Source organism: Astatotilapia calliptera, chromosome 12, assembly GCF_900246225.1.
Source record: "Astatotilapia calliptera chromosome 12, fAstCal1.2, whole genome shotgun sequence".
NCBI classification, from domain to species: Eukaryota; Metazoa; Chordata; class Actinopteri; order Cichliformes; family Cichlidae; genus Astatotilapia; species Astatotilapia calliptera.
This window is the reverse complement of record NC_039313.1, coordinates 24,500,776-24,615,411: the sequence shown is the minus strand read 5'-3', so window position 1 is coordinate 24,615,411 and position 114,636 is coordinate 24,500,776. Positions and strand designations below refer to the sequence as shown.

Below are 114,636 nucleotides of genomic sequence, written 5' to 3'. Positions count from 1 at the left end.
AAACAATGTTTCTGCTTCAAACTTGGTGGATGTCATCCAAAAGGGTTATTAATTGAAACGAAAACCAAAAACAAATAACAATTACATCCAAGTAAAGAAGAAACCACCAGTTAAAATAAACTAACAAATAGACCAGAAACAGGGGGTATAGCGGAAGCTCAACACCAGTAAACCATGGAACAACATATATATTAATTCTTTGCATACAGTAACTATGCTAACATGTTAGGAACCACAAAATAATTGAATAATCCTACAAACAAATTGCAATCAAAGCTGAACTCTAATGTTGTGAACAACACAGAAACACACACAGCAACACGAACATAAATTAATGAATTAATAAACAAATAAACAACCAATAAATGTCTCCTATAATATTTATTGGTTGTTTATTAATTCATTAATTTATGTTCGTGTTGCTGTGTGTGTTTTTGGTTTTCGTTTCAATTAATAAGTGCTGTATTGGAATGACATTTTTATTACCGTTTGTTTTGTCTTTCCTATTACTTGGTGTTCCTAATGTGTTTAAGCAGATCTCCTCCCACCTGTTTCCATTTGGCCATTATCCTTTTTTTGTATTATTTTTGAATTACAACATTTTTGAAATTTGACGTTTTATGCACAGGTTGAAAATGACATATTATCGGTATTAATGTTCTTTTAAAAGTTTTTCAGCAGTTCTTGGAGAGTGTTTGGGATATAATATGTCACATGTAACCCTTCTGGATGATATCCAACAATTTTGAAGCAGAAACATTTTTTCAGTGACAAGATATAGGTGGTAATCACTTTTTGGCAGGCTTAAAATGGCATATTATCAATGTTAATGTTCCTTTAAAAGTTATTCAGCATTTCTTAGAGACTGTTTGGGATATGATGTGCCACATATGATCCTTTTGGATGATACCCAACAAGTTTGAAGCAGAAATATTGTTTCAGTGACAAGATATAGGCCACAATCACTTTTTGGCAGGTTGAAAATTGCATATTGTCAGTTTTATTGTTCCTTAATGGTAATTTAGCAGTTCTGAGGGACTGTTTGAGATGTAATATTTGACATATGACCCTTCTGAATGACATCCACCAAGTTTGAAGCAGAAATAGTATTTCAGTGACAAGATATAGTCCACAATCACTTTTTGGCAGCTTGAAAATGGCGTAATGGTCCTTTAATAGTTATTCAACAGTCCTTAGAGACTGTTTGAGATATAATGTGTCACATGTAACCCTTTTGGATAACATCCACCAAGTTTGAAGAAGAAATAGTATGTCAGTGACAAGTTATAGTCCACAATCACTTTTTGGCAGGTTGAAAATGACATATTATCGGTATTAATGTTATTTTAAAAGTTTTTCAGCAGTTCTTGGAGAGTGTTTGAGATATAACATGTCACATAGGACCCTTCTGAAAGACATCCACCAAGTTTGAAGCAGAAACATTGTTTCAGTGACAAGTTATAGACCACAATCGCTTTTTGGCAGGTTGGAAATTGCATATTATCAGTTTTATTGTTCCTGTACAAGTTATTCAGCAGTTCTTGGAGAGTTTTTGGGATATAATATATCACATGTAACCCTTCTGGAATATATCCAACAAGTTTGAAGCCGAAATATTGTTTCAGTGACAAGTTATAGGCCACAATCACTTTTTGGTAGCGCTAAAATGCCATGTTCTCAGTCGTTATTCTGAACAAACAAGAAAGAGTCATGGTGATACTGGCACAATAGGTCTTTATTGTTTTAACTACTATTCGACAGTCTTATAACAAATATGAACAACGAGAGTAGACGTACTAAACCTGTAGGCATTAATTATTCCATCGTGATGCGTGTAGTCATTCGTGACTGCGCTACACACTGAAAGCAACCTTCTGATAAGCGTCATAATTCGGTTACAAGAAACGTTAAAGCTCCATAAATGCATACCTTTGCCTAATAACAAAGGCATAAATGTGTTTGGGGGTTTTTCCCCCACGTTATATCAGTTGCACGGAAGTAGCTGGCAACGCAAGTAATCCGGGCGCTGCAGCTTTAAGCAGCTGCGCGCGCTCCCGCGGACGGCAATCACTATCTGGCAGACAATCACTTTTGGGCACAACACCGGTAATTTCGAGTGCATCTTGGGAATTGTGGTTTCCTGTCCGACTCTATCTTCATTACGTCATCGCATTCTCGAGCTCAGGTATACAGGATCTGTGGGACATCGAGACGCCTTCCGTTACCTTTGATTCTCGCTCCTTTTTCTTGCTCAATATGTAGTAAAAAATAAAAAATAAAAATCTATTCCGAAAAGAAATAAAAAGGAAAAACGAAAACAGAAATAATAAAATAAGGTTCTGAAAATTCTAATTTACTTTTGACTTGGCACTTTCTCCCTTTCTATAAGATGAAAGAATGCGCCTAAAATTCAGACTTCAATTTAGACCACACGAGGGCACACAGATGGAAATGGGTTTGAAAAAAAAAATCAAGGCTGTCAGTGCCAAGGAGATATTTTTTTCTTTTTTTAGTCTTCCTGGTTACACAGCTTATCTGCACTGGATAATTTCCTCTTTCCTATCCAAGAATCCAAGAATTTTTTCTTTTTAGTGAAAGACTATCTCTAAATGGCTACAACTCACATTACATCTACTTACCCCCGGAACATTTGGTATGCGGTAAACAAGCTGCACTTGGGGATGCTATGCTTTAAAAATTTAAATGCATGCAGTTATATGCAACCAAACTGGACCCCCGGATTTCTCAAAAAGCCCTATGGGGGAATTTGAAAATGGCTCCCATTTGACCTCACACTCTAAACTAAGGCTTTAGTGGCATGACATAACCGCATCATCCCGAGTAGCACAGGTTAATATATTTTTTATTAGAAATGGGAAGTCAGACCTATACTCTGCAATTAAACTAATCCAGGTCCCTGCTATCTGCCCTGCCAAGAAAATGAGCAGTTACAAAACATTTTGGATCAACTAAAACTACACAGAATAGGCAAAATGTTACACAACTGGCAGTAATGGAGGAGAGATTTCCTGTTTGGGCTGAAATCCACTGTTACTTGATCTTGGGGAATGTGCTGCTGGCTCGCATAGGACTGCTAGCTGCTGGACTCCTTACATTTCGGAGTGGCCAAACACCTGCTCGTTCTGGCAAACGCTCAGCCTGAAAACTCATCAAGGGATAGGAAGACATTTTTCATGAGCTACATTCATCACGGGTTTAAAAAGAGCCTCTAAATCCATCCATCGCCTCCCCGTCAAAGAGGAATAATTCTTATCATTATTGCTGTGCTATTTAAAAGAGGAGTTTTGGTTTCATGTTGAGCTTGGTGTTTTACTTGTGTGTGTTTTTTCCGTTACTGGGATTTGAATTTCTGTCATTTTTTAAAAATCTCTGTGATCAAATAAAAAAGTCAAGCAAATGGCACTTAAAGTGTTTAATGTTATCTGTTTTTTCCCAACAGGAAAGAGCAGAGAAATCATTCATCAACAGCATAATAAAAAGCACAAAAACACACACCCTAATGATTCTACTGTCATTTATTCAACACCGCTTTATGTTACAATAGCTCATAGCCAAATACATCTGCAAAATATCAATAAATAAAACAATGAAATAACAGTGCAATTTCGCAGAAGAGGTAGGGGCAATAAATGACTGTTTTCTGCCAAAGTGGGATGATGATGATGATGTATGAATATGTCAGAAAGCATACACTGACTTTTGCAGAAGGTCTTACCAGGACGGTGAGTCATTGAGGCCAGTGAAATTGTGACATGATTATTATTTTTCTATTTCCTTTTACAGTTTTAAATTGTTTTAATATTCATTTTTTACATGCTTGCTGATGAGTACCTGAATCAGACTTAAAACATTCTGTTCAAGGGGAAATGACTAAATCGTGTTTTCCCAAAAGAGAATTCCAATCTCTGTGACTTTTCAAATTTAACAGATAAATTCTCCAAGCTTGGCCTGATCAAATTTAGAAAAGAAAACAACAAGGAGTGAACAACACCAGAGCCACAGGTGAAAGGTCCAACCCAGACTCTTAAGATCAGTAATCCACAAACCCAACATTGCAGTTTATAGTGGTGTGGTGCTGGATATACATTTTAAATGGCATTCAGTTTCTCTTCACTTTGCAGTTTAGTGTTCACTTTGTGATCAGAACTCTTAAAGGTGTTATTATGTGCTCTAAAAACCCCACAATTTTATTATATGACTGTCGCCTGCCTTTAATCAGTAGCATTATATTTACAGGGCACTTGTTTGAGACTGAATCTCTCTGAAGGATTTTAGCCTAGTTGTTTTAAAACACCCAAAAAGGGACCTGAGACACTAAAAGCCAAAGGCGATTCCTAACCTGGTTAAAAACAATGAAAGCACACAGTCTGTAAGACTGGTGTTAGAGACAATCATGGCAGATTTTCTATTTTTTAGGGAAAGAAAAACACACATTTACCGACTGCAGCAGTTTAAGCAGATAAATATGAGTTTTGTTTTGGGTTTTTTCTTTTGTAAATGAGCAGAGGCTACTTTTCTGCCACGTCTCTGGTGCCAAAGCTCAATAGACATCCAGTGTCACCAGGTAGGAGACATCTCCACGGAAACATTGTTAGCCATCCTTTTCCTGAGGTGGCTGGCAAAGTCCACCTGCGTCTGAGCGAGCACTTTGTTTATGATTGTCTTTGGGATCCAGCCCTGCCAATAACAGAGACAAAACCAGTGTCAGTTTGAATCAAATGACGCTTTTACACAAATCTAATACCAGTGAAAGGGAAGATGCAAACTTGATCATTCATACCTTTAGATCTATACTTAGTAACCAGGTGAATTTGGTCTTATTTGGGTCTTCAGCGCAGGGCTTCATAACTATGCAGGTTGGCCCGTTTTCCGCTCTGAGAAATGTAATGATTAACAGACAGTGTCACTTTAAAATAATCTGCACGCAAACAGTCTGTGCATCCATAAAGTAATGCCCCGGAGTGATGGCTCCCCATTGCTTACCTGACAACACCCCTCTGCTCAGGCATCTTTGGGTGCTGAGTGGACATTCCTGCCAGGAAGCAGGTGGAGCCTCGCCGCTTGGCACATCGGACACTGACAAAGTCCCTGGGTCCCACCACATTGCCGGGGGTCTCTGCGGATACCTCATGGGTGATCATCGTGTCCTGGCCGATCTTTTGGAGAATCTGGAGAATTCCAAAGTAAAGCATCATTAATTAACATTTCTGGATATATTTGTGTAACATGTTGTAAGTGTACGCTTTTAAAATAACAGAATAAAAGAAGCAATAACCATTAATTTTTCAACTTTCTTACTTTGACTTCTTTCACATTTGGGTTCCACTCCCCCATTTGCTCCATATTTCCAACTAGCTCTTTGTAAAGATCATCAGGATGTTGCTCCAGCATCACTTCTAGCTTGAACACCTTCCCGACATGAGGTAGCACTTTGCTCAGGACCTTGTCTCCATTCGCCTGCAGAAGAGAGGGAATGGGGACGAGAAGTGTTAAAATGTGAAGTTTCATAGCGGAGCTAATACAAAAACACTTGACTTTGATGCCAATAATGTATGCACGCACAGCAACAGTTTCAGTGGTCCAGCCGTCCTGCTCGCTGAGGATTCTGATGGCCTTTTGCAGTGCATCTTCACCTTGTTTCAAATAAGACATCTCCTCCTCATTGTAACCCTCTTCTTTAATCTGAGAACCTTAAAACCAAATTTCAATTATCTGAATTATACCTGTTTATGTCTTATTCTATGATTAAAAAAATCTGATCATGCATGACCTTTTTTTTCGCATTACAGTGACTGAAACAATCACAACAACTCACTGAGAAGAGAGTTTCGACGGTGGACTTGGCTGATCCAGTTACTGGGGCCTGGACCTGCCAGCTTGTACAGCTCATGATGAATGGCTACCATGGCATTCTTCCTCAAACCTGGAAAGCGCAGACAGAAAATACTCCGTCACTGTACCAGAACTTCCAGAAGGATTATCGAACAACATCTGTCTTCATTTTTTCTTTACTCATCAGGCTGGCATGTAGACTGCAACTTGGAATTTGTGGATGAATTTGTGGATTCGTTCACTCACCTGTCATATTCCTCATGTGCCGATAGGAGATGCCAGCACACAGTTTAAAAGTAGCAGGCAGCATTTTCAGTTTCGAAGAGCGATGAGAAAAAACTGTGTGAAGGCAAGAAGATTGCAGAGATTCAAACTCTCTCTGAGCTGTGAATGTTTTAAATGGCCCAGCTCCTGGGTCCATATATATAGGAGCACTGCCCACAAGGCCGCCTTGCTATCACTGTGCAGATAAACACACACACATTTCACTGTACAAATGGCCATGCCACCAAGGTTGCATCGCGCACGCAACAAGAATGCCCCACACTCTCACAAACACTCTGTGGGATTGTGTCCAGCATCCAGGCCTCCTCCTCGCTCACTTAAGCAGACACAGACATTAGTATATCAGTGGGTGACACTGGGAAAAAACAGCCTTTCGTCAGCAATGAAAACACCCAAAAGAGAGGTCAGTGCGAGAGACCCTGAGTGACTCATGCATCCCTTCATGGCCCATTACATGCTAAACACTCTCTGGAATTTGAGGGCAAAAATTTTCCATTCAGTTAGGCTTGTTTCTTCTCCCAGTATGACTGAACCCTGAATGGTACTTGGAAATATAAATGAGTGAAATGATCAGACATTAACTTTAATGTTGTGCTTGGAGACTTTGGGCTCCCTTTAACAAAAACAACAGCAAAATGTGTTTGAAGATGGCTTTAAATGGACAATGTTCGTAAGACATCTGCTGTAAAGGGTTTTGCTCGTGTTTTTAAGTCTCAGAGACCTTAACTGCAAAGGTTTCAGCTATGGATAAATAGGGTGGATTTTCATAAACTATCTCAGTGGCTATTTCTGAGAATTTTTTTAAGGTTTTTAGGATTTATTGTTGTATATTTTTTTCTACAGAAAATGTTTAGACCACATTTAGCTATGTCACCATGTGGGGCAGCATTGTTCCTTATCAGTGAGCAAATAAAAGGAAGATGCACAGGCCACGGCCCTGTGTTTCTTCACACTCTACATTACATATTAAATGATTTCCCTTTGGGAATTTTTATTTACGTTAGGGCAAAAGATAAAAAAAAACAAAAAACTTTTAAGAACAAAAATGGTTGATTTTGCAACAATATGTGTATAAAAGCAAGCATTAAAACCACATCTATGCACTGAGCTGTAGTTATCCAGAGCAAAAAGTAACCCTGAGGTCGAAGGAAGTACGTAACTGTGGGTGATTCTGACAAAAATGCATATTCTGAGTGTTTTGACTGTGAAGAAACAGGGAGAGTGTCAAAATGTTTTGTTTTGTTCAAGTGCAAACTGACAGGAAGTATGAATAACAATTTGCTGCTGAGAACTGAACATCCTTAAACATCTTTTTTACATTTACAGTATTTATCACGGCCGATATTCTGACAACAGCTCATACAAAACAGATGTACAGAAGCGTTCCTTATACTAGGAAAACTGACTTTGTATAACATACTTTAGGATTAAACAATAAGAAGAGAGCAATAAAATTTTAATGCAAGCAACCAAACTTCACTATGAATCTTTTGCCGCCTGCCCATTACATCACACTTTTCTTAAAAGTTCTTCCTGAAGGCTTGGTTAATCATCAGATGCTGCACCACCATCTGTGAAAAACACATTTTATCAAACTGCTCACGTGTTTCGTGAACCTTGCTTGCTTCTTCCAAGAAAAACCCTGGCTATCTAACAGAAATATTGCCTCAGTGGGCCCTGCACGTCAAGCATGTGCTCAGAGTCAGGGGAACAGTCAAGTGAGTTGCAGGTCATCTGATTAGTGAACAGGAACGCATGCAGAAAAAAACCCCTAAAAAATCACCACTATCAAATAAATAAATTACCAAAAAAGCCTTAACCTACAACCTTGTGTCCCTCTGGCTTGATGACAGGAATCATCTATCAGTCCATTTGGCCTTCTGCAGGGTGACTTTTTTTTATTTACCATGGGAACACACACTCCTAGTGTCTTAACCATTTCTGGGCCACAGTGGACACAGTGCAGATTCTAGGCTGGTAAAGGTTAAGGGGTCAGACTCTATGTCTTAAAAGAAGGTACATTTCTGTAAGTGAAATGGTAAATGGCCTGTATTTGTATAGCGCTTTACACTACATTCAGTCATTCACACACTGGTGATGGCAAGCTACATTGTAGCCACAGCTGCCCTGGGATGCACTGACAGAGGCGAGGCTGCTGGACACTGGTGCCACCGGGCCCTCTGACCACCACCAGTAGGCAACAGGTGAAGTGTCTTGCCCAAGGACACAACGACCAAGACTGTCTGAGCCAGGGCTCGAACCGGCAACCTTCCGATTACAAGATGAACTGCCAACTGCCATGATCGCCCCAGTGCTCTAGCTTTTGATCCTGGAACAGGGAGTCATTACTAACTGATGAGATGTAATGCAGTTTTAACATTTCGGCTTAATATCCTCAACATTTGTTTGACTTGACACTAGGACAATTTTTTTCTTCCTTTTCTTTAACTTTCATATCATATGGATTGAATACTTCTGCATAAATAAAGGTATATGAGATACATAAAAGGCTATGCGAAAAGATGTTGTGCTCATTACTCAACCTCCAGCATTAAATTTCTGTTCTTGTGAATTCACAATACTGAATAAAATCAGGACCAAAGTGGTGAATAACGTAAATATGTGACATGTACTGGATGTACAGTTATTCCCCTAATAGTCTTGGAAAAAATAAAGTTTTCATAGAACATTGTTTATCATTTTTACTTGTTTTTATTTAGTTTAATCTCTTTATGCTATTTTAACTTGAATTTTGTTCTTCAAAAGTGTCGTATAAATAGGGTTGCCAACTCCCTGAAAAATAAATAAGGGACACCTCGTGGCCAGGGCCGGGCAACCCAGTTCACCCTTCCCAGTGTGGTGAATTTTGTAGCTCTTTTTTTTGTGTGTGAAATTATTTTTTAACCATTTGACTTGAATTTGATTTAAGCAGATGCATATTCTTTGTGATATGACCATATGGGAAACAAATGATCATTTAGCCATTTATTTTTAGCTCAAAATGACAACATTAACACAGTAAAACAGGTCTCTTTCTTAAACAGAAGCCTGTCATGCTTAACTTTTGAGAATATAAGTAAATCTTTCTTTAAAAGAACTCTGTCCTGCTTAACTTAAAATTATATAAATTAATAGAAAGCAATAGAACGAAAAATATTCTTGTAACAGTGCACATATAGTGCATTTAGTACAATTGGCTTCAGTTGAGGTATTATTTCAGCTTTTCTAACGCTAATCAGCTGCTCCTGTTTGTAAACCCGCTTGTTCCCATGATTACGCATCATAACTCATCATCATTATTCATCTATGTATTACTTTTATGTATTAGTCATCTATTTGTTGTAATCATCTATCCTTGCAGTTGTTTATTACACAAAATAAATTATATTATCACACTTCTGGCCACATAGCGCTGATATTCACTGCACATGCCCATATTAACCTTAACCAGAGGGTTTAAAAAAACAAACCAGTGTTTACATACCATATCTGCTTCTGCCGTGGCCTGGTGGACAAAAAATTGGTTAAGGGTTCCCCGAGCTTTCACGCCCCTCGTGTTCTTCATGCGCCCACCACTAGAAGCATGCCTATGGAAAAAGTGCGCCGGCACACAGTGCAGTGCGCTTTAAATGTGTTATCATGCATTTTCCCAGCCAGGTGTTTTCCTTTTCCCATTCCTCCTTATACTTTTGCAGCCTTTTTTTTTTCTTCCTTTCTCTGAAGGGAACAAACATTGCTGCTCTAATGCTGGGCTTACACTGAGACGATTTTTGAGTCGTGCGACCGATTTGGTGATCGGACCGATTTTGGCCCTCATCGTGCGTCGTGTAGTATACGTGGGGTAACGAGAAGCGATTAACACCTCACGACCAGCTCCCGATCATCAATCGCTCGTGGGGGTGTCACCACAGCCGCTCACACTGCTCAGCGCAAACACTAAACGCCGTGAAAAAGATGGAGCAGCACAGCTGTGCAGCGTGTGATCTGGACACAAGCGATGGAGGCACAACTTGTAGAACTTTGGAAAGCTCATCCGAGCCTTTTCGATGTGGCATCACAAAATTATCACGACCACAACAACCTGAAAATAGTTGGATTTACACTGCTGCTCAATCACAGCTGCCTGATCAATGTTTTTCATTAGCAATTTAGCAAAGTTGATGGTGGTGGTGTGTCTGTGTGAGTGAAAGACAGAGAGAGAGAGCGACAGATTTTCTGTTATAACCTTCATGTTATGGAGGCACAGTGTGAGCACTCAGGTCGCATCAGAGCATCGGGCCGTATAGTGTGAGACCCTGCATCGTGACCTACCAACTTCTAACCCCTGCGAGTCAATCGTGCAGTTTGAGCAGGAGCTGAATAACGTGACTGAAAAAATCGCACAGTGTCTGCCCAGCTTTAGGTGTACTGTCATCCGAGACTTGCACCGCAGTGTCGGCGTTTGTTCCCCTGTTGGCCATGCTTCTTGTTGTGGTCATCTGTTGTCTTCCGGTATTTTCTCCGCAAGCGACCTTTCCTCGACCAATGAGATGAGCGGTAATCTGAATTGTCATACTCGAATTGTCATAAGTGTGCTGTCAACTCATTGGTCACAAAGCAGGAGAGGGGCTGGGAATTATGTTTTCAAACAAAGCGTTAATTCCATAAACATTTATAGACTACTTTTGATTCTCACTGTATTACGGGACAAAGTGCGTCCCTTATTAGCTCAACACGGGACGTGTACTTTTGTTTCGAAATACAGGACAATTCCGTTTTTTAAGGGACGGTTGGTTGCCAACTCCCTGAAAAATAAATAAGGGACACCTCGTGGCCAGGGCCGGGCGACCCAGTTGTCTTCACCCTTCCCAGTGTGGTGAATTTTCTAGCTCTTTTTTTGTGTGTGAAATTATTTTTTTTAACCCTTTGACTTGAATTTGATTTAAGTAGATGTGTATTCTTTGTGATATGAACACATGTGAAACAAATGATCATTTAGCCATTTATTTTTAGCTCAAAATGACAACATTAACACAGTAAAACAGGTCTCTTTCTTAAACAGAAGCCTGTCATGCTTAACTTTTGAGAATATAAGTAAATCTTTCTTTAAAAGCACTCTGTCCTGCTTAACTTAAAATAATAGAAAACAATAGAAAGAAAAATATTCTTGTAACAGTGCACATTTAGTGCATTTAGTACAATTGGCTTCAGCTGAGGTATTATTTCAGCTTTTCTAATGCTAATCAGCTGCTCCTGTTTGTAAACCCGCTTGTTCCCATGATTACGCATCTTAACTCATCATCATTATTCATCTATGTATTACTTTTATGTATTAGTCATCTATTTGTTGTAATCATCTATCCTTGCAGTCGTTTATTACACAAAATAAATTATATTATCACACTTCTGGCCACATAGCGCTGATATTCACTGCACATGCCCATATTAACTTTTTCCAGCCAGGTGTTTTCCTTTTCCCATTCTTCCCTTTCTCTGAGGGGAACAAACATTGCTGCTCTAATGCTGGGCTCACACTGTGCGGTTTTAGGCCCATTTTGAGCCGATTTTTGAGAGATCGGACCGATTTTGGCCTTCATCGTGCGTCGTGTAGTATACGTGGGGTAACGAGAAGTGATTAACACCTCACGACCAGCTCCCGATCATCAATCGCTCGTGAGCCGCTCACACTGCTCGTGCGCAAACACGTAAACGCCGTGAAAAAGACGGAGCAGCACGGCTGTGCAGCGTGTGATCTGGACACAAGCGATGGAGGCACAACTTGTAGAACTTTGGAAAGCTCATCCGAGCCTTTTCGATGTGGCCTCACAAAATTATCACGACCACAACAACCGTGAAAATAGTTGGATCTACATCGCTGCTAAATCACAGCTGCCTGATCATGTTTTTCATTAGCAATTTAGCAAAGTTGATGGTGGTGGTGTGTCTGTGTGAGTGAAAGACAGAGAGAGCGAGCGACAGATTTTCTGTTATAACCTTCATGTTATGGAGGCACAGTGTGAGCTCTCAGGTCGCATCAGAGCATCGGGCCGTATAGTGTGAGAGTACATCGTGACATACGAACTTCTAACCCCTGCGAGTCAATCGTGCAGTTTGAGCAGGAGCTGAATAACGTGACTGAAAAAAATCGCACAGTGTTTGCCCAGCTTTAGGTGTACTGTCATCCGAGACTTGCACCGCAGTGACTGCGTTTGTTTCCCTGTTGGCCATGCTTCTTGTTGTGGTCATCTGTTGTCTTCCGGTATTTTCTCCGCAAGCGACCTTTCCTCGACCAATGAGATGAGCGGTAATCTGAATTGTCATACTCGAATTGTCATAAGTGTGCTGTCAGCTCATTGGTCACAAAGCAGGAGAGGGGCTGGGAATTATGTTTTCAAACAAAGTGTTAATTCCATAAACATTTATAGACTACTTTTGATTCTCACTGTATTACGGGACAAAGTGCGTCCCTTATTAGCTCAACACGGGACGTGTACTTTTGTTTCGAAATACAGGACGATTCCGTTTTTTAAGGGACGGTTGGCAACCCTACCGTAGTGTGTAGGGACGGCACCTTGCTCAGGGTTACCTCAGGGTAGCCGTTCAGTGGATTCAAACCCGCGACCACTCTACCTACTGAGATCTCAAGAGAGCTGTGCATAAACAGTTGCCTGCAAACCTCAATGAACTGAAGCAATGCTTTAAAGATTGAGCCAAAATGCCTCCACAGTGGAAAATGGAGGCATCCACAAGGAAATGAAGCTATGATAGAGTGATATTAACACAATGTACGCACTTAAAAACACAAACTCTGGCTATGGATGAGGCCTCATAATGGTTTACAAAATATATTTTTTACACATTTTGCCCCTTCATTTTGTACTCACATTTAAACATCTACATGGCCTATGAGAACTTAGTTACTGCACAATGATTCTCTGCATTTATTTGCCTGTAAAATATTACACTATGGGAATGCAATATTGCTGATCATCTGTTTGTAAAGGAAACATTAAAAACAAACCTCAATCAGGGTTGTCAAGCTCATACAGCTGCTTTTATCTTAAGGGGAGCCAGACCATTGAAACTACACGATGAAAGCATAAAATTACAGTCTTTATTATATTTAATATAAACAGTTTTTGTTAATTTACTGTAGACTCACAAATAGTGGAAGAAAAAACAAGAACTTTCCCAGTATTTGATTGTTTACCTGTTAGTTAATTACTGCACTGGGCAGTCTTAATCAATAACGCACTAAAGCTATAAAAGTTAAAAATCTATGCACTACTTTCCAGAAGTGTCCAGTTGACCAGGTTTGGAGTCTTCGCCTGGCTGATTCTGACCCCTGGCCTTATATTTGACACTGGTGCCCTAAATGACAACATTCTTACAGCATAGTAAAGTTGTACGAATGCAGTATATATCACAAAAAGAAAAAGTCTTTGCAACCAGCACAGAGCAGGCAGGGAAATAAATAGACAAACTGTAGAGTACTCAAACTATAATACAGAGTTTATTGGGACTTGAAGGACACAGTGGGTTTGGCTTTCACATGCACTCAGCACTTTGCTGTATATCACATTTAAGAAGGAAAATTCCCTCATTGATTCACTCCTCTCCATCCTTTTGCTCCTCCTTCCCTTCACTTCCAACAAACCATGTGAGTTTGTGTGTATTGGTGTTGACACGTTCCCCCAGCGAAGCAAACAGAGCATGACAGTCAGAGAATAAACAAAGTGCTGATATTTGTGTGGGCATTGTCTGAGAGCTCATGCTAACAAGGAGGCACTTCAGTCTGATTCAGATTTTTTTTTCATATCAAGTACGCAGAGGGAAAAAAAAAGGCTTGTGTGAGATTGGTAAGGACGATTAAAAAGTATTGCATGGACCAGCTTTCACTACCTCAAACAGGGAAAATACTACATTCTTAAATTAACAAGAGCCTGAACTCTTCCTCCCTTTTAACTGGCGGTGCTGCTGCGAGAAGGCCACTTCTATGCGCGGAGATCCTCTGGTGTCTCCCTCTCCTCCTCCTGGCTCTAGCATGACTGAACTGGACTCCTTAAGGGAAAAAAAAATCAAAAGGCAAACCTTTCACATAGCTGTGTGTCCAACTGTAATCGAAGACACAGGGTATCAAGAGGAAGACCCTTTAGATTTGTGAGGCATTTTTGAAGAGCGAGTTGAGGGTAGGTGTAAGAGGGCTAAAACATAACATAACCTGAACAGCAAATGTCTATGCAGCAGTATCTTTTTACATGGACAAACAAAAAGGCATAGGGAGAACAAGAACACTTTAGTTTTGGATGTAGAAAAACAAACGTCATGTGACAATATCACGACAATAATGTGCCTTAATGATCAGAGGTAAAACATTTTCATTTGGTAACAAAACAGCATGACATTATTTGAAATTGTGCAACTTGGTCAGGCTGAGTGCATGTGTTCCTCTCCACTCTGTGGGGACTGTGCAGAAAATCTGAGCAAAACCGAACAAAACAAAAACAACAAAAAGAAAAAAAAAAGAAAAAGAAAAGAAGTAGAGTTCTGTTTCTGTACAGCATGTTAATTAGTTTGTCAAACTCCACATAATCTCAAATATAAAGTGACACTGTAAACTGAGGGAGGGGGGGACGTCTGCGTGTATATGATGGTAACATCAGTGGAATGAGGTATGCAAAAGCGAAAGGGATACAGCTGTCCATACTTACACTTGTCCATGCAATGAAAACACAACACGAGTCTCACAATTCTGAGGGTGCGTGTCGATCTGATTGTGTATGTACTGTATGCATGTATGTGTGCTTTAAGCGGTATGATATGTCTGCAGGCTCATATTTAGAGAAAGAAAAGTGTCGAAAAGGGATCACGCATTGTGATCCTCCTGTTGTTCCAAACAACGGCTAAAAAAAGCCTAAACAAAAAACCTTCAATAAAACCCCAAAATTCAACAATGACAACAGTATCACAAAACTAAACCGTAATCTTTGGCCTGAGTGTACGGCAAGGCAATGTACATTTATGTGTTGAGGTTGTTGAGGTGATGTGTTCTGAATGTTTAGGAGTGATCTGAGGTATGGCAGGTGAAAAAACATGTTAAAGTTGTGCAGATGGCGACACCTGGGGAGGCGGGGGCGGGTGCTGTCGATAGATGGAGAGATATCGGTACGAGATACAGGCCAGAAAGAAAGTACACGACTGAAAGTGACTGGAAAAAAAGATCATCTTTTCTTCTCTTTTTTGTCTCGAAAAACAAATAAACAAATAAACCAAAAAAAAATAAAAAATAAAAATTCACCAAGACCCCATCTTCGATTCCCTGTGGTGGTCTTTATTATACAGTGGATCCCCTGAATATTAGCTTGTTTTCTATCCTTTTTTTTTTGTTTAATTTCATCACTATCAGTGGCTCTGTTCTACAGTCCAACAATCCTGAGGGTAGGTAAGGTTTGTCTAAACATTTCCAAAAGTCTCTGCAACACTGACCATCCTACTTCAAATGCCCAGGACATTAGGGCATGGTCATCCCCCCTCCCCTCCCCATCCCACCCCTCCCTCCCACCCAATGGACTGGCCATCAAGGCTTTTTAGACCGGCTGTTGCTCAGGCCCCAGCAGTGGACCAGTCAGCAGGAGGGAAGCCCTCGGTAGCTCCTTCCCTTTGCACGGTATATGTGTGTGTGTGTATGTGTTCTGTGTTTGTGTATGTGGGGCGCCCACACAGACACGATGCCACTAGGGGGCAGAGTTGGACATGGAGTCCACAGAGTTTACGCTGGAAGACTGCACACGGCTGTTGGAAATGGACACCTCTGGGTGCTGGAGCAGAAAAAGAGAGATAGATTTGCGTGGGTTAATCGAAATTGGCTTTGCCTGCTTTCCAAATGCGCCTGTCCGTTCACTTACATGCCTCCTGAAGATCCTGTCCAGCAGGCTGCGTCGAGGTGGCTCTGGCGGCTGGTTCCAGTCCAAATCTGGAGATCTCATTCCATGTGGCCCAAACACATTCAAATCTCTGAAACACTCGGTTTCTATCATCTGGATAAGATGAGAATAAGAAGCAGAAAGAGGAAAATGTGTGAGCTTTCCCAGCAAGTTGCGAGAAGCGCACTGAGCGTTTAAAATGCCGTATGACATGAACGCGCTTACCTCATTCTGCCACGGGATGGAAACGCTGCCTGTAGAGAATTTGGAGTAGAAGTCATTGTCTGTTTGGTCCAAATTGACTCCCTTGACTGTGGAGAACTGCTCTATGTCCAAAACATCCTTACAGTACACTGCCCGAGGCTGAGAGAGGGCAATGACCATGAAAAAGATTGGGTTGAAGGGAAAAACAGAAAACAAGTTTATCTTAATAGATAATTTATCATCATGGAATTTTGGTTGCCGTTTCTGATTTTTTATTTTATTTTTTATGCTGGCTATTTTTGAATATTTCCACTGATATAACAAACTTAAAAAAAATGTCCTTACTGACGCAGGGAGTGTCAGTAAGGATACTTGGTTTTAGCAGTGAGTTTGATTTAAACCTCCAGTGCAGAATAATATCAACAACTCACATCAGGCACAAAGGGAGGCTCCACCATTCCAGCCTCCATCCTCTTGAAGTTGATGTTTTTGAAGAACGAGTGGGCCTTGACGCCTGCTGCTCCATCCGCCTTGCACCCCAGCCTCTGCTTAGGGTCTTTGGTGAGCAGCTGGGTGAAGTAGAAGCAGAGATGAATCACTCAATTGTTCATCATTCATCTCTCGCTATACAAACATCTCTCCATCAAGCCTCACCATTCTACAGATGGCCTTGGTGTCCTCTGTAAACTTGTCGTTGTACTCCTCCTCTTCGTCCTGCACCCTCCTCTCCACTTCCTCCCGTTTCACTCGCTCTTTGCGGGCGCGGAAGGGCGATCGCCCGGCGGTCATCTCGTAAATGAGGCAGCCCAGTCCCCACCAATCAGGACTCATGGCGTACTTTTCGTTATTTATCACCTCCGGAGCTGTAGACCCAAGGGAGAAACTTAATGAAACTTGCACATTTTACCCTTCTCCTTTAAAAATGTTGACTACAGTGCTTCTTACCCATGTAGCCTACTGTCCCCACTCTGCCTCTAATGAGTTCTCCATCAGGCACTTTGATAGCCAGCCCCAAGTCAGAAATGCGAATGTGTCCTGCAACACAGAGTGTTAGTGAGGTGAGGTGAGGTGAGGTAAGGTAGAACTGCTGATGTTATCCACATGTACCTGACAGGATCTTTGTGCACAACTAGCTGGCTGTAATTTATCATAAGATAAATGTGCAATTTAACATGCAAAATGCTGCATCGCAATATTTACGAATAAGAACTGCTGAAACTTCAAGACTCACCGTTGTCATCTAATAGGATATTCTCAGGTTTCAAATCCCTAAAGATGACACAGCATGCAAGTGTGTTAAAGCATAAAGTATCAGTTCACAACACACATTATTAAACAAAATGTTTTAAAAAACATTAACATTCAAAGGCTTTTCTCTTCTGACTGAATTACACCTTAAAATGCATTTAAGACTGTGTGAGATTTACCTGTAGACGATCGATTCCCTGTGCAAATGCTCGAGACCGCAGCAGATTTGAGCAGCGTAAAACTGGACCCTGTCTTTGTCGAAGCCAGGCGTGCCCATGTTGTAGATGTGAAACTTCAGGTCGCCGCCGTTCATGATGGTCAGCACCAGACACAGGGCGTCTTTGGTCTCATACGCGTACGCTAAGCTCACCTGGTTGAGGACAACAGTCATGCAGAAGCCGCAAGGCATCAACGCTGCACTTTATTCCTCTTAATTTTCTACTTACGACAAATCTACTGTTGACTTTCTCTAAAATCTGCTTCTCGTTGAGAGCCATGGACTCTCCTTTCCTCTTCTTTATCCTCTTCTTCTCAAGCTTCTTGCAGGCGTACATCTTCCCCGTTGCTCGAACCTGGCAGGCACATACCTGTGGATTAAAGACACCGTGTTATCTCACATTTCACTGTGAAATGGCAATACTTTTAATGTCAACATCAAAATTTATCTCCGGGTCTCTCACCTCTCCAAATCCCCCCTTTCCCAGCACTCGGTACTGTCTGAACGTGTCCTTAGTGATTGGTTGCCTGGAAAAACACAGGCACAGCAAAACCCATTAACAGATGTTCATAGTATTGATTAAGACAGGCATTATGTGCAGAACTCAATACCATCCTGAGTCTGTTTCCTGTATAGATGATGGAACCTCTTGTACATAATTTCACTTTCCAGACACGGATACAATCAAGGCTGCTCTGAAAGCCTGCTGTTTACTCCCAACTGCTGTTTATTTACATGCTATCTGCATAAAATATTATACTGTTTAGAATGAGGTGTAATTCTATCCAAGTCATTTCTTATCTGGAAAATTTACCTTCTTAACTTTTTAAATTATGGTTGCTGGGGCTGTCATGACATCTGACTTTCATTTCATGATTATCACAGAAAGTTCTAGATACAATATTATTGCAATATCATTGTATTCAATTCATGTCTCATTTTATTCATTGTGAAATGACTTTAAAGAAAAAAAATAACAACCCCAAAACCCAAAAGGTTGGGATTGTGTGCAAAATGTAAATAAAAACAGAATGCCACCACTTGGAATTTGGATAAAGCCATATTTTATTCACAACAGAACACAGAAAACCTATTTGATGGTTAAAATGGAGAAAAAAATGGAGCTCGTTTTCAATTTTACTGCAGCAACACGTCATTTTGCAACTAATTAGGTGATGTGGCAACAGGCCAGTAATATGATTGGGTATAAAAAGAGCATCAGTTTCTCAGTAAGTATATATAGGCAGAGGTTCGTTTTTTTTGACGATGCTGTTCCCTCATCAGACAATATTCCTCTCTAAAAAGTCCAGCAGCTGCTCTCCTCAACTCCTGAACGTTACAGGCTGTTGTTAAAAGAAGAGGGGGTGCTACACAGTGGTGAACACGGCCCTGTGCCAACTACATCAACATCAAAAGGAGCCAATAATTTTTCAGTTACATTCAGTTAGAGTTTTTCATTATTTGATATAATTTCTGTGTTCTATTGTCAATAAATTATGGATGGGATTTGCTAATAATTTAGTTTTATTTAGATTTTACACAGGATCCCAACTTTTTCCGAATGGTTGCTGCAAAAATACAAAGTCCATGAGGGGTGATGACACAGTTATTTCCCAGACTATCAAATGTCCATTACTAACATAATAGTGATATTTCGTTTGCAAATATCACAGTTATAGTCAATACAGACTTTGCATAATGCGGACTTTACTTATGTTGGGTTTTTCCTTATTTACCTGTCGCTGGAGTCTATGTTTGTCTCTTTTTAGGTTGTTTCTTTGACTCACTGAATCTTTACCACAACGTGATCTGGAGAACAGACAGCGGCTAATTTTTGTTTTAAAACTGTCAAACTCCACGCCAAAAATAATCAGACAAAAGAAGCACTGAATGAATGTGAGCTTATTTACCGTTATACACATCAACTTTTATCTCGACTTTAATTTTAACCTTGCTGTATTTATAGGGCAGTGATCTTTACTAGTCATTTTACAAATAAATGATATGTAATCCATATTATCTTGATTACTGATTATTCCCCACATTCACATCCCTGACTACAACTACTAAATTACATTTTATAAATGTCTGCATTCAGAATTTCAATGTGGTTTTTTTTCACAGATAAGAAATGGATATAAGCAAACAAAACCCAGCCAACCTCTCCAGCATCTTCCACTGTAGAAAGCGGTCAAAGTACATGCTGTTCTGGTAGTCTGCAAACGGAGCTCCACTCAGGTAGTCATGGACAGCCCTGGTGCAGCGCAAAAAAAAAAAAAAAAAAAAAAAAAAAATCAGTTACCAAAACGCACGTTGTGGGATGAAAATGCAGAGACAAGGCAGAGACAAATTAGAGAGAGTCCTGCAAACAGGTGAGTGTGAATGAATGAGGAACTCACTTGCGGCAGTTGCTGAAGATCTCCTTACATGGACTCAGCTCGAGGTTCTCTCTGCACTGGTCTGCAAAAACCTCCGCTATGTCTACACGCTGAGGTGACTACATCAACACATGTAAACAGTAGCACACATACAGGAATGCGTCACTCTTTATTACACACACTACAAATTAAAGAGATAACATAAACGCCTGATCTAATTGACGATGAAGTAACAATACATTGACTTTTTAATGCGTACACTTGATTACTAAACCCATGCGGGCATCTTGGCGAACTTTAATTCTGCCGTCTGCTTGTCTGCTTACAAAGTTTTCTTTTGAAGCAAAGTGTGAAAAAAAAGAAGGCTCGAAAATTTTTAAAATGCATCAAATGAGGAAACTTACATTTTCTGATAGAAAGGCCTTGATGATCTGGCACCCTCTGCTTTTTCTTTTTTCATCAGGTGTTACCTCGTAGTCTTCCTAAACAAGAGAACAACTCAGTGTTGTTAACAAAACTCCTGTTATAGATTTGTGTTACATACTTTTATAGATGTGACAAAAGTATTAACGTGCACTTGATCGTCTGCAGTCAAGTAGTTATTTATCAGTGCCAATTTCAAACAAGGCAACTTATGTAATGAATATTTTCTAGACTATAAACAGTGGCATTTACATCACTTGATCAATTATTGGCTAATTTCAAAGTTCAGATGTAAAAGATGATGTTTAGTTTGTTGTGAAATTGTGAAACATTTCTTTAGACTTCTATAGATCTCAAATCTACAACAACAGACAGTATTTAGTAATGCAATGATTTATTGGATGGGGTGTTGTGAAACTGTCTTTCAATCTGACCTTTTATTAATTACTTCACTGACATTTGTAACAGCTTGATTGTTGACTTTCTGTAGCAGCAAACCATGACTACATGTTTTATTAACCACAAAGTCCCAGTGGACTTGGAAGACACCCACTATTCTTTTGCAGTTGTTGAATAACAGAATTTATTGGAATGAAAATAATAACTTCTCCCTTCCAGTCAAGCCAAGTCAAACCGGTTTTTTATCTCAAGCATCCCAAATCCCCAATTTACATCGACGAGATCTATAATCTGCGCAGGAGATTTGTTTAAAACAAGGAAATAAATTTCCCCTCAAACAAGTGCAGGAGGAAATGATGATAATAGAAAAACTAAACACAACTAAAGTGTTTTATAATCGTTCAACCAGAGAAAGTCAGCTGTGATAAATGACATGTTACTAAAATCCTTTTAAATTACACTGACGATGATTTAGAACTCGGACTAGAAGGCATTCAAACTGGATGCATAACTCCAATAGTGGAAAAAAAAAAAGCCCCCCCAAAAAACCAAATGTCTCTCGAATTTTTCCTGCTTTTTTCCTTTGAAAGACGAAACAGCTGCTGTGCGGTTACAGAAACACACACCTCTCACTCTCTGTATATCTGTGTTTCCCTGTCACTCTCACATAAACATATGCTGCTCTTGGCTCCGTGTTTGCACACATGCAGCTGATGACACTAACAGGTTGGGTCGTTACGCGGCGGACACACTGGACTTCTCGCAGGGGCAGTGACATGAAAAGCTCGCTGACGCATTTGGAAGCCGGCACTTTTAACCTCTCAAAAGCGGGAGGGGGAGGGCAACATGGCATCCATGCGGCATGCTGGCATGGCTGTTTCTATTAGTGGGCTTTTTCCAACATGGCCCTGTGTTGCCTGGCAACCACACAGTAAACACGGTGGGATTCCTTGAGGTCCTGCAGTGTCACAGTGTGTCACACCAGCGTCACCAGCTTTCCACTACAACACACATCAACGTATATATGATATGCACCGCGGAAGCACACATGAGCTCGAAGCTTAAGGAAAAAACTGGCTTTAAAAAAACCACAGCATCACAGACACTACAGAATGAAACACGAAGAAGCCAACACTGTACGTAAACATGTAAGATTATGACTAAAAGTCACAGAGAACGAGAGAGAGCGCTGTGACTGCTGCCAAGTGTTGATTAACTGAGGCTTTGTTATCAGAGGTTTCAGAGAAACACACACACAGTAAATGAGCTGTCTGACTCCCACCGCTTGCTGGAGGAGCAGGAAAAGGGGGGAGGGGGGTTCAGCCAAAGGGGAAAGAAGACGCCTCCTTAGCCTTTTGGAAGCAGAGTAGATCCAACACATACAAACACCTTCTCATGATGTAAGAGGAACCATTGGAACCACTTAAGTTGCACACACCGAAAAAACACATGCACAAACACTCCCTCCTCCTTTTGAACCGCTGTGCTCATACTTTCACACGCCTTACACGTTTAAAAAAAACCATACATAAAAGAACAACAATTACTGTAAATTGTAGATTACACTAATTACTGCACACTAGATTACACAATAACACTGTCTAGTAAACCTCATACCAGCAATGGACTGCAATGTTGTTTAATCACTTGTAATACAACCACCTGCCTGGTTGTAAACACCCTCAGACCTGAGTAATTGTCAAATGGGGTTCATAAAGCTGAGTTTGTCACATGGACTGTAGAATTAGCTCCAACACGTGTTTGGCTTGAGTGTAAGTGCTTTCCCCCTACACAGAGTGGGGGTGGCATGGAGGGGGTGATGGTCACTTTTAGGGCTGGGCGGTTAAAAGTGGGCAGAAAAGTGGAGAGACGGGGGTGCGCCGGGACTGGAAGGGGCTGGCGAGGGAAACAATGCGTCCTTTCTGCCCGTCACATGTCCGCTAAGATATTCTGGGCATAGATAGATAAAGACTTAAATGTGTCATGTGGGAGGTATTTTGTCTAGACGTGGACATGGGGTGGTAGGAGGCAAAAAGCTGGATAGATTGGGGATCTGGATGGTTGAATAATCACTACTCCATTTAATTGTGTCCTCTTGCTGTGTGACCCAGCAACACCGGCGTTTTTGCAGCCTGCCCTCTAATCAGAGTGAGTACACTAAAAAAGTTGATGAGTGTGTTTCCAGGACTGCATTTATCCAGCAATAAACACAATTTTTTTTCCTCCAGATACTCGCATCTGAGAACATGCTATCCATTACATAATTGATCACACGCAGGTTACAATAAAAGGGAACTGTACAACTTAACATTTTTAGTCTTTTATTTTAGATGAGCCTTTAATTCCATGCAAAAGAATTAAATAAAGGGTGGCGACCAGAAATAACCATTGATTTTTTGGGCTGAAAGATGAATTCAAAATTATAGGTGATTATTTACTTGTAATGACGATTTGTAAGCACAAATCGTCATTACAAGATGATATAAAGTCGAAGTGCAAACTACTTCTCTCAAAACGTCACCTATAAAGTAGATGTAATATAATGCCTTTGAAATCCTTTCATGTTTAATAGAGATCTTCTAGGAAGAGAGTGGAATCTGACATTTTCCAGCATTCCTGACCATGTCCGGTGATACACAGCATGTGGACAGGGTTGCAGGCAAATAGTCAGGTACACACTGTTAGCCGCATGTCGTTAGCGTGAAAGCTCCACTTCCTGTGAGCGGTTATAAAGAGTTTGCCAAAGTAAACTGCAGGAGGACCACAACAAAATTCTAACAAACCTAAACAGAAACTTACCCAGCTGAGCTTGGACATTTTAAAGAAGCTAACAAAATAAAAATGGCTATCCAGCAATCCAGAGCTCAAAGCTAGCCACAAGCTAGCAGCCTCAGCATGAGCAAAAGATTAAAGAAGTTACTGGGAAGATTATAGAGACAAGTGAAAAAGGGAAAAAGGTCATTCTCCTGTTATTTGGTGAAGTTAAAAACACACAGAATTATATGAGCAACTGACATTGGTTTTGTTGCACCTGCTTTTGTTTGGTAAGGTAAAATATATCAGGTAAAGGTGGATGTACAATAGGGGTGGGGGGAAAAATTGATACTGTGTAGTATCGTGATATTTTGTTTGCTAATAATGTATCGATACAGGGACAGCAGAAATCGATATTTTGTTACAAAAAAAGTTTTTGTGGACTGGAACATGCTCTGACTTCAGAGCATGTTGATCCTTTTTCTGAGCAAGAATCCTGACACTGTCCAAATGTGTTTAACTTTTTTTTTGGCAGCAATAAACATGACAGTTTACTTATTTTAATTTAAGACAAGTTTTATTTTAATTAAGTTTAAAACTTTTTTATTTAATGTAAAATTATATTTTGTTTTAATTTACTTTCAAATTCTTCAGTTGCTGAAGGGGCTGCATAGTTTTCATAAATTGCATAGTTCAGAATAGCTATAATTGTACCAGATGGTTGCATTCAGTTAAGTTGGACTAGACTGTAATACAAACCGTTCAGTTTGTCAACAATAAAACTGAATGAAATGAGAGAAAGACTGAGTGTGAGACTTTGATATTAGATAAAATGAATATTGATAAGGTTTACCTTTATGTACAGAATCTGAATATCGCAACATTTTTTAAAAAATTGCAATAATATCATATCGTGCGTTAAGTATTGTGATAATATCGTATCGTGGGATGTATGGTGATTCCCACCTCTAATGTACAACATCTGATTTTTGTTTATTTGTACATCTGTCCAGTAGCAGAGCACTTTACTTTCAGTTGTTTCAGTTTAAGATGATGCTGCAGCTTACCGTGGATTGGGTTATATTGTAAAGTTCAATGATTTCTTCACACTTTCTTCACAATATTGCAATCCGTGCATTTGTAGTTTATGTTTCTGAAAACTTTGTTTTACCTTTACCCATGAAAAGGATGTGACTGATTAGTTTGTCAAATCTAAAATGATCTGAAATGCAGAGACACTTTTCTTATTCTACTCTAATATGAGCTTCCACAAGACTGACTTTTAAGGGCCGGAGTGGATTATTCAAATGTAATTTCATGAAATAACGTAGCACACTAACATTTCACATTATGCTGTTTATTCAGTTCTGTGCAAATTCACACTTTTGAAAAGTTTAAAACTTGCTGTTTGAGAATCCCTCTAGTAAGCACTCCACTCCTAGAAAACTCAAACACCAAAATCATTATTAACATCCTCTGTAGGTGTCATGATGCGTGCTTCTGCCTGGGAAAAAAAACAACCAAACAAAACTTGGATTTAACTAGGCAAATAAGTAAGAGCCCTCCATTGGACAACTACAGTTGCCAATGTGTTTCAGCTGGCTACAGGCTGTTTAACCCTAACTGCTGTAGTGGGTAGCTTCTCATTCCTTAAACAGCCTTGTTGGAAGACATGGTATTCCATGGTCATGGTAAAGACGTTACACTGTCTCAGAAGGGCTAAATTATTGGTCTGCATCTAGCAAAAAAAAAAACAACTAACAACTGTAACTATTAAAACTGTTTTAATAAGTTTCATTAAAACTTGGTGAACCATCATCTCATAGAAAGAAATGTGGTCAAAAAAAAAAAAAAATCATGACAATTTTGGTGAAATAAAATGACAACAAATCAAAAGCAAAAATCACAGCTATTTCTGACTGTAAAAGTAAAAGTATTTCCACTGAACTAAACAACTGTGTAGCCTAAAGAAAACCACTTATGAGTGAGGCTAAACAGACAGAAAGATCGGAGTAACGGAAAAAGGTCACACGGTCTGATGAATGATTCAATGTGATGGGCAAATCACGATGAGATGAACCCATAATGCCTAGTGCCTACCATACTACCCTGTAGGGAGCAGTGTTATGATCTGGGGAAGCACTGCTGCTACACGAGCAAGGTGCTTGTGGGTTCAAACCTGCCAACTAGCTGGAGCCTTTCTGTGTGGAGTTTATCAGTATTAATGCTTAACATTTTAAAAAAGGGTATAAAAAAATATTTCTAGGTGGGATTCTAGTGTTGGAATTCAACTGTATCAATGCAATGACACTGGATGTGTAAGTCAAAGCTTTAAATTGTGTTTCAAAGACACTCTGTGCAGCGGTAAGATGACAAAAACAACAAAAATACACGTCAGACTAAAATCCTGTTGCGATAAGGTTCAGTTACAATCACTGGTTGAAGGTTGGTGTGATCTGTCACAAGGAGTTGATGGTTGACTTTTCTATTCCTTAGTTTAAAAAAAATATATGATATTTTTAATGCAAATATAAAAAAGGGGTCGATGTAAGTCGTGTGTGCGTGCATGTTTACCATCGCATCCAGCAGCTGGATGCATCGCTGGAGTTTCGGTCTGGTCTCGCAGAAAAGACGGAAGAGAAGTCGTCCGATAGGCTGTTTCTCACAGATGCTGAAATATTCCCTGTCTGCAAAAGAAAAACAAACAAACAAACAAAAAAAAAACATAAAATGAACACAGACTTTAAATCGCAGCCTTTCCAACAAACAGTCAAACACACTCTCTTTAGATGAAGGAAGTGCACAAACACGTACCGATGCTGTTTCCCAGTTCAGTACACTGGCTTATATGGGGAAAACGAAGGATCTCCTTCCATTTTTTGCTCCTTCCTTTCCTTTTCCCTCCTCCACCTGTGGTGACAGGTAAAACAAGAGGTAAAAATGTTCAACTGAAAGAAATTAATAAAGTTGTCCACATTTATTTTCGTCAGTGAGGAGAAAATGAAGGCCCAATGGCTAAAAGAGAGGGGGGTTGTGTGTGGGCTCTCCCCTGAATGAAATCATAGTCTCAGTGTGTATATATAATTCATAGATTACGTCTCACTTCCTCCGTAACGCTCTCCTCTCTCCACTGACTTTCTTGCTCACTTTTCATGTGAGTGGCTTCACTGGAAGTGGAACAGTGTGTGTGTGTGTTTAATATGAGTGTGTGTGTTTTTGTGTCCACACAGACAGAAAGCCCATTCTGACCGGCTCAGTTCCCATCAGAACCCAGACTGGATTCCACTGCACTGAATAATCATGCATCAGCTTCCTGCAGCTACGTAACACCATCACGAACAAAAACCACTTAGATCTACATCGCCTACTTAGATTTCTGAAGAAATTTTACTGTGCAGTCATCGACGGAGCTGATTATTTTGCCTCTTAACTTTGACCGCTTTCCCATTATTCATCAAAGCCATGTCTAAATCACCTTTGGCGTTTTCTCACAGTATCCACCAGATGCGATTAAACGCAACTTTTAACCTCGTACTTCTACCACAGCCTGCTTTGCCCTTACACCATGTTCGTCTCAAAGTTATTTTTTTTTATATGTTACGACTGCTCTAATGAAATGACAGGGATTTCCTTTAACCGCTCTGTGCAGTGGAAATTTGCTGCAAGCAGCTCACCCAATGTGAGAGGCATTGAGAGCAATGACAAGCAGACATCTTTAAGTAATAACCCAGGAATGCGAGAGGCCCTACGTCATTGTGGAGGCTCTGAGTGAAAGCTTTTAGCAGTTTTCCCATCAATCCTGCTGCATTACTGTCTCATCCTTTCCTCCTGCTCTGCAGTCTGTTTTGCGTCTCACTGTTGCCTTTGTAATATTATATAATTTACTTGCCAAGAAAATTAAATTGCACTCAACAAGGGGAAGATTAGTCTCAAATTAGCATGTTTTGGTGTGATATTAGACCATAGCTGGGAAACTTTCTTCCCCAGAAAGCCATAAACTGACTAAGATAAAGTAAGCCAACGGTCAAACAAGTGAACCATAGCAGACTTAGTGCTGACTGCTGAATTACGTTACACATGAATGTTGGTATAGACAGAACATGCATACATACATACATCACTGACTAAGGAAATGTTTACTCTATATTTACTATATGTAATATTTAATCTAACAGCAAATACATTATCTTATACATGAATACATTCATTCATGTTTTTGTCACTCTCTCTGCAAGATCATAAAAGTGTGCTACAATGTCTGATACTGAAATATCGTGCACCCAGAATGGATGTTCTGCTCTATATTAGTGCGCAAAAGTCTTAATCCACGCCTCAGTTCTTTTCCATTTTGCTGGGAAAACAGGAAATAGATGCAGTCATCTGCTGAAACATTTGCAAATATATATGGAAACACAGCATATAATTACTGTACCATTCTTCTTTCCCTTAAGATGGATCAACTGAGGGACAACATACATCTCTTGGGTCCTGTATGAGGTCTACTCAAATTTTTCACATGACTTTCAGATACTCTCCACGTAGGCCTGCTACTTTTTCCCCCTCCGCTTGTCTGGTTTCCTCAGGTTTTTAAGGACACTCTGCACAACATGCTGAGATATGAAGTTTTGAGCTCATAGGTTTTTGGGAACCACTTTGTTGGTGGAAAAATTTATGCCTGTCAGACTGTGTAACCTTTCATAACTTTTAACTATTTTTTGTTGTGAAGCTCTTTGTGACATTTATCTTAAAATGTGCTCTATGAATATTTAAAAAACAAAACAAAAACGTATTTACTTAATTTACTTACTTTTCACATATTGAACTAAAGAAATGGGAACAAATTATATGTTTTTGTGACAGGCTGCTGATAACAAAGAGTCTAAAGACTCAATTCCAGATTTGTTCTTTGCTAAATTGTCTGTTGTGTGTATGGACAACAGGTACAATTTTACAGCATGAATGATTCATAGGTCAGTGTTAAGTGGCTTAAGAAAAACGATCAGGCTCAAAGACTGGACTAAAAATGATTAACAAAGCAGCCCATGTTGAAAGAAACACTTTGAAAGACCTTCAGAAAGCCTGGAGAACTATTGCTTAAGACCAGTTTCCAGTTTTTAAAAAATGACAACAAAATATGAAGAAATGAGGGGTGGCTCAAGACTTTTGCATGGTACGGGTTATTTTGCCCACATAGTACAAAAGCCTCATTTTACACACTTATGCTTATTATTCACTTACCAAGTATGACCCTCGTGTGTCATACTTTCAGGATTACATTGCAACAGCCAGCCATAACCATACATTATACAGGCACAAAGGGATTTAATTAGAGATCATTTCCATCATTACAAGCTGACATAACATTTTTGAACAGATGATTTCACAGCAAAGTATACAAAAGTATTTCAATCCACTTCTTACATATTTGAGTCATAAAAAGTTTTACAGGGTTGTACTGACTCTTATTAGAACTGCAGTATTTTTCTTTTTAGGAGGAGGGGTGTTAAAGATAAGGGACCCTACGTCAGCAAAGCTCACATACGGTATTCAGAATGATACTCGTATCACCAAAGACAAACACGAAGCATGAATGTATTAATAACCCGAATAAAAATATCCCCAAAGACAATCATTAACTTCGAGCACCTGCGCCTCATTAACATTACTGTAGACGAAACTATGCTATAAACAGGCGCACTTCCTTATTTGATCGCTTCTGTAAACAGCTCATATGTAAACTTATGCTCCCCACACAAAAATACAGTGTGTTGCTGTGTGCTCCAGTTTTTGAATCTCCTTTAATGAAAACATGACATCTGCCAAAAAGGCAAAAGAATACAGCGAATGAAGAAGGTCATTCCCCATGGGAGGGACGCCATGCTAAAAATGTATGCACTTGTGCTAGTGTGAGGCATTTGTGGATACAAGCGTCCAGCCAAATGGCATAAATTTCCTGTGAAGGGTCAACGCCATGTCAAATAATTGTACCAAACATGGGTGCTCCACCCAGGCATTCAACTTCTACACAATGCTGAGACAACCACAAATAATGCAGTTCCTTCTTTTTCTTTCTGTGTCCTGTTTTCTTTGCCTCTCATTGCTCTCCAAGCCTATTTATTTTTCATTCTTTCTCCCTCCCCGCCTCCCCCCTTTCCTGCTTTTTGGAACTCCTGGCATCATCTTCTGCTCTTCTGCTGTTTCCCTGTGACCCAGTATCTTTTTCCCTTTTCTTCTGACACACTGCTGAAGATTTCCTGTCATCACCACATCACTGTCACCAAGTTTGCTGCCAGCCAATCACTGACCTCATTTGCTGTTTCAAGTCTATCAACCCCCTTTTGTTTTAGGACTTTTTTTTAAGGACGTCTACAGCTCCTTGGCCATAAAAATAGAACAGTGCTATAGATTAGTGGTTTGCCTCCTTTTTGGGCTTTTCTACGTGTGGTCTCTTGTCACGCTGTTCATGTTATTTTTATAACCCCTCGATTTCTCTCATTCATCACTGCAAATAAAGCTGCTCGAAAGCATACTTATAATTCGTCCCACTGTAACATTCGAGGCCCATGTGGTGCAAAGACCAGAACACAGAGCACACCCAAACACTCCCACAAACATGCAAATACAACGAATCAATTATTTCTCATCTGAATGTAACAACAAATAAAGTTCTGTTTAGCCTTAGTGCCCTTTGGCTTCTTTTGTCTGTGGGCTCAAGAAAGCACAGCCTAACAGAGGTTAAAAAAATTGTCTGACACGTTGCTGTTACACGGCTTTACGAAATGTTCTGGCAGGATTTGAGGAAAGTTTACAACAGTATTAGATATACAAAGATGAAAGCAAGTGCTAACTTTTTGAAATCATGTTTTGAAGAAGAGAAAAACATTCACATGTTTCGTTTTACGTCCAGATTTGTAACTCTAGGTTCCTGTTTAACAAAACTTGGCTCTTAAAAGTATGAATATCCTCGTAAATATCCTCCATAAACCATCTTGTTCACGGCTGTCTGTTTATTTCTTTCGCTATTAAAGCGTTCTCACTCTTATGTGGTCTGTCAGTTACACACGAGCTGAAATATGTGCTGTGGCATGGATTTGCTGCACACAGGAACTTGTCCGTCTAATTTGTTCCATGTGGGCAGTGTGGTCGCCACCCTTTATTTATGCTCATGTTTAGGAGCTCTGACATCATCAAGGCATGTCAAGTAAAGCAAAAAGAAGGTCAGAGACAAAACGTCAACCGTCTGGCGTAACACCAGGGGGTTACCCGAACCCCAAACATCTGTGTGTGTGTGTGTGTGTGTGTGTCTGTGTGTGTGTGTGTGTGTGTGTGTGTGTGTGCACGCACAATGTCACTACTGTGACCTCTCTCTAGTGTTGTCCTCATGCTCAATTTAATCAACTCGTGGCAATCCTGCAGGCCCCATCCATCCACACCTTCGAAAACAACCCTGCTTAGATTTGAGGTTATACGCACAAAGTGCTGACACTCAAAAGAACCCAAGTCATTAACATCTAGTGCCTGACACACACACACACACACGTGCACACACATAATCTCCGAGGTCTCGAACACCTCCACTTACAATCTCACTCCAAACATGAAGCTAGATGTGCTGTGGACAACCAGCTGAAACCACATCCTGACTGTCACACTGTGCATCTGGCATATATGCAATAACATCTGCAACAGAATGTGATGTTAAGAGCACGAGCGTGAGCAGAGCCGAGCGTTCTGAATATGTGCTATTTTCTACACCTACACTGTGTAAAAAAGTGTGCAAGATTTGAGTAGGTTTCAGTGACTCTTCACTCTCATCTCCTGGCTGCACTGACCCTCTTTGTTCACAAACAACTCACTATCCCTTTCTGATTATCTAACTCTCGCTTATTCCCACATCACCTCCTTTGTCTGATCTGTTAAATGTCGGCCTCGCGGTTGAGTCATACTGTGGTGGTCAGCGAGTTACAAATACATTGTGGCCGACCAGCACCAGACTATGATGCAAATGCCTTTGTTCCCCTCGGTCCATCCCTCCCGGCACATCCAACCGTTCGGTGATCGGGATTTATTTGCATGAGAGCTCCAGGTAAGGGCCAATGGTCTTGTGCATGCAAAACACAAGTGGTAAACACCCAGCAAGCATATTATTGAAGGAAGACGGGAGCTTTGCATTTGCAAAACATCCTCTTTGTGCTTCTTCGGGCGCTGTAAAGTGATTCGTAGCAATATATGGGTTTGCTTTATCACGGGAAATGTGATTAAATCGTACTAGATATCTATCTGCTGCAAAGACAGAAGAGGAGCAAAGAGAACAAAAAACATACCTTGGCACACTGCTTTTGTGTGAATGTTGCTCCTATATATGCAGTATAAACAGGAATGTAGACGTAAATAAAGGTTTAAGGTACTACACTGCATACCAGTTTATTAAAAATATAAGCATATATGCATGCGCATGCCTATCAGGTCAAGCCAGCAGCACTGAAAGCAAACCAAAACAAGATGTGAAAGACTCATTATTGAAGCTTTAATCCACATATTAAAAGTGTGTGTGTGTGTGTGTGTGTGTGTGTGTGTGTGTGTGTGTGTGTGTGTGTGTGTGTGTGTGTGTGTGTGTGTGTGTATGCCACAGGAAGGCAGGGGAAACACTGCCCAGACCTGAGCAGCAGGGGTGGACTATAGCAGGAAGACGGTCTTTGTTGGTCTGTTCCACCATGATGTCATGTCGGTGCCTCTGTTCTTATTACCATCCTAAATGAGCTCCCGTGTCCACATATATCACAATAATAACAACTGGATGGTCCGCCTGTAACATCTGCTGAAATGCTCGAAGCAAACATTGATGACGTGCACCTTTTTACCTGGCAACACACTCGGCTTCTTTTGGCTGCTGTGAGGGTCACATGTTGAACCGCTTAATGAGGGGTCATAAACTCAAAATCAGTCATAGACAATAAAACAGAGATCTTATCAGCAACAGTATTGGCGTTCTATTCAGCTGTGTCCCAACAACCTAGCGAGCTGTGTGCTGAAAACAACAACCAAATCTAGCTTGACCTAAGGAAGTAGCTGCATTCGACACGCGTTTAAGATTGAGACATAAATTCCAGGTTTAACCTTTTGCCAACAGCTACTTTTGCACAAAGAGTTGAGGGGAAAAAAAACACACACAACACTGCCCATTTCCCCGTCTTTATGTCCTTGTAAACATTACTGCTATTAATAGAGACCAGCCCAAGGGCAGCAGCAATGTGTTAATACAAACTGAGGTGGTCAAACCAGTCCATGACCTCAGAGCTAGGGCGCTGTGGCAGTTGTCACTAGAGAAGCGGCGCCTGTTAAAGTTCATGTGTTCACGAGCAAAACAGCCACGGTGTAGGAAGACACTCAGTGTCAAAACTTGCATGCAAGGACAGAAATCTGACAAGCGCAGCAGAAGGCAGGGTACATATCCTGTCTGGGAACAGTCAGGTGCCACAAGTTTCCTGTTCTATAAATATATAAAGTATGGAATGTGACGGGGGGGAGCACGAAAAAACCCTGAAATTATATAACCCACCGTGCTGTCCGATCAAAGGACCACACACAGCGCAGGGCACGCTGGGTAATACTTGCTGTTTGCTCATCCATAAAGATCCAAGAGGACAGAGCATAGTCCACATGAAGCTAGCCGTAACAGGATGCTCCTGTGCTCTGACGAGGTATTATAGCATCTGTTTACCTCGATAAATGTTTTGGTAGTGTGAACAGTGTCGCGATACAGTCCTACATCTCTACGAGGAATGATTTTTAGTTTATTCAGAGTGAAAATCAGCAGTTAAGTGAGCAAACACTGAGGAAAGTGCTTGAAAGGCACAGAGCCGACTCATCAGTGAGATAGAACTCATGGGGCACCGTGGACTGACATTACTGGGTGGGTGCTTTCTTTCCTTCTGCATGAAACACACAGTCTCTTCATAAAGATATTTGTTCCTTGTCCTGCTCCTGTGATGTCCTGCCACGAAAACATGCCTCGATTGAAAAAAAAAAAAAAAGAGTCTTTAAAATCTGCTTTGGCCTTAAATGAGCCAAACTCCTTAATGAACTCTTTCAACCTCATTTATAACTCTCTGGAGCTTTACTCAAGATTTATGTTTTTACAAATATACAAATAAATTAGCTGATTTTACTCTAATGCACTCTAAAGAATCCCCGTGTCATAGGTTCCTATAAATAACAATATGTTATGTATAAATACAAAGCCACACCTCATTTCTTAATATTTTGCTGCCATGCAGCCAGATTGTTTTGTATTGTTTTTTAAAGTGGTCTTGAGCAATAGTTCTCCAGGCTTTCATTGGACACTGGATGCCTTTTCACTCCAGTCCTTCTACCTGACCATTTTTGTTTGTTTGTTAAGCCACTGACCTATGAATCATTCAAGCATAATAAAGGCAACTAACTCAAGGGACGAACCAGTGTTGTGTCCTTGTGTCCACACATAACAGACAACTTTGCAAAGAACCAGTTTTAAATTGCAGTCACTTTCTTACTAGCAGCCTATACACACATCATTTGCTCCCATGTCTTTAATTTAATCTGGGAAAAATGCCAAAATACTATTTTGACACCAACAAACTGATTCCTAAAAGGCTACTAGTGGGAAACCTGGCATGGTGTGCCGTGTGTCCTTAAAAATTATAAAGAAACTGGACAAGTCAAGAAAGAAGTGTTAGCACAGATCCATCTGCTGTTCAGAGACATTGATCAGTGAGTCTCTGCAGCCATCCGTAAAACACAGTGGAGGCTCTGTCATGGTTTGGAGTTGCATTTGGAGATTTTGTCAAAATTGATTAGATTACGAATGTAGAACAGTACTGTTAGATTTTGATCTATCATGCACTCCCATCTGGAAAGCATCTGATTGGCAACAGCTTCAGCATGTCAATAATTTCAAACATGCTGCCAATGCAGTAAAAACATGGATCAGTCATGATCGGCCTCCACAGAGCCCGGACCTCAACATCCTCACCGACATCCAAAAACATGTTTTAATAAATCCCTGTGCCTTTTTTTCCCCAATTTTGTTTGGATCCGAAGGCTGGATCAGCACTTTTTTACAGTTGTGTATTTCCTCAAACATAAAAGATCCCTCATTTCTTCTTTATGTTTAGTTGTCCTGACATTAAAGGAAATAAACAGCCTCATTTAACATCATGTAGGTTCTGAGTGTGTTTGCATTGACGTATACAGTCTGGCATTTAGCTCTTCATCCAGCAGGAGATATCAGAGAGAAAGGTTCAGAAGTTACTGTATAGATTATTGGATTAATGCACATCAAAAATTCATCAGCTGTTCCATTAAAGCAATATGGCAGCAGTGCAGAGCGCAGGAAGCACATGGAGACATGATGAAACAGTACTTAAGTAATCACCTGTGTGTCTGAGAGGCTTCTGACTGCATTCCTGGAGTACTTTAATGACAAGCGCTTAAAATTCACATTTTTTCCTCCATCCACTTTCACTCGGCTTACCGAGTCTACTTTTACTTTAGAAAATCATCTCCGGTATTTCCCAGAATTCCACTCGACAACCCCTGGAGAACAGGCGTGAACTTGTTGCATCCAGCTGAGTTACGTATACTGTATGTGTGGGTAGAGGCAGCAATAACAATAGAGATAGTAGGAGCCAGAGAGCTGAATTTTTTTCTACTCAAGAAAAAATGAGTCACACTCCTACTCAAAACACAGCGAGCCTTGTGGCGTGTTGTCGGTGGAGATATGGGTATCTCTGCTTCGTCTTTGCTTTATAATCTCAGTGCAAAACTGCTGTTAGAGAATGAAGAGCCAATAAAGGAACCCCTATCCTTGAATTTACAAAAAACAAACTTAAACAGCAAAAACGTTCCAATAATATTAATTGAAATGGCGTGAACTGTACATGCAGGGTCATATATAATACCCCAAATGTAAATGAAGACATGCCATGCAAGCAGCTCTGCCAGGCTAACAGCGATCTAACTGTGGGTATGTCTGGGAATTTACAGACAAATGAAAATGAAAAAAACAAATGAAAAATTCCTCCTTTAAAATACCTAATGTATCATATTTGACACATGAGGTTTTGTGAGTTGTTGTGACTACATCATCAGTGTGATTTTCACCCCTTGGAAAAACCTGGATAAACTGAGCAATGCATTTTAAAGTAATAAATTACAAAATAATTATATTAATATGCTGGATGTAGCAAATATTGTATAAATTAAGACTCATATATTTATTTATTTATTTAGGACAGTGCATGTTAATGAACATAAATGTAAAAAAAAAAATTACATGAATGTAAACATACCAGATTATAGCCAAGGGCTAATTTCCATCTGTTGTCCTTAAGCATAAAAATAGACATAATAATTCATAAAAATTCATCATTCATTCATAATAAAAACTCCATCACCAAACTTACACATACACACCATTCTGTTCCCAAATAAAACATTAAAACTATACAACTTATACATGATCACACACATATGCAAATGGATATTTAATTACTTTTAAAATATTGTCATATGGTTTAGTTAATACTCAATTTAAACAATTGTCTTGTGGTTCAGGCTTTCAAGGGTTCAAATCTGCACACCTGGAGGGCAACAAAAAGTTTTCGAAAGATTTCAAAGAGCTCAAAAAATCACGATTCCCAGCCTGGCACGGCACTAAAGAATAACTAGAGTCAGCAGGCTCCATCTTATGAGGACCGAGAATTTTTTCAAGCTATCTGTAATATACTTTTAACAACATTAGCAGTGATCTCACTTCCAGAAAACACATGATGAGATTCAATGGGATAGTCGGGCATTGCCAGTGTGGTCCCATCCATGTCGTATTCAAATGAATCACCTTTTGTTAATAACACCATAAACAGTCCTGCATGTATACGCAATATATTCTTTTCAGGTCCTCTTTTAAAAAAAAATCTTTTACTTCTTTCCTGTCAGGAGGACCCGATGAGGAAATGAGACGCTGGTTTCCCTCCAATAAGAGTCTCTACTAAATAAAAGCTGACAGTTTTATTCCTCGGTTCCGTCCTTTCAGACAGGTCCTGAGAGAGGAGCACTCCAGGCAAATGTTTTTGTTTATATGAAAACGGGGCAGGAAGTGCGTAACAGAGACTACAGAGTCTGCAATATAGTGCTCATACTCAGATTACCATTAGCTGGCAGGTGCAAACAACAAAGATCAGTGTTGTGCATTTGATAGTGGAGGGTGCAGCTCATTTCACTACATTTTGCAAGTTGTAACGACAGCAGCTGGACTTGCTTAGGTTTGCTGTTCTATGGAACGCTGAAGCACCCGCCCCCGACATCCCTCCAACCTCCTCTCCCACACACACAACCCTCTGTAAATCTCTTGCAAAGACAATAGGCTAACTGTAACTCTCCTAGCAGCAATGACTAATCAGTTCTTATCAGCCAGTAATCTATGTAGAAATAAAATGTCTTCTTAAAAGAACAACTGCAGCAAAAAAACATAAAAAATGTGTAGGGCTGGTTTCAAACGCAATATGCTCCAATCAGAGCTTAGTGCAGGCTGAATCCGGGACTCGGACAAACTTTTGGAGACTTCCAGATATTTAAGACACAGCCATGTTGAGTTAATAATCAAAATAATCAGCGACTGTATATTTAGGGCAATGCAATTTCATACCTGGAATGGTAATTTACACTATATTTTTCTGCTGCTATTATTACTATGCAATATAGTCATTTTTCCTAATATATACAACAGTTTTTTTCTAAAAGCAGTGAATACACACAAATGTCTCTTATATTCTTACGTGTACATATCCTAGATTCCTTTTTTATACCTTTAGATTTATATTGTACAGTCTGACGGTGAGTAAATGCACAGAAATTTCGTTGTGATGTGCACTAAACTGGATGACACTTAAGTGGCTATTCTATTCTTTTCTATTCTATATCTATCTACACACGCTGTAAATGCTTATTTTTGGTTTAGTTAAGACGATTGTTCTAATGTTTCTTTTTGTAGATTCATTGAGTAAATCTAAAAAAAAAGAAGCAATTTTTTGGTGTTTGCCTAAAAATGTCACAAAAGATTAAATAATTATGTAAATAGCTGATAATTGTAAATGGTCTGTTGTGGTCCTAAGGACCCCAAAGCGCTTTACACAATCATCCACCCATTCACACACTCACACACTGGTGATGGCAAGCTACAGTGTAGCCACAGCCACCTTGGGGCGCACTGACAGAGGCGAGGCTGCCGGACACTGACCAGTAGGCAGTTATACTGGCAATTATACGGTAAATTCTAGTGTATTCTAGGGTAATTACCACTGATGATCAGTAGGTAAATACAGTAAATGTACAGCTGAAACACTAAGAAAAAAGAAAAGGTATTACTAACTTTAACTATGATGTATTTGTGACTGTGTTTGCTTTGTAATAAGTCATGTATAATTAGGTACTGTGTAAAAAAGGAGGTCCTCTGACAGACGTCCATTCGAATTACAGTTGTAAATATCCAAATTTTGTCCAACCCAAATTTAACTGTGTACTATCTAGGAATGAAAACAGTACATTCCAATGAACTGCTTTTTTGTTATGTTGTTTTTCATGGTTATACTTCCTTACAAAAACGTTTCAAACATTTACATTTTTGACAAGGGACTTTTTTTATACTTAGGTTGAAAAATAACATCAGCACATCTGGTAACACTCTTCAGGAAGTTTTGTGTTACCGGCAGTAGGTCCCCGGGACTGTTTCGCAATCTACTCAGTAAAGCTGTTTTCACACGTGAAATCTAGAAAATTTGAGGTGAATCATGTTTGTCTACTCACTTATGCACAAGCATGATCTATTTTAACCTGCTTATCAAAGTAGGGTCGTGGGAGGGGGCTGGAGCCTATCCCAGCTGACACTGGGCAAGAGGCACAGTACACCACAATCACACACCAGTCCATCACAGGCCTAACACCGACAAACGACAACACACTCTCTCACATCCACACCTGCAGCCAATTGAGAATGGCCTGTTAACCTAACAAGCGTGTCTCTCAACAGCGGGAGGAAGCCAGAGTACCCGGAGAACCCACACAGGCATATGGGAGAACATGTAAACTCCACACGGAAAGCTCCCAGCTGGCCGACAGTTTCAAACCAGAACCTGTCTTGGAGAGAGGTGACATTGCTAACCACTGCACCCCTATGCTGCCCTCAATGGCTGCCCTCTCACTACTATAATAACCTGTTTTAGTTATGCGAGGAAGCCATCTCAGCAGAATGACAAGCGCTTACTAGCCGTGTTTAATGTGCGTTTGCATATGTACATACACCTCGTTTGGGTAATGTTTCGAAAAGGTACCAGTAACCTGAAACTGTGCAATTGCTTGCACTATTATCATGTTCATAACCTTTGCAATAAAACATGCCATCGCCTATTTAACCACAACAAAGTAACTCAGTAAAAAGATGACAATCTACCTAGTGACTAAGCTGAAACTGGACTGTAAAAGTTTTCCATGGTATTACTTCGCTGTCTTGTCTCAGATGGTGATAGACTGTCCCCTTTTCTATGCAACCAGCATGAACTTGCACCACAGCATGCATGAGATCACACATGAATTTATTGTAAAAGTCAAGTAATGTCGTGGAAAAACTGGGGCTTGTTTTTACTGCAGTTGGGTCGGTAAAGAAATGAGTTTTTCTTCATATTTCAGCTGTAGTTTCTCTGGGTTTACGTAGTAGCTGTTCCTCAGTTATTACCAATGGTAACTTCATAACAATACAAAACATTTACCAGTTCAATTAAGAGGCTACAGAAAGGAGGCTTACTGAGAATTCAGTTCAGTGATGATTAAATAATAAATCCTCGCCTGCTGTATTTCTATCACTTTTAGTCGTCCACAGCACCTCAGCTGCTTTTATTTTTTATATAACGGGAGTTTTACTTATGTAACTACAACATTCAAAAAACGCTGCAGCTCGAATGAGAAAGCCCACAGGCAGCGGAGTGGAATTCTGTCTAGTCGCCCAAACTAAATGCCCGGGCTCTGTTACCACAATTCAAGAAAGGCATCTGGATGCAGCAATGCAGTTTTTCCCCTGCTCTCATTCACTTAAACAACCGATGACGTTCACTCGCCTGGCTTGGAATCTGCGACTGCTGCCAGCAAGAGTTGTGAATGGGGAGGCAGGCAGACAGAGGCTTGTGAACACACACACACACAATAAGCAAAGGGTCTACTGCACCGATGCTGCTCGCGTCACAGTGGCTAAGTTCAGGTTACATTTAAACAAAGGAATTTGCCCCACACCCCTCATCGGCTATCGCACACATAAATCTACAGTATGTTCTGATATTATACCTGCTCGCTCGCTCTGACTGTATGTCAGCTATATGTATAACATTAAAGGCCACAGTGTAACAGATCCCACTGAAACAAAGAGCCCTGTCAGGCCTAAGTGCCTTTGATCTTTTTGATCTGTTGTAAAGCCCCAATTTCCTCAGCTGACAAACTCACACAGACATCACAGCTTTTAAGGCCAGCGCACCAGCGTTTCCCCCTGCTGCTCTGACACAGTAAGCAGTGCTGTCGCTGTCAGATGATACTCAGATGACCATCGAAGTGTTTCATTTCACCGCATACTCATCATCCATAAAGTATCTTCCGCAGAGACCGGAGAGGAGCTCTACAGGAAGATGGAGCTCGGATGGCAGTAGCCCACTCAGTTTGTTATGTAACAATCAATTTGATTAAATAGCTTATGGGCTGCATCAAACTGATAGCGTATTATACCACTGAGCTTTATGTAAGACAGCGGTCACTTAACAAAATGGTCCAATATGGTCAGAGCCCCTCTCTTTAAAAAAAAGAAAAAAAATTCTTCTTGTGGAAATCAAGTTAGGTTTTTTACTGTGATTAAACGGAGCACTCTTTTGATTAGAAATCCTCCATTTCTAAAGTGTTTCCAATCTTCCAGCTAATTACTAATCTCAAAATTATCTCTGAATACTCATAAGCGACGATGAGCTTTCACCAAACTTGGCGGCAAATGCCAGACCAGCACCGTCAGAGCAGCCATCGCTGACACTGAAGAGTCAAAGAGCAAGCAGAGGCTGGCACGAGGCCTGTTTTGCCACTCTTGGCCCAGGGATATCAATAGCTTTCTTATTTCTCCTCTTTTCTCCAACTTGCACAGTTTTACTGATCTGGGAGGTGTGAGGATGCTGGCATAAACAAGCCAAAGACTGCAGTGTAAACTGGGCCTTCCTGTTGTCCGTAGCTGGAGAAGTTTAGACAGAGGATGCTTGCCTCTCAGTTCAGGCATGGCTGGAGATATGCTCGCATAAACAAACAGGAAAAAACACTCTTCACTTTGCTCCACTCGCATTCTCTCGGCTGTTGCTAGTGCATGATCTAAAATGAGTCTCTGTGTGTACAGTACAGTGCCTTGCTTAAATGTATGCATGCACAGAAAGCAGCAGCATTAACAGCAGCAGACATGGATGTGCATAGCCTTTGGCACTGCATCACGTAATACAAAACCTCTAATGATTTAGACCATTAGAGGATACAACCAATATTGCAACCTGTGAAATTGTTCAGTGTGTGCACTGCACACTCCAATTCAACTGTTGAATCAGTCCCACACAGCTACATTTATAGAGGCATTGATCAAGCTGCTGAGAAAGTCGTGCTTCAGCTATTAACTCAAAGATCCATCTCATCCAATAATTGTATAAGGCCTTATTCTCTCCTCCACACACACGCGCACACACAGTCAGGGCAGATGCACACCATTGGAGCAGCTGGGACAAGCGAGATCTGTCATGGGTCATTAACTGCTCTTATTAATTCATGAAGCTTGATTCACTCAGCCCAGTCGTGTTCTGCTGCCATAAAACAAACGTCCAGTCCAACCCACGGGCGAAGGCATTCTTCGTGTGGATTTTGACAGCATGTCGCCATCCTGGTTCATTTTATTACTCTATTAGTGCCTATGAAACACTTCCAGCTCTATGTGCAGGAAGCCCATTTATTTTAAAAACGTGCCAACGTTGTAACACGCGTGGAAGGAGCTGCGAGAGAACCAAAGTCTTTTCCTGCGTCATCTTGCAACTCTGCAGAGGCTTTTGCCACATCAAACTATGAGCTTCCCTGCAACCGGACCTGTGTACACTTGCACTTGTACATACACCGAGTCATTTTAAACTGAAGCAAAAGATTTGATGCATTTACAGAAAGACAGAAAACTGTTGCAACCAGTTCCAAAAAACAAAACAAAACAAAAAAGAATAATCATGACAATAAAGTGGGATGAGTGTGAGTGGTGGTTTTTAAACCCTGCTGATTGAAAACAGGTTTGGGATTACTGAGGAGAGTTCAAAGGGCATCCCAAAGGGACCCAGGTACACTCAGGACAAAATGTAATCTGTTTTCATTTTGTTTAAGTTTCTGGACATCACCCAGACTGAATAAGGGAAAAGGATGGCTATTTCTCTCAGGATTTATCTTGCTGTTTAAAGCTGCACAACCAAAAGACTCCCTAATTTTGGCTTATGAGGCGAAACCTAATGAATTTTGTTTTGTAACTTCCCACAGGCCCCAAACCTGAAATAAAAGTGCCCACATGATCCCAACGACCAAAACGGTCAATGCATCACACAGTGCGCGGCGTTTACCTCCAGGCCTTCCTCGTGCCCTCAGCGCAACCCTGTCTTCCTCAGAATGAACTATTAATGACACCGTGCGCCTTCATATTTCAGACCGTGCTGTCGGGCTGCAACTGGCCTTTTCAGACATTTGACTCTTTCTACACAGATAAGCAGAGTCCGTCTCTCCGCAGGGGCCCTTTACACAGATTTCAACACCAGTCACGTCATCGGATCACCTTTCAAATGTCAGACAGCCTAAGCTCATTTTATTCCCCCTCTAGAAAGGAGTTATTCCCCGTGTCAGTGTTTGCTCCAGCATGCATAACGTTGCGAAAGAGCCGCTTTCATATGCACAGACAACGAAAGCGGATGTGGGAGGCAGACCACCCTCCCATCCTCCCTCCCCTGCCGCCCCCGTCCCCCAACATATATATATTTTTATATATATATTTAATGGGGGGGGGGGGGGGGGGGGCATACAATCTGTCAAAATGTGCAAGGATTTTGGTTGACTCGAGTCTATCACTGATTACAAGACGAGCAGTTTCGCGGTGTTCCGTTGATGTTGTCTGCACTGTCTGCACAGCACCCCCTCCCGATTTTTTTTCTGTTGCATCTTTAGGATTTACCTGCCGTAATGAGCCACACAGTCTGCAGGCTGCCGTCATCCTTACGATTATTTTTTTTCTGCACAGCTCAAAATATGACAAAAGCAGGCCCGCTTACTATTTGTGTCAACTTACCCTCTCTGGCTTTTAGCAGTACAGTGTTGGCTACTATGTTCTCCAGCTCCATCAAAAAGAAAAAAAAAGAGAAAAAGAAAAAAAATCCTAAACGTAGAGGTTTCTCGGCACACAAACGTCTGCGGCGAATACAGCGTCCTTCAGCTCTGTGCGATGCGTTTCTTTTTCTTCACTCCTGGTGACTGTCCTAGTAAAATTCACTCATATCAAAGTCGTAAAGGATAAAACAGGATGTCATAAATTTGCTTGCAGTGTAAGCTGGGCATGGTTCTTGTTGTGGGCTGGAAGTGCGGCGCTGCATTTCTACTCCAATCCCCCCAAAACCATTCCATGCGTAATTTGGGTAGGAAATCTCCCCGACGCATAAAATAATTATTTCTGGAAGATCCGATGTCTGCAAACCGGGTTCTTTCGGCGGCGGATCCTTAACAAGGGTACACTAGGATACCGCCAGCTTTACCTTACAACAGCAGCAGCAGGGGTTGGCTGAGTGCACGAGAGAGGACATCAGCGGGCCCCCTCCTCCCCTGTTGGTACGTAATCAAAATAGGCTGGGCCTCTCAGTTAAGCGGCGTCACACAGTGAGCCTCTACCAGAAGTTAGGCCACGATGTCTGCAAAATAAAAGCACACTACAACTGCCTGGCTCGCTGGAGGAAGCGACACATTTTATAAAATGCTTTTTGTGAATTCTACATTCACATTTTATTTGGTCCCGCACGTTTCACCTCGAGTAGCCATGAATCTCATACCCAAGAGTTTCTACAACTAGTGAGCTTCTTTCCGCCAAAGTGATTCCATTTCTGTCCCAGTAACGCAAGCACAGGTGCTCCGACTGTAGTGGCAGTAAAGATTAAAAGGGTAAGAGGTAAAGTCGCCCTCTGGTGTTCAATTTTAAACTACATACGAGAACTGGTGTGCATAACGTTATGGATCACTTTCGCGAATCAACAATGCTAAACAAGCATTTCACCTTTGAAAATATATAAATACATAACGACTGAATGCCAGGTGATTGGCCGTTTCGCGAGGAATCCAGTAATTTTGTAAGGTAAGGATTCTCAAAGGATTTATGACAGCAAGGAGCAAATCCACATTTTAGAAGGGCTATCTTTGTAATTAAACTGTAATTCTCTCTAAACATCTCCACAGATGAGCTTCTGGAAAATACACTGCCATTTACTGCTCCAAAATAAACCAAAAAGGCCAATTTTAAATCTGAAATTGGCCTTAAAATAATAAAAAAATCTGTCAAAGATTTTAAAGCAATGTCCGACAGGACATATTCAGGAAATATTATTCAAACCGTTAACTTATACAGCTCTGTTCATTTCTTACAAATGACTCGCTTCTTCATATTTTAAAAAAAGTTGTTTACATCATAAGCGCGCTATTGCTGTATTATTGTGTTTTTACAACTTTATGAGTGTTTGCTGGTGAAATGGAGGCAGGAGTGTATAAAGAAAAAAAAAGATCTAGTGAAGAAATCAGGTCGAGTCAGTCCCAGTGTCCACTGTAGCGTTTGCTTCGAGATTAACGTTACCGACAAACCTTCATGTGGGGTCCTCTGCCCTCCTCCTGAAGACAAGCACTTTACGCTGAAGTTTCACCGGAAACTGCACTTTATATAATAAGACTTGATATGTGGAAACTTTCTTTATGGCTTGCAGGCTGTCAGGCTCTGGGTTCATAGTATAAAATAAAACGAAAGGAAGAAAAATACATTAAACTGCCACCGGAAGTGCTTAATCATGTGGCACGAGGATAACTCGTTTAGGAGCGAGTACAATCCCGCGGCTGCCCCGTTTCACAGAAGCCACGATGGATCAGTCAAAACGATTAACAAGCTTATTGACCGCTGAAGGCAGATAGGATCGATTTCTCAGTGTGCGGACGGGCTCTCATTTATATAAACAGGACGTGGGGCAGCCTGATGCACCGATATGCCGCCTGCCTAAGTGCAATTACCACAATGAATTATGGCATTTCCCCACATAACAAATGCACAAGTGCCCGGTTTGATGTCACATTGCAGCGGCTAACGTGATCTGCTTAGTGGTGTCTGTGGCGCCATCATAAAAGAGGGCAGCGGGCCCTGATTGACCCAAAGTGATGAGCTTCACATCCCTTTAATGCATGACACCCCTCCCACCCAAGTAGAGCTTCCATCATGAAAAATTAAACTCTTTAATGGGGCAAAGCACATAGTCTCCCCCCCCCCCTCTCAATAGCAGTTCCACATTATTTAAACATTCACCACATGATGAAAGAATACAAAGTGCTATTGATTCTTAATTGTCAACATAGTGATTTCAGAGAAAAAAAAAAAAAAAAAGTTTTCTTGACTTGACACCCCCCCCTTACAAACCTCAAATTAAATTGATACAGTACATCACAGTAGCTGGACTCCATATAATGGTATGTTCTCCCCACTTAAAAACAAAAAGTCAGGCTCCCATGCGCTCTCAGGTTCAACTTCAAACTTGTCAGTTCAATGCCAACTGAGAAAGAGGCCCACGGCAACTAGGCTGCTAGTATTCATCTAGGTTGTCAGCTTTGGGTATGGACAGGCCTCGGTCCTTCAGGACCTGCATTTTGACTTTCTCCGTCTCCTGTTTGGCTTGCTGCTGCAGCCGCTGCTCCTCCAAGATCTCTTCAATGGAGACTTGCTGCAGCACCGTGTCACAGGGCTTATCCATGTCCTGCAAAGACAAGAGACCGTGTCACATCTTGCACAGGCCTGAAACACTCAGATAATACTACTGAACACATTTTAATTGGAATTACTGGGTGTTCTGGAACTTTGAATTGTTACTAATAAAATACCTGATCAAAACTTTGATTATTGACAAACAATCTGATTACACTAATGAAGCAAACAAGTGTCTTTATCAAACACAAATAAGGTAGAAGAATAAAGTGAACCTCTGTGCTAATGACTTCTCCAAAAGCCATTTCCTTTTTCCAGTTAAGGAGGACAGGTTGCACACCTGCCACTTCCTAGAACTAAAGGCATGAAACATCTGCAAATCTTCAAGAAGACTGCATGGTTCATGCCAACCATCAATCACAAACTGCTTTCTGATAATAAGCAGCATGAACAGAAATGCTGTTTATTCATGCTTGACAAACATTTTCTTAAAACTATACATAAATTAATGCGTGCAGAAGATGTCGTATGCTGAGACTATGTGCCTTTTTGTGCGTCAATATCATTTCTGATGTGACACAGGATTTGATGTCAGCTTACGGTCATCGTTTGCCAGATGCAAGCTCACCAAAAGGCACCAAGTAGTTAATCACTGCCGTTCCATTTCCATCAGCATTTCAGAACAGAAATAAATTAACAATCAAATGAACCTAATCATCAGGCAAATGTTACAAAAGGCAGCAACATCTTCTAAAGCACTGAAAAGCAGATCAGAGTACAGGTGCTGTCGAGCCTCTGCTATGACTGAAGCAGTTTTACATCATGACATGCTGTACTGTTACAGCATGATGTGGATCCCTTTAACAGCAGAGTACTGCTGTCAAGCATTAGGTAGGAATAACAGCGCAAGAAGAGTTCATGAATCACTTCTGCTCAGTGTACTGGCCTTGAAGGTCCTGTGTCACAGCAGTGACCCTGTAATGCGTCAACTTGGCTGTTGACGTACATCAGACAAGCATGATTAAGGAGAGTCGGATGTTAAGGATGCATCAGCAGCTTGCACTGTTGTCTCTTAGGAAGGAGTTTGAGCCCACCAGTCTTTCTGGCATCTGTTTGTACCAGAAAGACTGGTGAGGGTTCTCTGGCTTCCTATCACAGTCCAAAGATAAGCATGTTAGGTTAATCGGTGATTCTAAATTGGCCCACGAATGGCTGCGCGTCTCTCTGTGAGAAAGGCCAGATCTCAATCTGTGTCAACTGGGATAGGCTCTAGCCCGAGGACCCTTAGCCACCATTTATGTCAACCCCTACTCTCACAACTGTATCAATGCAGTGTGTGAAGGACATAAGGAAATGTAAGTAACAATGTCTACTGAGCCTTACTTTGCATCCTTCTGACCATTTCAAAAACCAAAGTGAAAACGAGATTATGTCTACTTACTATCTCTCCAAGCAGCACCACATTTTCTCCTCTCACGATGAATATTCCTCTGGGGATGTCACCAAACTTTTTTCCCACGTGGATGCGCTCAACTGTCTGGTGAAAAACTAAATTGGCTGGAGGACAAAAGAACCGGGGTAAATAAAGAACAGACCCGATCATGGGAATCATAATGACAGATAAACTGAGCCTGCTGTAACCAATGCAGTGACCCGACTCAGAAAAACAATACTAAAGGTGGATATAATTAAGAGTTTTACCAAACTGATCAATGCTTCTCAGGTAACCAATCAATGTTCTTCCATCTCGGAGCAGCACCAGGTGCTTCTCTGTGGGATACAAACAAGAGGAGCACGTTAAATGGCAGTTTAAACTCGCTGCAGATGATCCAGATTGCGTCGGACACGATGCTGCACATCTTGAAACGATTGTTTCTTTTTAAACCAAATCAGCTCCATCAAATCACTCCTCCAACTTACTATCGATGTCGTCAATGAGGCTTGCCGTCCCTGGTACGTAGTTCATCTTGTGCTGCTGCTGCTTCTTCTTATTATTATTATTATTATTATTATTATTATTTGAGTCTTATATCTGTATATACCGTCAAGCCATTAATGTTTCAATACATGTTTCTCACAAAATCAGCACAGGAAGCGTCTTTATACACGCCAGGGATGAACTTCCTGTAAGCATTTAACCCTTCGTGTGCTGGCGATTCACTACATTTCTAACACGCAGGAACGGCCCTTTAAAAAATACATCTTTAAATAAATATAACTTCAGGCATCGGTGGGTTTTGAAGATTAAAATAGCAGTTAATGTTTTTAAAATGTTATTTTTATGACCTTTCCCCCCATTGGCCAATAACGTCTACTGGCGCGCATGCGTCGGCAAAGATCGTATTTACACAATATTGGTCACAGAGCCGGAACAATTCAAAACGCCGTACATTATGTAAATACATGTATATTTTTGTTGAAATACGCCCAGAAAATAGACGTTTAACGTCTTAAAATCATATCATAAATTTATAGCTAGTGTAATGATGGTAGACTCTGGCGTTACTTTCTCCGTCCAAACGTTGGTTGTGCCAGAAAAAATCTGACGGAGTGAGACCTCTGTAGGTTTAGCAGCGCCTCGCTATTAAAGGCGCAGCACGGGGGCGCTCACGTCATTCAGTCGTTTCCCGACTTCAACCGAGGGGTCCGCACTTGTATAGGAAAACGACAACATTGCTGCTGGCGTTTCAGACGACCTGACACATCCGATAAGTAACGCGAGGCTCGCTGCAGATTTGTTTCCCCCCCCCCCCACAATGATAGATGACAGGGCGGCTGCTGGTAAGAGCGCTTAGTCCAAGCATCATCATTATCAAATGCAGTCCAATCTGAAACCCGGCTGGCCCTCGACTTGCAACTCCGGAAATAATCACGGGAACTGGAATAACAGTATGGTAAGTAAGTGGACACAGCTCAGACATATTCTCGTGGTATTCACACTCTTTTAGTGTCTTTAAACCTTAAAGAAAAGCGTGAATTTGTGGCCGAGATCATTTTCAGCCAGCTCGCACAAAGCCCTGTCTATGCTAGCTGCGTGGCTAACTGAGCTAACTAGCATTATGTAATAGTAACGGCTAAGGACAGAGTTCAGCTGTTTTCCGGGACTTTTACGTTAATCTTGACGTGACGCCACTGTTAATAAGACTCCACGTGTTTGAAAGAATGAGTCAGTATTTCGTGTCTTTCTTGTGACATGTTGGGCCCTTTTATTTCCGGTTAGTTTTTCTTAAGGATTTTGCATAACTGGTTCCGCAGGCAGATGAATCAATGTCCCTGTTTGCACAGTTATTGTTTGTCCTGGGATTGGTTGTGACGTTGAAGGCGTAGTTTTAAAGTTTTGTGTCATACCAATGTCTATTTGTAAGTACTCTGGTGCCAACCATGCTTTGTGACTGTATTTGCAGGATGCTCCTCAGTATCCAGGCTACCCTCCACACTACTGGTATCCTCAGTCTCATTCCACAGGGCACTATGCAAATACCTATCCCTCTGGATCAGATGTTCAACCACAGTACAATCCACAGGTATGGCTATACAGATGCAGCATAACCAGTACCTCTAACTCTAAGGTTGGGTTAGTGGATTTATGCTTACATTTTCATATTAACATCTATCTTGTCAAAGTTGTTGTATCTCTGATGGATTTATACTTTTTATTTTAAATAACTAGTTCCCCTTCTTGTGTCTTTCACATAGGTAATGCCTGGTGGTTATCCAAACGGCCATGGAGTCTACAGTCCAGCACAGAGTCAGTATTCAACAAGTGGTTTCCACCCATCCAACCCTTTCTACTGTGCTGACCCTCAAAGACCGGCTCCGGGTTCTTATCCTAACCAAGGCTGCCATGCAGAGCAAAGCAGTGGGTCTTCTGGACAGCCTCATTCTCAACACCAGCATCATCACTACCCTGGGCCACACTGCCAAGGGGTTGGTGCATTTAAGCGCACACAGTTTTCAAATATAACAATAGTTTAAATAAAGTCTTACAAATGAGGTATATTATACACTGTAATTTTATTTTTATTTATTTATTTTTTTAATCTAAAAACAGATGCCTTTTTTTAAACGCAAAAGAAACGTTTTCTGAATGTGAGACATTTGTCTTCTGCTCTCAGGGTCCTGGATATCCTCCCGGACCGTACCCTCACTACAATGATAGTGGCCATGCGTTGCCTCCAAATCCCCCATACCCAACTGGCCAGTCACTTCATCCCAGCCAGCAGGCTGACGCATGGGGACACTCTGGTCCATATGTACCCTCACAGCAGCCATGGCCGCCGGGGCAACAGCCTCCACAAAACCATTATGGGAATCCAGTCCGTCCACCACATCCTCCAGCGTGGCCAGGAACTGGAACAGGTGCTCCTCCACCGTACCAGCCCAAGGTAAGCATCTTAAGAGATTTTGTTTTGTTTTTTTGTGAAACACAGATGTGCACACAATGTATTACAACTGTCATGATGAACTGTAAAACTAGAACAGCCATTGCACTTTGTTTTCTGTAATCGCGCATCTATTCTGGGTGGATAGCATCTGTTTTTGGAGGGATTAGATTTTCTAAAAATTAAATACCAAATCTTTGCTAAGGTATATTTATTTGAGTCAGTTTACAGCCTTATATTATCAAACTTTTAAAACACAATATTTTTCAAACTCTTGTGTTACTGTAGGACCAACAGCACCAACGCGCCCCACCGGTGGGACCTAAACCGAAGCCAGCACCATCCCCGAATCCCCCCAGTGGTAATCCTACTGAAATAAGTTCTCCTCCACAAATGTATAAAACTGGGAGAGGTGATCCTAATGCGTCGCAAGCTGAGGCCCCGCCTTCGGTTCCAGCATCAACTCCAAGTCAGGCTGCACCTCAGCCCCTGAGCGATAACCCCAGTCTGGCTAAGGTCCAGCAGGTCATGGCCAGAGTACTGCTGCTTCAGGAAGACGTTGATGAGTTTGTTGGCAAAAAAACAGACAAGAGTTATCGTTGTCTGGAGGAACTGCTTACCAAAGAGCTGCTGGTGCTAGACTCTGTGGAGACTCAGGGACAGGAGAGTGTCCGGCAAGCCCGAAAGGAGGCTGTACAGAGAATCCAGGCCATTCTGGACCAGCTGGAAAAGAAAGCTTTCTGAGCTGGACTTGTTCTGCTTGTGGGTCACTTTGTTTTCATCTTCCTGATCTTCCATAGACATGTTCAGGTTCTTGTCGTCTTTTGCTGACCAGTGTTGTAGGGATTTTTTTTTTTTTTTTTTCTCTCCCCACCACCATGTTACTATAGAACACCTGTGAAAGGTGGCATGGACCAAAGAAAAAGACACAGCAGTTACTGGCACGTGGACTCAAACTTTAAAGCCTAATAATGCTGGTATAAAAGGTATGGTGGTATTAGACGTGAAAGCTCATGGTTATCTGCGTCAGCCTCAGTGAGTGACTCTATCAGCTGCAAAAGCAGGAGCGAGTCACTGGAAGATGAACTTGTGTAGTGCCACATTGCAGCTCTCTGTTGTCTCTGAGTCAGGACGCAGATTATCATCACGCTGTCCCTCAGGAATGTGGGTCAGTTTCAGTCTGATCCAAAGTGTATCAGCTCTTGCACTTCTTTAGCAGGCTGTCGTTTCATCTCACGGTCCCTTTGCATGATCAGGAAATTGTGCTTTCACCTAATGGAGTAAATGCATTTTGTCCATAGCCACGTACCTCTCCATGCCTCCGCCTCTGTAGGTGCAGTGATTTCTTTTGTCTTTTCTTTTTTTTTTTTTTTCTTTTTTTTTCTCACTCAGTTTAAGCCCTGCATGCACTGTAATGTCAGATAGGCACTTGATACAATCATGATATCTCAGAGCTCAGAACTGGGCCTTGAGTGTAGCAGATTAGTGAAAATCCCCCAGAAGATTGCTGTTCCCAATTATTTCATCTTTTTTTGATGAAGACCTAGAATCAGACCTACATATGAATGCCATGTGTTTCACTTGACTCACTGATAAAGACTTGATTAAGTATGACTGGACAAGCTGTTCCTTTTCTCCATCTTTGAACATTCAAATATATATATATATATATAAAACTGAAATCTCTACTTGAACATTTTCAGTCATGTTTTATGCTGAAGGACAAGGTTGGATTAAATGTTTTTCTTTCTGTCCTTTTGATAATGAGGACAAATCTATGTTTATATCAAACTGATTTTTGTGTGCGCATCACTGTCCATTATCGTGTGTGTATGTTTTGTTTTGTTTTTCCCTCCTCAGACATTCTTGATGTGTTTTAGCAAAAAGTGCCATATTTAAGAGGATGGGTTTTATATAATTAGGAGAAAAAAAATATAAAAATATCACAAGGTTTGCATGGAAAAGAAAATCATTTTCTGTGTGTTTATTTCCCCTTCTGCTCAAATGCAACTCGCTGTGTAGTTTTAGATGTAATGCATGTTTCCAACATAGGATGGGGAATTTTGCCTGATAAACGGTGAAAAGATCACAAGTGAAATGTGGGAGGGGGGGGCAGAAAAATGATTAAATGTCAGTATATTTTTTAACTCTTGATCAAATTAGTTTTTGCTTTGCCTTTACCGAACACACATGAATATCAGACGGTTTAGGTATCAGTCATACAACATTTCTAAATGTTGTTCTGTTTTAAAAATGAGAAGGCTGCTTATTTTTCTCAAGTAGAAACTGGTGCTTGGAGGTCACACTGCCTTCAGCTGCAGGCCTGCATTGAGCTCTTTAAATAGACAGCTATTTGGACGCAAAAGCATTAATGTCCGCCCATGATGGCTCCAAGTGCAGTCTAATTTAATTCAAGGGTCAAATGGCCTGACAACACACAGGACACCCTCCGGTGTGTGAATCTGAGCCAAACAAGCCTGCTCCACTTGAGTCACTGGTTACAGACGACCAACTGTGGAATAGTCTGTTTGCAGTTTTCTTCATCAGCGAAGCTGTAAAAGGTAGTCTCGGCAAACTCTTTCATAACCTTTTCACCTTTTAAACTTTTTGCCTACCCTTAACAAACCATTACAAAAGATAAAATTGCCATGTCGACAGAAAAAAGCAATGTCCTATACATCAAAACTTCCTGTGTGGTGGAATGCAGAGCCGCCTCCGCGGAAATTGGAAATTGACCTGAGTTCACCTGGATTAGCTGTGTTTGAGTTGGAAAAACTCTTGTATACTGGCAAAGCCATAATCAGTCATGCAGATGAAGTGTGGCCTAGGCTGTACATTGGTGACCAGTAAGTAACTCCTCTTTATTTCTTTTGATGAACTCTGACATAATCTAACTGCACCTATTCCTCTAGCGTCAGTATTTACTTATATACAGCAGATTCAAATTGAGATTATGACTCTGAGGAAACTTCCTGACTTCTAAATCTCCAAATGTTTTTCTTGTGTTGAGAGAGTCATCTGATACTTTTAGTAAAAATACTCAAATAAATCAATAAAAGTCCTGGATTCACTCCACATACGTGAAAGAGGAGCTGATCATAAATCTGATTCAAATGCAGAATGAGTAACGTGACACTTGTCCTGCTGCGTTCCACAGTGGGAACTTGCATAAACTACAACAACGCCATGTAAGCGTTTGCACTGATGCCTTGGCATGAAAGCACGTCTCGAATGTTCGAACTCGCATGCTTAAAGTGTTTTTCTAAGGATCAGTTTATCACGATGAAATATTGCATACATGCCGTATAACCTACTGTCTGAATACAGAGTGGTGTGTTTTCCAGACACAGTGCAGAGAACCAGGCTGATTTGTACAAGAATCACATCACTCACATCCTGAACGCAGCTCACAGTAATCGTAAGGGACAACCAGATATCTATGAGGGAATGAAGATCACCTACATGGGCGTAGAGGCTCATGACTCCTGTAACTATGACATGAGTGTCAACTTCCAGGCAGCAGCAGACTTTATCCATAGAGGTCTGAGCAGAGGAGGTAAGAGGAGAAAGTTAAAAATGATATAAATACAGTTCAAAGGCAAATGGATTTGATGTGTGGAATTTAATCTAATATTTCTCTGTGAAGGCAAAGTGCTGGTCCACTGTCATGTAGGAGTGAGCCGCTCTGCCACCCTGGTCCTGGCTTACCTGATGCTGAAGCAGAACCTCACTCTCGTCGAGGCTATTTGTGCTGTGAAAGAGAGCCGTGGTGTGATTCCTAACCGAGGTTTCCTTCGACAGCTCATCAAACTGGACGAGCAGCTCTTTGGCAAACATCGCTGAAACCAGTCTAACAGCATTACTAGTCACCTTTCACGGGTCCAGAAGATTGATCTTTAATGTCAAGATGATGTGTTGCATGAAAGATTTCTTGCGTTTTACTTTGGGGTCTTACAGCATGTGATCCTTTCTTTGGTCTTCATTGTTATGAACGTTAAGATAAAAACATTACATTTGTACATGTTAAATGGACTGATGTTTTACAAGATGTTTAGCAGTCAGCTTAATTTACATAAATATTGTGGAAAAGTTTTGAGCCACCACCGATTTCTTTATATGCCGCTTTCGAGGAACCAAACCTTTTTCGTAATTTTTAAACGTGGTCTTGATCAATAGTTCTGTAGGCTTTCTGAAGCTCTTTCTTTGGACATCGGCCGCTTCTACCTGACCATTTTCAGAGGAATGTGTTGTTGTTGTTGTTTTTTTCTAATATTGTTAAGCCATTTAACACTGACTCATGGATCACTTCAGTATAAAAAAGGCACCTAACTCAATGAATGGACCAGTGTGAGAACTAAAGGAGAAGTGCCAGGCCAAAAATACAAAAAGCTATCTACAGCAGATGCAGCATCTGAAAGTCATTGTCTGTGGAAAAAGGAACAAATCCTGACCCGATTTATGTTTTGGGCACTTCAGGTGATCCATCTACTATTCGCTGAAGCCTCATCAGAAATGTTCTCATTGGAAGGCTGAGATCTGTTAAGATGCCATTTTTAATTCTTGCCAAATTACTCAAGAGCTGTACTGAATATCAGTGGCAACAAGTCTTATGGAATGAATCCAAACTTGAAATTTTGGGTTCAAATTGTTGCCAGTATGTATGAGGAAGGTCAGGAGAGAGGCACACTAGAGAGCTGAGAAAAACGATGGAGTTGCTGTCATGGTTTGGACATTCATTTAGGACAGTGGTGTTGATGATCTTGTCAAAACCAATGAACACAGAAAAGTCACATCAGATTTTGACCCACTATGTAATATCATCTGGAAAGCATTTGGTTTGTTAATGCTTCATTTTTCAGCATGACAATGATCACAAACACACTTCCGCCACAGTCAGAACTTACCTGGACAGAAAAACACACAATGCAACACTGTCAGTCATGCAGACTCAACGTTATTGAAGCAGTATGGGATCATCTTGACAGAGAACAGAACAAAGAAGGTCTTTCAAGAAGCATGAAGCGCTATTCCTGAAGACTACTTACAGAAAACGCAAGAAAGCAGCCTAAGACAGTTCAGGCTGTGTTGAAGAGTAAAGGTAGTCATACCAAATATTAGCATTCAAGCTTTGTTAAGCTCTGTTTTGCCTTATATAGTGTATTAACATGTATTTTTGCATTTGTTTCAATAACTGTTTTCCCAACAAAATACTAAGAAATAATGGGCACCTCAAGACCTTTGCACAGTAATGTGGCTCCATGGTGGCCAAATATTAAATGTGTTTTTCAGCACTGCACTGAAATTTTAACTCGACCAATAGCTGTTGCATAAATAAAGAAATTAACTTTTCAAAAGTGTTTTAGTGTTTCATTGCACAACAGAGAAACATTTCTCTCTGACATCAGTGTTGACAGGGTGATATCAAAGTTCAACTGCTATACTGTACAGCACAGCTGGTGATTAGTGATCACCTATGGCATTTTTTGTACCCCTGCGTTAACAAACAATGGCTTTTCTGTGCATTTTGTGTGAACTCAGTTTGATGCCATGATTACAGGGGAGTCATTGCACGGAACAAATGCAGAGGTTGAGCAAGTAAGAGGCTGAGACAAAGAGCAAACAAAGTCAAAGTTCGGCCTGATCGTCCTCATAAATAGAAGGTCTCCCTCTGTCCAGCTTCACTCTCTGTGGCTGATAATACATACAGTGAGCTCCAACCAGAAGAAGGTAAGCGATATGTTTTTTTTAATAGCATGTTTAACTGTCCCGCCATCAGATGCACGGTTATCTTTAATATGTAACATCTGTAGACTGTAAGTTGTAACTTTGATTTTAAGCTCTTCTTAATGACGCTGAATATTTGCAGCTAAGTATCATGACGTCTATAAACAGATTTAACCAGCCCATACACAAAACAGCCAATTTGGATTTTAATGTACGTAAGTAAATTCTGATAGGCAACATTAGGGATTAAATCTGGCCCCTCTGCTTCAAATGAGTGAGGAGATAAAGAAACACAGAAATTTGTTGGGAATTTAGCAAAAACTGTTGCAGCATAGCGTGTTGGTCAGAAACTCAGTTCACAGTACGAAAGAGCAAAACTGACTGTTTTCAGGAGCAAATATTGCATAACCCACATGAACAAGCAATCGATTGTGAACTTTTGTCTCAGTTGACCATGATGCATGCAGCCTTGGCTATCTGGATCTTATCAGCAGTGTTCTGCATGGGTAGAGGCCATCACCATTTGGGCCATGCCGATCAAGACCAAGAAACTGACAGCAGCTTCTCACAGGTGTCCACAGCAAACAAAGAGTTTGCCTTCCGTCTGTACAGAAAGTTAGCAGCTCATGCCGACTTTCAAGGCAAAAACATCTTCTTCTCACCAGTCAGTATTTCTACTGCCTTGGCTGCCTTGTCAGTAGGAGCTCGGGGGGAGACCCACCAGCAGCTTTTCAGTGGTCTAGGTTTCAACAGTTCCCAGCTCATGCAAGCAGATGTAGATCAGTCCTTCCGTACGCTCCTGCAAAACGCAAAGAGTGGTGACACCAGTGAGGGGACTGCCGTGTTCGTGGACAACCGCTTTAAGCCGCAACCCGAGTTCCTGGAGGTGTTGAAGCAGTCCTATTTTGCCGAAGGGTTTAATGTTGACTTCACCCAAGCCACGGAGAGTGTCAATACCATCAACAATTATGTGGAGACCAAGACCAATGGGAAGATTGACAAGCTGGTTGAGAGCCTGGATGTAAACACAGTCATGTATCTCATCAGCTACATATACTTTAAAGGTAAGAGGTCAACTGAGATGAGATTTGGCTGGTCTCTCTTTTATTCCAAGGTTTAAGTTTGATGTGTCATCTGTAACGTGTGATTTATTTCTGCTTATAACCGCAAAACAGGAAAGTGGGAGACTCCGTTCGATCCTCAGGACACCACAGACGACCATTTCCATGCGGAGAACGTTCAGGTTCAAGCAGCTGATTCAGAACGGAGATTAGTTGGAATAATTATACATCACTGTGCCTAATTCAACCTGTTTTCCAATAAACTGTCACATTTCCAGGTTCCAGTCCAGATGATGAATATGGAAGAGGATGTTGATATTTATGATGACAAGCTCATTAACACAACAGTCCTCCACCTCCCCTTCAACGGCACCCACTCCATGCTGCTGATGTTGCCTGATAATATGGCAACGCTGGAGAACGCCATTAGCCCGGGCCAAGTCAACAAATGGCTGAAATGGAAGAAGCAGAGGTTGGGTAGAATTTCAAATCATGCTTAATTTCTTGGTTTAGACACGTCCATCATATTTACATATACTTAAAATTTTTAAGATTAAACAAAGAAAGCTGGAGTAAAAATGAAATGCAGTTTCTAAATGATGATTTCATTTATGAAGTGGAAAAAACTACCGATTCCCACCCATCCCTATGTGAAAACGTAATTCCCCTCTAAACCTAATAACTGCTTGGGCCACCTTTGGCAGCACAAGGTGCAGTCAGGCGTTTGCAGGGATTCTGGCCCACTCTCAAACACATTGGAGGGTTTTTTTTAAAAACATGAAATCCTTACTTCAACTTGACCACTCCAAAACCTTTATGTTGTTTTGTTTTTTTGGAGCCAATCAGAGGTGGATTTGAGTTCGTGTGTTTCAGATGATCGTCTGCTGCATAACTCTTCAGGGTGCAAAACATTGTCCCCCAGACTTTTCTGGTAGAGAGCAGAACTCATGGTTCGACCAATTACAGGAAGTCTCCCAGATGCTGAAACAGGAGAGCAGCTTCAGACCATCACACTGCCACCACCATGTTTCATTGTTGCTATGATATTCTTTTCATGGACACGGTCTTAGTTTTATGCCAGACGTAACAGGACTCAAACCTTCCAAAAACTTCAGCTTTGTCATGTCAGTCCACGTACTGAAATACTTGGGGATCATCAAGATTTATTTACTTTTTGGAAAAACTTTGTAACTATTTCCAGACTGATAGGTGTCACTGACTTAGTTTTCCAGCAGTTTCTTTAGATGATGTATTGCTTTTTGAGATCTTTTAGCTTCACTTTGTCAGACTGTTTTTATTTTAGTGATTTCTTGATTCAACAGGTCTGGCAGTAATCGGGCCTGGCTGTGGCTTATGAAATTGTGTTTAATCGTGTGGTTAATCACAGTAAATTCATGTTTTAACAAGGAGGGGCAGTTTATGACACAGGGGCAGGCAGGTTTGGGTAGCTTTTTTTCTGTTAATAAAAGAAATTATCCTTTAATAACTGCATTTTGCATTCACTCAGGTTATCTTTGTTTGATGTTAAAATTTGTTTGATAATCTGAAACAGAAGTGTGACAAACATGCAAAAACTAAGAATTCAAGAAGAGTAAAAATATTTTGTCATACCCTGAATATGCTTGCCGGATGAATATCAATACTATTGATTCCTTTCACAATTTTTAGGAGATACAACATATATGTGCCAAAGTTCTCCATCAAGACTTCCTACAAACTGAACAAAGTGCTGACTGAAATGGGAATGGCAGACATGTTTCGTGATAGTGCAAATCTGACCGGTATTTCAGAGGGGCATAAACTGGCAGTCTCAGAGGTAAGGACAGTGTTATTAAACACACATTTCTCCCTTTTATTCAATCCTCTCACATGTTTCTCACTCCACTGCGCTGTAGGTGGTACACCAAGCCACCCTGGATGTTGATGAGGCTGGAGCCACAGCAGCAGCTGCTACAGGCATCGGTATCATGCTCTTCTCCTACCGGATTGTCCCGGTCTTGAAGTTTAACCGCCCATTTATGGTCATCATCACTGAGCGTAACACAGAAAACATTGTTTTCATGGGAAAGATTATTAACCCAAACATCTGATGGAGGAAATGCTTTGTGTTCTTCCACGGTTGTTGCAGTAAACATAAAATACTCAGAAAAACAAAAACAAAAAACACTCACTTGTCATGTCTCTTCTTTTATGACTGCATGGTTTTAGTATTGTTCTACCTGTTTTTGACAAGTAGAAGATAAAATACAAACAACAGGATTCCCAGCATCAGCTTTTCTCAGGGGTAAACAATAATATAGCATGTTTTCAATCATCTTTATTAATAATGATGCGTTATTGTGTAACATGCATAGATTTTGCACTAACACACTTGGAAACCTCTGGGCCAGGCACATGGAAAACCAAAAAAGGCGTGAGATAAAGATGCATACATCTTAAACTATCAAGTCATGCACTATTGCACTTTATGTCAAAAAAGACTGAAAAGACTAAATAGTCATTTCAATATTTCACATTTAATTTGACTGTGAGTACAAATAGCGTTTATTACATGTTATTACATTAAATACATTTTATTTATTCTCTTGAAAGGTTCATGCCAGCAGGGATTAGGCTCTTACCAACAGAGTAAGTTTTCTGAGTTGAGTTCAGAATGCTTTTACTGAGCTGAGTTGCATTATTGTCTGTATTTATTTTATATTTGTATAATATTGTATTTATTTATTGTATTTATTTAAAATAAATTGTTAATTTATAGATTTTTTTAAAGACAAGGTGTAGTTTAGTCACCTGACGCTACGTGGCAGCACTGCGCATCGTAGAGTCTGCTGCGCTGAAAACCAATCAGAAGAAGAAGAAGTTTGCCTCGCTTTGATTGGATGTGAAGGTTTTTTTTTTTTTTTTTTTTCAAGATATGGCTGAAACAACAGGACAAGAAGGAGCTAAAGGTGGACCACATTATATAAAAGAAAGAATAAAATACAGCCCGGAGGAGGAGGCCAGGCTGGAAAGGAAACATTTCTGGAGAATAATTGATGCTTTTAGATATTACAGGTATGAAAAGGTTTTTTGAAATAAAGACAGGCCGCGGGTGTTTTGTGTCAATACATGGCAGTGTTAGCAAATAATAGCATAGAGAAGAACACCAAGTCTAAAGAGAAAAAAAAAGGCTTACTGATGTGTTTAAACTGTATTTAAACGTTAAATTGCGACACCTACTTTTGAACCAACTCTGCTCGCTGCATTTGACCTCTTTTGATCAGCCCTTTCTGCCTTTCACACTGCTCACAACACACTTAAATACAGTGAAAGAGAAAAAAAGTGAACCTTGTGCACAGTATGGTTATGGTGATCAGTGTAGCTGGTGAAGCCTGAGTCTCAGCTCTGTGTCTTCCTGCCAGGATCCATGTTCAGGAGCAGGTCAAACGCGCGGAGCGTCAGTTTCAGAGTCTTCCGCAGCACCACCAGAATCTGCTGCCACACGTTTTGTCCAACCTGGACCGGATCGGCCAGTGTGCGGACCACAACCAGGAGGTGCTGCAGGCCATCGTCCACCACAGCCTCCACATGTTTGAGAACATGGAATACGGAGAGAGGGTATGACTTAAATCTGCTGTATGAACTGTAATCACAGATCCAGAGCTGGCTATTTCTAGTGTTTTGTCTTTTTCCTGTGATTAGTAAGGCAAAAGTGAGGACAACTATGAAAGAGATGAAGAATAGAAAGGCAGTTTGAGCTGGATGACTTACCTTGGGTGGTATAGAGATGTCTGCAGGAGAGGGCAGTGCACTTTTTAACTCAATCTTTTGAGTGAGAGGATGCCTGAGGAATGAAGAAGTCTACTGCTTCTGATTTTCAAGAACAAGCTATGCAGAGCTGTAGCAACTACAGAGAGATAAAGCCGATGAGCCAGGATATTGGAAAGAGTTGTTGAAGCTAGGTGTGAAGAGATGTGATGATCTGTGAGCAGCAGTATGTCTTCATGGTGAGAAAGTGCACTATGGGTACGATGTTTACTTTGAGAGTGATTATGGAGAAGGTCAGAAGGAGTTGCACTGTGTCTTTGTGGATCTGGAGAAAGCATATGATAGGGTGCCAAGATGGGAGCTGTGACGAGTAGCAGACAGGTATATGAGCCTGGTGCAGGACATGTATGAGGACAGCAAGACAGTGGTGAGGTTGAGGTAAGAGTTAATGATGGGTTGGAGTTAGGTGTGCCTTTTCTTGTTTGCAGTGATGATGAATAGATGAGGTCAACCAGAAGTTTCCATGAGTTATGATTTATTGCAGACTTCACTGTGATCTGTAGTGAGAGTAGAGAGCAGGAGGAGGAGGAGAGCCTGGAGAGGTGGAGGTATGCTCTGGAGAAAAGAGGAATGAAAGTCAGTAGAAAAGCAAGGCCAACTACATGTGTGTATGAGAGGGAGTTACCTGGAAAGGTGAATCTGAAAGGAGTGGAGGTAGTGAAGGTGGATGCGTTTAAATACCTGGGGTCAACCATCCAAAGCACTGAAAAGTGCAAAAGATACATGGGGAAGAGAGTGCAGGCGGGGTGGAGTGGGTGGAGATGAGGGTCAGGGGTGATTTGTGAACAGTGTCACCCAGTCCTCACCCAGTGTGGTCTGTAGAACAGCAGCTTGAGTGAAAAGGAAGGCTTACAAGATGGTAGTGAGTCCTGCTGTTATGTATGGTTTGAGCACGGTGGCACTGACAAAAAGACAGGAGGCCAAGCTGGAGATGTTAAGATTTTCATTGAGTGTGACCAGAATGGATAGGATTCATGGATGTAGTGAAGGAGACCATGCAGATGGTTGGTGTGACAGAGGAGGATGCTTGGAAGGGGATGAGATGGAGGCACATGATCTTCTGTAGTGACCCCTAAAGGGAGCAGATGAAAAAAGACTGTGACTTAATGATGTCTCCATTCTTTTAGCAGGAGGATCCAAGGAAGATTCGTCCATCCTCTACATTTGACATGGACAAACTTAAGTCCACCATAAAACAGTTTGTGAGAGACTGGAGTGAGTCAGGCCAGGCTGAGAGGGACTCCTGCTATAAGCCCATCATCCAAGAGATCCAAAGACTTTTCCCAAGTGATCAATAGTAAGGAGCTTACATGGTAAATTGGACACACACATGCATGCCAATAAAGAGAAAGTCAGTGTTGCTGAATATGTGCATTCAGCTTTTTGCATGCTATAGTTTCAACATCTTGGTGTGATTATGTGACTTACACAGTTTTTTTCTATGTGATATGTGCATTTTGTGCATTTTATTATATCAGTGATGTGTCTAAGGTGAGCGTGCTGGTTCCGGGTGCTGGGCTTGGCCGTCTAGCCTGGGAGATAGCTCGGCTGGGTTACATGTGCCAGGGAAACGAATGGAGCTTCTTCATGCTCTTCTCCTCAAACTTTGTTCTCAATAGGTAAAACTTACACAGAAATGCACAGGCTGAACAGACACCTTAACTAATATTTTCTTTTGCATCTGTAATCGCTACTCTTACTCTCCTTGTCAATCTTCGCTGCTCTATTCAGGTGTGAAAAGGTGAATGCTCTGACACTCTACCCCTGGATCCACCAGTTTAGCAACAACAAGCGATCCTCTGACCAAACACGACCAATCAGATTCCCTGATGTCAACCCTCAGAGCTTGTCACTAAATGCAGACTTCTCCATGGTAGCAGGGGACTTTGTGGAGGTCTACAATGAGCCAGGTAAATAAAATGTATCTTTAACCTATGAGATATTTCTAAAAAGGGGACCAAACTTTACTCATGTTGGTCGAAAGTATACATTTTTACATCTACAAAAAGCACAATATAATTGACTCAAACTTTTCAATGTGGATGTACTATAAAATATGCTCACTGGTCACTTCATTAGGTACATTTTGCTTCTGCTGGTTTGGATTCCCTTTGCCTTCATAACTGCTTTAGTTCTTGATGGCACAGATTTAACAAGGTGCTGGAAACGATGAATACATCTCACTCATGTCCACCTTAGTAATATTAGTAATAAAAAAAATGCATAAGTATTAATAAAGATTATTATATTTTGTGTTTCTGGCAGAGTCCTGGGACTGTGTGGCTACCTGCTTCTTCATCGACACGGCTCATAATGTGTTGGAGTATGTGGAAACTATCTGGAAGATTCTTAAGCCTGGTGGAGTGTGGATCAACTTGGGTGAGTGTCCGTATTCAAACTATTAATAACTACTGCAGGTCCTCATTAAGCTAAGCTAGTTATAGTTGCTGCATCTTATCATCCCCCCATTAAGGCCTTATTAGATCTTCTTCACTCACTCTGTAATATCTTTTTATAGGGCTGGATTTTGTTCACATTAGTAATTATTTATGTTGACTTTTTTTTTTTGGTTTGTTTAGAAAAAATGAGCCATAATAATAAATAGAGGGGATCTTTATATTTCTTTTTTTTTTCTTTTTCAGTTTTAAAACAAAATTGTTTTGATTGAATAGAAAGGAAACACGAGTCTTACTTTCACATGGATGAGATTTTCTCCTCTTAAGTCGGTGAACTTAACAGTGTAAACATTCTTTAATATTTTCAAGGTCCACTGCTGTATCACTTTGAGAACATGGCCAACGAGCTCTCAGTTGAGCTTAGCTACGAAGACATTAGGACAGCGATGGTCAGATTTGGCTTCCACATCGAGGTAACCTGAAGACCTAAATATTACCGCTTCAGCCATACGCTTGTCCGAAACCTTGCTCGAGAAGTAAAATCAAATTAAACTTCCTCCCGCAGGTGGAGAAGGAGTCAATGCAGACCACCTACACAGAGAACGACCGGTCGATGCTGAGATACGTTTACGACTGTGCCTACTTTGTTGTGCGGAAGCCTGCAGAGCTGCAGTACTTTAATGGTCAAAACGAAGACCAGCTACAAAACTCTCCACCGGCTGCTAAGTCGCCACGCCGAGAGGGTCCCGACAGCCCGACGTGACAAGATGTCCATTTGATAAAACCAAGTGAAAGCATAAGAGCACAATCCTTGGCTGAAATATGACAACAAAGGAAAAGGAACATTTTCCTTTTGGCCAGATATATTTTTAAAAATGTCTGCCCGAATCCACAAGACCTTGAAGTGGCTCAAAATGGGGAATGTAATATGAAGTAAGGTGATGTGATATGAAGTAAAGTGATCTGTACCATCTGAACAAAAGTCAAAATACTGGGTCTGAGATGAATCACTTACCATTGGCTGCTACTTTGTGTTTGTGGTTTGTGTGTCAGCTGCTGGCCACGAAGACCATCATTTTGTTTTTAGGCTCCGTGTGTGCATGTGATAGGAGAATGTGATAGAAGAATGTGATGTGAATGCCTGCTTTTCCTTTTTTTTCTCTTTTATGTGCCAATAACTACATCTAATATTTTTTTTATATTGTTTGTTTTGGACTGTCATCACACTTTGAAATAAAGCCGCACATTTTAAAAATGTGATTCTTCAGTTTTACTTAAACACATTTTCAAATACATTAACACCAACATAACAGAAAAGACGACAACAGGTCGACGATATCTAGAATCTCTATATACAAGTATCATCTTGTGAATGTTGCCAATAAAAACAAAGGTAGTAGAATTTGAAGAATCTTTTTTTTTTTAATGAAAGTTTGACCTTATTTGAGGTCAAACATAGTTTTAAATAGCTCTATATAGCACTATTATAACCTTCAGATCAATCTATTGACCTTAAAGGAGAGGTCAGAGGTCAAATGTGACATTCTATTTATAATCTTTATAAAGTGTCCCAAAAAGTTGATTCTGTTTATCTCGATGTAGCATTTTCAGTGTGAGAAAGGTTTTTGTTATTAATCCAAGTGACTTCTTTAGTTCAGCTGACTGCAGGTTTCCCCAACCTTTAAACAGTACATCTCTATAATGACTGAAATTAGCACCAATGACTAACAATATGGTGCATGCTTTCTATATGTCGACAACACACATGACACTTGTCATGTAAAAGGCTTTTCTGTCAGTTTTCGACCAATAATACATTGAGCTAACAGGCAAAAAATTAACCAAAAGCAGTTTTAAAAAGGTGAGTTTTGAGTTGTTTTTTTTTAAAAAACAGCTACTGAGTCCGCAGTTCTTAATGTTTGGGGGAGAGAGTTCCACAGTCTAGGGGCCACAGCTCTATCACCCTTAGTCCTCCTCTTAGTATTTTTTAAAGCAAGTAAGCCCTGATCAGATGACCTCAAAGACCTGCTAGGGACATAGGGCTGTAGCAGATCAGGTAGGCTGGTGCCAGTCCGTGCACAGCTCTGTAGGTCAAGACCAGGATCTTAAAATTGACTCTAAATTTAACAGGAAGCCAGTGTAACTGAGATAACAACGGTGTCACATGTGAGTACTTGGAGGATTTTGTCAAAAGCCTAGCTTTCCTCATCCAGTGTTGTCTGTGTTTTTGTGTCAGTGCACATATTTTCCTGAACCCTGATGTACACAAACCAATGAGTATCAGGCAGTGTTGTAAATTGCAGGAAGTAGATGAGAGTTAAGTGATTGGAGACTGGGTGCTCTGGGCGGGGCTAGAAAGCAGTGCTCTATTCTGATTGGTTTTTTGCAATAATTCTACTACCGGTGCTCATCATTTCGAGATCGTGCATCACTAAACACGCTCCTGCGCACTTTCGGTGTTATCCAGCAATTACAGGGATTTCAGGTTTTCTGTGCACATCGGTGGCGTACCGGCAGACTGCATGGCAAAGAGGCGCGCCGAGGACACTCTGCTGCACAACTCTCCCTCCAAGAGGTGTTTCCGCTCCCTTTACGCTGTTGACATACAGGCGGAGAGCATGGCTCCGTCCGGGGGCGTGAGCCCGCCGTCCCTCCTGGCTTTGCTGGGGACCCGCTGCAGAAAGAGGCCGCAATATTTCGATGAAGAAGAGACCGCTTCTTATCGCAAGACTTCACACTACGATGCCAGGAAGCGTGCAGTAAATGTTTCGGCGGTGCAGACGTCTGGAAGTTTCCAAGACCGTCGCAGCTCTTCAGTCACGAGCTCCCAGAAACGACCACGAGAGGGCAGCGAGGAGCCAGATACCGCTGTTCCCAAATCTAATGATAAAGTAAGTTATTGAGAATATAACAGAAGTCGGGGATGTTCACTGCAGTTTTAGCGACCATGCAATACAACTGAATTTGGTGTGATTACAGTGAGTGTCCACTAGATGTCACCATTTACACATTCTAGACTTGTTTTTACTGTACTCTGTATAGACCAGTGAAAAGGGGACTGATTGGTCAGCAGGTAACAAAATGTTGCCACGTTGTTGCGTTTGGACGTTACATTTCTATCTGTCTGTTCCCTTTCAGGCTGATGAGGACGCAAACACTGAAGACTGCACTTACAACTCCTTCCAGTATTGGAGGGTGCCTTTACCTGAGCTTGACCTTTCACTGCTAGAAGATGCAAGCGCCCACTCAAAAACAAAAGACAAGTCAAAAGCATCTTCTTCTGACGCCATGGAGACTTGAAGATGATTGGTAGTACAGCGAGGCCTATTGAAAGCTGCCTCTTCCCGTTTAAAGCATGGGAACATGATGAGGACAATGTGATGTTCTTCAGCAAATAGAGGCATCAAGAACAGGTTACTTGAAATGCATCAAGGTGAGATGCGATAACCGAAACCTGCCAAGGCTGCCCCTGTAGAGCAATACAGGCTTTATTTATTTTATTTTTTCCCCCTTAAGTGGAAAACAGTCTAATGCAAGATTTCACAGACCTAAGTGGAACTTTTTTCAAACCTTTTATAGATCCAGCAGATTTGTGTGACCAGCATTTAGACAGCCTGATAACAGCAGTGACTGATCTCCCATGTTCAATGCTGAGTCCTTACTTTGCAAACCTACAGTTGAGTAGGATTATATAAATATGTGTCTAACTAATTAGAGATCTAATTAAAGATGTATGCTTGGTCTGCAGATAGTAGTTGCCTTTCAGAACAAATTTGGTCCAGTTGTGTAGGGTTGCACTTTTTAAATTGTGTGACTGAATTGTTGGTTGTACATTTTGTACACATCTGATTGCCAGTTAGAGCTGGTTGTTACATGCCTTTGTATTCATTGACAATAAAAATATATATTTGTGACTTTTCTTTTAATTGTTTGGTTTTATTTATGGTTTTATCAACGATAATGCTGACCACCCTCTACACCACATACTTGACAGGAAGCGGAGATCCATCTGTAACACATTCATACCACATGTATTCACATTTTATTAGGTCTGAAGTATTGTGGCCAAAATGATAATCATGATTATTTGTCACGATTATTCAAAGAGTGACAAAAAATTTTTTATTGCACTGTAACAAAAAAAAAAATAAAAATGCTTTCACATCTGTTAAGGTTTTTGTGTTAACATTCAGCTGATCCTCAGCTCTCTTTGCATACCATTTCTGTTTGGTAAACATCAGTTGTGCAGGGAACAGCTGTGGTTGGCGTATCCAGGCAGGTGGTCAGATGCTGCATTATAAAGCACTTTGGTTTTAAATTTAAAACAGTGGACTGGGCATCGGATAATTGTGCAGCCATAGGCTGATGTATTCACAATTACAAGAACTGAGCTGAAAATCAGCTGCAATGGCTCTGATGCAGTGATGAATCTTCAGTTGACTGCTCCCTCAAGAGGCCACCACAGTGAAACATCTGCTTCTATCTGACCCCATCAAGAGCATCCTCTTCTGTCACACCAACCCTGCACGTGCTCCTTCACTAAGTCCATGGATCTTTTTCATGGTCTTCTTATGTCTTGCTGCTCCTTTTTCTACATCCTTTGTCCAATGGAGTGAAAAATCAAAATTTGAAATTTTCCGTAGAAATTGCCATGAGAATGCAAAGAGGAGGGCAGGAGAGAGGTGTAAAACATGACCGAGGCTGTGTCATGTTTTGAGCTGCAGTTTAGCCAATGGTGTTGTGGAGGTTGTCAAAACTAATGCAAGTATGAAAGCACAACAGATTTTGATTCACCACATATCACCATTTGGAAAGCATCTGATTGGCAGTGGGTTTATTCTTGCATGATGATAATCTCAAACACATGTCAGTACGGTATAAATATACCTGAAAAGAAACCCACACTGGAACACTATCTTTCGTGGATTGGCCTCCTTAGACCCCAGACCTCAACAATACTGAAGCAGTGTGGGATCCTGGTGATAGAGAACAGATCAAAAGGCAGAAACACCTAAAGACCAACTTTGAATGTGCTTCAAGAACCCTGAAGAACTCTTTCTGAAGACTACTTGAAGAAATTACAAGAAAGTTTGCCTAAGAGAGTTTGACTTTGTGTGTTTGGACGTTTCAATAAAACTGAACCTGCACCTATTTCTAAATTTCCTAGCTAAATATAAATATTAGAGGGGTAGCTCAAGATTTATCTATCTGACAGACATCTGCCATATATTATTATTGTTATTGTTATTATTAATATTAATATTATTATTGCAATGGAAAACTTGCTCTTCTGTCCTGCCCAAGTGTACAACCCTGTTTATTTTACTGCCACTGCAGGTGTTTTGAGCCTCACTGCGCTGTGTGAAACTTTGCTTGAGCCAGAGCTGACGACACTTTAGTAAGATTTTTGACTCACCAGTGTCCACTTTCACCAGTCACCACATTCCTTCATGAGAAAGAGGGGGAGAAACCCTTATTGCCTCAACCAATAAGGGTGTCTCCACTCCTTAAGTTTTCACCTCCTTGACAACTTAAGGAGGTGAAAAACTCCTAACCGAGCTGGAGGGAGGAGGCCATGAACTCCCCAAGGCTTCCTGGAAACCTGCCCTTTGGACCAGCGACTGATTAAAGGGCGCTCAGTCCTTGTCGGGAGAGTAATGATGAAGCGGAGTGTCTTTGCTAGCCTCGAACATGTTTATAAATGAAGTTTGCAGTAATGGTAAGATATATGCTAATATTATATATAAATATATATATATATGTACTAAGTAGGTCAGCTTATTTCCAACAAGTGTACTTTTTACGAAATGTGAACTTGAACTCATGAGAAATTTGAGCAATATTTCTCTGTTACCGGTTTGCTAACAGTGATATTAGCAGCGCTTAGCGGTGATTTTAAGTTAGATAAAACGGTTAATAGTAATAAACTTTTAATGAACTAGTGTAGTAACATAACACGGGTGTTCATTGTGCATACAAAGTGTTAAACTGTTGGTCCTGCTGCTGCACAATGGGCGGTTTTATTTAGTGCATATAAAACTGTAACAGTTGTAACTGTTTACTTCGCTAACCGTGTAGACTAATCAGAGGAAGAGGATGTATAGGTCTGTGTATGTGCTCATGTTTCCTGAAAGCAGTTCTCTCCCTGCAGTGAGGCCATTGTTAAATATTCCTGGGAAACATGAAGGAAAGATTACTGTGAAGGGGAACGAGGGGCTGAGTGCTGCAGCTCAGGGTTTTGGTGTTTGCATTTCAGCTTTCTGTGATGGGGAGGGATCTACACTTACTACACTGTTTGCTCAGCATGTGATCGACACTAAAATGAGCTTCACTGAGAAGGTCACTGATAAACGCGCTTTTTATTTCAGGACTAATGTGCTTCCACTTCCTAGAATACGAGTCAATAAAGAAGACAATATAGTGCTTAACAGCTCCAGTATCTGTGTGCTGTAAGTAAATATTTTCTGCTTTTCTTTTTTTAGTCCAGAAAGTGTTGGATTGAAGAAACCTTCTTCAGGAGAGAGTGTGTGAAGTTCATCCCTTCCTCTTGGGATCAGCACAGGTAAACTGGGATCTGATTGCACTGATTAGCTTTTATGATTCTGAGAAGAAACACACAGATTGTAGTATAACATTAACAGCAGCTATTTGAAATAACATTTTTCTGAGAGCAGAACTATTTGGCATGTAGCCCTTACTTCCAGGAATAGCAGCCATGTGGATATTTTGATAACGCTTCCTGTCTCTTTCAGATGTATTCCAGTATGCCACGTTTGCCAAAATTTGATAAGGTATCACTGATGAATATTGTGCTGAAGATGCTGTCCTACCAAACTCTTTCTTATTTTCTTACTACATACTTCTGTATTGTTTTCTCCACCCTCATTCTTTCAGCATTTCATCATGTCCTTTTCTGCCTTTTTTCTCCTACATTTGCACTGCACCGTTATGGGGAAATGGCAGGAAATGTGTGATTTTCATGGTCTGTTAAATGATAACAACAGCCAGACATAGAAATGTGTACTCAAGGGCAAAGGGAGGTGGAGAGGAAGTGTGGGATTTAGAAAATAAATGGAAGAATCACTGAAGGCTGGTTTAAAAAGTCCAGGTGGATTTCTTTCATCTTTTAGGGCTTGTCATGCGCCTGCATATTATTATTGCTTATTAACAACCCTGCCTCTATTTTGAGGAGCTAACATGTAGTTAAGTGTCACTGATAATTTTGTTACTGTTTTTTGGGCTCTTCCCTATTATCTAAAAGCAGACTATCAGAAATAGCTACTTAATTTAATTTATTTAAAATCAACAACATTATGCTAAAGTGTTGTAAAAGTATGATTGAAGTTAATCATTCTAAAAAATTACCTTACGATGCTTCTTCCTATGCATCTATGCAATGTCGTTCTATTTGCTAGATGTTGCTGCGGCCACCTGATAGGGGAACACTCTTGGCAAGACTCCCTTCCTCCATTGTCCCTCTGTCCTGGTCCTGGACAGGATGTGGAAGAGGAGTGGTCCATGGAGCGCCACACCAGGGCCAGTCCCACAAATGCCTATGGCACCGTAGACTTTGAAGATACTGCCACACGTGTCTGTCGAGCCAAGGTCTGTGAGTTTACCAGCTCTGTGCGTGTCTCTAGGCCAAAGGAACATTTTTTCAAAAGTAAAATGGTAAATGTACACACGCTCAAGAGACTGCTTCAAATATAGAAGCAAATGCTTGCACTCTGTTAATAAGAGCTAGATTTTGATGGTTGCGTAAAGTTTTCTTTGCTATGATGTAAGCAGGCTTGGTCGCGATGCATGAAAGCAGAGATGCTATCTAATGTAGTGACAAAACAATCGGCTCAGCAGCACCTCAGAAAAGTACAAAGAGCTTCTCAGTTGGAAACACTTTCATGTTTTTCCAGTATGTTCGTGTTGCTGTCGACTCCAAGCCAGAAGCATTACTCCAGCTGATGTTGAGGGAATGGCAGATGGAAAGACCCAAGCTACTGCTGAGTGTCCACGGAGGCTCTGAAAATTTTACCTTGCCACCTAAAGTCAACCAGGCCTTTAGCAAAGGGCTGATCACTGCTGCCCTCAGCACAGGGGCATGGATTTTCACCGATGGCATTAATACAGGTAAGTTTTACAATTTTTTGTGGAGTATTATTTTCTGCCTATCTCCAGTTAGTGACTGGCAGCAATCTCATTACTTACATCTGAAAAAAAAACTACGTTGATCTGTGTTCTGTTTCTAGAAGGTTCAGTTTTGGTTAGTTTCTGTTAGGTTTCATTTCTGTATGGCGTGCTGTTGTAAAAGTACCCCTTGAATTTTAGTGCTTTTGTTCTTATTGTGTATTTGCTGTGCATTCGGCTACTATTTGCATGCCCTCCAGGTGTGTCTAAATATGTAGGTGATGCAGTTAAATCCTTTGGAAGCCATGACCTGAGGAAGAGAAACACAGTTGGCATCACACCCTGGGGAGTGATTGACAACAACATGGACCTTATAGGCAGAGATGTCAGTACTGAAACTGTGTTTTTTTCACGTTACTTCATTCCTCACCACATTTTTTTGATATATGCAGAGTACCATATCCCACTGCGCTGCTTTTCTTTGTCTTTGACTGACACTGATTCAACATCGCTTCAGGTTTTCAGGCCTTACCAGCCTCTGGGAAACCCTTTGAGCAAGAGAGCCTGTCTCAATGGTTTCCACTCCCACTTCCTGTTGGTGGATGATGGAACGCTGGGCAAGCATGGCTGTCAGCAAGGCCTCAGGAGGAAGCTGGAGAAGCACATACAACTACAGAAGATACATCCCCGTGGGTGTTTTTGCGCAAAAACTAACAAAAGAAACAAAATAGGAAGCACACAGATTTGACTGAAGTCTTAACATCATCTCTTCTCTTTTTTGCAGGACTGAACCAAGGAGTGCCTGTGGTGTGTGTGGTGGTGGAGGGAGGTCCTTCTGTGGTGTCTACAGTGTTGGACTACGTCAGCACTGTGCCCCCTGTGCCAGTGTTTGTGTTTGAGGGATCAGGCAGGGCTGCTGACCTACTCGCCTTCTTACACAAGCAGACTGCTGTTGACAGGTACAGTACGTAGGCTGTTATAGGCCTGTAGTGGATGCATAGCAGGGTCTTTTTGAGCCAGCTGGTTTAATAAGCAAGCATAATTTATACTTACGGCAAAGTGCAAGTTATAACACCTTCTTCATGAGTATTGGGGCATATTTTAAGGTGAAAAAGAGAAAAATGGGCAAAGGGAGAATCTCCCCTTTACCGTTATATCATTAGAGTGAATAACTGTAAACAGATTTAGCACTTTTTTACTCAATTTGAGCACTCCAAAGTACTTTCCTTACAACAAGCCTCATTCACACTCCAGTAGATGGATCGCAGAGTTCAGTATCTTGCTCAAGGATACTTCAGTGTGAAGGCTAGGGGAGTCAGGGATTGAACCACTGACCTTCCAATTAGCAGATACCTCACACCACTGCCGAGCCGCATATGCCAACTATTTGAAAAGGCAGTTAGACCCCAGCCACATTCTTTGTTTTTTCCTCATCTCAGATGAACCCAAACACACAGTTACTAATATGATCCTGTCCTGCTAACTACATTTGAGTGACGTTTATATTTTAGGAAGGGTTACCCAATAGGTGTATATAAAAACTTGAAGATGATGATGCAATTAATTGATTGTAAAATGAGATAGAAAGTAGAAACTAGACAGCAGTGTCCTCTTAGTGCAAAAAAGCAAAAGGCTGCTCTGGTAAGCCCATAAATTAGTTTGTTAGACTCTTATTTTGACTCATTTAACATTTACCAAAAAGACACAGGATTACAAATATTAAATTGTTTCAAATGTACATTATCCTTCCATACATGTACTTATCCTTTCGCCAATTCAGTCTCATGGGGAGCGGAAGCCTAGCTATCATAGGGCGAGAGGTGGGGTACACCCTGGACAGGTCGCCAGTCTGATGCAGGACTAACATAGAGGAACAGGCAACCATTTGCCCTCATATTCACACCTGTGCGAAATTTAGAATCACCAATTGACACAACTCCACTAATTGCATGTCTTTAGCCTATGGGAGGAAGCCGGAGAACCTGCGCAACCATGGTGAGAACATGACTCCACCTTCTGCGACCTTCTCAGGACCTTCTTGTTGTGAAGCAAAAGCGCTAACATTGTGTTGCCTGGGGGTACACGTTGAACAGCATATTGCAGGCCTAGCACAGAGAGACAGACAACAATTTGCGATCACATTCACACCTACTGCCAATTTAGGTGGATGACCTAACAAGCTTTGGACTGTAGGAGGAAGCCAGAGCACCATGCAGGGAGAACATGCAATTCCACACGGAAAGGGTCGAGCCGGCCCAAATGTACACTGATTGTGTTTTTATGTTTGTTTGTTTGTTTTCAGACCGTTGGAAGCTGACATTAAAGAGAACTTCCTCACCACGATTGGAGATGCGTTTGGAATGGAGAGGACTGAAGCCACTGACCTCTATACTCTCCTGCTGCAGTGTATGGATCATAGACAGTCTGTGAGTAAAGCAGCCTCTGAGGCATGTGTGTGTTGTGACTGAGGACACTGACTACTAAATCAGCGTTTCTTTGAACAACAGATAACCATCTTTGACTCAGAGTCAGATGACCAGATGGCACCAGATGCTGCCATTTTGACCGCTACTCTCAAGGGTACTTGTTTCCTTCTTAATTATCAAACATTTTCTCTCAAGTGACTTTGATTCATTAACGTGGGACTGGAGCGTTTCTCTTAGTAAGTCAGAAAATCTGAGTTATGTTATATGTTTTGTTGCTCTGAATCAAAAACAGGCACAAAGGCCAGTCCATCAGAGCAGCTGAGTATGACTCTGGCGTGGGACAGGGCTGACATTGCACAGAAAGACGTCCTTGTATATGGACAGCATTGGCAGGTGAGAAAGTCAAAAACAAAGGGAGTTGTTAAGAGATATATTCTAAAACACTTCTTCAGCTGAGAATCAGAGAGGAGAAACACACAGTTTTACTTGTTGCTTAGCAAGGGCAGCTCTGAGCTCTCGCACGAGAGTGAGGGCTCAGGGACTCGCAGCTCTGAGACTGCCCTGGTCTTTATTTATACATCAGTGGGTGTTTGTTCCTTACATTGGAATATGGAGGTGTATGTGTGTGTGCGTGTGTGTGTCAGAGTGTGACCCCATAAATGACTTCCCTAAACCTGCTGGTCTGGAAATCCAACAGTTCATCTATATGTAAAAAAGGCACTTAGACTAAAACTGACATAGCTACTTTTATCCTACCGTAAAAAAATAAAAGAAGGTACGACCTTTCCCATGCTCCCAGGATGTGGGTGTGAATGCCAGAGCACTCTGGAATGCACACAAAGCCTTTGCAGACTATTGAGGATCGCACATCCTATCACTACCATATGTAAACTTATATTATTAAAAGATTATACTGACTACTAAGTACAATTTTCTATTGACAGGAGTCATTAATGCAAAACTGTAGTGCAATTGTTTTCCATTAAAGCAAAAAAGGAGATATGTAAATTATTTTTTACTTGTGTAGGTGGGCTCCTTGGAGCAAGCCATGCTGGATGCTCTGGTGATGGACCGTGTCAGTTTTGTCAAAACGCTGATTGATAACGGCATGACTATGAGCCGCTTCCTCACAGTCGATCGCCTTGAAGAGCTCTACAACATGGTTACTATAATATCTTAATATATCTGCTTTAAATATTTAAGACACTTACTTTTTCTTATTTGTTATTCATCATTTTATTAATCAAGGAGAACAGTACAATTAATTCTGTGAAATATATTTTTCAGAAAATAACATTTACTCACTGGAGTACTTTTGATTATCTTGGGGTATTTCCTCTTGCGTTTGGCTTTCACTTTGCTGTGCAAACATACAAAATCCGTTTATGCTTGTTTCTCTTGAATTTCTCTCACAATTCCCAAAGCTGCTTTGATCCAAATCTCAGTCACTGTAAGTGTTTTTGCACCAGGATCTCTTGTGTTTTATGGTCAGTTGCATCCAAAATATTTTCCCAGTAGTTGGTTTAGGATGCTTCTAAAATCACAGAGCTCTTTGCCATACATTCACCCTCAGCTTTCTCTATGTTGTCTTTATATTTGTGTATAAAAGCCTTTTCACTTATTCATAACGCTGGGATAAGTAGTTCCTTAAAGAAACAATTTGATATTTGTGGAGCTGTGATTGCATGTGCATTATGCAGCCGTTAAAAGTAACTAGTAAATTTGGTTTGCTTTGATTTTGCGCTTTGCATTTTCTCTTAACTGTCATTTTCTTTTTTCATATAATTATACAAAATCCTCCCTGCAGGCACAAGGGCCAACAGCCCGCTTCTTGCACCACCTCGTTGAAGATGCAAAACAGGTGAGTTTTGATATTGAGAGTAGCTGTAGGTGCAAATCTAGCTTCCCTTTCCCTCCCGAAAAAAAGCATTGTCAGCATATGTTGCTCCAAGACCTGTTCAGCATTAAAGAGGCCTTTACAGATGTGCAAGTTTCCCATGTGCACTAATGTTCCTCCATAGAATTGCAAATGCCAGCTTTGGAACTGTGCACTGACAGCAACCTGGGTGGTCCCTCACCTTTTCTGTGTTATAAATACACAGAAAAGCAGCCACATTTACATGTGCACAGTATATGTTTATTTATCGTGTTTGTATGTGTTTGTGGGGAGACATCCCTTCCTGCAGGTTATCGTCTTTCGATCATTGACATGGGCTTGGTGATAGAATATCTCATAGGAGGAGCATACCGCAGCACCTACACACGCAAACAATTCAGAGCTGCGTACAGCCGATTGCACGAAAAAGTGAGCAATGATTGTATTCTTTTTCTTTGCCCGCTGCACCCTGATAAAAGCCATTTAAAAATCCTTTGGTTTAATGACTTTTACAGTTTTCATACAAATGCCTGTTTTGATGCCTGTAGAATGGTAGACGAGACAGTTCAGCCACCTTTTCTAAACTCAGACATGGACTGATGCCAAGCTCTACAAGGAACAGGAGCCTCCAGGACCTGCATTTCTTTAGGACCGCCCAGCCTTACAAACGCAAGGTTGGTTTAGAGTTATTTTTTTAAGATTTAGATTAACAGTTTCTAATTTTTCTATCTGTTTTATGACAAAAAATCTCACATTCCCATCTATTGTTTTTTCATTTCCTTGTCCCTTATTTTTTTTCATACATCTAACTTTTTCTTCTAGGAGCAAGATGTGTCACCCAGTACCAGTGGGGATGTGTCTAGTCCAGGCCTTGATGATGCTCCACTGCTGGTTCCTTTCAACTTCAACGACTTGTTTGTGTGGGCAGTCCTTCAGCAAAGGCAGCAAATGGCACTGTTCCTGTGGCAACATGGAGAAGAAGCGCTGGCACGTGCAACGGTGGCCTGCAAGCTTTACCGCTCCATGGCCTTTGAAGCACGTCAAAGCAGCCTGGATGATAACATTATAGAACGATTCAAGACGTATTCACTGTGAGTGTCAATTAACTGTATGACTTATTTTAAACAAGCAGTGATCCATTGCTTATTAATAGCAGTGATACACTCTGAAAAAGTGGCACATAATGGAATACCTTTTGAATTCCCATCTAAGCTCTGGTTTTGTCTCTTTTGCTGAAATATGTGATGTCATCGTGTTAAGATTTAAGTAGCTCTCTAAGCCTGTGTTGTGAGTCTAGCAAGGGATTTAAAATGTCTCCAACTTAGTTGAAATAAATCACTCGAGTATAAGACAGTGGCACCAATTTTAAATGAATGCTAATTTATCCAGGACTGACTGCCCAAGCAAATTCAAGGGTATACTGCATGATGCAAAAATAAATCTCCAACAACTCAAAATGTCATCACAGTGACTGCAGGTAACTCTGGTGTCAAAGTTCCTGCGTCTGCAGTCGGATAGATTTTGACATATTTGACCTGCATTTAAGGTGTTGTCTAAGAAGAACATTAGGCAGAACTACAGTTTCCCAGTGAACACAGAGACAGAAGCAACATGTTTGACATAATGTGCTCTGGACATACAAATCAAAGATGGAGTTATTTTTAGGAGAAGAATTTCTTGCGGTCTTTGAAGCGTGGTGGAAAGGTTATGCTTTGGGGACTGCCTCGGTCTCACAGCAACTGGGCAGCTTGCAGTCATTGATTCAGCTATGAAGGATATGTTAAGGATAAGGTGTGTCTGAAACTTTAGTTTAATTTGAAGCTGACCTTGAATGGAACAGCCTAGGCAATATCCAGACTGGAGTCTCATTGAAATGTTCTTGGAAGATTTGAAATGCAAGAAACCTCTAAACCTTTTATAGCTGTGAAGCACCATTACCATGCAGTACACTTTTTTTCCCCCTCGGGACTTCATGTTACTTTGTATATGTGAAGATATGGGTGCAATTTTTTTTTTGTTCTTTCATATTTTTATAATTATCACAGAGTTGACATGCACATATCTCTTCTGTCTTTGTGTGTCAGTGAGTTTGGTAAGCTGGCGGTGGATGTGTTAGATTGTGCGTTTCGTCAGAACGAGCAGATGGCCATGAAGCTGTTGACTTATGAGATGGAGGCATGGAGCCACTTCACCTGTCTGCAGATGGCTGTCTCCTCATGTCACAGACCATTCGTCTCACACTCCTGCACCCAGACTCTCCTCACTGATCTCTGGACCGGTCCACTTAACATGAGAAAAAACTCATTCTTGAAGGTAAACCTTGCAGATAAACCAGATAAAATTCATATTTCAGTGTCATTTAATTGCATCACTGCAAAAAGAAAAATAAAGATAGAAGGGTACAGGGTAGGGGTGGGCGATATAGCTTCAAAATTATACAAAAATATTTCAGCAGAATTATAGAAAAAAATAGTGAATATGTCTTATCAGCAATTGCAGCTCACAGGATGCAGCATTTTTAGTCCATGAAGGGCATGTTCCATCTTTCTTTTCCTATTACCTGCTATCATTGAAGACTGACTAGCTAATTCAAAGTTTGAATCTCTTGCTACAAGCTGGTAGCAGCAGCAGTATTATAATGTCATAGTGCTGACACAGCATTGTATATAATGACACAGCACAAGTCAAATGTAAGCACAAAACTATTCGAAATTAAGTAGTGCTTATAGCACAACTGCTTAACACTTAAGTTTAACAAAAAAGTAACTTAACCTGTTAACTTGACAGGAGCCTGCACAGTATTGTTGTAAGATTCCACAAAAGCAATTAAATGTGACTGTCTCTGCAAAAGCTTGCCATTATTTCTAATATATTTATTGCAATGTTTCAGTCCTGTTGACCTTCATCAGGTCCCAGATTCTAATTTAGAATCCATTAATCAGGAAGTCAGGATGGCCGAGCGGTCTAAGGCGCTGCGTTCAGGTCGCAGTCTCCCCTGGAGGTGTGGATTTGAATCCCACTTCTGACATTGTCTGTTTGCATAATTTCCTTAGGGATTGTTAAAGTATTCTGGATTAAACATATTAGCAATAAATGAGGTAGGGTGCTGCAGTTAACTGTTGTCGATTTTGAATTAGCATTTTGTCACATAATGAAGTTCTGTCTGGGATTTGATATCTAGGGTCAAACTTAAAGCCATGTTTTTCCACTCTAAAACCACATCGGTAATTTTCATTCATTGTTACATCTTCCTGTCATGTAGAGTGTAGCTAGGGAGCGCTTCAGCCATTATTTGCTGTTTTCTTTTGGTTCACACATCACCAGCTGCTTTCATCACCCCCATTAAAGCCTGGTTGTGCTAAACGATTGTGTTTTTACCTCAAGTGTTGTTTTATTTTTTTCATATTTTGCAAAGCAGTATGTTTTGTTGGAGGATGTTTAAGTAGTCAGACACGCTCTCCTTTTTTTTTTTTTTTTTTTTTTTTAGATCATTTTGAGCCTTCTTTTGCCTCCTGCCATCCTACTTCTGGAGTTTAAAAGCAAAGCTGAAATGTGTCACGTACCACAGACACACGAGGCAATGCTGTTTGGACTCGACTCAGTCAAGCCAGCACCAGGCACCAAGGGCTCTGATCACATGGTACAGTAGGAGTGCAGTACTTTCAAATTTCAACTGGCTAATATTTTACAGTATTTCATAGTATTTCACCTCACTTGTATGGTTTACTCTACCCATGCAGGGTAGTCGTGATGCAGAGCAAGGACTCTCTTTCCAAGACAAACGTGTTGGTCCTGTGTCAGAAACCATGTCCTCTATAACTGTGCGCTGTGTTTCCTGGATCACAACACTCTATGATTTCTACACAGCTCCTGTTGTCAAGTTTTGGTTTCACACGGTAGGTTTTTTATGTTAGTTAACACACGATAAAACATTTCTCTTTCTCAAAGTGCATCATGCAAATGATTATTATACATTGTTCTCATCCTTCTGTCTGAATGTCTTTTCTCTGATTCAACTGTAGATGTCCTACTTGGCCTTTCTGATGTTATTCTCCTATGTTGTCCTGGTGAAGATGGAGGATCAACCCAGTGTTCAGGAGTGGCTGGTTATAGCATACATCTTGTCAACTGCAGCAGAGAAAACCAGAGAGGTCAGAGGTTCAGTTCTTAGCAGAATATATTAAAAAGTGTTACAGGAGAATATAAAATCACAAGTCAGTAGTAATGTAAGTTTCTATCTTTTGTAATTAGATATTAATGTCTGAGGCAACAAAACTGAGCCAGAAGCTGAAGATTTGGTTCTCAGAATACTGGAACATATCAGATTTCATCGCCATCCTGCTTTTCGTGGCCGGACTGGCAATGCGTTGGCACTCTGATCCCTACCGGACAGCAGGGCGCCTCACATACTGCCTGGACATAATCTTCTGGTTTATCAGGGTGATGGATCTGCTGGCCGTTAATCAGCATGCTGGCCCTTACCTCACCATGATCACTAAGATGGTGTGTACAGACTGCACAGCACTCACTGGAAACATAAAAAGTTGAGAAGTGTGTGTGTGTGTTATTTATTTATTTATTTATTTATTTTTTAGTAACCTCTCACTCTCTCTGTGCCCAGACCAGAAACATGTTTTACATTGTGGTGATGATGGCAATAGTGCTGCTGACCTACGGAGTATCCAGGAAGGCTGTCCTGTCACCAGACGAGGAGCCATCATGGAGCCTGGCTCGAGACATAGTCTTCCAGCCCTACTGGATGATCTATGGAGAGGTCTATGCATCAGAGATAGACCGTTAGTGGCCCAATAACACTAGATACTTATTAACCAAAGGGTTTTTTTTTAAGCAGTAGAATTTAACCTTTATGATTTTTGCATTGCCCTGAGTTCTTGGAAATACTGACTCGAAGATTGCTGCAAGGCTAATTCGTCACTTATCCTATTCCACTTGAATTAAGGTCATTCAAACAGTCTTACCTCACAAGGTGAGCTTTGCTTGACTCACCTTTGTATTGCAGTGCTTGTTATTGACTGCAGCTGAAAGGAGTTCTTTGTTTCAGAATTTAGACAACTTCACTTATTACAGGGGCTGATTCTTCGTGCATAAAAAATATGCTGCAAATAACAAAATCACTTAAAATGTAATTGGTATAAATGACTAAGGGAGTTACAATACATGTAGGTCCTTTTGCTGCTTTTAGTTGAAGGTGTAACTTAGATTGTTCAAAAAATAAAGTTTGGACACTTCCAAAGAGCTATGTCTGTGTCTTCTATAAGAAGAGCAGCAAACAAATCAGTGCAAGGTCTGTCACACTTTACCCTGTAAACAGTGCCAATTCTCTTACTTTAAGATTTTTTTAATGTACTCTGCTCCAGCGTGGATTTAGGCAATCTCGGTTGCTTCTGATGTCTCAGACCAACTGAGTGATGTTAAAATCTGAGCTCTGTGTCACCTGTACCATATGTTGGAAGACTCTGTGCCCTTTTCTTGTCCCTGTAGAGTTTTATATGAATCTGGTTCTAATTTAGCATTCATGATGCAGAAGGAGATTCATACCAAGTCTCTGACAGTTTTTGTATGATGAATAAGAATAAAAAAACAAACAAAAAACTATTGCACTGTGTGTAAGATCTGCGTATTTTTGTGTGTCAACAGCATGTCAGGAAGATGATTCATGTCCTCCTGCATCCTTTCTTGCACCATTTCTCCAGGCTGTGTATATGTTTGTCCAGTATATCATCATGGTCAACATCCTCATCGCATTTTTCAAGTAAGCATATTGAAAAATCTTAGTTTATAGTAATTGTTTGAGGGGCTACCCTTCAATAAACCAAACTCTTGTTAACAGCAACGTCTACTTTGACATGGCATCAACATCCAACAAGCTGTGGAAGTACAACCGGTACCGCTACATTATGACCTATCAAGTGAGACCGTGGCTGCCACCGCCCCTAAACCTCCTCAGTCACATGGACCTGGGTTTGAGAGCTATTTACAAGAAATTTAGTGGCGACGCTGAGCGGGAAGAGAGAGCCTCTGGACTTAGTAAGTACCACAGCATATTTTCTGGAAAGGAAGAAAATGGTGATAGTTTAGCAGCTATCTCTACACTTGTCACTTCTTCCATCTCACTTGTTTTTACTAGAGCTCTATCTGGGCCACGAGGATCGCAAGAAGCTGCATGAGTTTGAGGAGAGATGTGTGCAGGCCTATTTTCACGAGAAGAGTGAATGCCCGCTCAGCAGTCAAAAGAACAGGATCAAAGTCACAGCTGAGAGGTAGGACTGCAAACAAGGGGCTTCTCATTTCTTTTGTTTTGTTCGATTATTTAAGATGAGCTACCAGCGCTTGTGTGTTTCTGCTGGATCTGTGTCTCGCTCTCCAACCTGCCATATCACTATGGCTGGAAACTTTGTAGCCTTGTAAATTTGTCTTGTTTGGGAGCCATGCACAGGATCATTGCTTTGATGTAGAGTTCCTTTTGTGTCCGATGCAAGAGCCAATAGATTATTTCTTCTATAACACGAACAATTGCTCTGTCTGTCATCACATTGTTAAGTTTAATATTGATAAGTTTGATAAGTATAATAAATAATGAGGTATACATACTGTGCCAAGATGAAAGCAGTTAACTCATGTAACTAGATTTAAATGAAGTATTAGAGGCGCATTAAGATAAAAGATTATTGTTCATTTTCACAATAAAGCCAAACTTTTGAGATTAAACTTATTATTATTTTGAGAATATGTGGAGATTAAAGTCGTCATTTTAAGTCAAACAACTGCGATGGCTGCTGTACCCATTGCAAACATTGCAAATTGCCTTGTGTAGAAGAGTTACTGAAATACCTTGATCAGTTTTCATATCATGTCTTGTGATACAACATAAACCCTCTTTACTGCACAAGGGTGTAACCATTGATTTTCTTGCATCTGTCATTGCCAGCTGTTTCACTTTTGCATAAATCGGGGGTTAAAATCTGGTTTTTCCTTCTGACCAGATGCAGCTTTCTGCGTTAAAACTGCATTTCTGTGCTTATCACCACACCGTGTTTATGTATTTAAAAATAAATAATTTCCTTGTTACTAAAACCAACTCTGAAGTATGATTTCACTAACTCATCTACACAAGACATTATGTAGAGGGTTTAGCAGCCGTAGCAGTTGTTTGACTTGAAACGATAACTTTAATCTCCGTGTTTCAAAGTACTTTTTTAATGTGCCTCCAATGCTCCTTCTTACAAACAAGTAAGTAGGTAGATTCTTAAATGTTTATTTACTTTGTCTCACATACCAGCTTATATATAGCTTGTGCTTGTATTGTGATCCTACTAACACAGGCTTCCTTTGCTTTTTGTGAATTTACAGCTGAACATGTGGCTGTGTTTAGTGTACAAAAAGCATTTAACGTCAGTAAATAAATCGTAAAAACGTCATTCACCATTTTTGCTCATATTTGTTCCATCAGAACAGAAGAGATGTGCATGATGGTGGGGGAGGTTTCAGAGAAGGTCAACTTCATTCAGGATAGCCTGTCAGACTTAGACTCTCAGCTCGGTCATCTCCAGGACCTCTCTGCTCTGGCTGTGGACACCCTCACTCTTCTTTCTGCATCCAACAACCTACATCAGGAGGAGACACGCCTGGCTCAGTGTCGGCTCATTACAGCATCCCAGCACGCCATCCCTCACAGCTGGACCCTTCCACACAGAAGTGGAGCAGACGGTGATGCGGCTAATATACAACGATTGGTGGCCAAGCCGTATAAAAGTACCCCGCCTTCATTGCTAAAGGGCTACACCTTAGCAGGAAATAGACGGGAATCACAGGAGTGCCATGTAGGAGTTAGGGGAAGCAGGGGAGGAAGATATGGACACACAGAAGAACCAGAAGAAAGGGCAAGAGAGGTGCTTACTGTTGTCTTCTAGTAATGTTGTTTCACAAGAAGGAAAGAGAATGCACTACTCCCTCACACTAAATACAATGTTTTGATCCTTAAACGTTTGTCATGTTAGACTCTTTGAAAGGAGAGGTAGTTGTTGCAAACCTGAACATGGCCTTTAGGGGGAGACAAGCTAAAAGAGATCCATAAAGTATCCATAAAGTCCTTATTTTAATGTGATGTAATCTCTTCACAGCTTTATGACATTAAAAGTAAATAACCACTGACTTAAAGAATTTAAAATACTTTGATAATCACTTATTTTTTTTTCCCATAGGATCATCCATGTGAGAATCAGCAGGGAGCTTCTGACCCAGGGTCTTGTGCGTCCCTCTCCCACTTTAACAGTGGAGGATTTTCTTCGGTCAGAGATCAGACACCCTGTGAGTCCTGTGAACCATCCCAGTGTGGGTCTCCTCTTTCTCCCAGAGGCTTGGAGTCACTCCATTTTAAATTCTGGACTTGTGAGCCATATTTGTTTACCAGTCAGGAAGAAACATCCATGGAAGAGGAGGATGAAGTAGAGGAAGAAGGAGAAGAGAAAGAGGAGGAAAAGACACAGGAAGAACCACCTAACATAGACGTGCACCGAGCCTCCAGCAGTGCTTTTCTGTTCGACCCAGAAGACATCTCAGAGGGTTTGACAAATCCTGCCTTTTCTTGTGATGATAGTCAGCCAACTTCTCGGTCCAGAAATTCCAACCAGTGGAGAAAACCCATAAAATCCCCAAGGTGGGCATGTTTGTCGAGGGACCGTCCGTATGGCTACTGCAGATCTTTGTCATCCAGCATGGAGAATATGACTTTCGCTGGAGCACCCCTCAGCCCAACCAGGGGATCCTTTCCTTCTCTCAATGAATCAATGAACAATGAGAGTTTGCTTGGTAGGAGGGGTTTAAAGAACAATACATCACTAAGATGCAGCAGGAGCCAAGGTATGATAACGCATGGGTTTGAAAATCAAGTTAATCTTTGGACGCTGATGGTTTAAAGCAATGAGTTTGCATGAAGAGCTTTGTGATATGTAGCACATGCAAATCTTAACAATTTTGCAAGTCAGAACCAACAATGTCATAAAAGAACTTTAAGGGTCATTCAGGTCATAAGCAGTCATTTTCTCTGTATCTTGCCCCTGATGAAAATGATCAAAAGGAAATTTTGAAAATCTGTGTGTACCTTGTCTATTTTTTTATCATGCATTTACACACAATAACAGATAATGTACGTCTGTGTTTCTGCAGAGTGGTCCAAATCATCTGACTTTACTCAGGTCTTGGACAGCAAAGGCAAAAACAAAAAGACCGTGAAGATACGAGAGAGCAATCTAGATTTGGTAATATGAAAAAAGTTGTGCTCCTCATAGCAGAGGATCAGTCAGGTGCAAAACATGGCACAAAGTCATAAAACTAAATCCCTGCTATCTTTGTGAATGGGTTTTTCATTTTCGTTTGGTGGTTCTTTACAGAGAAGCTTTTCCATCTCTTTATTTGTTTTGGAAAATAGAGAGCCATGCATTCCCAGTTGTCTGATGTCAGCTGGGGAAGGCGCCGGAGGTTGATAGGAGAACCCACAAGTCGGTCGGCTTCAACCAGCCTCAGTCAGCTCAGTAAGACCTGCATTTAGATAGAGTACATGTTGTATTTGTACCCAGAGCTTTCAGAGAGCATCTGCTAGTATGCATCACTCTGCTTCCTCTGTATGTATGTACAGTAGAACGAGAAGAACGACAAGGGTTGTTTTTTCATATTAAAAGAAACAAAGTTTGATATGTGTATGTGCGATGTTTAAATTATCAACCACTTGAAGTTTCTTATGTTTTACTTAAAAACTGTTAATATCAATATTTTTTCAGATTTTGAACAACTGGATTTGCTGCAGAAACAGGTCTTTTCGCATCAGGTAAAGATGTGGTAAAGTGTGGTAACAATATTTTGTAATTTGTGGTAACATTAGCGATAGTAATGCTAAAATAATTAGTGTAAAATATGTCAGTGTTCTTGCTTTGATTACTGGTAGGATGTATGGAGCCCCACGCACTCAGCTTGGAACAGCTGGGCCAGGTCCATGAGTCGCAGGTCTTCGTAAGTCTCCTTTCTTTTTTAGCCTTCCAGATTTACCCTGAATTTATCGAAACCTTTTACTTAAACGTAACAATGTTTTCTTGATGCCTGTTGCAGAATACAGAGTGGCATTTCAGCTGAAGGTATTTCTGGACGTACAGATTGAATACATTTTCTGTAACATGTGGTCATGTAGTGTCTGTTATAGTGAGATGTATTTGTTTTGTTTTTTAATGCCCTGTAATCTTACCTGCTGCAGCCAAGAACTCCTCATTCCAGTCCACTGACAGTTTGTATCCACACTACTCAGGTATTTACACGATCTGCAGAAAATTATCTAAATTAAATAATAGATCCTGAAAGGATCATCTATTGTGCATCTATTGTTTTTGTGATTTCTCGTACATTAGCTCATCTGTAGTTTTGCCTGTATCGTGCCTGTGTGTTAACAGCTGTGGAGAGAAACAATTTGATGAGACTGGCTCAGACCATCCCTTTCACTCCTGTCTCAATCATGGGTAACTTGCTTGTTTGATTTAGGATTTATTTATTTTTTCATTACTGTTGTTTTACCCCCAAAATCCATTTCTGTGCACTTAATCAAGTTTTTGAACATTCTCTGTAGGAGGTGAAGAGGTGAGCGTTTACTCTCTGGAGGAAGTAGCCTCTGATGCTGACCCTGAATCCAGCTCAGTCTCTTCCTGGTCATCACGAGGCCTGTCTGCAATCCTGCAGCCCCTCTTGAGCGAAGAAGGCTCTTTGGATGGGGGCCTCCGGCAGGGCCGCCGGGTTCTCTGTACATGGGCAGAACAGGATGTGCTCAGACCCGGGCTGGTATACGTGGTGAAAGGTTTCAGACCAGAGGTGGTTCGTGTCTGTAAGAAGTACTTCCATGGTAGCACAGCACTGCAGCTTTGTTTAAGGGTAAATCTTTCAAGTAATCAAGGATTCGTCTACATTTGCTGGTTAGCAAATCTTTTACTTTTCACAGTTTTGAATTGAGTTTCAAGTACTTCTAACACTATGATCAATTTTTGTTTGTGAAGGAGATACAGCAGCAGAGAGCGGCCCAGAAGATGATGCAAGTGTTTAACCAAGTCAAACCTGATGATTTGCACCACTCACCAAGGTCACTATTTTATCTTTCCTATGTGTGTGTGTTAGGTGTGTCCGTGCATTTAATAACTGCCCCTTCTATCCACCAGATTTCTTGACGTATCACTGGTCCTCTGGCATTCTAATGGTCAGTGGCTGACGATTGAAAGGAATATGTCTGGTGACTTCATGAAATACAACAACAACACGGGAGAAGAGATCACCCCCTGCTGTTCACTGGAAGAAATGCTTCTAGCCTTTTCCCACTGGACCTACGAGTACTCACGCAGAGAGCTGCTGGTGCTCGACATACAAGGCAGATACTTTTACTTTACTTTGCATGTTTGTAGTTGCACATGTGAGATGTTGAGTCTTTTTTTTAAAATCTGTTCCCTTATTCCTTTTGACAGGAGTGGGAGAGGAGCTGACTGATCCGACAGTCATTATGGCAGAGGACCAGAGGTGCAGTAACCATTTCTGCTATGCGTATAAGTGATATTTATATTCTCTGATTTTAGAAATTCACATTTTATCCCATATGTACTGATGAAAGTCTGCACTCTGACTGACTCTGTTGCAGTGTTAGCAGGGGTGAGATGCTTTTTGGACCTGATAATCTTGGAGACGCTGGCATCAATGGTTTCCTGCAGAAACACTCTTGCAGCGCCTGGTGCCACAGACTAGGTCTAAAAGGTCAGAAACATACAAAACCTTGTCTACTGTTTTTTTTCTGATCCAGTGTGTGACATGTGGATTAGCATTTCATTGTATGTACCTGTTTTTGCACATGTGTGCATACATGCCTTTGTATGTCACCTCGGTGTCGTCACTCAGGAGGCCAGCTTGGCTCAGAGAGAAATCCCCAGCAACTTCAAATAAAGACGGCACACACGAACAGCCAGCTAATTAAGCTGCGAGTGTTCGTTTATTTCTATAACAACAGTAGTGTTTGAGGCATGAGGGAGGGCCCGTCTTTGTGCTGAGCGGCCTTTGATTATGTATTAATCATGTCTTTGTGCTGGCGATGTGCTGCTGAGACATTAGCTTTGATTAGCTATTAATTAACGTCTCTGGGTAGACATGATACCGGCATCTAGAGGATAACTGCGCGGAAAGAAACTGTGCTCACAAACAAACAAGCCCAGCAAACAAACACGCAAACACTCAGACACAGTTGTTTTGATATTTCAAAGGTACGTTGTGTTTCCTCTTCCTCTTCTTGTGTCCTCTCCAAGATTTCACCAACAAATCAAACCAAATTATTTATGCTGGATGCGTGGATTTCCTCCCAGGCCTGTCAGTATTCTCTTTCTTGTGGTAATGACTGTGTTATTGGAGCGACATGTCGCTAACTGATGTTTCTGTTGTTCAGATTTAAGAAACCATCCGGACAGCTGCGAGAACAGCACTGATGCGGAGCCAACGTCGGGGACAGAAGAGCAAGAAGACGATGAAACCAGGAAGTGACCTTTGACTCAGGAAGTAGGGAAAAGAAAGCATGGGAACTTTTATAGGTGTCTCTCGTAAACACAAGTTCTGCCTCTTCACAAAAGATCCTTGATAATACCAAAGATTTTGCACTAAGGATGTTTATAGATTTTCAGGGTTAATGAAGGAAAAGCGGTAATCAGAAAACTTTATATAAAAAGATAAAAATATAACTTGTTATTTAACTGTATGTGATAATTCGTGATAGAAAAAACTGTAAAATAAAATGCAGTTTTTGTACTATTTTTAGTTCAGTATATAACTAATAGCTGTATTTTCTCAGGAGACATTATGGATTAATCTGATATATAATATTATGATTTGTATGTGAGTTAGAAAAATGAAGCAGAATCTCACCCATAAAATTTCTTTTTATTTTTTTTCTTCCCACAACAAAATGTCTACAAAAGCGATAAAATATAGAATTTAACAAAAAAAAATCACTTCAGACCTTCACATTGTATATACATCTCAAAGGAGAACTCACTAAGGCCCCTGCATGGCTCTGAACTTCGACCCAGTCTGATCCATCGTTTATGGGCGTGACTCACTTTATTGCAGATGCATGCTTTTACACACACAGTCACTCTTTCGTTCTCGTCTGAAAATGAAGCGTTGGACAGTAGAGCTCGTGGATTTATGGCAGAGTCAGAGTTCAGAGTCAAGCAGAGTCCTCACCAAATGAAAAAGCATAAAATGTAAAAACGGTTCATCAGCGTAATCACATACAGGTTTTTCCTCAGAGTTCCCCTTTTTTGATTGGTTTCTCAAGTAAACTCACACCGTAAAGCATCTACGCCCCACTCTGCCAATCCTTCCACTCCTCACTAGCTATGGCACTTTGAAAACAAACAAATGTCTCTTTTTTTTTGTATTTTTTCTGTTTTTGTCCTTGTTGTTGTTGTTTTGTTAGTCCTGTGTAAAAGAGGTTCTGTAGCCTAAGTACCTTTTAGGTTTTGGTTACAGATTGCTACATTTTGTTTTATTTGCTCTTGCTGGGATGCAAAGACATTCTAAACAATAAATTAACAAATTTTCAACACTACTCCAATTGCACAAATGTGTAATGCATCAAGAAAGTTTACAAAGCATTGGTAGAGCAGAACGTCATCTCACATCTCGTTTTCTTCCTCACACGCACACATTCACGCGCACACAGCTTTTTCTCAGGAAAGGGAGAAGAAGGTTTGGATTGTGTTCGACTAAGTGTAGGAAACATTTCAAACTCAGCATGTTTTAAAAAATTGTCTGCGCAATTTGTCCGAGTCACGTCGAAGAGCCGACGACTGCTCGTTTGTGCGCTCCGTGATGTCATTCTGTGTTGATGGAGTGGTAAAGGCGCATGATGCGTTCAGCCCCTCACACTGAACAAACTACTCCATAACATTCAGAATCGATTATTCTCCCACAGCAGGTTCAAGGGTTATCCGATTCAGTAAGGCCAGTTCAGAAAGGGCCGTTCAACGCACACATTCAGAGGTTGAGAACAAAAAACTCCCCAAAACATTTCAAATCCAGCAACAAATTAAAATTGGTCACGTATAAATTAGAGCATTTATTTAAAAATCCTTTCAGTATGTGAAAAAATTGCTTTGAACCGACTAAATTGATGTGGAATTTGCCCACAACCCATTCCCCACCCTGCCAAAAAAAACCAAAACAAAAGAAAAAATCCTCTCCCACGAAACCCACATTATCATGAGAAGAGAAAACACAATAAGCCCCAAATGTTTCATTGCTCTGAAACATCATGCAAATAGAACAGAACAACAATAGGCTAATAGTAATAGAAGAATAGTAGTCATAATAAGAACAATAATAATAGTAAATAGTAATAAAATAAAAAATAATCTTACAATGCAAACATGACAGTAGTAAATGCCTCCACTTCTTATTGCTACAGTATCTTACTTACAGTGTTGCGTTGCCACTCGTTCTTGCCGGCACATCCCCACCCCACCTCCCCTTACAGCCCCATCCCAGCCCTCTGATTCACAGTCTAACAAGGGATAATAAAAACGTCACACACAAAAACTTCATAGTCAGAGTTGGAATTCACTGTCCCTGCGGTGTTGTGATGGCGCTTGTGTCACAGCTTACTACTGGACTTCCCTCACTGTCCCAAAAGCAGCAAAAAGAATCAGTAAACATGAGCGTACAGTGGTGAAAAGAGCACACTGATATACAAGTTGTTGTTTTTTTAGTGCTATGTTATTATGATTTTTGCTATATAATCTGGAGTCTAAAGATATTTGGACAGTGAATTCATGCTCTGTACACACACATACACACAGACATACATCTGTCAAAGCCTTGTCTGGGCAGATTTCATTTCTGGCATACACTGGTGGCGTATGCCTTTTTTTTTAATCCTAAAAAGTTATTCTTTTATAATTAATCTTTTTTTTTGTAAATTTGCAAAAATATTAAACCCTCTTAATGCAAAATCTGAAAAAGAGCTGCTCCCTGAGAGATGCTTTGTAGTGCATCAAGCCTTAATGAGCAAGTGATTGTCTTTTAAAGAGTCACTGGCCTATGATCTGTGGTCGGGTCAGGGGTCGGAGGAAAGATGCTGGACTTTTGGGGAACCTTTACATAGATGCAGCGTGGAACAGATCAGTATAAGCTGATTTTCTAACGTTAACATTGGTACTTGCTCCCTCATTGTTGTTCTCCACGTGGGGAAAAAAAAGATGGAAGGATAATAAATGTTAGGCATACCAGCGGGCTTAAGGGGTACATAACTTTGATGGAAAGTCAAAGATTTGGCCGCTGTGCATTTGCAAAAATCAGAAAAGCTTAATGTTTTAAAATTGCCTAAATAACACTAGATCAGAGTCCATTATTCATAGCATTCAAAACTGAGGTAAAAGTGCGATTTTTAGTCGCTAGTCAGTCCAACATGTCTTCAGGTAATGAAAGTATCATCATCATGCGCTAATGTTCTGTCAAGTGTCTCTTTTTTGGGCTCATTTTGAAAGAGAGCTCTTTAGCCGCGCTGCTGAGATTTCACAGCACTTATAACTTTACAGGAGAGATTCACAGAGCATCTTCTAGTTCTAGTGTGTAGAAACCACTGAAACATGTCTACGCAATGAGATTTCAAATTATTCCTTCACCAGAAAAGACCAATTACAACATGCCTGGATAAATACCCAGTGGAGCCAATGTGATTTTTAAAAAGTGGCCAACAAACAACAAAACATAGAAACTAAGACAAAATGTAAGTGCTAAAAATTATGGAATGACTACATAAAAAGCAAAAATTGATTGTCTATCACACTTTCCTTTTTTCAAATTGTTAATGCCATATTGCAGCTTTAAATGGTATTCTATTCTGGACTAATTTATAACTCTAAGTCAATGCTCTCTTTACTGAAAACACTGCAGAGTCTGTGGTGGTGGAATGAGTACCGCCGATGGAAATGACTGTTAGGCATAACCATTAAGTGAAATATAGTGCATTTTAGTTAAAACGGCTACCTTGATCTGAACAACTGAAAGCATGAAGAGGAGGAAAGGAATAAGATCAGAAAGGCAGTGTGAAAATTATTGCTCTTTAGACAAAGGGTCCTACATATTCACAGCCCACAGGGTCTTTGTCACCCATGGACTGTAATGATTGTGCAAATAGTGATTGTAGGGATGAGGCATACAGCACTCATACATGTTTGAGTGACTGGAAATTTGTGAATCCAATTCAGGTTTGTTTCATTTTTCGTTGCCTTTATTTTGGTGGACAGCTATACACGCCTTCACCGTGATTTCTATCCACTTATATCTGCCAGAATTTTACGGACAGGTCCTAATACATGAGAGATAAAGGTCTGGGTGCATGGGGAATTTGGGAAGAGATTTGGGGTTCATTGCAAGGTCCTAGTCTCTGATTAGCTGTGTGTGGCTGATTGTTCGAAAGCAGTCCAGCTTTTATTGGACGTAATTATTGCAGCGAGAAATAAACGATTGATAAGATGGCAAATCTGCCAGATTCTTTTTCTTGCAAAATAGAATATTTCTGTATATATCTCCAGCTTGAAAAGTAGCAGTAGCCATTATTATTTTTTTAAATCCTTCATATGCTCTCTTTACATTACTATAGGTTCAGAAGGATGTAGTACCTTCTTTACATATGAACAAAATCCAGACAAGGCTTCTATATATCAACAAACCCAAATTGAATCCCGGTTTTTAGCCAGTGTTGTTTTACAAGTCTCAACTTTACAAATTCTGTACACAAGAAACTATCAAATAAAATAAAAACACGTAGACACGGTATAGTCAGCCACAGTGGACTGCTGTATATTTAAATTAAGACTAACTTATTTTAACAGAACAAGAAGTAATACTGGAATCCGCTCTCCACTAGAAGAATATCTACAATAGCTTCTCTAAATCCACAGTTCCCTCCCCCATCCAGCTTCACCATCTTCACATGGAAAATAATTCAAATGATTTTTTCAAAGTTAAATCATTTTAACTTACCAATTTCTTTTTCTTTTTTTTTGTTTAAAGATTGACAGCTTAAAATTGTTCCTAGATATTTTAAAGTCTGTACATTACTGGTCAGTCAGTTCAGTTCAGGAGAAAGGTGGAAGCCCCGCTCAGGTTGTGGCCTGGGGCATGTTTCATTTGTATATACATTCTTCAGACTGTATCGGTGAACAGAATGGGATAAGTGCTGGACATTCCTAGTATTGTTGTCGGGAACTCTAAGCTGCTAGCAGATGACTCCTCACCCACCAGCTTGAAATGTGCCTGGGGGGGCTCGGAAATATGTGGTTGCCACGATGATGACGTAGTCGACATAGCTGCTTTCGTCTCGTTGGATGCGGCTGTCTTACTTTCTTGGTCCTCTGCTGGCGTCATTTGTTGCATGTGGACCACAGGCAGTCACTTGGGCATGGCCATGGCAGAGTTTGGGTCTGGGTTGAAGAGTTCTTTGTAGAGTGGAGGAAACAGGACATTGACTGTTTCTGGGTGGAGTTGCTGGAAGGCCTGAAGCTCTTCAGTGTGGAGTGTGCACAGGGCTGACAACGTTGGGATTCGGCTGATCAGCTGCCGGACAAGAGAGAGAGATGATCAAGGATGAGGAAATTTAAGTGCAGATGAGGACAAGGCTATAAGTCAGTCTTTGTTCTGCTACTTCTGTTGTGTTTTTTCCCATTGAATCACCCATCCTTCCTACCAAAGGAGATCCTGTCTTCATGTTTGATTTCCCTTTTGGTCTTAGCCTATAGATTCATGCATTTTAGGCTTCTATGCCGTTCTAAGTTCTCTCACCATAAGTTCCAGCCCTACCTTGGCCAGTGCATCTTCATCCATGTGGTTCTTCTGCATAATGTGCTGCAGAGAAAAGTAGATCTTCTCCTGGAGCTTTTGAACTTTCCGAGGCTCCATCAGCCACGGTCGATCTGAAAGAAGAATAGACTTTTTTAATGCCGACAGAGTTGATTGAAGGGCAAAATGTAAAATTGATACGGCTGTGAGGCCACTGTATAAAATGTTACGTGGTGAGGACTGATTATGCTGCTTGATACAGAATAATGTAAAGAGAGTCACTACCTTATTTTTAAAGTGTTTTTAATTCAAGTCCATGCACATTGCGTCCTGCATTATTATAATATTATAATATATTATTATAAGCAGATTCACACTGACCTGTGGAAATTAGTACAGCTGCTGAGAACAGTGCAATCTCCTCCTCTGTTAGCTGCAGTGAGCACATACTCTTCGCAAAGTCAAACACTGCACTCACTAAGTCATCACAACCTTGGAGGGACGCACAGGGAACGGCAGACAGTAAGAAAAAAAATGAAATTATCTCTCACTTCTTTTTTTAATAATATTTGGCTGTACTCCTCGTTCATACCAAGACAAAATGTTTAGCTAGTAATATCTTACCTAGGGCTTTGAACATCTGCATGCCTCCATACTTCCCTTCAAAGAGTACTGTGTTGTTGAGAGGGTTGAATGCCCTGCACATCCGCACCAAGACTACCTCCAAACAACCTGGAGAGAGAGAGTGATAAATTTGAAGTTGATATACTCACTAAAAGCCAACCAGAGTAAGAAGCCACAGGATATTTACTGTCTGCTGACTGACAGTTTGACCTCTGCTTACATAAAGAGATAGGCCTGAACTGCTCACGTGGCTCACCTGACTTTAGAAGAAGGATCTGGTCATTCTGGCACAGCTCCATAAACCCTGAGATGCGCTTGGCGAACTCCACCACATACTGGATCGCATGGGTGATCTGGATGGCACACTGCTGCCACAGCACGTCACGGGGCTAGAACCAAAGACCCAGGTTATGTTTGTGTACTTTTGTACCTAGTTATTTCATGTGAGGAAATAAAATAAACGACATTTTTATTTCTATGACTGACATGCTCTGTGATTTCAAATGTGTTTCATTTCTATTACTAGTAAAAGAAACCCCACTAACTCAGTAAACTGAGTTTGAATGAAACTTCAAAGCATTACGGCATTTAAAACTATATATGTGTGTGTGTGTGTGTGTGTGTGTGTGTGTGTGTGTTCTTAATCCTTTTCAGTACTTTAGAAGTAGCTGTTAATTAAATTAATGTAACTAGAAAGGAAAAAAGACCCAAATATAGGGAGAGTATAAGATATAAGGTACTTTGTAATTGTAAATGTCATGTTTCGATGGCGCCATAAAGTCAAACCTCACCTTGCTCTGGTACATCTTGACCTCTTCATAGGAATGTGTCTGCCAGGCTAGCTGCTGCAGCTCATCTGTTGTGTACTGACATGTCTCCAAGTGGGACTTGATGATATTTTGAGCAATACGGTCTGGAAAAGAAGATTATTCATTCATGTCGATTATTCACGTATTCTTTCCCTACACAGTGTTACTATATATATAGCATATAGGAGTATATGGAGTGTGTTAGTTTAGGTACAAGCAGACCTGCACATTAATCTGAAGCATTGTGCACATTGGGTGGCAAGTACTATGGGCAATCTATCGTCCTTTTATATTGCTGTACATTTTCTGCTTGATTTTATATTCTCTAGAATCAGCCTGAAGTGCTTAATCTTAAATAAATCTTAACTTGTGCTAGCAGCCTTAGCTGTGCATACGGTAGTATGACACCTTGTCAGCTGTAAATTTAAGCCTGTCTGATCTCCTGTGTGGCTCTCAGATTAGGACCCTGACTCACGCTGCTGAAAGGACTACTTTGTGAGCAGACATGCAGATTTCCACGTGGCTAAGTCAGGTAGCTTTGAATGATTTTGCTTTCTTACCCAGCTCTCCCATGCTGACATTATTGGGCCCAAGCTGACTCTCCTGGTAGCCTCCATAGCTGAACAGGTTGGGTACTGGCGTCAGGTCGTACACTGGCTCCTGCTTAATGTGCTTCATGCCCGACATGTCCAAACCTGACTGGTCTGGAGACGGCTGGGTGGAATCCATCCCATAGTAACCCCCGGGGACTCCTGCTCCATTACCATGGCCACCTTTGGGTAGCTCAATGACGTGACCATTGGCATAGGTGCCCCCAATTTCATGGTTAAGGGTGGAAAGTCCGTTGGTTAGGCTGGATGAGTAAACGCGTGCCAGAGCTTCTGCTTCGCCTGTCTGCTGTTGCCGCTGCTCCTGCAGCCGTGCCTGGTGCTTCTGCACCTCTGCATACAGACTGTCACGCTGCTTCTTGGACATGCGGCCAAACTTGACCGCTTTATGGGGACAAAAAATAAAATGAAGGATGAAAAGAAATTGCTCCACTAGCTCAGACTGTATCAGATAAGATTGCATATGATCCTATTTTTGGCTGTTCTGCACAGAGAGGGTTGCACATGTATTTGTTTGCATATATTTGCCTGCACACTCATGCACCATAGATATAAATATGTATTTCCTGGACCTCACCATCTCTGGACATTCCTAGGGCAAGACATTTCTGCAGGCGGCAGTGTTGGCAACGGTTGCGGTTTGTTCTGTCGATGAGGCAGTTCCTCTGGCGGGGGCAGGAGTAGGAGGCGTTGTTCTGCTGACTACGTCTGAAGAAACCCTGGTTACATGTCAGCAGAGAATACAGGCTTCAGGTACCCATCAAGCATAGACTATATGATGTTTCTGAGCAAATGAATCAGACTTTGATTCAGCCACATAGAGTCTCACCTTACATCCCTCACATGTAATGACGCCATAGTGGATTCCTGATGATTTGTCTCCGCAGATTTTGCATGGTATAACTTCGATTTGGGCTGTAAGAAAAAAAGCGAGAACAAGAAAGACTTGCATTACTAATCAGATGGATACGGCCTAGTTTGGAGTTTTGTGAACACCTTGTTGAGTCATCTCACAGATGTCAGACCTCGGCTGGTGGTCTAATTTGATGGTAAATGTACATAACCCAGTTGGGTGTACGACCTCATTGAGATAACAGTGTGCCTGCATACTGCATTTGTGTCACGTTAACTTCAAATTCACAAGGGCACAGTGACATTTGGGCAATTATTATGTGCTTCTAGGAGTTTTCTAATGAATGGGACACCAAGGACTGCATACACACGGTTACACGCACAAAGTAACAAGATTGTGCATGTGTATTCTTTGTGTTACGCTTAAAGGACAGACCCCTGCGGGTTAGAAAGGTTGCCCATAATGAGAAAACACCAAAGGGTCACACATACTCTTCAACCTTTATCTTTTCTCTCTTTCAAACACACACTCACACGCATATGCAAACACATTTGGTCCACCAACTCAAATGCTGTTAGTGTTTAGCAGCCCTTAATCTACATGTGCACTAACTGAACTACGTTTTGTTCATTTTAGGTTTTACTCACTGTGTATAGGCAGCTCCATGTACAGTCACAACCAAAGGCACTGAATATAAACAACAAAAACTATTTCAACACACACGAGCACCTGTCATGGGTGCCTTTGAACTTAGCGTCCATACTGTATGGAAAGTGAAAGCTGCAGTTCCTGTTAAGAGATATGACATAGGTGTTAGAGGTAGGCAGGTATGCTGCTGAGATGGCACAGTCTCTATAAAGAGATTAGACAGCCTATCTAATCCTAAATTATTTCCCGACGAGCTCCTTCCCCTCCTCTGCTGAGCGCTGGCTTAGCCACAGCTGAAATAGCCATTCACATGTAATCTCCTTGCATACTGTGGGAAATTCTGTACATTTTAGGAATCTCCTGAGAAGTTCAGATATAACGTATGTTCGTGTTTGTAAATTTGATTCCTCTCGTGCGTGCCACCAAACCTTTCGTACAACATCGATGGATGTATGTCTAAAGTATCTGTGTGCACACTGAAGAGCTTACAAGTTTTGGATTTGTGTAGTATTAATTTTGTATTTCATTGATCTTGTGTAGGTGCTTTGGTTTGGCAGAGTTGATTGTGGGTATGTGTGTATATATATATATATATATATATATATATATATATATATATATATATATATATATATATATATATATATATATATATATATAAAAAACAAACAAACAAACAAAACACCCCCTGCGGGCGGTTTATCCTTCAAGCTCGGGTCCTCTACCAGAGGCCTGGGAGCTTGAGGGTCCTGCGCAGTATCTTAGCTGTTCCCAGGACTGCGCTCTTCTGGACAGAGATCTCCGATGTTATTCCCGGGATCTGCTGGAGCCACTCGCCTAGTTTGGGAGTCATATATATATATATATATATATGTATATATGTATATGTATATATATATATATATGTGTATATATATGTATGTGTATGTGTATATATATATATGCTAAGTGTCTGGCAGAATGAGTTTGCAGTATACATAATTGGATAATCTCTTGTCAGGATCAATGGAAGCAGTTTTCTGTCTAGCAACTGCGCAGGTACAATCACTTCAATGTAATCCCCCTGCCCTTCAGTGTTACTTCTTGTACGGGGCGACCGTGGCTCAGGGGGTTCGATCCCCGGGCTCTCTGTCCTGGTCGTTGTGTCCTTGGGCAAGACACTTTACCCTACCGCCTACTGGTGTTGGATGGTGCAATATGACAGCCTCGCTTCTGTCAGTCTACCCCAGGGCAGTGTGTGAATGAATAGTGGTATTGTAAAGCGCTTTGGGTGCCTTGAAAAGCGCTACATAAATCCAATCCATTATTATTATCTGTTTCAGGAGCACTAAAAAAAAAAAGAAGCTTTCAAATGTTTTAAAAATTTCCAGAAAGTGAAATGTTACTCTATGCTTTCTCTCAGTTTTAGGTGTGGAAAGCTTTGGAAAACAGAGCCAGGATTAAACACTGACATCTGCTATAAAAAAAAGCAAAAATAACCCAAACATATTTGCATATTCAAAGTAATTTTTTTAACAGGGCATAGGAGTAGATCTACCCAGGTAATTGATTTTTTTCTCTTTAATTAGAATGAAACAGCATCTTTATATATGTATAAATAAATATCTAAATTTATATATTCATTTTTGCCTATCCGCCCCCTGGTGGCCACTGAGAGACATGAAACGTTTTTTACATGCTGCCATGATCCTGGACTATGTACTCTGATTCAAGATGTATTGTTACACATATCTCCATAGTTATAACTGATGATGTAAAAGGGCCTTTAATCCCCTTATCTATCTCTAGTAACTCCTGATCCGTCTCAGGGGACCACCCATGACAGCCCTAGCAACAAAATGACACACTGTTTGAATGTGTGCTTAAGGTATCACAGGTATACTCTGAGTTCTGGTGCAGCCCAAGCTGTGACCCATTTCCACCAATTCTCGGCCAGCTCTCCAAACTGGGTCACAGAAAGGCACTGGACTGGGATGACACACAGACTACATACACAGAGCTGTCAATGAACGCGGCCTGTGCACCCCTATTTTTAGTCTGTAAAACAGGTCAGTTGCACCCAGGACATGGCCGGTATCAACAGACCACATTTTGCGTATAACCAGAAGACAGTACAACAGTGCATCAGCCATGCTTCTAATTATTCTTTGCTCTCGCAATCCTCTTATTCTTTCTGGTTGGCACTGTTAGTCCCATACTTTTAGTCAAACTCTTTGATCAAAATGTTAATCGTGAAGCAAGTTAATCTCCGTGGGTTTAGACAATCTGAATGCGTTCAGCCCACACCTGCTGCTGTCTGATGTGGATATACGGCGTTATTATTTCTGTTGATTTCTCAGAACAAGTGCTTTACATTTTTTCCTCGTCCTCTACACCGATTACATTATATCTTGACTGAATTCCTTTTACCCCATGGGAGATTGTATTTGTATTTGTCTTTGTATCAAATCATTATGCCCAAAAGAGCATGGGCGTGTGGGCATGTGCATTGTTTCTGTGTGTGTTTCAGGGATGGTTTGAGTGAGCATTTCACTTATAAAAAAAGACTCAGAAAGATAAAGTATGTGCACATGTCTGTGTGTGTTTGGTAAATTGTGTGTGTGTGTGTGTGTGTGTGTGTATGTGTGTGTGTGTGTGTGTGTGTGTGTGTGTGTGTGTGTGTGTATGTGTGGGTGTATGCATTGTTTACTGTGTCTATGTGTGTGTGTGTGTTGTGCTCATTGCCAATGGGGACTGTCAGGTAGGATATAGGGAGACGGTCATGACAGCATAGCTGTTGCCAGGGTGACCACCCACTCTCTGCACTCGTCTGGCTGTCACCGCGATGATGTGCTAAGCTGTCACAATCTTAAAGGAAATGATGTCATTGGTGTTTGGAGCCAACTCGGTGTATCATCACCGTTCGTCCTGTCGCCCTCCCTAAGCGGAGGTTTTTTGAATTGTTCACTTAAGGACTCCCACTTCCACATCCAGTCAACAATACAGACTATACTGTAGCTGCAGCAGTGGATTATACATGTAGCAGAATTAAAGACGCGTTTATCTGTTGGCTGTTTAGAAAAAGCTGCGTTCTTATTGTTTTCAAAGTTGGAATGTATGATAATACTTCTTGGGCGTTGGATTTCATGATTTTCCATTACAGAAGCAAACTTAAACCTTAAAAGAAGCGGTGGAAATAAATTTCTAAAGATGAAAGCTTAACATGAACAAGTCTATTGCAGTTCTTCCACTAGCCACTCTTAGAGGACCAGCCACTCATTTCTGTTTTTGGAAATTGTTTTGCTCCTAGCCACATGCCTTTCTTGAGGGTGGGTGGGACTTTTTTCCAACCGGAGCTGACCCAGTGAGTGACAAGGTCCTCAGCCAGCCGGAGCACGAGCGTTATCCTGAGGTTATTATGTAAGAACGGGACTGCAGTGCTGGCGATTCCTCAGCTAAGAGGAGGATCAGGCCTGCACAATCTCTTGAGGGAGAAAAAGATGGAGCGAACCAACTAGAGATGAATTTCGCTTAAGAATCTGGGAAGGCAAAGATAGTTGCTGTAATGTGAGTCACGCACGTGTGTGAGTGTGTGTTGCTGAGGGTTGTACTGCACCAGCACGTGTGTTGTGATAATTGATTTTTAATGAAGTGAGGATCTCCTGTGAATTTCCTGGGCTGGCCCTTTCCCTAAATAGAGTCCTAATTATCCATATTGCACTACAGGAAAAAAAAAGCAGCAGCCTTGCACCAATATCTTAGCAATACTTATTTCTAAAGCACATAAGTAGCTCACACACAGGGCTTGCTGAGAGTTAATGCACACGTAGATGCACAGAGAATGAAGCAGCTATCTGAAAGGAGCTTGTTTATATTGACAATGTAACAGCAAAGTGAGGCCACTAGGTGTTGCTAGACAAGTCTGAGTTGCATGTATGTGTGTGCAAGTATGGGTGTGTGTTTCCAAAAGGGCAGAATGGACATGCATGTTTCATTCATTTAGCCTGCAGGATGGGTCTACAAGAGAAATGTATTGAAGCAGCACACAATATCACGCAGTTTACAGCGACACAGTGCACACCAGAGACTGGTGTTCACTTTCCTGCCGTAACTTTTGCCAGTGTAAGCCACTTCAGAAATGCAAACATGACTCCTACTGTAGTCCCAGGGGTTGATTTGTTGGGGATGAATGTGGGTGGTATCTCCACTTCATTAAAAAATATGCATAGCTTCTTCCCAGTTAACGTGATATCTTCTGGGAAAATGAAGGAGATCAGCACTTTACCCCCCACCAACACCCCTCCTTGTTAAATCTGAACAGCTCCGGCGCTGGTCTTAGATGTCTATATACTGTGAATTATGCTATCACTTTTCACCATCCACTCCGCTTCAGTCTGTTTGACTTTTTCATTCGTGTGTTCCTCCTCGCTGTAAGTGGCTGTGTGACTGGGAAATCATTTCAGTTTCTGTATTTCATGATCTATTTCCATCTCTCAGTGAAACTCTGTCTCCCTGTCTCACAGAACTTAGAGGAACAAGCGGAGGTTTTTCTCCTCTCTCTCCTTCTCTGCCAATGATGAAAAACACTGAGGAAACTTTTTGGTGGCGTGATCACTGAGCGGATTAATGCACACAGCTGGGAATAGTTTATAGCAGTGCTTCTTGGGTTATCTCCCCTGTGTTTCCTGTCATGTTTCCACATCATACTGTCCCATTAAAATCAATGAAACACTGCCACGGCATATGGTTTCAAACGGACCTCTGCGCTCGTGTGTGCTGTCACACTTTCCCTCTTTCCTGTTTTACTGTCTGAAACATTAAAATACACACATATATATATATGTGTGTATATATATATATATGTGTGTGTGTGTATGTGTGTGTGTATGTGTGTATATATGTGTGTGTGTGTGTGTATATATATATATGTGTGTATGTGTGTGTGTGTGTGTGTATATATATATATATATATATATATATATATATATATATATATATATATATATATATATATATATATATATGAAGGACTGATTGACTTTCTGCTCCGTTTTTCAGCCTTCAGTACTTACCACAAATTAATTTTTTAGGAGCCCTGTGGCCCGGCTAGATGCACACATTCCTCCTTAGTCGTCGCTGTCTGTATTGTCTATTCTCTCCTTAATCCTGACCTTCGAAGTTTAACAATGCTTAGTGCTGTTTTCTCTGGCTTCTGTTTGTTTCTTTGGGACAAAACATATTTAAGGTTCAATACCCAGCTTGGTCTGCTTTTTCTATTCATTTTAAAATAATGTTTATATCTTAGGTGAAGTTTCACTGATTTCGAGTCAGCTCTGGTGCTTGTAACACTAATTTAGGAACAACTTGCAAAAATCAGAACTGAAACAATTATCCAGCTTCAGCCTTCTAGATGCAAACTGACCTCAGACCTGGCCTGAAGTAATAAAGATAATGCTGACATGAAACAGCCTCATTAAAATACTGTAAGTTGGCACAGCCGTGCACCGGTCCCTTCTTTTCCACAGTCTGCTGTGCATTGAGTTTTGGTGATAGATATTGTCGCCAAACATGTCTTTGTCCATTTTGTAGTACTTACAGTCATAATGTTGCTGCAAAAGCATACATTAAATACCCCCGCCTCTGCTTTTCCCATTGGTATATCGTCATCAACCCCCTTCCTGATGTAATACATAGACACACGCATAAAAGTGTCAGAAAAAAACAGTGCCGCTCTCGCCCTCCCCCCATGCTATATGTCAGAGGGCATGAGCTTGTCCAGCTTGCCGTGCGGCCCCAAAGCACTCTGGGTAATTGCTCAGATAGCAGGTCTGGGATCAGCTGCAGTTTGCTCATAGAATATTGTGCCGTGGTGTGATTGGACGCTGCGGAGAGGGAACAGAAGGGGGCCACTGGCTGTAATCCAGAGCATCGATTCACATGCACAGGCATGAACACACACACACACACATGCACCCCAACATGCTCCCAGAGACACATTCAGACAGACAGAGACGCACATTGAGACATGCTTGAAAGAACACATTACTGCATACCACTTTCAAAAAAAGCAGACTTTACAGTATGATTTTTATGGTCACACTGCTCCCATCCTAAATCCAATACACGCACAGACATGCACGCACATGCACACACACATAGTCTCCCATCCAGTGCAGCATGTGTCCTCAAATAGATAAGAAGGAGACAGAGGTGTGGGAAAAGAATCCACGGGGTAAACTGAACCCCTCTCATGGTCACTGTACACAGGCGTGCACACTCCAACCACCCGGGTGACCTATGAGGCCCTGATAGCCTCTGACCTTTCCTTAAAGACTCAGAAATCAGAGTGGAAGGAACAAGTCCAAGTGTGAGAGGCCTGCATCTGGTCATTACCATTCTAAAATCAGGCAGTGATAATATATGCATACACACAGGAAAACACAAGCAAAAAGACTCTTTAGAGTTCAGCCTCTCTCTTTTTTCCATTTCATCTCGCACCTTTGCCCTCATGCTAGCAGACACCTATGACGCACACTGAGCTGTGAAACACTGAGCAGTGTTCAAGCTTTGTTTGGGTGAAGCGAGTCGGTGCGAGGAAGAATATGTTTGCACAAACACTGACTAAGAAACCATCGCTTTATTCCTGAGATGAGAAAATAACACTATGTTAGCATCGGCCATTCTTGCTTAACCTCACGCTCCTCCTACTATGGTGTTTCTCTTGAGTCTAATTGTAGATGACTGTGTGTGTGTGTGTGTGTGTGTGTGTGTGTGTGTGTGTGTGTGTGTGTGTGTGTGTGTGTGTGTCTGACTGAGGGGGAAGGGAGAGAAAAGGTGGCTATCACAGTGTAAGAGAGAAATGGAAAGAGAGGGACATCCATGGAGAGATGGGCAGAAATTGCTCTCACTTCTTACATAAGGCAGAGAAAAATTTTCCCGCAGTTTTGTCAGAGTCGCATCCTTTCTAGTGATAATCAGTTGACGAGCAGATAAAATCAGGGAAACGGCAGTGTCAAGATGAGAGAAGCTGAATGGACTTTAAAGCATTGACGAGAAGGGGAGCACTTAATGTGACTAGCTAACAATTAGAGTACGGAGAAGAGGATGGAAAACCCGTCTGTGGGACTGTTTTAAATTCAGTTAACAAGGCTTACTTCTGCATCTGATACACTTGTACAGCTTTAATACAGCTTTAATAACTGCATACACATATTCGTCCTACTGTTGAGTAGGGGTGAACAGAAGCTAACAGCTTTTATTTAAGCATATGCCTTTAATATAAAGTCTCTGCTATTCTAGAAAATATGATTTTTAACTTCATTAAATAATCTGACCCTTAAAAGAAGGGTGTACATGGTAAGACGTTCTTCCACAAGCTAAAATAAAAATACCTGACATTATGTAAAGAGAGACGATGTGATTTAAAACTGTTTAACCATTATCTTATTAATAATAATGATCAAACAAAAAATAAATGCTTTCTTAAAGGACCACTCTGGTTTCTGTTCAACATTTCCCAAAGCATTCAACCAAAATGTCCTTTTTTTCAATTTAAATGTTGCAGTGATACCTCCAGCTATTACTTGCTGCTTTTTTTTTTCTTTCTCTCTTTTTGCATAACACCTTTCAAGACCAGAGAGCCAAAGTGTTGAGTTAGAGATTCTTGCCCTGCTGCTTGTGAGTTCATGAAACCCCTGGTAGTGAAACAGGCTGTCAGCTCGAGTGTGAACACGAGCATATGAACGAGTTCCCTTTGAGTTTACGCGTGTACTAAAAAGGTTTCAATGTACTTGTGTTTCAGTGCTTCTGTTTAAGTGAGTGTGTGAGCATGCACATGTGTGCCTATATGTGTGTGTGTCCTCTCCCAGGGATGGCCGCTAATAGCTCGCCTCGGGCAACAATTTAACTCAGCCTAACAAGGTTCTCCCCAAAGTGGCCCCAGGGGCATCTCTCATAGAGGCAAATTGATCACAAAGACTATCACACAACTCAGCTCGGCTCGACCCAGCCTGCTCTGCTCTTTACCTGCTCTCTTTCTCTCTCTCTCTCTCTCTTTGTCTCTAGCGGGATGATTTAACAGAATGCGTTATGAACATTAAATCTGAGTTAAGTGAGCAAAAGCAGCAACAGCGGCAGCCGTCTTGGTTTCAGAATTGCATTCTCTTTGTGAATGGCAAGATCCCTCACATCAACAGCAAGTGCTGTGGACACACACACACACATATGTGAGTACTCTCACGCACAGAGTTAAGAGAAGTATCTCATGACTTGGACACAGTAACTGAGAGATAGAGATAGAGAGAGGGAAGAAAGGCAGACCTAATAAGAGTCCCTTCAATGAGATTACAAGCACTAAAACAGGCTAATCTTTGTCATTAAGAAAAGATGCCGCAGTAGGCTAAGTCATATTATAGGCTTATTGCAGCTTTCTGCAGAGAACACCTTCACAGTATAGGGATATAATGTGCCACTTCCTCTGTCATCTTCACATCTTGTCTATAACTTTGGAGAGCCAGAGTCCACTTTTTGTGCAAAACCTCTTAAAAGTAAGGGCCTTGCAGCACTTCCAAGTAATCAGTGCTGTGCATAATCAAATCATATACGTATATGATTATGCGTAGCGTAGAGGGTAAGCTGACACACACCTTTAGTTTATGGACTAATCTGCTTTGAATGTTAGCTGAAGTCTGATAGGTGGTTAGCAAGCGTGGACTTTGGATACCTCTATAACAGGTACTGCATGTTATTCATTGCTTCAGGCAGCTAGAATGTGCAAGTGCTATGAGAACAGGATAGCTTGTATCTGTGTGCATTTGCACCAGTATGCATGCAAGAAAATTTAGTTTTGCACCCTAACTCACCATTTCATACAAGCACACACTAACTTGCTTAGGCAAACGCACACAAACGTCCACACTTGCACTATTATATAACTCTTAAGTCTCTCTCTCTCTCATACTTGCCCTCTTTTTTTCTTATCTCACTCATTCACTTGCTCATAGTCTCCCTTCTCTCATTCTGTTTGTCTCGCCTTTCGTTTTCTGTGTATTCGCCATATAGATTCTTAGCTCAATTCATGGTCTTTAAGCAGATAGAAAAAAGGAAACCTCCTAAAAACGAAATGAACTGACTCATAAAGTGACTAAACTTGAATAAATGACCAAATCTCTACATTGTTCTAGAGTAGCAGAAATCAGAATTTACTGTAAAAGTGTGTGCGCAATGCTCACTGACTTTGGACTATCAGTTGGTGCACTCGATGTCCCTCTCCCCAGAACCTGATTTGTTATGATATGATAATTCTCACTTTTGATGTGAGCATATTTTTCCTATAAAAGGAACCCCTCCAATGATATCTTTGTCATATTTTACTCGCTTTCTGTGTTTAATAAGCGCAGTCACCCTCTTCCCCCGGTTTTTACTTCAGTGTAAATCAGAGGAAAATGTGAATATTGAATATCATTGTGCGTCCACTGAGACACGCTGCCTTCATGGATGAGTAAAACTGACAAAACAGAAGGAGCTGTCAGAGGACTCTATGACTTCAAGGCAGATTTAGAGTTTAGGAGTGGTTCAGGCAGAAATCCCTCCCGGCTAAGATAAAGTGGAGACACAAACTGAAGCGTGCCGTGTAGCCCACGCTTTGTGTGTGGAAAGATTTAAGAAAGAGGGAGAATTGACTGAGGAGGAAAAACAGTTCGCCTAGGCTCCCCTAGACGGCCGCGGAGGGATAAAACCAACACTGGGTGCATGCTGAGCGCATGCAAAACAAACACAGGCTATGATAGTGGCTCAGTGGGACCGCAGAAGTGCTATCCAGGCAGCACACGCACGCACAAAGCATGGTGGAATGTTTTAAGTAGATGGCTTGAAAAAAAATCTAAAGGTCAGGTAAGACACACTAGGTGAAGAGTAGACGGTGAGTCTTGAATGCAAAATGAGTGTGTAAGTGTGTGTGTCGCAACAACACTCTGGTGCCGGTACCCGTTTCAGTCAGTGGGGCTGTGTTGAGGGATTAACAGTGTGGCCTGCATGAGCTTGGGGTAATCTCTCCTCTCTTCTTACATAACACTAGACCATTACTCAGCACAAACACACAATAAACAACACAATCAACAACACCGAGCTGGACAACAGACCACACATGCAGTGATAACAGTGCAAAGCAAAGATTCACCCAGACCGGGTGCACAAAAAGAGGTTTCATGGCGACAATGGAAAGCAGTGATTTGGTGTAAATTAAGTTTTGGGCTCAGTTTCTAAATCAGTACGAATAATGGCAACTTATATTTTGCATGTTGTTACTCATAGTTGGTACTGAAAGTGAAACACAGGCACAACTCAGCGCCACTGATCTTTAACCTTTACTTTATCCCCCTTAATGGCACATGATACAAATACTGGCAGTTAAATGTAATCACAGTGTAGCTGTGAACATCTGTGTTTATTATTCTGCATCATTTCTATGTATTCACATGAGTCTTCCTGTGTTGTCATCCATGTGCTTGTACATCGGCCTTCCGCTTGTTTGTGCTCTGGAGAAAAACAACAGTAAACACTGAACACAGACAGCCAACAAGCACTAAATGGTGGAGGTGCTTCTTTAATAGTTTCTACTGTTATAAAAAAAAAAGAAATTATAGGAACAAACATGAAAAAATACAAAAAAAAAAGAAAAGAGAGATGTTTAGACTCCAGTGTAAACTAAAGCCATTTCAGTTGTGTGCCACGGATTTATCTAAACAGACAACTTCCATTGTCTTTGACTAAAAATTGATCCCGGGATGCTTTCGAACTGGACAAATCAATTCGCAAACGAGTCTCTAAAGCAAAGCAGGATGGGACTAATTCTATTGGCATGAGGCCGTCATGCGTAGTACTGCAGCTGTTTGTGTCAGTGTGCGTTTTCAGAGCTTTCGGATTTTTAATGTGTGCACATGCTGCCTTTCAAGGTAACATAAATAATGCCAGAAATGGAAATGACCATTAATTCTTGTAGATTTGAGATAAATATTTTTAATGACCCCCCCCACTCCCACCCACACATTATTCTGGATCTCCTGCCATTATCTTATTACTTTATTGTGCTCTCATACTCTTCCACTTCCTGTCATCCCATCTTATCCCACAGTGTTAGGAGAATGAGAGATGGTGATTGGCGCATACTGCTAACAGAGGAGAAGTGGCCCTGCGAGCCCCTCCTCCACTGTTGCTCCCTCCATCGCTGAACTTGTGGACCTGCCTGACCCGGGTGCATTTGGAAGCTCTTAAGCTTATAACAGTAATAAAAAGGATACACATCCACGGGATAATGTAGACTGTGGGGATCACTGAGTAACACAGGAAGCTACTCACTTGCAGAATACATGTCAGTTCATGCTTGTGTGATGCTGTGTATGTTTCCAAGCACGCATATGCTAATCTCACAGAAGGGCTCTGATCTCTTATTGATTATGGCATTAATAAATGATTTGGTAGGAGGTTGCTGTTGATTAGCTCAGACATTCTTTAGGTTAAACTAATTTCTGCAAAAAATTACTTTAAAAAATCAAACATTCATTTACAATAACTAAAACGATTCATCCAAATAAATAGGGCATAATTACTTAATTATATTTCATTTATTGTCTTATTATAGAGACGTAAAAACTAAAACTCTGTTGCCACTTAAACACATATATATGGCCACTTGCCACTGTTTCTAATGTCATTTGATGGGTTTTAACGGAACACCTCTTACAGCAGAGCTTCACCACATTGCTGTTGAAAATACAGAGATAATGAGCCTGTTTACAACATCCTACACAGCACTGAGCCAGCTTCGTTTTCAGAGAAGCAGAAAAGGCCTCTTATGATTATATTATATGTTGTTTCTCTGGCTTTTCCAGGCCGGGCGATGGCGTGACATCATCTTCGGTCAGGGCTTCAGGAGCTGTGGCTATTGTTAAATGATAATTACCACGGCTCATGAGGGGCCTCTATTTTTTTAAAACCTTGTGGTTGTGAGCATGTTTCTGTGCAAGGGCAGCCGAGACTCCACACACACAGACGCGCGCACACACAGGTTGGGAGTGGGGGCCACACGGCCCACACTGATTTAATTCTATCTGACAAAACCCTTTGGGGCGTGCAGAGGGAGAGAGGAAGATGGAGAGCGAGGGAGAAAGAGAGAGATAGACATGGTAAAAAAGGGGTGAGAGAGACGCTTCAGGGGCCTCTTCTGCCAACCATGGCTATTAAGTGAAAGCAGGAGCTTTTGGTATACCCCTCCAAAGCCTCCCATGCACGAGAGTAGTCGCAAGGCCCATTAAAATGTGGATAAAATACAAGGTGTGTGACAGAGGAGTTTGCCATGGGATTGCAGAAAGAGAGTAAGAGGAAAAGATGTTTGGCCTCCTGTTTTTTCTTTTTTTTTCTTGCCTAAGGTTTGATGGCCTGGAGCTGAGGCAGCAGATAGCTTTACATCTTTACATGACATGGACACATGAATAGATTGATGTTTGACCTTTTTTCTCTAAGTAATAACTGCAATAAAATAATCCGATTACAGTGTATTGTTGTTTATCGTCATAACTAATAAGCAGGTTAAAATAACGGTAACGCAAGTTTGCTTAATAATTATTCTGACCGAACATGCATACAGTATATGTATATGATAACAATATTGTTCCGTGTAAAGAAACGTAACGAGTATTTTATTTTTAAGCTAAAAGCTATAAGCTATAATTTGACAAATCACAGGCCGTGGATTTCTGTGACATGCCTTTACTTTGAAGGCGACTTTGTACCCTTGGATCAAAATTTTCCAATAATTTCTCACCTCCAATATAGGAACATTCAGGCATCATAAAGGCCACCTCATAAACGAATTAACTTATTTCTGAGGCCAGTAAGAAGCGGTCCGGCCAGTTAAAACAGATTGGCTTATAAATGAGAGTTCAAATCATCCAGCTGAACGAGTGTTGCAACTTTAGCGCCAGCGGTAATTGCACAACGTCGAGAGTAAATAAAGCGAATTCCAAAACACTAAGCTGATAATAATAAGGTTAAATATTAAAGCCTTCGCGCTGGACTTTTAATGAACTGCAAATAGTCATGAAGGAGAAACGAAAAACGCGCATTTTCTGCTGTTAACGGAATTTAAACGTCGAGCAAAAGGCTAAGGGCAAAATGACCTGTGCGCGAGTGTCCCTGTGTATCACCGTGCGCGAGACAGGTCTTGCTTATTGCGTGCGCGTGAGCGTCCAGAGGACGGCATTGATAATGAATTTCAACATTCTCAGCGCGGCGCAGAGAGTCGGGAAAATGGGTTAGTGGAGCGCTTGAAAGTGCACATCCCTGAAGCATTCAATAAAGTTTACCATCAGAACATAACGGAATAAAGTTTTTTTTCTCCCTTTTTTCTTCTGCACATGGGCTAATCTAATCCGATCTACCACCCTATCCGCAATTTCCGCCGGTGTGGAGTGGAGCTCAAATGATTAAGCTAAATATAATGCGGCACTTTTAATTTCCAATCCCAGACTCCAGTAAAATTTGCAGGAACGCGCGCCTGTTCCACACACACGCTCCTGAGTCAAAACACACACGGAGAGGGATCCAAATAAACTTTACAGACTACTTAAGGTGGCTGACGAGATTGCAGAGAACCCCAAACACACTGCCTTAAGCTTAACATTGAAAAAAAGAGACAAATTCAGATTTTCGCCTAAACCTCCCAGAATAAACTTTCAAAGCTAAATGAGTGATAAAAGCTCGTCGTGCCGCGTGTGACTGTGTGTTAAGTGGGAGAAAGTGCGAGCACAGTGGGATGGTCTTACCTCGCATCGTGTCGGTGTTGCTGGAGCTGGTGCTGAGGCTCGCTTCCCAAAGCAGCAGTCATGAAGAAACAAACACTTAAAATAAAAGAAGGGGCTACGGGTGGTGGTGGTGGTGAAAGATCCTCGGTTAAAAACAACAACGAAAGGAGTGTAGATGATGTGCGTCGACGTCCACTGGCTGCCCTGAGTGGAAGCGTCTCTGCGCTAAAAGCATCCCAGAGCGGGGCGCAGGGAGGCGGGCTGAGGTCGGTTGGTGCGTCGGTCTGTGCGCTCTGGTTGTGTGGCCGCTTTTCTCATGATATCTGCGCTCTCACCTCTATGGGAGGGTTTCACTATTTTCTGGGGGCTGAGGGAGGGAAGAGCGTATAGGAGAGCTTTACCCGGCGGCCCGGATTGGACTGGAGCACTTTCCGCTCCTCCCACTCTCTCCTTCTCAGCCTGCAGCCTGGAACCTGCACACACAAACACGCGCACACACATGCACAGTCCGAACCCACTCTTAGTGCGAGACACAGGCAGTCTCCGCGAAGTTTTTAACCTCACCTTCCAATTACAACAATCTTATACGACTTAGGCACTTTTCATCTATACACATAAACAGTTAGTCTTTGATCTGGTCTCGTATTTATAGAGATCTAACATTCTGCCCAGCAAGAATAGATCCACTGGTGCTGTTTCGTTTTTACTGATTTAATAAAATCCATAGAAACACACACTAACACACTAACACTTTCTCATTATCGGTTGACTAAAGTAATTACAAGTCAAGGCTTTATAATTCTGCAGAATCTTTCATATGGCTGCAGAGTAGATTTCATGAATAAAGGTTACTTTTGGCGTGCAAAGCAAACGTTTAAAAAAACATTAAATTTGGTTTAAAAAAAGAAGTACAATTTGCTACTAAATGAGAGATATGCATTTGCCTGATAATGACAAACAATAAAGAAACACATGATTGCACTTAAGTTTAAACCAAATTCTCAAAAACAAATTCCTTTAAAAATGTTTAAAAGAATTTCTAAATATGAACACACACACACACACACACACACACACACACACACACACACACACACACACACACACACACACACACACACACACACACACACACACACACACACACTGTCCTTATTGAACTATTGAATGGAAGCTTTTCTTTTTCCTTTTTTTAATTTATTGAATTGTTGAAACTTTAACAGTTTTTGCACATGTGCATGGATCACTGCACCCAGCAGGATACTTTGTCACTTCAACCTCTGCAGATGTTCACACTGAATCATAGTGATTGCACTAAATAACACAGCTACGATTCTTATATCAGTTATATTGAAGGTAATTATGTTTAAAACGACGATAAAACATTTTGCTTCTCTCCAGGGTACTCATAGAAAGGTGAAAATAGCTTATACAACAAAAGAAGTGCAGCTCAAATCACAGTAGGCATCTCAGGTGTCTCGGGGATGATTTTCAGGGTGGGGTGCTGTCCTTCCTCAGAGAATCACTGAAATGCTGAACTGGACAATGAAAGAGAAGGTCTGTGTTCTGTGACCATCGCTACACTGTGTGTTGACTAAGCAGGTGTATGCTGCAAGGTATTAAAATGTCCGCGTGTGTGATCAAAATTTCAGCCAGGTTCTCTGAATTTCTAATCATGTTGATAACTGCGTTAACTAATTTTGCAGGATTATTTTTAATATGCAAACTTACAATTTAAGATGTTTTTTTAACCAGCAGGATTTTACTTTGAGGGAAAATTCAAAAGTTCACGACCCAGTCACGACAATCAAAACTTGAGTATCACAATGATGGATTAAATAAATATATCAAGCAGGTGATTGACTGGTTTGTAAAGCCATTGTAGCCAGTGCTTTATACACTTACAAAACACCGGTGTCAGTTGCTTTGTCGTCAGATGGCAAAGCTTTAACACAGTAAAAAGGGTGAAAGAGTGTTAGTAGGACATGAGATAATGCTTCTAAAAACTTGTTATAAAGTCATTTAAGGTAACATATGATCTTTCCTGGTGAATTTCCAACTATGAAGGGATAATTAAGCCATCTGTCTCCTTTTTTATGTTTCAGTGTTTGCCAGCTGATTTACAACCTCAGCACACTCTCAAACTCATAGAGGAAAAACCTGCCCCCCACCCTCCCAAAGCTAATCTTTGACCCTGGACTGACTCATGGTGACCTCTGGTGCTGTGCTTCGTAAAATATTAACAAAATGTGAATAAATGAAATAAAACTTCAAAAAAAAAAACCCCAACAACCCAAAACGACAAGATAATAAAGAAGTGAGTGTCTTTCCACTCAATGCTGAAAAGAGCCACCCTTGTCAGTCACAGTTAGCATCACACTCAGTCATAGGCATCTGCCATCAGAGTGGTTTTCTAAAAGGTAACGCTGTTACTGTCAGTGTGTGCAAGATGGAACGGAGGCAGGTGTGTGTGTGTGTGTGAGAGAGAGAGAGGCACTTTCACCCCTGGTCTCTTTTAGCCTCTTTAGCTCTGGCCCTGGGAGAGACACACAGAGAGAGAAACTGCCCCAAGCACATCTCCACTGACCTACATTTCATCTGTCGCTTTTTTCCATTCTTCTTTTTTTTCCATCTCTTATTTCTCCCGTACCAACAGCTCCATAATTGTGATGTAATGACCAAAGCAAGCATGATAAAATCGCAGACTGGTCAGGGTGAAACACTCTAGAAGACAAGCAGACAGGAGAACGAGATGAGGGCAAGACGAGATAGAGAAAGATAGACGGGGCGGGGGAGAGGAGGGTTCAAAAAACGATTGAGGGGGGTGGGGTGTGTGTTAAGAATACAATAAAGGTTTCTCCCCATTTTGTCAATGCAATAAAATGTGTCTTTATGTGATCTGTGTGCTGTGTGGACTTGAATCCATCTGAGGGCTGGGGACTCCATTAAGAAGGATTACCCCTCATTGCCAACCATTCACTGTCCTCCCAAAGCCACAGAGATAGCAGAAAAATGACTTTAAACATGAACATAAACTACGTCGTCTGCCGGGCGAGAAATTGTGAACAAGAACATAAAGGTTGCATTTGATTAGATATAATGGCTGCTCTGCCCATATGGTGGTAAAGAGGGAGGAAGGGAGCAGACCGGGCCATGCCTAAGGGCCGAACTTGGAGAAAGAAGCACTCTCCTCTGAGATGGGATCTCGGGTCCTTCTGCCATTTATGTTTCGCTGTCTGGTTCTGTTGGCTGCAAGATCCCGTTGCTACATCTCTGTCTGTCTGTTCACCCATCTATGGTCCTCCTGCCTTGAAGGATGTCAGGTCGAACTGCTTGGTTGATTGATTGTGGATCTGTTTTGAGATGATCGTGTCTGTCATTATCCTTTCATACTTGCACCCAGTTGTTTTTATACTTTTAATGTCTCAGCTTGTCACTGCCATCCTTCTCTGCTAGGATTTGTGGTTTTTAGAGATATATTTCAATAGTTATTAGATGGACTACAATGAAATAACCTCAAAGTAAAGCTGGCATTATGCCTCAATCAGTCGTTACAGCAGAGATACCCTCGAAACAAATAGCACTGCCATCAGCCTCAGCTGTGTTTAGTGCTAATTAGCAAATATTAGCTCTGTAATGCCAAGAGTATCATATTTTATACATTAGTTTGAGAGACATCAGTGTGATTTGTTACCCTAACCCACTTATGTATTTTATTTTGTTTCATATATGCCAATTGATATTTAATTTATTTTTTAAATGTATTTGTCAGAAGGTTCAATTAATACTCCAGTTTAAAAAAATGTGAATTTTATGGCAATTATTTCATGGTTCAGGCTGTTGGTGGGCTAACATGGTAAACTAACACAGAACGTCGCTTAAGTTCAGCCTCACGGAGCCCTTAGCAGCAGATTTCATTCCTGTTTGACTTTTTCAATCTGCAT

The 114,636-nt window shown here is 41.0% G+C and overlaps 10 protein-coding genes and 1 non-coding gene across 20 annotated transcripts; 7 read left to right on the top strand and 4 right to left on the bottom strand.

Moving 5' to 3' along the window:
• Positions 1-3,518: 3,518 nt before the first annotated feature.
• Positions 3,519-6,279, bottom strand: star (steroidogenic acute regulatory protein). The gene is made up of 7 exons (XM_026188642.1): positions 6,100-6,279; positions 5,837-5,944; positions 5,584-5,711; positions 5,320-5,478; positions 5,005-5,189; positions 4,802-4,895; positions 3,519-4,698 (listed from the first exon to the last, which is right to left on the bottom strand). Exons 1-7 carry the CDS (start codon positions 6,272-6,274, stop codon positions 4,579-4,581), a joined length of 969 nt encoding a protein of 322 aa, XP_026044427.1. The 5' UTR covers positions 6,275-6,279; the 3' UTR covers positions 3,519-4,578.
• Positions 6,280-15,690: 9,411 nt separating this feature from the next.
• On the bottom strand, positions 15,691-43,592 carry grk5l (G protein-coupled receptor kinase 5 like). The gene is made up of 16 exons (XM_026187262.1): positions 43,066-43,592; positions 26,478-26,573; positions 26,238-26,350; positions 20,492-20,569; positions 20,109-20,206; positions 19,871-19,963; positions 18,173-18,236; positions 17,939-18,079; positions 17,672-17,862; positions 17,476-17,513; positions 17,190-17,279; positions 16,899-17,107; positions 16,676-16,813; positions 16,266-16,403; positions 16,023-16,154; positions 15,691-15,935 (listed from the first exon to the last, which is right to left on the bottom strand). The coding sequence occupies exons 1-16, from the start codon at positions 43,115-43,117 to the stop codon at positions 15,852-15,854; spliced, it is 1,755 nt and encodes a 584-aa protein (XP_026043047.1). The 5' UTR covers positions 43,118-43,592; the 3' UTR covers positions 15,691-15,851.
• A 1,167-nt stretch (positions 43,593-44,759) lies between these two features.
• lsm1 (LSM1, U6 small nuclear RNA associated) lies at positions 44,760-47,839 on the bottom strand. The gene is made up of 4 exons (XM_026187597.1): positions 47,635-47,839; positions 47,416-47,484; positions 47,156-47,271; positions 44,760-45,766 (listed from the first exon to the last, which is right to left on the bottom strand). Exons 1-4 carry the CDS (start codon positions 47,678-47,680, stop codon positions 45,596-45,598), a joined length of 402 nt encoding a protein of 133 aa, XP_026043382.1. The 5' UTR covers positions 47,681-47,839; the 3' UTR covers positions 44,760-45,595.
• Positions 47,840-48,309: 470 nt separating this feature from the next.
• bag4 (BCL2 associated athanogene 4) lies at positions 48,310-51,790 on the top strand. The gene is made up of 5 exons (XM_026188236.1): positions 48,310-48,608; positions 49,119-49,238; positions 49,411-49,641; positions 49,830-50,099; positions 50,385-51,790. Exons 1-5 carry the CDS (start codon positions 48,531-48,533, stop codon positions 50,838-50,840), a joined length of 1,155 nt encoding a protein of 384 aa, XP_026044021.1. The 5' UTR covers positions 48,310-48,530; the 3' UTR covers positions 50,841-51,790.
• Positions 51,791-52,315: 525 nt separating this feature from the next.
• LOC113033988 (dual specificity protein phosphatase 26-like) lies at positions 52,316-55,445 on the top strand. Of its 5 annotated transcripts, none has more exons than XM_026188238.1 (5): positions 52,316-52,657; positions 52,755-52,942; positions 53,216-53,284; positions 53,441-53,652; positions 53,743-55,445. In XM_026188238.1, the coding sequence occupies exons 2-5, from the start codon at positions 52,764-52,766 to the stop codon at positions 53,937-53,939; spliced, it is 657 nt and encodes a 218-aa protein (XP_026044023.1). In that variant the 5' UTR covers positions 52,316-52,657; positions 52,755-52,763; the 3' UTR covers positions 53,940-55,445. The 5 variants fall into 5 exon arrangements, with proteins under 5 accessions (XP_026044023.1, XP_026044022.1, XP_026044024.1 ...); XM_026188241.1 differs by having other exon boundaries at positions 52,320-52,657; positions 52,804-52,942; positions 53,254-53,284; XM_026188237.1 differs by having other exon boundaries at positions 52,316-52,942.
• A 296-nt stretch (positions 55,446-55,741) lies between these two features.
• LOC113033893 (serine protease inhibitor A3K-like) lies at positions 55,742-59,047 on the top strand. The gene is made up of 6 exons (XM_026188066.1): positions 55,742-55,823; positions 56,269-56,884; positions 56,996-57,063; positions 57,160-57,353; positions 58,550-58,697; positions 58,777-59,047. The coding sequence occupies exons 2-6, from the start codon at positions 56,275-56,277 to the stop codon at positions 58,969-58,971; spliced, it is 1,215 nt and encodes a 404-aa protein (XP_026043851.1). The 5' UTR covers positions 55,742-55,823; positions 56,269-56,274; the 3' UTR covers positions 58,972-59,047.
• A 66-nt stretch (positions 59,048-59,113) lies between these two features.
• On the top strand, positions 59,114-64,344 carry carnmt1 (carnosine N-methyltransferase 1). 2 transcript variants are annotated; one of them, XM_026188065.1, is made up of 10 exons: positions 59,150-59,165; positions 59,474-59,509; positions 59,794-59,935; positions 60,283-60,478; positions 61,816-61,985; positions 62,167-62,307; positions 62,420-62,598; positions 62,954-63,067; positions 63,454-63,557; positions 63,650-64,344. In XM_026188065.1, the coding sequence occupies exons 3-10, from the start codon at positions 59,796-59,798 to the stop codon at positions 63,845-63,847; spliced, it is 1,242 nt and encodes a 413-aa protein (XP_026043850.1). In that variant the 5' UTR covers positions 59,150-59,165; positions 59,474-59,509; positions 59,794-59,795; the 3' UTR covers positions 63,848-64,344. The 2 variants fall into 2 exon arrangements, with proteins under 2 accessions (XP_026043849.1, XP_026043850.1); XM_026188064.1 differs by having other exon boundaries at positions 59,114-59,509; positions 61,819-61,985.
• Positions 64,345-65,458: 1,114 nt separating this feature from the next.
• wu:fa19b12 (uncharacterized protein C9orf40 homolog) lies at positions 65,459-67,010 on the top strand. Its single transcript, XM_026187793.1, has 2 exons — positions 65,459-65,975; positions 66,223-67,010. The coding sequence occupies exons 1-2, from the start codon at positions 65,607-65,609 to the stop codon at positions 66,382-66,384; spliced, it is 531 nt and encodes a 176-aa protein (XP_026043578.1). The 5' UTR covers positions 65,459-65,606; the 3' UTR covers positions 66,385-67,010.
• A 1,652-nt stretch (positions 67,011-68,662) lies between these two features.
• Positions 68,663-88,383, top strand: trpm6 (transient receptor potential cation channel, subfamily M, member 6). Of its 3 annotated transcripts, none has more exons than XM_026186492.1 (40): positions 68,663-68,803; positions 69,567-69,646; positions 69,837-69,875; positions 70,500-70,689; positions 70,995-71,208; positions 71,466-71,590; positions 71,723-71,894; positions 71,990-72,164; positions 73,508-73,631; positions 73,713-73,785; positions 73,924-74,024; positions 74,659-74,793; positions 75,439-75,492; positions 75,802-75,936; positions 76,056-76,181; positions 76,330-76,598; positions 77,592-77,820; positions 78,995-79,147; positions 79,248-79,403; positions 79,530-79,658; positions 79,759-80,010; positions 80,129-80,303; positions 81,166-81,280; positions 81,359-81,555; positions 81,656-81,788; positions 82,979-83,417; positions 83,730-84,387; positions 84,694-84,785; positions 84,956-85,058; positions 85,305-85,351; positions 85,469-85,533; positions 85,630-85,655; positions 85,772-85,822; positions 85,965-86,030; positions 86,138-86,436; positions 86,559-86,641; positions 86,718-86,923; positions 87,018-87,069; positions 87,188-87,300; positions 87,980-88,383. In XM_026186492.1, exons 1-40 carry the CDS (start codon positions 68,786-68,788, stop codon positions 88,072-88,074), a joined length of 5,964 nt encoding a protein of 1,987 aa, XP_026042277.1. In that variant the 5' UTR covers positions 68,663-68,785; the 3' UTR covers positions 88,075-88,383. The 3 variants fall into 3 exon arrangements, with proteins under 3 accessions (XP_026042277.1, XP_026042279.1, XP_026042278.1); XM_026186493.1 differs by lacking the exon at positions 68,663-68,803 and adding an exon at positions 69,302-69,423; XM_026186494.1 differs by lacking the exons at positions 81,656-81,788; positions 82,979-83,417; positions 83,730-84,387; ... (11 more) ...; positions 87,188-87,300; positions 87,980-88,383 and having other exon boundaries at positions 70,500-70,755; positions 81,222-81,280; positions 81,359-81,447.
• On the top strand, positions 78,453-78,535 carry trnal-cag (transfer RNA leucine (anticodon CAG)). Its single transcript has one exon. It is a non-coding gene; the product is annotated as a tRNA-Leu (tRNA).
• A 65-nt stretch (positions 88,384-88,448) lies between the features above and the next one.
• On the bottom strand, positions 88,449-111,090 carry rorb (RAR-related orphan receptor B). Of its 3 annotated transcripts, none has more exons than XM_026186497.1 (10): positions 110,714-111,090; positions 96,243-96,328; positions 95,991-96,132; positions 95,366-95,797; positions 94,788-94,909; positions 94,253-94,385; positions 93,997-94,104; positions 93,754-93,864; positions 93,394-93,506; positions 88,449-93,150 (listed from the first exon to the last, which is right to left on the bottom strand). In XM_026186497.1, the coding sequence occupies exons 1-10, from the start codon at positions 110,718-110,720 to the stop codon at positions 92,986-92,988; spliced, it is 1,419 nt and encodes a 472-aa protein (XP_026042282.1). In that variant the 5' UTR covers positions 110,721-111,090; the 3' UTR covers positions 88,449-92,985. The 3 variants fall into 3 exon arrangements, with proteins under 3 accessions (XP_026042282.1, XP_026042281.1, XP_026042280.1); XM_026186496.1 differs by lacking the exon at positions 110,714-111,090 and adding an exon at positions 96,914-97,472; XM_026186495.1 differs by lacking the exon at positions 110,714-111,090 and having other exon boundaries at positions 96,243-96,892.
• Positions 111,091-114,636: the final 3,546 nt, after the last annotated feature.

What these genes read in the sequence shown, in the direction of transcription:
- star (XM_026188642.1), bottom strand. Translation starts at nt 6,274, where the DNA reads ATGGACCCAGGAGCTGGGCCATTTAAAACATTCACAGCTCAGAGAGAG. An exon ending in GGACCACTGAAACTGTTGCT is followed by an intron (nt 5,479 to 5,583) that starts GTGCGTGCATAC and finishes TCTCTTCTGCAG; the next exon opens with GCGAATGGAGACAAGGTCCT. An exon ending in CAAATGTGAAAGAAGTCAAA is followed by an intron (nt 5,190 to 5,319) that starts GTAAGAAAGTTG and finishes GGAATTCTCCAG; the next exon opens with ATTCTCCAAAAGATCGGCCA.
- grk5l (XM_026187262.1), bottom strand. Translation starts at nt 43,117, where the DNA reads ATGGAGCTGGAGAACATAGTAGCCAACACTGTACTGCTAAAAGCCAGA. An exon ending in AGGCCTTTCTATCAGAAAAT is followed by an intron (nt 20,207 to 20,491) that starts GTAAGTTTCCTC and finishes GTGTTGATGTAG; the next exon opens with TCACCTCAGCGTGTAGACAT. An exon ending in CCATCCCGTGGCAGAATGAG is followed by an intron (nt 16,155 to 16,265) that starts GTAAGCGCGTTC and finishes CATCTTATCCAG; the next exon opens with ATGATAGAAACCGAGTGTTT.
- lsm1 (XM_026187597.1), bottom strand. Translation starts at nt 47,680, where the DNA reads ATGAACTACGTACCAGGGACGGCAAGCCTCATTGACGACATCGATA. An exon ending in GAGAAGCATTGATCAGTTTG is followed by an intron (nt 47,272 to 47,415) that starts GTAAAACTCTTA and finishes TTTGTCCTCCAG; the next exon opens with CCAATTTAGTTTTTCACCAG. An exon ending in TGGTGCTGCTTGGAGAGATA is followed by an intron (nt 45,767 to 47,155) that starts GTAAGTAGACAT and finishes TTGTCTTTGCAG; the next exon opens with GACATGGATAAGCCCTGTGA.
- bag4 (XM_026188236.1), top strand. Translation starts at nt 48,531, where the DNA reads ATGCAGTCCAATCTGAAACCCGGCTGGCCCTCGACTTGCAACTCCGGA. An exon ending in GGAACTGGAATAACAGTATG is followed by an intron (nt 48,609 to 49,118) that starts GTAAGTAAGTGG and finishes CTGTATTTGCAG; the next exon opens with GATGCTCCTCAGTATCCAGG. An exon ending in CTCCACCGTACCAGCCCAAG is followed by an intron (nt 50,100 to 50,384) that starts GTAAGCATCTTA and finishes GTGTTACTGTAG; the next exon opens with GACCAACAGCACCAACGCGC.
- LOC113033988 (XM_026188238.1), top strand. Translation starts at nt 52,764, where the DNA reads ATGTCCTATACATCAAAACTTCCTGTGTGGTGGAATGCAGAGCCGCCT. An exon ending in AGGCTGTACATTGGTGACCA is followed by an intron (nt 52,943 to 53,215) that starts GTAAGTAACTCC and finishes ATTCAAATGCAG; the next exon opens with AATGAGTAACGTGACACTTG. An exon ending in TAGAGGTCTGAGCAGAGGAG is followed by an intron (nt 53,653 to 53,742) that starts GTAAGAGGAGAA and finishes TTCTCTGTGAAG; the next exon opens with GCAAAGTGCTGGTCCACTGT.
- LOC113033893 (XM_026188066.1), top strand. Translation starts at nt 56,275, where the DNA reads ATGATGCATGCAGCCTTGGCTATCTGGATCTTATCAGCAGTGTTCTGC. An exon ending in TCCATGCGGAGAACGTTCAG is followed by an intron (nt 57,064 to 57,159) that starts GTTCAAGCAGCT and finishes TCACATTTCCAG; the next exon opens with GTTCCAGTCCAGATGATGAA. An exon ending in CTGAAATGGAAGAAGCAGAG is followed by an intron (nt 57,354 to 58,549) that starts GTTGGGTAGAAT and finishes CACAATTTTTAG; the next exon opens with GAGATACAACATATATGTGC.
- carnmt1 (XM_026188065.1), top strand. Translation starts at nt 59,796, where the DNA reads ATGGCTGAAACAACAGGACAAGAAGGAGCTAAAGGTGGACCACATTAT. An exon ending in CTTTTCCCAAGTGATCAATA is followed by an intron (nt 61,986 to 62,166) that starts GTAAGGAGCTTA and finishes TTATTATATCAG; the next exon opens with TGATGTGTCTAAGGTGAGCG. An exon ending in GATTTGGCTTCCACATCGAG is followed by an intron (nt 63,558 to 63,649) that starts GTAACCTGAAGA and finishes TTCCTCCCGCAG; the next exon opens with GTGGAGAAGGAGTCAATGCA.
- wu:fa19b12 (XM_026187793.1), top strand. Translation starts at nt 65,607, where the DNA reads ATGGCAAAGAGGCGCGCCGAGGACACTCTGCTGCACAACTCTCCCTCC. An exon ending in TTCCCAAATCTAATGATAAA is followed by an intron (nt 65,976 to 66,222) that starts GTAAGTTATTGA and finishes GTTCCCTTTCAG; the next exon opens with GCTGATGAGGACGCAAACAC.
- trpm6 (XM_026186492.1), top strand. An exon ending in CAGCAGAGAAAACCAGAGAG is followed by an intron (nt 79,659 to 79,758) that starts GTCAGAGGTTCA and finishes TTTTGTAATTAG; the next exon opens with ATATTAATGTCTGAGGCAAC. An exon ending in ATTATGGCAGAGGACCAGAG is followed by an intron (nt 87,070 to 87,187) that starts GTGCAGTAACCA and finishes ACTCTGTTGCAG; the next exon opens with TGTTAGCAGGGGTGAGATGC.
- rorb (XM_026186495.1), bottom strand. Translation starts at nt 96,365, where the DNA reads ATGCAAGTCTTTCTTGTTCTCGCTTTTTTTCTTACAGCCCAAATCGAA. An exon ending in CCTAGGAATGTCCAGAGATG is followed by an intron (nt 95,798 to 95,990) that starts GTGAGGTCCAGG and finishes GTCCCCATAAAG; the next exon opens with CGGTCAAGTTTGGCCGCATG. An exon ending in GCAGATGTTCAAAGCCCTAG is followed by an intron (nt 93,865 to 93,996) that starts GTAAGATATTAC and finishes CGTCCCTCCAAG; the next exon opens with GTTGTGATGACTTAGTGAGT.